Here is a 125787-nt window from a genome sequence, read left to right as displayed (position 1 = left end):
GAACAAAAGACTTTTGGGGGAGAGTGTTTACAGAAAAAGATGCCCCAAATAGAGTCACTTCACCCCCTATTTATAGTGTTAGGGAGATAGTCTAATTGAACTTAAATTCTAAAAAGATAAATACATTTAATTAAAGATAAACAAAGATAATTAAAATAAAATCCTAAATTTGAATAATCCTAATAATTATCTTAATATTAATTATCCTAATAGAATAAAATAAAATAGAGTCTTCCAAAATAAAATTTCTTCTATTTGCTTTTAAGTCCTTGTGCCTTCCATGTTCGCACTTTTGGCACCATATTTGTCCCACGTTGCATATTGGCCCATTTAATCTCCAAATTGACGTTTTTTCCCTTGAATTTACTTTTCGCCTCCAATTTAGTCCCTAAAAGATAAAAAAACATAAATAGCTCAAATTAGTAGGCTCAAGCTCAAAATAAACACATGATTAATATATAAAAACACGTCATTTTAGAGTATTATCACATATATAGGAGGATAATGTGCTTCAGTGCACTTGAACCCATGTTTTCCTGCACTGACACCAATACCGATGCCAATCAAACTAAGGGTGAGTTTAGATAGGCGGTGCATTTACTTGCAATTAGTATAAAAACAACGGTGGCGGTGAGATTAGATACTGTAACGTGCGACAAAAAGTAAGCTAAACGCATTGCATTGCACCGCACCACACAACCCATCTAAATCTACCCTGAGACTCAATCGGCAAATTACATTCAACATAAATTACAAAGAAAAATCTCCAGCCATGATCCTAGAATACAATGAATCATATTCATGTGGAGATAACAATAATATGAATACAAAACCAATGCATAAATACATGTCGTGTTGGTGTTCATATATCTTGACCCCCTATTACATGAAATAACAAGACTAAGTTTCATTGGCATCTGCATATCATCCCACTTAAAGAACATGAGTGCTTCCCCACAATGAGAGATTGGTTTACAAAAAGAAGAGCAAAGTGTTAAAAACCTTTGTAAATGCCTTCGCCCACCTCCCCCCACTTTAAAACAATCCTTCAATGCCGACACCTCAGCTTTCCAACATGTCCGACGTTTTTCCAATTTCTAGGGTCAACTTGTGTTACTCTTTTATGTCTGCCACCTATCATTGCCAATAACCTACTTTCCCATTACATCACTTTTTATGTTTTTTTTTCTGTATTTGTCGTTATCTCCGTTATATTCTTAATCACGATAAATCTGACACGATAATAAAACTCGTTTATGATTACTATTTAATTTACTGTTTTTGTTTTTCTCTTCTTTTTTAAGAGTTGAAATTCACTTCGTGTGCGTCTTGCATTCCATTCCTTTACGTGCCCCACTCTTTTTTTTTTAATTTTTTTTATATAAAAGAAGTCCAAGTTTAAGAATTGGGGTTGAATTTATATTTTGTGAAAGACCATTATTTTGAAATGACTGCATGAGCTGCATGTTTATGTTTAATGTTATATATATATATGTTTAAAACAAATATATTTAAAGATAAATGAGGGTTTGTTTGAAATCATAAAAATTATAGTGTATAATTAAGGTTGAAATTACATTATATGTGTATTTTTTAATTTTTATACAAAAGATGTATTATAAAATTGATAGTGTGTTTAAGGTACAATATCCCAGGTTGAAGCAAGGGCAATATTTGAAGGGCTTCAATTAACATGGAAGAAAGGATTTCGGAAATTGGAGTTAGAGTATGATAATGTTCTGTTGGTTAATATTATTATTGCTGGTGGTGCTGCGGATTGTAGGATGATGGAGCTCCGATTGATTACATGCTTATTTGATCTTGGAAGGTTCGTGTCAAATATATTCATCGGTCGCAGAATACAGTGGCAGATCTTTTGGCTAGAATTGAAGCTCTAGAGTTACTACAATTTCATCTATTGGAGGAACCTCCATCTTTTGTTAGGGAGTTGCTTATGATGGCTTATAAGCCTTCCGTTTCGAATTAGGGTGTCCTTTTGTCTCGCTTATGTTGTTTATTTTTACTAAAAAAAGTAATAAATTTTATTTTATAAAATAATAACATATTAGTCATTATCTAATTGAATGCTAGAATTAGCATTCGATTAACTCATGATATTAATACTATTTAAGAATTAATATATAGTATATATATCCTAGCTTGAGAAAGATTACCAAGCTTAATTTCGATGATAAAAGATTGATTTTATTATAAATATATGATGAGATACGATCACATTAGTCTTGAGTTTAAAAATGAAGTTAAGCTATTTTTGAATATTATTTATTATATAAATAGTGAGAAGTAGATGAGTATGTTATGTATAAGTTAATTTAAATTTAATATGGTTATATATTATAAAAAATATGATTTTTTTTGAAGTTTAAATTTTTATATAAAACTAAGATATCTCCACTTACATTAAACTTGAGATTAATCGTTATTTAATTTAAGAGTATTTAAAATTTTTATAAAAATTCTAATAAATTATTAAAGCGTGTTAATTTTATAATATATAATCGAAATTATTAATATGACCTTGGTTAAGTTGGTGTCATCTTTAACCGGATCACTAACTTAGTTAGAAAGTCACAAAAATGTATTTTCATAATTAAAATAAGTAATATTATTTTAGGGTATTTTAATCTTTTCACTTAAAAAATAATAAAAATATACATATGTTGGAATTTGAACCCTGGCCAATTACATTAGTAAAACTTTTAATGTACCACTAATCTATAACTTTATTTTAATATTTTATACATTTTAATTTTATTATGCATACTACCTCCATCAGTTATATATCTATACTACTAATAAAATCCCTTACTGAGTTGGTGTCATAATCAATTGGGTCACTAACTTGGCTAGAAAATTACAAGAATACCCTTTCGTAATTAAAATAAGTAATATTTTCTGAGGATCTTTTAATTTTTTTCACTTAACCAAATAAAAATATTCATATGGTGGGATTTAAATCCACACCAACTGCAATACTAAAACCTTTAATTTACCACTAATCTAAAGTTTTATTTTAACATTTTTATACATTTTAATTTTATTATGCACACTTAATGTATTAGATTGAGTTGGTGTCACAAGTTAACCTGGCACCGACTCAAGATATATGGCAACACCGTGATAAACAATTTAATCTAATTTATTTATTTTAATAACGTACATTTTCAAGTGTTATTATTAATTAATTTCAAACCATACGTTTCATTATTTGTTGTATGTAATTTTTAAACAGACATTTGTATTCTAAATTTGTGGCTTCATACGCATACACATTTCTAGTCTATACTAATAATAAAACCCCCAACTGGGTTGGTGTCGCCCTCAACTGGGTCACCAATTCAGTTAGAAAGTTACGAGAATGTCTTTCCATAATTAAAACAAATAATATTATTCGAGAGTACTTCAGTTTTTTCACTTCAAAACCAATAAAAATATATATATGATAGAATTTGAATCCAAATTCATTTAAATTAATTTAAAAACATTTAATTAAAAACATTCTTTTGAATTCTTTAACATTCATGTTTAAATTTTATTATTTACAATTGTAATGTCATTATGTACATGTCATATGTGAATTTTAATTTTACTTATATATTTATTAATATATTTATAATGATGAAACTTAAAAAAGGGAAACCATTCATATGTTTTTAAAGGGAGAAAGAAGGTTGATAATGGAACTCAATGGAAAATTAAGTCATATATAAATTGGGAAGAAGTATAGCAATTGAGATCACATAGTGATAGGTTTGATTGATTGGACTGCAAATGACAGACAAAGATGGTTTCACAGCATAATTAACAGCAAAGAATGGACAATGGATTAATGGTTGTCATAAAATTGGATTTCATTTGTCTTACGTACGTCATTAGGATTCCATTACATTAAGACCAGCTAATTATGATGTTCTTTTCATTACATATACAATATGATTCTCATATTTATAAGAGTTCATCAACTCACATACTGCTACTATGATTTTAACTCATAAAAGTGAATTTTGAAGTCAACATTCGATATTACTAAACTAAAATTTTGGGATTCAATTAATTGTTTTTAATTTTTAGAGATAATGTTTAACATAGATTTATATTTTATGGATGGTTGAAATTGGTGTTGTATAAATCAAATCAACGATCGAATTAATCAAATGTGCACGAGATAAGTGTTGAATAAAGGATTAGGGTTTGACTAAGTTGGTATTGGTAGAGTGTTTCAGTTGAACTCCTTACTAGTTTCCTTTTGGTTAGAATGATTAATTTAATGAAATTTTTTTGACGAAGTATGAAATATATGGTGAAATTGCTTATTTATTAATTTATAACACTATAAAGGTATAGATTCTATTAATATAATCTATTCCAAAACGTTCTTAAATTGTTTACATTAAACATGTGTTCAGAGAGAAGAATGAGGTTGCAGATGACTTAGTAAAAATAGCATTCTTAAGACCTTTGAAAAGATATATTTATATGCAATTACTGGATGAAGTGTTGCCGTTATTTCACAATAATTAAGATGGAGGGGAATCGTCTTACTTAATTTATCTTTGACTTGATACTTCTTTTGTAAAAAATGAGTATGAAATAGAAGTTTTGTTTAATAAATCATGGAATTGATCTTTTTAGAGTAGATTATCTCTTTCCTGCTTTAGACATTTCCACACATATGACAATAATGTATGGTAGGAGTTGAACCTAAGTACTCAAAAGCCAATGGCTTTAGCCTCTGCCAACAATGCTAAAACTTCATTGATAGGTATCCAAATAATAATAATTTTTAGCAAGTAGTTATATTTGGAGTAAATTATACAAATGATGATATTATTCTAAATCTATACGCTCCGAATTAGTATTTAATGCTTAAATTATGACTATATTGGTGAAAGAACCTAACTGATATAACATTGATACTTAAAGAATTCAATTAGAATTCTTGAAATTTTGGAGGTAATTTATAATCTAAATGATAGTTAGGGGACTTTAGTGCAATTAACCCAGAAAATAAAACTTAATGAAAGAGGGCTAATACTTTTAAGTTGATGATATAATAATGGCTTTGAGTAAGAAAGTCACAAATTTGGAATTTTCTTTTCCAATTTTGGAGGTCTTCGCCAATTATCACATATATAAAAAAAATTTAGTGTTTGGTTATTTTTTAGTTCATAGTTTGATCGCTTTGATTTACCGATAATGATTTATAAAAAAATTCTAGAATCTTTCATAAAATTATATAATTTAAAATATTGACATATAAGTCGATTGAGTGTTAGTTCGATTGGCATGAATATTGTTGCTAATGTAGGAGAACGGGAATTCGAGTGCGCTGATGTGTATTATTTTTTTATTTATGAGTTGGGGAGGGATTATAAATAATTCCAACATATTAATTTCTTAAAATGGTAAATTTATCGTTTAATCCTTTAAACTTTTATAAAATTATACTTTAAACCTTGATAATTTATGATTCAACTTTGATCAATTTTCTAATTTCATCCTTGTTGATTTTTACTTTTATAAAAACATAAAATATCTTAAGAACTTATAACATAGCCGAGAAGTTGATTGGATATTAGTGAACATTAAGACATGATGTAGAAACAGTGAAGTGATCGAAGTTCAAAGAATGGAGTTGATGTCTATAGTGGGATTATTATCATAATGTCTAATCTTGTACGGCTGTTTTATTGCAGTATACGATATGTCAAACTGCTATGTTTTTCTTTTCACGTTTGAGTCTTTAGTATGAGACAAGCCAGTTTATCTTTGCATTAATAATTTAGTGATTTTGATAAGGACTGATTTAATCCTTCTTTTTCTAAACTTATTTATTCAATTTTGATAAAATGATAAATAAAATTGTAAATTATTAACTGCATTACAACCTTCAATTATATTACAACTAGATTATGACATTTTTACGATGCAAGTAAAAATATTAATGTAATAAATTTATAAAATTTTGATATAAAAATTAAATATAGTTTTTTTTTTGAAATGATTAAATTAAAATAGTAAAAATAATAAGGTTTTAGGCTCAAATCTCATAATTCTCATTATATGTATATTTTTCTAAATTTATCAAAATATAAAAAATATAAATGTTCTCAAAATAATATTAGGGTCTATTTGTTTGATTGAAAATAACTTATTTTCTTGGAAAAGTTAATATTTTCTGATATTTAGATAAATCTGTGTAAAATATTTTCTGTTGTTTGACATATTTCTTAAAAATATTTCATAAAAGCTGTTTTCAATTAAACAAACATACATTTGAAATGTTCTTTTCTTTTCTTTTCATTGTTTAATTGAGTTTATTTTATATCTATAAATTTATATTTTACATTGTTATTGCATATATTAAAAACATTTTGTTAAATCCAGGTTCATTATAATGTCATTTTTTAGTTACATGACTAGCAATAAGTATTTTTATTTAAAATTGTGACATCAACAAAATTGACAAAAAAATTAACAATATCAATAATTGGACTTGATTTTTAAATCTGAAAAATGGAGGGACTAAATTCTAAAAAATTACAAAGACTAAATTACAAATAGTCAAGAGTACATACACTTATGATATATTTTAACCTTTATACTACAAAATATTTATTATTATATTTAAAATTGCAAAATATATTTATTATTAAGATATTAATATTGAATATTTTCAGTAATATGCGAAGAATATTATTTAAAATTATTATTTTTAAAATTTATTAAATTAAAATATTAAATAATTTATTAAAACAATAAATCATATTAATAATTTATTATATGACTAAATATAAATAATTAAATATGTATGATTAACAATATTGATAATATATATTTTATATTAATATTTTAATAATTTTAAATATTCTTAAAAATAAAAATAAAATTTATTATCAATATAATAATATTAAGCTTGATTTAAGTTAATTTTTATATAAAAATAAAATTACTTATAGAAGAGCCCTTTTTCGGAAAATGACTTATGCTTCTCAAAAGAGTAAGTTATTTTACAGGAAAGATGACTTATTTTATGTTGATCTGTAAGTCATTTTCTGTTAATTAAGCTTTTTTCTATGAAAAAAACATAAGAAAATGTAGAAAACATTTTCCGTAAAACATTTTACATGTAAACAAATGAACCCTTAGTTTATTTGGAAAAGAAATTACTAGGTAATTTCACAACAGTTTGAACCCAATTAATGGGTGATTCAAATGGCAATATCAAATGATATAAAATTGAACTTATTGTCAAATGTTATACTTAAAAGGATGATATTGAATATAAAGAGACTTTGTAACACCCCAAAATTCTTATTTCTGCTTTTGTGAAAATGTGACACAAGTGTGTATTTGCTTCAGTGGTTAAGTGTTTTGGGTGTGTGTGAGAGGTTCCAAGTTCAAGCCCTACCTTTGGTAAAGTTTGATATTTTTTCTGATCTAAGCCTTGTGTTTGGGGAGTGGACTTATATTTAATTATTTGTAAAACCATATCAAAATGAGCTTGTTGATTAAAGTGGTAAGGGAGTTGATAATAGAATCTTTGTGAGAGCATGAGTATTAATTTTTGCTCAGGTTGCTAATAGAATTTTAGTGGGGTTTAAAGTTTGAGGGGGTTATGAGTAGTGGGATTAAGAAGAGGAAAATTAGGGATTGTGATCGAGTGGGGATTCAGTTTTAATTCATATTTTATTTTTTCTCTCTGGAATTGGACGTTCCTCTTCCTTTAAAAAAATCTCCATTTTTGCTATTTTCGTTTTCTCAACTCTCTATCGGAATTAAACTCTTCCCTTCGTTTTTGTTTTTGTCTCTTATTTTCGCTTTGGGTGTTTCAAACTTTTAGTTGCCGTGTAACCGGTAAGTGGGGCTTCCATTTGTATTTCTCTTATCATTATATTCTGAAGGTTGAGACGCTGCTGTATTTTTGTGGTGTAGGAGAAGTCGACGGACTGTGATTCTCGATTCATTTGTTGATCAGTGCTTTTCGTCGTTGGTAAATTAAGTTTTTAGTCGGACTGTTGTTGACAAATTAGTAAGAGTAGTCGCTAAATCGGTGTTTGGCGTGCTGTATTCAGGTCTTGGAAGGCTCAAAAGTCGTTTTGTAGCAAATCGATACCAGATGTGTACCCAAAATGCAAAAAAACGAGATTCAGTGAAAGCCAAAAAGTTCCATTGTCGACGTCACACGGCTGTGTGGTAGGCCGTGTTCGATGACATGGCTGTATGATCGACAAAGGCTAGGCCATGCGCAAGACACGGCCGTGTGATGGCCAGAGTGTGGCCGTGTGAGCCACACGGGCTAGGCTAAATTGGGTATGTGGCCCCACGCACGGGCGTGTGATGACCGGGATAGGCCATGTGATCCACACGAGAAGGGCTAATTTGGGCGTGTGGGCCACACGGGAGTGTAGGTCCACTCAAGTAACCCATACGGGCGTGTGGGCCCATTATACTGAAATTCTTTGTAGAGTCGCACGGGTTGTCCTAATTGACTGTGGGCCTACTGTAGAGTCGGTAAATGCTATCTAATCCTAAAAACCAAATGATCAGTTAGTCTGAAATATGGTTATGAGCATGCCTATGTTTGTATATCTATTATCTGTTAATGAAAGCATGTTAAGCATGATATTATGTTAATTATATATGCATATTCTGTTACTGTAATTGGGGTGGGATGATGTATATCGGAGGAAGTGGTCTGAAAGACAGATTATGCCTAATATCTGGCAGCACGGCTGCATTATATCTGATATGTGTCGCATCAGTATAGCATGGTATGTAGGGCTGGGTGGGTGTTTTACACCCCACATGGCGTGTAGGGATGGTCAGAGATGGTGTGTAGAGGATGGCGGTAGGATTTTGTTATCTGATTTGCATATCTGTAACTGTATCTGTATATGAGATGGGCTCATGCCCAAATCTATATTTGTATCTAACATGGGCCTCGGCCTGATTGTCAATTTGTCTGATTTGTGATATTTTGTATGTGTGCACGCTTAACTTTGCTAGGTTACACACTGAGTTTACTTAAACTCATCGCTTTTTATGTTTGTCTATACAGGTAACCCACAGTCTTAGGCGGATCGGTGTAACGGAGGACTCAACGGTAACCACTCGCCAAAACTGTTTTATTTGTTTTTAGTTTTTATTTAAGTTTGGTGTTAATATTTGAGAGTTTGTATTTTTTGAGACTCTCTAGACTGTTTTAACTATTTGGCTTTGGTTTTGGGTTTTCGTTTTTACTTCGTTGGTTTTACTTAAAGACATGTTTTTTTAAAAATATCGAATGGTTTTTCCTAAACTTAACGACTTTACAAGCTTCCACTACAAACGTGTTTTATCTCTAGAAGATCAAATGAATAAGGCCTTGAAATTAATAATAACTCTAAAGGCTAAAAACTGGAAAGGTTTTAATTCAACGATGATGGTTTCTCAACCTATTTCTTGTGACACTTCCGGATTCGGCCATAACGTCTAGGCCGGGTTTGGGGTGTTACAGACTTTCTCACCAGTCTTTAAAAAAGACTCAAGAATTAATTTGACATTGGTAACTCATTATGATTAAGAGTTACACTAAATAAATGTAATAACAACCTTTCTAAATAGAGATATTGAGGAAAAAATGTCTATATGGACCAATACAAAGGTTTTTTACTTGAAGGAAAATACCATATAGTGTGTAAACTTTAAAAGTTAATATATAGACTTAAACAAGTTTTACAAAAATAGTACATTAAGGGTGTGCTTGGTTGGATGGAAAAATGGAGGAATGAGAGGAGGGAGTGAAAAAATGGAAGGAAAATAAATTTTAAGTGTGCTTGGTTAGGAAGAAAAGTGAGAGGAAAGAAAAGAGAAGGGATGTCCATTTTCCATTCTAATGCATAAAAATCAATCCTCCCGAATTGGATAGATGAAATGAAAGAAAATAAGAGAGATGTGTATGCTAGTTCAAAATTATACATTTTCAAATGTTTTGTATTATTTCCTTCAATTTTTCAACTCTACTAAGCAATGAATAGAAAGAAAAAACAATTTTCTTTCCATTTTTCTATCTCTCCTACTAAGCACACCTATGGAAAGAATAAAAAATAATGTTTTCCATCCTTATAGTTTTCTACCCCTTCAATTTTTCATCTTTTCAATTTTCTTTCCACTCTACCAAGCAAAGCCTAAGTTCAATAATATCATAAATTCTTTTGGTTTTGAACACTGTGAGTTGGCCTGATGGCCAGGGTATTCATCGCCCTAGGTGGTGCCTGGGTTTGAATCGCGCTAGTTGCATTGTTATTAAGACTTTGTCCTCCTCTTTTTTTGTATTTCACACACACAAAAAATTCTTTTGGTTTAGAAGAAAATATAATTGATTAGTGTATATACCAAAAGATCACTAGGAGCAAGTCCATTTTCTTAGTTCTATATGTTGACAAAATATAAGTATATTTCGTGGGAAAAAAAGTTTTTCTATCAAACAACATTGAAATAAGGCATAGGAGAGGTATGTTATTGATAGAAATTAAAATATTTCGTGATGAATCATAAGGATTGTTTGAGTTATTTTAGAAAAAAAACTATATTGAATGAATTCTAGAGAGATTTAATATGCATGATTGTTCAATATGAATTATTTCTATACAAAAAGGGGATAAATTTAATCTCATGCAATGCCTAAATAATGATATGAAATGGAAAGGAATGAAATCAATTCCTTATGCTTCTATTATGAGTAGTTTAAACAAAATAATTACATACTTATGTATTGAAGATCCAATTAGTTGGAAGTAAATGTACATTCAAATTCAGATTTTTCTCTTAATAGTATAAATTTCACTATTGACTTTTTTGTTTTTAGTTGTTGAATGAGACATATTATGGAAATAGAGTTTTGTGGGAGTAAAGTTTGTGGAAGTAAGTGGTAAACAAAGTGTGATGGCATCATCTATGATGAAGTAAAGTTTATGGAATATTTTGAGGCTACAATTCATGCATTATATTTGTGGAACGTAATTTCAAGATTTGAGGTAGTCGACATCATTGTCAACTCGCTGAAAATTTATTGTGATAATTTTTCAATAATATTTTTCTCTAAGAACGTCAAATATTTGAAAGACGCAAAACATATGCAATTAAAATATTTTGTTGTTAAGACGAAAGTTCATAAAAATTTAAAAAAAAAAAGAACAAAGAGTGTATATAGAGCTAGCAAACTAGACTTGATCTTATGATTATAGGTTTATTAACTAAAGGCTTACAACTAAAGACATTTAGGGTGTGTTTGGTTAAGTGGAAAAGTGAAGGGATGTGAGGTGAGAGTGGAAAAGTGGAGAGAAAATAAATTGAAAATTTATGTATTTGGTTGGTGGATTTCACAATATCTTTAGGCTTTGGTGGAAAGCAAATTGGAAGTAGGGGTGTAAATGAACAGAATGTTTAATGAACTATTCGTGAATCATTCGTATAACGTTCGTTTATGTTCGTTTATTAAGCTAAATAAACGAGTATGAACAAAATTTTTATATTCGTTTAATAAACGAACGAACATGAACACAGGTGTGTTCGGTTCGTTTATGTTTACAAACAAGCTTGTTTATTGGCTCGATTATTTATTAATGATATTTTCTTATAAAAATTTCATTAGTATATATTAATGAAATTATCTTAAAATTCATTTATTGTTCCATTAGTAGATATTAATAAAATTATCTTGGTTTGTATTTTTTTCATTTACAGTATAATTATTAATATTAATATTTGACTATTTTATATCTAAACAATATATGTGTGTGTATATATGTATTTATTATTTGTTTGTTTGTTTATTATTTATTAACATTGTTCGTGAACATGTTCGTTTAATGTTTGTGAACATGTTCGATTAAGTTAAATGAACATGTTCGTGAACATTAAACAAACGAATATGAACACACATAATTTTAAATAAACGAACATGACCAAAAATTTAAAATTCTTAATGAACACAAACAAGCTTAAAAATAAACAAATAAACATGAATAGAGGTTTGTTCATTCAAGCTCAGTTCGTTTACAGCCCTAATTGGAAGGATGAAAAATTGAAGGGTAAAAAACTAGAAGGACAGACGACATAATTTTTTCCCTATAGGTGTGTTTGGTAGGAAAGATGAAAAAAGAAAAAGAAAAAAAAATTTCTTTTCATTTATTGCTTGATAGAGTTGAAAAATGAAAAAAAAAATAAAACATTTGAAAAATGCATAATTTTGAATTAACATACACCTCTCTCATTTTCTCTCATCTCACCTTTTCAATTTGGAAGAATTGATTTTTATGTATTAGGATGAAAAATGATTATCTCTGCCATTTTCTTTCCTCCTACTTTTCTTCCCTATCAAGTATACTCAAAGTTTATTTTCTTTCCATTTTTCTACCCTCTCCTCCCATCCCTCCACTTTCCCACCCAACCAAGCACGCTCTAAAAAGAACATGTACATTGAACATGTTTTGGTTGTCTTGATGGATGGATGGTATTTTATGATAACGTGGCCTTTTCAACTTGGCTACTATGTTTTTCCCGTTTGTTATGATTATATGCACATAAATTATTTAAAAATTTTACAATAGAAAAGTCTTTATAATATATTGTAGTGATTATGGCGTGACATGCTACTTAAGGGCCTATTATATTGAATTGTAATGTTATAGTATATTGAAAGAAGCATTTGACTTAAACTACATTGAACCGTCATAACTTACATTCGCGATTGATTATAATATGATAATAATGATAAATGTTATATTTTTTTATTCGCGCAAAATGTTTTCACTATTAAAATTTGTTTTATTGCATCGGATTAAGTGGAAAAATATAAGATTTTAGTCCAAATTTATGAACCCAAATTAGAATATAATTGAGTTATTTACTTTAATAAAATATATAAATTAATCATCCCTTTATCTATTACGGTTAGTGACATAAAATTAATAGAAATTCTTTACCTCCTCCAAATTCAATTTATTGTGATGTATTTCTTCATTATTTTTAATGGTTGACTTCAATTCTACATCAAATAAATTTATATATGAAATTTATATTATTTTAAATATCATATAAATTATTTTTTATGGAATATCTAATTTTGGTTTGCATAATTTCCAACATTTTGAACTTTTACAGAAAGCCTTTAAAGGAAGGTTGGTAACACATGTTGAGTTCCATTCTTGTCGCGCCATTGACAAACTTATATTTACTTAAATTGTGTCTGTCTTGGAACCTTGTTTTGATAGTAGAGATTAGGAGTGTTAAAATGGTCGGTTCGATTATTAACCGAATCGAACTGGCATTAATTGAATTAATCGAATTGTATAATTTTTTAATTGTTAATTGAACCGATTTTTTTAACCGAATCAAAATATTTAGGTTAATTTGATCGGTTAACCAAAATTTATATGATTTTGTGTTGAAAATTAACCGAATTAATCAAAATTTTATGTCTTGAAACACTACATAAGTCTAGAAATTAACACATGATATTAATTAATTATTAAATTTAGTTAATTACTTGATTTTGAATCGAATTAACCTATAACCGAAATTTTAAAAAAATTATTAATCGAACTCTGACCAAACTAAATTCAACCACCGATCAATTAATCAAATTAAACTAATTCTGTCGGTTATAACTGAAGTTGAACACCCCTAATAAAAAGAATAAACTTCTTATTATATCAATTTTCAAATATATTTCTTTAACTATTTTTCTTGTCACATGTATATGTATCATACATTGTCTACATTTTAGAAAGATTTTATCACGTCTATGATGTCTGTAATAAAAGATATTTATGTTATTTTATTATAAATTTATTTAATATTGAATATTTGTAGAATGATAATAAATTTATATTTTATTATTAATAAATATATGTTGGATGTTTATATTTTTAAATTTTTAAATTTTTTATTTAAAGATAATATAAAAGTATACATGAAAAGATAAAAATATCATTATAATAGTATTAATTATAATTTAAAATAAGAGATATTTTTATAATTTTATAATTGAACTGATGACCATATTAAATGTGATATTAACTCAATAAAATACTAGTATTAGGTGATTATTTTAAAATTTAACAACCTTTTTATTTTGTGTGTATATAGAGAGTGAGTTGTTTGGTGATATAAATATGAATAATTTAAGCGAATTATGCTTGCATTAACAAGGCAGACATCTTGAAATTTAATAATTCAAATGTAATATTCTCACATATTTAAAAATAAATCTATCAATCTTATCTTTAAAGAGATATACTAATTTGGAGATTTGAGCACGTCAGAAAGGATTGTACGAAACTATTCCACGTTATTCTTATCCCTTTTCAATAGAAAAATGACGAATCTCTTTATCACTTTTACCATTTTTAGTTGAATTTGAATTTTTTTAAGGAGAAAAAAATTAAAAATCAATAGAAAAAATCTGATTTGTCATTCTCCTATTGAAAAGATTCACACAGTTTTACATAATTCCTCTCGTACTTACATTATACTTATATTCTTCAATATATTCAATATTTCATAGTTATATTAAGTACCGATTATATTCGAAATTATCTTGCATCAAACATTTAAATGGGAAAAACTTTCCCAACATTACTTTTTTTGTTTACAAGACTTAAACCCAAGGGTTGAAGCTAGTTTCTCCGTAACCCAATGGGAATTTAAAGAGAAGTATCCAGTACACATATAATACCACACATATAAGCTGAATAATTGAAGAAAAAAAGAGTTGAAAATGATTTCCCTGGGCCGACAAAAGATTAGAAAATGCTGCCGTTAATGGAGGCGACAATACTTTGATTCCTCCATGGCTATCTGCACATAACTCACTCAATGGGGGCCATCCCCCCCTTTATAATTTTTGTTTTTTTACTCTTCTCACTATTTGTAGTTGCTTCAACAGTAACACCTTTACATTCCTCTTATAACCAACACTTCACAATCCTTTCTCAAACTCCCTTCTCATCTTTCAAAACTTTGCCCTATTCTTCTTCTTCTTCTTCTTCATTTGTCATTAATCACCATTGAACTCGTTTGATAAACTCCCTTTCTTTTTATAATGAATTATCAACCTAATACTTCTCTTCGTCTAAGTCTCCCCAACGATCAACTCAACCTCGACCTTGCCCTTGAGCCATCGTCTTCATCATCGTCGTCCAATAGTCCGACGACTACCGAACCACGAGTCTTTTCTTGTAACTATTGCCAAAGAAAGTTCTTTAGTTCACAAGCACTTGGTGGTCACCAAAATGCACACAAACTAGAACGAACCTTGGCCAAGAAAAGTAGAGAGCTAAGCTCCTCGGTTCAAATCCATGGGTCTAGTCTTAGTGGTTTCAGCCATCCACAACGTATGCAGTCACACGTCGCGACTTTCGAACAACACCATCGAGCCGGTAGGTTCGCCGGAGAAATAGGGTATGGAAGGAGAGACATAAATTATGGTCCTAGAGACGGGATGATGGGTTCATGGTCGTCCAAGGGTTACCGGCCTGACGATGTTCAAGACGAGTTTAGCCACCTTGACTTATCTCTAAGACTTTGAAAATTGCACTTTGGTTTAACATAATTTTGATCAAATGTCACCTTTATTTTTCAATGCAAAATAATTATTTTTAGTGTTATTTTGTGCAATCATCATTTAAATCCCGTTTGTGTCTAACTTTTATTTCATTTAAATCATATCATAAAGCTTTTTTATTTTTTATTTCTCAAATAACATTTTATTTTACTAGTTAAAGTTTGAAGATTTAGATAAAGATAATGAGTTATAAAATATTACCTGTAACCCCTTTTCAACTCATATAAAATAGGATAATACGTTTTGGCATACTTGAACTCACTTCCTCTTACATTAAGAACAATATTCATGCTAATCGAACTAACACTCAATAGGTAATATTATATAAATTTTAATTATTATTTTTTAAAATTTGTTATCTTTTATCCTCTTTAATATGTTGAAAAGTAAAGTTTAAAGGACTTTTAAAAGGTGCATGCAAGTATATCCATGTATGTTGTTTAAGAGTAGGTGCATGTATCAAATTCCTTTAATTTGTTTAGAATATGCATTTTAAAATTTGAATTTGGATTTAGATTTAATTTATTATATAATTATAAAATAAAATGTATATTTTATGAATAAATGTATATCATGAATATATATGAATTTTAAATTTTAGAATATGTGTTAGCACTTAATTTGCACCATTTTAGAAAATCTAAATCAAAATTTTAAAAATTTTTTAATTAAAATATTGAAATCTAAATTCCAGTTAAAAATAAAAAACTTCAACATTGCTTTCTCCTACTCATCATTTTCTAACCTTAGCATTAAATGCAGAAAATTTGAATTGAATTTTGTTTATGAGTTTTGAGATAATATAATTTAAATCTAACATTCAATTTTTTATTAAATGCTTTATAAATAAGGGGAAAATGATAAATTTTTTTGAAAGAAGCAAAGTAAATACATGATTATACAAAATTGTTAGTAAAAAAATTCTCTAAATCGAAATATAAAACACGTTTAAATGCTTTTGAATTTATACATGTATCAATTAAGATAAGGAGCATTGAAAAAAGAGAGAGAAAATTATGGTTTTAGAATAGAAAAAGAGATTATGGATATAAATATTTGAATTTCATATAGATTAAATGATATTTTTAAAAATTATATAAATTAATTCAATCAAATTTTAACTTGGAAGTGTTTCTTTCTTTGTGAAAAGCATTGGGGGTAGAATTTTCTTTCTTTGAATGATTTAAGTCTATGATATGATGAGCGAATTAATTTATCGAAGTAATTATCAGTAATCTGAAAGTTTTACTCAAGCAATAAATGGTTAGGTATAATGGTAAGATACATTACACTCCTAAAAGAATAATTCAGGTTTAAATCTTAGAAATAACATTATTAAAAAAATCTTAAATTATAAATATAAATAGTAAAATAAATATGCATAATATTAAAAATATTTTTAAAAAATATATTAAGGGTTTAGGGAGGAAAGAAAATTGGTAATGAGAAATGATGAAGGGGGAATAAAGGCTAAGTGTACCGAATGAAGTGTAAGGTCAATAATTAAGATGTCTATATAGGGCAAGTGATAAGAGCAATTAGTTTGAGATAACGTAAGACCAAATTTATGTAATCACTTGCTTTTCTCTTGATTTGATGGGGCTTCAATCAAAGTTTAAAAGAGGATTCAAAATTAAAAAAGCATTTGAATGACGTCAACATATTAGCTGGCCAGTTTTAGACGTAATGTATGCCTTAGGGGTCCAATCACTGTCTTAATTTAATTAATCACTTTCCAAAGTCATTAATATTAAATTTTCCCTTCTTTTTCAATTTAAAATTTGAGTTTAACTTCTTGATTATATTTAGTATTCAGACTAAACAAAATTACGTGATTACGTATCAAAATGAATATTAAAATTAAATTTAAGTATCAAATTGAATATTAGAGTTAAATTTAGATACTAAATAGTATATTAACTTTATTTTTTTTTGCTTATTTATTGTTTTATTCTTGTTTTTGTTTCAATTTTTTCTCGAAAATACTTACGAATAAAATTGCTAAATGTACACCATTTGGGAGTTGGCTCCTCTAAACTTTCCTACTAAAAAAGAATGGCTTTTTTAATGGATTTTCTAATCAACAACAAAAAAATTACTTACGTTTTGAGTTTGATTTTAGAAAAGTGTTTTATTATTATTATTTATTTGATAGTGATATCGAAATCTTGTGTTTTTTTCTTGAATAATCTCATTATGGATCTAGTTTTTTCTTTTTGATATAATGTCTAAAATTACTCATAGCCCCACCCCAATTTATAAATAAGAGGATAATACGCTCCAACGCACTCGAATTTATATTTTCCTGCATTGACAATAATGTCTATACCAATTGAATTAATACTTATTCACAAATATGTGAGTTTTTAATTTTCAAAATTTTATGTCTTTTTGATGTATGATAAAATATACATATGGAACCTCTCATAGATGTTAATGTCTTTTCAATACGACTCTAGATGTTCTACTACTCAAATTAATGTCTTTGAGCTTATCTCTACGTGAAATCAAATTAATTGATTCCATATTTATCTTATAACCCAATAATGGACCCTAATCAAATTATTAAATAATTAGAAAATCAGATGCTAAGGTGATCCAATAAATACCCCATTCTTTTTTTTTCTCACACAATAATAAAACCCTAAATTAATTATTGAATTCCTAAAGTTCCCTAATTGTAACTTGAAACTTAGGATTATAAAATGATTTTGAGATTTTAATATAGACTCAATCTTCATTGTCACAATCATGATAAAATTTTGTTATTAATAAATTTCATTAAACTTTAATTTTGCAAGTATTAATAGTTTGAGGATAAGCTTTTTGAGTGTGTAATAATCTATATTTTGGTGTTTTAAAACGAGTAAATTGAATTTAAACAAGACTTTTTTATATGCATTATCTCAAATGAATTATTTTTAGCGTGTGCTAAAGTTTCTTGTCACGTTAGTTGAAAGATGAAGGGTTTGAGGCCCATACTTTCCATTTTTCATGTGGCATAGTGACAACAACACTAGAAAGTATAGTTTTATTAACAAGCCTTTCAGTTAATGGAAGAGTGGTTGCAGGAGAAACTTCTTTCGATCTACACTTCGTATTCTTCATATTGTTAGGCATATTCCAAAAGAGATTGATTTTGATGGGTGTCAGATGAAATTTACACTGTTGAAAAACCTAACCATTGAGCTTCAACCTAATGCACATGAAGTTGAGATTGAGCAATATGTCAAAGTGTACACACTTTGCATGATCGAAGGAATGTTGATGCTAGAAAAGTTTGGTAGTGCGATTCACTTCATGTATCTCACACTACTTACTAATTTTATTGGGAAAAACATACAACTAAGGGTTAACGGCTTTGCTGTTCCTCTATAGGGCTTTTTCAGGGCAAAGCGAATTAAGATTAATGAAATAAATGATTGACTACTTTTGCAGGCAAAGGGGTGGGTGGTTGTAGTTGTTGTGGTTAGCACTTATCCCTTCTTGGCCATACACTTTTCCTTTTTACGAGAAGGTAAAAATATTATCATACTTGATATATCACGTTATGGAATGTATTACGTTATATGTTTTATATTAATACTTACATTTGATATTTGTATAAATTTGGTAGTAATTTGGGTCATATCTATTATGAAAATAACCTTAGATTCAATCTCAAATTAATCAACAGGCATTTTAATAGGTAAGTTGCTTTTATATTTGTATTTAATTCGTGAAACCCCACACTTGATCCAATCATCGAATCCGAGTATGTAACATCACATTACGTTGCCGAAGTAACTCAGACTATTTCAACATAATTTCACTAGATTCAATTCACAATTACCAATAGCATAACAAATAAATCATTTAATAAAATCTTTCATATGCATTTATAAGGTTTAAGATCTTATTTCATTAATTATAGGGTCATGCTAAGTCGAAACCAAGTTAGGGCATGAATCCAAACTAATTTATCAAAAATCAAGGTTATGTATCGAGACAAGGGACTTCATATATCGAGACAGGCCATAGATTATTTTGAAAATTTTAGCTTCGATGTTTACTTGTCTTGAGACCCTAAAGAGTGTGTCTCGAGGCAAGGTCTCTTTTGTCTTGAAACTAGGTTTGGAGACCAACCTTTCATGGTTTCTTATTTTTGCTTCGATGTTTAGATGTATCAAGACAAACAGTTCCTATCTTGAGACCTGGAGCAAGGAAATATCTATTTAGCTTCAATGCACCTCTATCTCGAGACAAAGACCACTTGTCTCGAGACTTAAGATCAATTGTCTCAAGACTATACATATATGTCTCATGAAATTTGTTCTAATGGTCTCGAGACTCAGTGACCAAATGGTCAAATTCTTGCACTTTTGATTGTTCAAAGCCTTAACCAAATGAACCTAAACATACTTAAAACTTACCACAATACATATTGATCCAATTAATCTATCTAGACATATTCAAACATTACCAAATCATAACCTTCAACTCATCATTACTAAACCAACCAATTTGGACATCCAAACTTACAGAATCAAGCATAATTAACTAGTAATCAAGAGATAAAATTCAACCAAAATAACATTATAGGTCACTTACCAACCAAAAGTGCCATAACTAGCTTAGGCAACAAGTCACCAACCTAGGTACATGCCATATGAATTCAAAACATATATATACGTACAAAATAGGTTCTTAATGGGTTCTGAGCTAAGTTTGAGAATTAAATGCTTGAACACGAAACCTTTATAGCTTTTATCCGAAACCTGCGTAAGGAAACAAACAAATCCGTAGTTGAGTAAAGTATGTTTAGTTTTGATAACATAATTTCAATTTAATTATAAACATAACAAAATCAAACAGAGGTAAGTAACAAGATAACTCGAGTTAACTAACCAACCATTTTAACATTAACATCAAGGATACGTATATACCAATAATTCATTTATCATTTCAATTGGTTCACATCTATGCTTTGCTTAACTACTCAATATATTTTTCGATGCACCCTCAAGGTATTTGCATCTAATTTAACATATCAAATTATATAACATATCAACATTTTTATCTCATTTTAGTTTCACATGTATATAATAAGCAGTGTTACCTTTTTAATCATTATTATAAAATTCAAGTATCTTATTATAAATCGCATTCAATTAACCCTTATTAACTATATCGAATTAAAGAACGAGTACACAGATCAGTCCATCAACACACTGATATACGCACCAAAGTTCTAGTCGGGTATAAAGCACCAATCCCGCCAATCACACTAATATAGCATACATTAAGCACTTAATATAACACGTACGAGGTGTTGAATATAAACCGCACATAGCACTGAATGTAAAACACATAAGGCGCTGAATATAACACGTCTAAAGCGTTGAAACTCCCACCTAACAAACGAACCCTATAGCATGTCAACTATACCCATAACTCTATTCCACAATATTAATAGGAAAAATTTCATTATTAATGTCCATATATCATCAAACAAAGCATCTATGCATACGAATCACACATACCAACAATCACAAATCACTTAGTCAAGTTGATAGTTTGCCATTTCTGATCACTTAACAAGTCAAGCAAATACATTGAGATATTTAACGAACTTGAATTATGAGAGCACAAACCATATTAGCTATTCGTCGACGAATTTGTCTTTTCTTTTGTTTTTCAACATCTCGACGTCATCTTTAGCTACGTACAATCAATTCAAATATAGGAAATTCATTAATCACACAATTCAAATGCAAATAAATACATTATATACATGAATGGATTTTATTCGGTTTAGTCCCTATGTACCCTAATATCCAAAACACTTTTTCACAATTTACTAGATCAAATTTAAATCCGGCTTAATAAATATAGTAAAGAGACTTCCTACAATCATTATTTATTCTAAACCCTATAATTTTTATCATTTACTATTTAGTCCTTAACAATACATTATTTATGAATTGATTCAAACTAAATTCTTTAATTCCTATTACATTTCTAACATATTTCCATCACTTAACTAAATTCATGCATGAATTCAAGCTTATTTATATCAAAATTTAAAACTTTCTAACAATGAAAACCTAACTAAAAACTTATTAATTTCATAGATTTATGACATGCGCTTCTAGAATCTAACATTATTAACCAACAATTTTACACAAAATTAAAGTAAAGAACTCACCCATCCTCCCAGTTGATGGCACGACAATGGAGAAAATGAAAGGAAAAATTTGCTTCTTTTCTTTCTCTAACTGACAGTGAAAGGGGGAGAAAACGAGCTCTCTCCCACTATCAAAGCATATATGTAGCCAATTAACAAGTTAATTAATTCACTAATCTAATGGTTTAATTAACTTAATATTCACTTAGTGGAAAATGATGACACTCCAGTTAGTTAAGCACTAACATGAAATTAAAATGGTTTAATTGCTAATATAACCTTTGTTGAATTTCAGTTTAAGGAACTTATCAATTTAAAAATCTTTTTTCTTTCACTTTATTCACTAATCATTTCGGTTCCTGTGCTATTTTTATTAACTGGTTCAATTCAATTACATTCACTCATTGAACCTTTCCAATCCGTATTTAACACGTAATTAATTTAATTTAATTTTCTATTAATTTTACTTAATAAATTTGGTCCTAAATCAAACTTTTTATATAGTTGAAAAGCGAGTCATTACATAATTAATATAATTATTATCATAAATATAATATAACTATGTTCATTATAATTGTTTGCAATTTGTATGGGTGCCATACTGGGATAATGCAATTACTATTGTTGTATGGCCAAAAGTAGTTTTGTAGGGATTTTTTATGCTTATATGCTCCCACATCGAGTGGTATCACACTAGCCGAGTTGTACAACAATTTGGACTAGTTTAAGAAATTCTAAAAGAGCCAAGTAACCTCGATAATCTTTATAAGGTTGACTTATCTGGGAGGAACGAGTGCTATTGTCGCATTGTTCACCGAGAGTGGATTACCCTTTAGGATGCTCATGTTCAGATGTTGTTGGGTATGCGGATTCGATATATTTTTTTAATAATTTATTTATAGATTTTGATCATATTTATTCTTATGAATTTGATATTTCTAGCTCATCTCATAAGTGACATAATATAAGTAGTATAAGTTGAACAGTTAACTATGCCTATACAAGGAAAGACAACTTCTTGAGTAGAGTGGACAACACATACAAATGAGTCGTTGAAGAACACATCAACAAGCACATCCCTAACTTGTTAAAGTGACACTTATTTAGCCTGTATACTAATTGGACTTGTCATCTTTTTAACTTATTAAGAAAATCGCGACCCTTCAAACTCAATCATGAATGTAACAAATTTTAGTAATATATATATTTATACTTGTATACATTTATGATTATGTATTCATATTTTAGTGTATATTTTTTTACCTAAACATTGGTTTTCAAAAAGACATGAACACAAGACCTTTCAAACTTACTAAAATATTAATTTAACCAACCAAGCAATATAAAATTATATAATTATATAATTATAAATAAAGAAATCATTAATTAAAAACATGAAAACGAAACATGTTTCTAAAGGGATTTAAATATGAGTTAAACAAATTAAATACAAGTACATTTAACCACTAGCATGTGATGATGGGAAAGTCTGGAATTGAATTTTATGAGCCTAAACAATCAACTCGAAGTTTGTGACTCTTTCTTATAACCTAATTGACTTCTTGCAAGAGCAGTTTCTAGACCAAATTTTTTGGATTCAAATACGAAATTTCCAACAAGATTTAGTTGATTAATCAATGAAAAATAAAAATAAAAATTAAAGAACTAAAAAATATAAACAAAAGATTATAGATGAGTTGATGAAAAGAAGAGAGAAGATGAATGGTGTTGATGACAAATAGTTGAGTAGATAGCCTAGCCTCCTTTAGTGAACTTGCACCAACGAAGAACTATATCAGCCCTTAGTCAACTCTTCCAATTGACTTGAATTAGGCAAGAAGAAGTTATTATGAATCCCTTCCGTGATCTTGAAAAATTGAAGCAAAAGCTCTATCAAGAAACTAGTCTTGTAAAAAAAACCTCCCTTAAAGTATTTTATTAATAAAAAATTAAGCATAATATATATTATAGTGGCCGGTCATACCTAACTATTTATAAGCATGTATAAGTCCTACTTGAACCCTAAGTAATTACTAAATCTCTTAATACTTAATCAACTATATTGTAAAGTAAGTAATATAAACCTCCTTAGACTTAGTCAAACTCTTATTAATTCAAAGTATTAAAAATTTGAAATAAATAAATTCAAAAGATATAACACATAATACATAATCAATATATAAAACTTGAAATGCACAATTTATTCATGTATAGAAAATTCATGTGTTGTCTTCATTAAAATAATCATATCTTGAGCTCTCAAAAATAAAATAAGGTGATTTAAAATGTGCTTCGAAACTAAAAAACATTTTTTTCGTTGGTTAAGAGAGATATTAATCCAAAAATGCATGTATCCTATTTAAAAATATATTACAAATTGACTGACTTTCCAAACTTGAAAAGTGATAGCTTTGAGAAACTTAATTAAGTGTCAACCCATCTGTATAAATATCAAATGGCATTTGATGTAAAAGTTGTACCGTCTGGACACTTATTCAATAAAAGTGTGCTATTTAACTAAATAAACATCAAACTATGCCAATTAGATCCGTCTATGGGTCAGGTCACCCAGCCCGGCCTGAAGGTCAGCCCAGAAAGTGGGAGGGTTTGGGTAAAAATATAGGCCCGAAAAATGGGCTTGGACAAAAAAATAAGGTTCATTTAGAAAATGGGTCAGGGCTTGGGTCCGGGTTTTTTGGCCCAAGCCCGACTGGACCTGAATATGCGAAAAAAAAACTATTTTTTCTTTTACTGTTTTGTTGCTATTTTCTTATTTTTTGCTACTATTTTCTTGTTCTTGTATAACTCTTGTTTTATTGTTAATTGTGTTACTATTTTAGAGACATTTGCTTGTTAAGTTGCACCTACTTTAGTGTTATTTAAGTATACATATTATTTTTTAATTTATTTTTAATTTGTTGAGAAATATTTATTTTAATATTTTTAGCATTTTTGATGTATTATATATTTTTTAAAAATAATATAAAAAATTAATACGAATAAACTGGACCAAACCCGAATTTTAATATTTTTATCTAGACCAAACCTAACAAATAAGTTTAAAAATTTTATTAAATCTAACCCGTCCCGACTCATGAAAACCTATAATGCGAATCCCCTATTTTCTCAACGTGATATTAAGAGACATCCCCATCTGCACCTCAGCTACACCCTAGCAAGTAGTCATTTAAAACGAGTAGATAACTTAAAAAAAATGATATTTTGAAATTAAAATACCTAATTATCCCTATTATATTTTTTAAAATTCGAAACTTTTGTTGGTATTGTTTAAATTTCAATTGCTTAGTTGAGGCCACTCAATCCATAACATCAAATTTAATCAATCAAATCATAATAGTATAGATGTAAATCTCTAATCATTGTTGAATTTTAAGCTCCTTTGCTTCAGTTTTAAGGAATTTACAAATATAATTATCGATTAATATTAAAATTAATTTATTATAATATACAATAAATTTAAAAAAAAAATTCAGATATAAATTAAAATAAATTTGGACAGGGCTGAATATTTACGAAATCCACATGAATAGGATAAAACTTTATTCCATGGTATTTATATAAAATTCCTCTTTCTTATTCTTAAGCAAGTCCCCGAGAGGGCTTAGTTGATCCATAATTTATGTTTCAATTTTTGTTTGTTTCGAGAAATATACCGATCAATTCTAATTCTTTCTTTTTCTATTGATTCTTTTCCGATCGTGATGTATGGATTCATGAATCTATGTGTCTATATCAATTCTGTTCATGGATTAATGAAAATGTACAAAAGCTTTATTTATCTCTGTCATTCTATGAGCCTCTTCCTTTTTACATATGGCATCGCCCCTCCCTTTGACAATGTCCACTAATTCAGAATTTAAACTTAAATTTAAAATAATCTGAAAAAAATTTATATGATATTTGTGCATGATAAAACTCAAATTAACCGTCAAAATCTCATAACTTCGACTTACTTATATAACCAAATTCATTTGAATTTGATTGAGTTGAAATTATCAATTTTATTGATTAAATAAAATTCGTACTACTTGTTGAAAAGTCAATTAATGGGGTGTTGAAAAGTAAAAAATGGGATGTGCAATTGGCACCGAAAGAAAAAGTGATAGGCAAGTTGTTTAAAGTTGAATGGGATAATTGCAATTTTGGTCCCTAATTTTTTAGGCCATTTGCAAGTTGGTCCCTGAACCTCAACTATAAATAGGCCTAATCATTTTCATTTCAACCATCCCAACCAATCTTTCTCTCTTAGTTTTCTCTCTTCTCCCATTTGAGAATTCTTAAGAAATTCTATTTGTTTGTAATATTTTGGAGATAGTAAAGTTATCATCTGGTGTTAGTGCCCGAGGACGTAGGTATAATTTACCGAACCTCGTTAAAACTCTTGTGTTCTTTCTTATCCTATTTTTCTTTCAATATTTGAGGGTATAATAGTAGTATTTAATTGTGCTATTAAATTACAATAGAAGGGATATTCTGACTAAGGAAAGACTTGGTATTTAAGAGATCCTTGTGATCCACCTCTCTTCCCTGGGAATTGAACTTTGTGTGATTTTTTAGCACAATAATTTACACGCTTCCGACCCTATTGGAACTACAAGTGGTATCAAGAGTCGAAGGTTAATCGTAGTATGCTCTGTGGTTGCAGTTTAAACTAATGTTCCACATCAGAAAAGATTTCGTTAGGTATATTGAAAGATTATGGAGAAAACGGTCGGTGTAGGAGCTTCAACATCGTCCATGTGGACAAGACCGACAATTGCAAATACAAGATTGGCCGTGGAGATCTTTGATGGCACGGGCCATTTTGGTATGTGGCAAAGTGAGGTTCTAGATGCCCTTTTTCAGCAGGGTCTAGACATTGCCATTGATGAAGAGAAACCAGATGATGTACAAGAGAAAGATTGGAAGGCGATCAATCGGTTGGCATGTGGCACAATTCGATCATGCCTTTCTCGAGAGCAGAGGTATGCTTTTTCAAAGGAGACTTCTGCAAATAAGTTGTGGGTGGCACTTGAAGAAAATTTTTTGAAGAAAAACAGTCAAAATAAGCTCCACTTGAAGAAAAGACTGTTTCGCTTCACTTACGTCCCAGGTACCACAATGAATGATCACATCACCAAATTTAATTAGTTAGTCATTGATTTGCTAAATACGGATGAGACATTCAAAGATGAAGATTTGGCTTTGATGCTGTTGGGGTCACTTCCTGAGGAGTTTAAGTTCCTAGAAACTACTCTACTTCATGGCAGGAGTGATATATCTCTGAGCGAAATCTGTGCGGCCTTATACAGTTATGAACAAAGAAAGAAGGACAAACAGAAAAACTCAATCAGAGATACAGAAGCTTTAGTAGTCCGAGGTCGTTCATACACTCGGAAGAAAACTCAGAAAGGGAGATCAAAGTCAAAGTCCATACTCGGGAAACATGAATGTGCCTTTTGTCATGAGAAGGGCCACTAGAAGAAAAATTGTCCAAAGTTGAAGAATAAGGGAAAAGCTGTTATAGATGCTTGTGTTGCAAAGCATGATACCAGTGACTCTGAACTATCACCAGTTGCATCATCATTGTCGTTCCATTCAGATGAGTGGATATTGGATTCGAGTTGTACCTATCATATGTCCCCTAACCGGGAGTGGTTCTCTGATTTAGTAGAACTAAATGGAGGAGTTGTTTATATGGGCAATGACAATGCCTGTAAAACTGTTGGGATAGGTTCAATCCAATTAAAGAATCAAGATGGATCAACCAGAGTTCTGACTGATGTTCGGTACGTGCCCAGTTTGAAGAAAAATCTCATCTCATTGGGAGCCTTGGAATCTAATGGTTCAGTTGTTACTATGAGAGATGGGGTTTTAAAAGTGACATCTGGCGTACTTGTGATATTGAAGGGCATCAGGAAAAATAACTTGTATTACTACCAAGGTAGTACAGTTATTGGAGCAGTCGCTGCAGCTTCCGGTAACAAAGAATTGGACTCAATGCAGTTGTGGCATATGAAGTTGGGACATGCCAGCGAAAAATCCTTACAAATTCTGGCAAAGCAAGGATTGTTGAAAGGTGCAAAGGCTTGCAAATTAAAATTTTGCGAGCATTGTATTCTGGGAAAGCAAAAAAGAGTAAAATTCGGCACTTCTATCCATAATACAAAAGGTATTTTGGAATATATTCACTCAGATGTGTGGGGGCCTTCCAAAACGCCTTCGTTGGGAGGAAAACACTACTTTGTTACTTTTGTTGATGACTCTTCCAGAAGAGTTTGGGTGTATACCATGAGAACTAAGGACGAAGTGCTTGGAGTTTTTCTTAAATAGAAAAATATGATCGAAAACCAGACTGGCAAGAAAATCAAGCGGCTTAGGATGGACAATGGAGGGGAATATAAAAGTGATCCGTTCTTCGATGTGTGCCAAGAGTATGGTATTGTTCGACACTTCACAGTTAGGGATACACCACAGCAGAATGGAGTGGCAGAGCGTATGAATCGAACATTGCTAGAGAAAGTTCGATGTATGTTGTCCAATGCTGGGTTGGGCAAGCAATTTTGGGCTAAGGCTGTGACATACGCTGGCCATCTTGTTAATCGTTTGCCATTATCTGCATTAGAAAGAAAAACTCCTATGGAGGTATGGTCTGGAAAACTGACTACAGATTATGATTCCTTACATGTGTTTGGATCCACTGCATATTACCATGTGAAGGAGTCAAAGTTAGATCCGAGGGCAAAGAAAGCTCTCTTTATGGGAATCACTTTAGGAGTGAAGGGATTTCGTCTTTGGTGCTTAGACACAAAGAAAATGATTTGTAGCAGAGATGTTACCTTTGATGAATCTGCCACATTGAAAAAGGTAGCAGATAAAGATATTCAGACGAACGATACTCCACAGCAGGTGGAGTGTATCCAAAACAGGTGGAATTTGAGCAGATGGGGATTTGCCTAGTTAATAAGTCTAATTCTCCAGACACAATGAAGGAATTAGAGGTTGAAGAGATTCTGACCCAAGAACCGTTAAGTACACTAGAACCAGTTGCAGTTGCAAGGCCACGGAGTGAAATTCGTAGACCTGCTCGATTTACTGATATGGTGGCCTACGCCCTTCCCGTTGTTGATGATGATATTCCTATCACTGATGAAGAAGCAATGCAAAGCTTAGAAAGTGATAAATGGAAAAGCGCCATGGATGAAGAAATGCAGTCTCTCCGGAAGAACAATACTTGGGTGTTGGCGCAATTACCGAAAGGTAAAAGGGCAATCGGATGCAAGTGGGTATTCGCAAAGAAAGATGGATCTCCTAGCAAGAAATATATTTGCTACAAGGCAAGATTGGTAGCTAAAGGCTACGCTCAGAAGGAGGGAATTGACTACAATGATGTATTTTCCCCTGTTGTGAAGCATTCCTCCATCAGAATTTTATTGGCCTTGGTAGCACAGTTGAATTTAGAGCTAGCTCAACTTGATGTTAAGACGGCTTTCTTGCATGGTGAGTTAGAAGAAGAGATCTATATGACTCAGCCCGAAGGATACACAGATACTGGTGGTAGAAATTGGGTTTGTAAGCTGAACAAATCGCTATATGGATTGAAGCAATCCCCGAGGCAGTAGTACAAGCGATTTGATAGCTTTATGAGAAGGCAGAAGTACACAAGAAGCAAATATAAAAATTGTGTGTATTTGCAGAAGCTGCATGACGGATCTTTCTTTTATCTACTATTGTATGTTGATGATATGTTAATCGCTTCGAAGAGCCAAAAAGAGATAGATAAGCTGAAGGCTCAGTTGAATCAAGAGTTCGAGATGAAAGATCTAGGTGAGGCCAAGAAGATTCTCGGCATGGAGATAAGTAGAGATAGACAGAGAGGCAAGCTTTGTTTGAATCAGAAGCAATATCTAGAAAAGGTATTACAATGTTTTGGTGTAAATGAAAACACAAAACATGTAACCCCACTTGCTTCTCATTTGAAACTTAGTGCTCAATTATCTCCGAAAACTGAAGAAGAAAGAGAATATATGACAAAAGTCTCATATGCTAATGCAGTTGGAAGTTTGATGTATGCGATGGTGTGTATGCGGCCTGACATTTCACAAGTTGTTGGAGTTGTGAGCAGGTATATGCATGATCCTGGAAAAGGACATTGGCAAGCTGTGAAATGGATTCTACGGTATCTTCAAAAAAACCGTAGATGTTGGTTTAATTTTTGAACAGGATGAAGCACTTGGTCAGTTTGTAGTTGGATATGTTGATTTCGACTTTGCTGATGATTTAGATAAACGTCGTTCAACTACGGGGTATCTGTTTACTCTTGCGAAAGCCCAGTGAGTTGGAAGTCTACCTTACAGTCTACAGTAGCAGTGTCTACTACAGAGGCAGAATATATGGCAGTTACAGAAGCTGTTAAGGAGGCTATTTGGCTTAATGGATTGTTGAAAGACTTGGGAGTTGTTCAAAGTCACATTAGTCTATATTGTGACAGTCAGAGCGCTATTCATTTAGCGAAAAATCAAGTCTATCATTCAAGAACCAAGTATATCGACGTAAGATATCACTTTGTGCGGGAAGTCTTTGAAAAAGGAAAAATTCTACTTCAGAAGATTCCGACAGCAGATAATCCCGCAGATATGATGGCCAAGGTGGTAACAACAATCAAGTTTAATCATTGTTTGAACTTGATTAACATCCTGAGAATTTGAGCACCTTCAGGTGTATGGCGCTTGAGAGCACATTTGGAGGCACTACAAAAGATAGCTTTATCGAATATAGGGAGTTGAAGGAAGTGTGTGAAGATGTGATTATCCTAATTAAATCTTTAAGGTGGAGATTGTTGAAAAGTCAATTAAGGGGGTGTTGAAAAGTCAAAAATGGGAGGTGCAATTGGCACCGAAAGAAAAAGTGATAGGCAAGTTGTTTAAAGTTGAATGGGATAATTACAATTTTGGTCTCTAATTTTTTAGGCCATTTGCAAGTTGGTCCCTGATCCTCAACTATAAATAGGCCTAATCATTTTCATTTCAACCATCCTAACCAATCTTTCTCTCTTAGTTTTCTCTCTTCTCCTATTTGAGAATTCTTAAGGAATTCTATTTGTTTGTAATATTTTAGAGATAGTAAAGTTATCATCTGGTGTTAGTGCCCGAAGACGTAGGTATAATTTACTGAACCTCGTTAAAACTCTTGTGTTCTTTCTTGTCCTATTTTCTTTCAATATTTGAGGGTATAATAGTAGTATTTAGTTGTGCTATTAAATTACTATAGAAGGGATATTCTGACTAAGGAAAGACTTGGTATTTAAGAGATCCTTGTGATCCACCTCTCTTCCCTGGGAATTGAACTTTCTGTGATTTTTTAGTACAATAATTTACACGCTTCCGACCCTATTGGAACTACACTACTCATTTAATTGGGTTTCAACTTATTAGAATCAACATTTCGCCAACAAACTAAAAACGTAATTAAGCTTGTCAACTTTTCTAAATGCATGGCTGATAAAACTTTCCTAAGTGCCAAAAACAGTAATAATGTTTAGCTTTCAATGGGAAAATTTTTTCTTTACGCATCTTTGTGATTAAAGCAATTTTGATGTAAATATAGAGAATTAAATAGGGGAAGCAAGGAAATTTTTTTAGAAGGTAAAAATTAAATTATAATTTTTATTATAGTAAAAATATAATTTACAAAGAATTAAATTAAAATTTTATTATTTTTAAAGGATATTTTAAAGGGTTAAAATAATTTTTTATTTTATTTTACGGGAATCAACCCCTGCGAACCCCCTCTGAAATTAAATTAATTAATTATCTATGTACAATAAAATGTTATTGAATTAGCCATTCGCGATTTGACTCTTTAAAATATGAGGCATTTTCCATGCCTTGAAATCTATATTTTCTTCTTGATAGTGTGAACAGGACCCCATTTGGGATCTGTCTCCCCCATAATTATTTTTTTAAGAAATATAATAAATTAAAATTTTAAGTGTTGATTTCTATTAAAGTTTTGTTAGGTAAATTAGTAAATATAAATACAGAACATAATTATATTATTTGATAAAAATAAATATTATTTTTTAATAGATTATTTATTTTTAAATTTAATATTATTAATATAATATTTTTATATTATTTTAAATAATTTTGGATGAAAGTTAAATATGTTAATTTAAATATCCCATTTTTTAAATAATAATTTATTTAATTTTTAATAAAATAAAATCAACATATTTTTTTATCAAATAAAACTTAGTGTGAAAAGAATAAAAGCTCTCACTTCGACAACGACTCCTGTGATTAAATTTGTTGTACACTGTTTAGTTCGATTTTTTAATAGATTTAAATCCAAGTAATCAAATTGAAGTCAAATTAAAAATTGAATTGAAAATTTCGTTTTTCATAATCTATTTTTAAGTGTTTAAACTATGGTTTAAATTTTAAATTATCTCAAAAGTTTTAATAATTATTAATTGAGTTCTCAAAGTATTAGTATTGTTTCAATCAAATCCTTTTATTGTCACAACCATTAACTTAAGCATTAAATGTAAACTAGAATCTGATTTGGAGTATTTTTAAAACATTATATGGATTAAATTGTAAATATTTGTGTGCTTACAATATAAATAACTTGAATTTAACATGTAAAAAAAATAGAACTAAACTTCTTAAATTTTAATGATATTAGTCATATCCAAACTTTCCGTGTGATAATAAGTGTTTATAATTCGATTTACATGTTTTAAATGCTCGCCATCAACATTTAATATAAAATTGATGGCTAGATTGACTTAATTTCTTAATTAATGTAAAAGTAATATTTTGAGGACTTAATTAAAGTGTTTTCAAGTTTGAAGCCCATATTTTCAATTGGAACAATAGTTTTGAAATATTTGATGGCATTAACCCAATTTTTATTTTAAAGGCTTCTTTTTGAAATATTAAATACTCTCTTCTTCTTCTTCTTCTTTTTTTAGTTTTACTTAGATAATAATAACTCTGACTAAAAAAAGAGTATTTAATATTTCAAAAAGAAGTTGGAAAAAATCTAGACAACACTTATACAAAGATGTTATATCGGAATCACTACAAGAATTAAACATTATAGAGCACAAATTAGGCATAACCTACCTAAACCATAATAATTCTGGACAAGACTTACACATGATTTACGCAAGGTGAAACTCAAATCTAGGCATTAAACATCCATAGCTTCATCCTTTACTAACTATGCTAAAACCTCAATAACACTAAGCACATGTTTGAAATAAAAATTAGTGAAATTGTATTTTTATTCATTTTGATGAATTGTGGGATGGAAGTGAATGGATAGGCAAAAGAAAATAATATGGAAAAATTTCTCTTCTTCCCCCAATAACATAAAAGTATACAAATAGGAAGTAATTTTCTTAAAAGAAATTATGTCCCTTTCAATTTCTCTTTCTCCTCCTCCTTTCATTCATCATACTTTCTTCTTCCCTTTCACTTTCTATAATTATTAACATTCATCATACTTTATTCTTCCTTTTCAATTTCTTTTCTTAAAAAATATTTTGAAGACATGATATGTGGAAACTAGGTTGTTAGGCTACAAGCTTTCCACTACTAGGTTGTTAGGCAATTAGCTTTCCAAAAATGTACACTAAGCTCGTTAGAGCTAGACCAAGAAGCTCAATAGAGCTAGAATAGGAAACAACATGAAAGCTAGACTGTTAGACTACTAGCATTTCGGTAACCATTGAGTGAGAGTACAAGATGCTAATATCCAACATAGTATCATGTGAAGTTGTATGAACCGTGTTGGGAGAAATAGCCATTGATAGCATTGAGTTTCACTACAGCAAAATAGGGTTATTGCAGTGTATTTTACAGCTTATGGTAGCATTTATAAATGCCATTAAAAAAATAGTGGTGCAAAGGAAAGTGCTACAAAAAAGTTGATAAAATTCAAGCCACAAAATTTAGCAGTGTTTGTACAATATAATCACATATTCAACAATGCTTTTACATACAAGTGTCACAATAGTACCACATATTTATCGATAGTTGTACTTAAAAGTGTCGTTAAGTGATTTACTTGTAACGACTTTTTTGTACTTATGTGTGTTTATTGCACTAAACAAATTGTTTAAGACTTTAAAGATGGTGGTAAGTTCTTTCACAGGAAAATAAAGTTGGTGCATAAATTTTTCGACATTTTTACCATGAAACGTTGATCTACCACAATTTAATGTGGCAAATTAGGCTTTCCCAGAATGCTTAAAGAGCTTATTCTCAAGCAAAATAGTGTTTTTTGCATGGTTTTTCGTTATTTTTAGATTTAAGTTAATAAGTGAAAATGTCTTATTTTTGCTCATTTTGTTACCTAGTTTGGCCAATATTGTCGTTGGGGGGCCTAATGTGTGATTAAGTGGTATAGGGATGTGTTGGAGGTTGGAAACAAGCAAGAACGGCACCCGAGGAAACGATATTATGATATCCACACCTTAGAAACATGGTATCTCCAATAATATAAAAGATTGGAGACACCCTTCAATGGTATCACGATATCCACTTTGGGTATCATAATATCCACCTTTCCAAGAAGACCCTAAGGCTCGACACTGCCCGAGGTATCACAATATCCTCTTTTAGGTATCGTGACATTGACATCGTCAGGGGACAAAATTGGACAAAAAAGGTAGCCTTTGTTCACCCAATCCATCAATCACCCAGGGCCTGTATAGAGGCATTTTTGGCAATGAAAACTCATCAGAAGACAGCCTAAAACAACCAAAATTGGCTAAGGAGAGACACATATTAGCTTAGTTTTCTCTTAGTTTTTCTACACTTTTTCTAAGGTTTTCATTTTCTCTTCTTCTTTATTAGTTTAGAGCTTATTTTTCTACGTTTACTTCTTGTTCTTGATGTTCTTAGTGTTAGTTAAGTTAGTTATCACTGTAGGTTAGGTTTATTTACACTTTCAATCTCTATACCTTGGGTGTAAGACATTTTTAGCTTTAGTTTAATGTATTTCAATTTTTTTTTTACTTTAAACCTGTTAAAATTAGTTCCTCTTATGTTTATTGCTTTAGATTTTCTTGTTAAATACTTTTAGTTTCATGTTCTTTAAGTTTTCTTGCATAAAAATCTCAACTTTTATATTTTTCTTAAGTTTTACTTTAATGGATGTTTTGTCTTTCATTTCTATGTCCATCATCTTTATTTTTCAACATGAGCAGCTAAACTTAAAAGGAGGTTGGTTGATGGAGATGTGGGTAAGCTGATTTTTGGACAAGGACTAAATCGTAATAAATTGGGCTAAATCGAATAGACATAAAAACTTAAGAAGTGACATCCCTAAGGGAATATCTAGGCAAGTGAGACTGAAAGGTAATCTTCTTGTGCACCCGTTCATTAGTCCCGGATTAACCGGTGAGATCAAGAGATAAATCGGAACTAATTTGTTTAAGTAGGTAAAATTGAGATCGAAATCAATCAGTGAACCACTTAGTAATTTAAGCGATTTAAGTCCCTTATTCGAGAACTGGTGAACCACATCGAAATCAACCAACCATCTTTAGTCATTTAATTTGTTTGGTTAAATTCTTAGTTTTATACTATTTGCAATTTAGTCCATAGATTAGAATATTTAATTTTCTTGCAAAAATTTCCTTTTTATTATTTGTCATTGATTGCCTCCAGACATACTAACGACTAGAGTGTAAATATTGCAACTAAAGATATATATTGAGGTAGTGTCCGCAAGTATATGTACAATTTAGTCATTGTACCTTATTTAGTCACTAATTCGGCAAAACTACCTATCCAAAATTCAATTCACCTATATAATGACTCTATAAATATTTAATAAAAATATTTACAGGTTCAGTTCATGGAAACGAGATCCCAATACCTCATTTTTCAACACCACTAACTTTAGGGTTGAGGCACTTGTACCTTAACTAACTATTCAATCAACAAATTAGTCTGACCAAAATTTGATATAACACTATAATTGAATCGTAAATATTAATTAATAATATTTACGGACTCGATCATTGGAGAACAAGGTTTCGAAACCACCATTTCTAGCACCACTGAAAAACTAGCTATTACAAAAATGACTCAATATATTAGGTACATGCCAAAACAAAAACAAAACAAAATATAAAAACATTGCTAAGTTGGGAATCGATTTTTGGATGCTGATATAGCCACTCAATCTATCGAGAATCTACTTCACTTGCGTATGGAGAAAACAAAATCATATGTCGAGCAAAATGATCAGTGGTAAATTTGTGATTCAAAACATTATAAACAAGATTATGCAATTGCACACTTTTAATCCCTAACTTAATTTCATGTCAACTACTTTAGTTTCCTATAGTCTTGCTTATACTAATCTTACATGCCAAATCATTTACCTATTCATGTCAAAACTACCTGTTGTACATATATATACATATCATATATATAATCATCTTTACAACTCAGTCCATTATAAAAGTGTATAAACATATCATTCATTCTTAAATATAAATTTCATCATTTGAATCCATTTAAACACAATTCCATGTTACCATTTTAATCGATTCCATGTCAACTACTTTAGTTTCCTATAGTCTTGTTTCAACTTATTTTGCATAATGCCATTCAATGTTATTTATCAAATTACATATAATTTATTATTTCTCATGTTTATAATCTTATTAACTAGACACATACTAAAAACATATATGTGGATCCGTTACCCCAAGTTGCCCGGCAACGATGACTCTATAATGATACATACTACCACCCTAAATTGTCCAACAACGATGGTTTTCTCAATCTGATTAAATTGTCACCTCAAATTGCTTGGAAATAGTGGTTATCAATCAATATCTTGACCTTATGACATGCCAACTATCTCCAAATCGATTCGAATAGCTAATAGGGTAACTAATTTCTGATTCATTACAATTAGATCAATTTACATTCTTTTATTCTCAATTTATCATCAATTCATAAATTTATCATATAACATAATATGCTTGAAATGAATTTCAAGCCAATCATCAAATATCAATCGAATCAAGAAATTTCTATTCTCTTCAAATCAGTCCCTATTTCGATAATCAATCTCAAATATATCAATTCAACTCAAATAACTAGCAATGAATTACATCAACTCCATATAATGCAAAATGACATGAACATATAGAAAAATAAATGGTTCTCGAATCATAGAAATACAAACCGAAATTTCAAGCTACTCATCGACGACTTTAGATTTTCCTTTCCCTTTCGACGATTCCACGTTAACATTAGCTAAATAATCATAAAACATTAACACTATAAATTTCCAATTAATTCACAATAAATTCTTAATTCATACAAATTTTTTAATTTATTCAATTTAGTCCCTAAAATCGGGACAAGCATAACTTCCAATTTAAAGCCTCGAATTAAAATCTGATTTTATCAAAACTCATTAGGGACCTCCTATTTCTTATTCCTATTGTCAGTTTTACATTTTATTTAATTTGGTTCCTAATGTACAGAACTATCAATTAAGCATTAGAATAGTCCCTTTTCACATCTAAGCTTAAAATATATCAATTTAACACCAATTTCCTTATGAAATCAACAATGGAAACTTTCAAAAGCTTTAATATTTTTGGAAATCGGTACATGAGCTAGCTAAACCAAGCTCTCATGACCTCTAAAACATAAAAATTATAAGAAAAAGACTTAATTGAACTCACCAAAAAAGGACTGAAACTGTGAAGCCCTTGCGACGGTTTTCTTTGTTTCCTCACTTGAAAATTTGGGAATGGGAAAGATAGTGAAGATGAATCTTCTCTTTCTTTCCACCAAATTTTTGTATTTTATACTATGATTAAATGTTTAATTAACAGTAATTTAACTTAATAAAACTTATTATAATTAAATTATTAGCCTCATAATCTTACAGTCCACTAACTTATAATCTAAGGTGGTATAATTGTTGTTTTGAACTTTTGGTTAATTACAATTTAAGTCCCCAAGCCATTTACTAATTAAAAATCTATAGCGATTAGAATTTACAATTTAGTCCTTAGACCCTAATTAATTACAATTTGGCTAAATTGACTATCCAAATTTCATATCACCTATATAATAACTTCAAAAATATCTTTATGTAATATTTACAGACTCATTTTATGAAAACGTGGTCCTGAAACCATGATTTCTGGTATCACTAGAAACCGGGTCGTTACAGAACAAATTTATCTCAAAGAGATTAAGAATATCCTGTGAGGGTAACACATTTTTGACAAGGTCATTGGATGTGCACTTATTAAGTAGCTTTCGTAATTGTATAATAAAGGAGAGCTCAATCACGTTACTTTAGTAGAATGACTTCGTGACTAAATAAGTTTATAATTAATAGGCGAAAAGCTGGAACATAATTATAAATCATTTGAGTCCTAATTATATATGTTCACTCGGTTCCTCCACTAACTTATTGAAATCAGAAATGAATTGCACGTAAAACTAAATGAATCGAAATGAATAGAAATGATGAAGTAAGAGAAATAGATTGCTTTATCAGTCAAGGCATTTTCTTGCTAAGTACAAAAATGAATTGAGAATTAATTTAAGGTTTTAAAATTATTATTTAATTATAATTAATTAAATAACTGAATTTCAAAAATGAAATTAAATTAGTTAGTCATTATGAATATGTTGAATACGAAAATTAAATATATTTCCTTAAAGATTCTATTATAGTAAAGTTGTTATAACTTTAACAGAATTAGAATTGAGTTGAGAAATTATTTAATTGAGAAATTAATTTAGTTAATTAAATTAATTAATTAACTAATATTTAGTTTGGAAATAGAAAATAAATATCAAGTTGATTTAAATTATAAAGTGTGAGTCAAAAATCAATAAAGCACATATAATTAAACCCAATATATGAGAGGCCCAAACCTATCCCTCATGCAACATGAAGGGCGACAACCCTAGTAAATATACTAGGATGTGCACGCCCATTTCACTTAGAGTGGAATTGTGTCTTCTATTTAAATGATATTATTTTTTAAGGACTTATTCAACTAGGATACTTGTACTTCTCCCTATAAATAGAGAGCATCGGTTAACCTAAAAATACATTTCATACAATATTGAGATATCATTATTCTGTCATAAAGTAGTGGTAATTTGTTTACCTGGAATAAATTCTATTTTCAAGGAATTACAATCTCTATCGATTTTTATAGAAAGAACTTATTATCCTACTGAAAGTAAGCAAATCATTTCTTTTTTGTGTTTTGATTCATGTTGCTCGAGCCTACACTTGACGCAATTTTTCGTACGAGGATAGTGGAGAAGGTCGTTCGGGTGGAAGCCAAGATCAATTAAATCTGTCTTGCAGAAATCACAGGTACTATTCCAATTTAGGGTTTATTACTATAAATATCACAAAATAGCTTGATTTAAAAAAAAATTAAACTTCCACTGTAACTGTAAAGATTGTTTTCTTAACCATTTTTTTTAGCAAAGCTATTGGTCAAAAGAGAGCAAGACCAACATAAATCAAAACAACAACAACAACAAAATGGCAAAGGATCAAATTGTCTCAACTCTACTTCACTTTCTTAATACTGAGCGAGAATTCATTGAAGAATTGAATTTCACACAATGATATTGATGCAAAGTCGTTAAGCATAAGCTCTGATACTATGTTGAATTTTCAATGAGAATCAAGAGAAAATCATGAAATATTTAGAAAGAAAATGCAATCATTTGAGAAATTTATTCCATAAGCCTACATTCTTAATACAACATTATTGTGTATTTATAGCTAAACCATACTATAAATAGTTAATAAAAATTGATGTTAGCAACTTTCTAACTAACTGACTCTTGATTGACTGTTGTTATACTCTTACTCTGATTGGGTCATGTAGCAACACGAGAACCGATCAAAGAGACCTTTCAAGTGACCCTTCGTCTTGTACCGTCTAGATGGTCACACAATGACCGACTAACCGCATGCCTTGTACACCCCATGGAAGGGACTATTCGTCCTTAACCACCCGGTTGGATCCTCTGTTAAGCCATTCGCTATTAACAGGTGCACTCTCTTCAAGAGGGGACCATCCGAAAACCGTCACCTCTCTTATAAATACCCCAAGTTACCACATAGAAAATGGGGCTCTTTCCTTCCCTCCCAACAAACTCTAAGATGCTAAGCCTTCATCTTTCTTTTCTCCATTATCTTTCTTTTTCAGCTCTTGGTCCAGCATGGGGAATCAACCTTCCTCGAGACCACCTTCTCTACCCTCATCGATATCGTGTATCGACAATTATAACTATTGTAGTTAATTGAGTTGGGTTGTGCTTGTTATTGATATGCACTTTTAATATTGTAAACATTTTACTTGCTATCCCTCTCTTCCTTTTTTCACACTTTGTTGACATTTATCAACTTGCTAACATTACCTACCCTTAGTATCGCCCTAATTATTGTATTTAATTACTATAATTTCTTTAGATTTAAACACACTAATAATTTATTTTGTATTCATATCATTTTTCATATAATATTTTTAAAATATTATAAATTTTAAAAAAAAATGGCAATTTATTTCATATAAATCTTGAGACATTTTAATGTTTATTTTGTATTCATGCTATTTTTCATATATATATATATATTTTTTAAAAATTATATTTTAATGCATTTACTACTAATTAATACACAAATGGTAAAAACAAATCACTACTAATTCACACAGATAGCTCTTGTGATTTGAACCTATGGCGTGAGTTTTTAAAGTGAGTCAGTAGGGGTTGAAATTGCTTGAAATTGCACCTACATTTTTGTGCCTATAACTTAATACTTTTACCATTAAGTTAAAAGATTGTTGGCATTCTTTTACCCCAATAGTTGGATTTAAAAAAATGAAATATAAATCAATACCACTGTTTTTTGAGAAGGGATTGTATGAAATTGTGATTTCATATCTATCTTATCTCTTTTCAATATGAATATGACAAATCTTATTTTTTTTTCTAATTTTTAGCATTATTTAGTTGGATTTTAAATTTTTTAGGAGGAAAAGGTTAAAAATCACGAGGAAAAATTTAATTTGTAATTTTTTTATTAGAAATGTATAAAGATCACAGTTTTATACAATTTTTTTCTTGTTTTCCTGTTAGTCAAAGGTAGTTTAATTAATGCTTTTCATTTATTTCCCTCGAAAAAGAAACTCTTCATTTCTTAACTTCTTTGGCATTGAAATATTTCACTGATAATTAGAATATAAAAAAAAATTAAAGTTGAGAGGCCTTTTTTTGAATTTTTATTTTAGAGTTTCTAATTTTAAATTTTCTTTAAAGGACATGTGTTTCAATAATACATATATTTGCCATAAGATGCATGTCTGCATGGTTATGCTCGTAGAACTAATGTTCACTTCAATTCGACTTTGGCATATTGAATAAGAAATAAAATATTTTCTAATTTAATATATATATTCTATTTTAGATACGAAGGCATGAAGCATGATGCTCGAGATTGACCAATTGATATTTTAGCAATTCCATCATTGTCATTATAATATAAAAATCAAGATATATAGTCACATTAAAAGATGACCAAATCTCTATAAGTACGAATTGCAATGCATGTCCCCTGTATCCACGTATCAATTATTACATTGAACATCACATTTTGCTCTAAAGCTTCAATCTCCCATTTCATCCATGGCTTCCGCTCTTGTAACTCGTATTCATGAAATCTATGATAGAATTGCCAAGCTCGAGTCTTTGAAGCCTTCAGAAGATGTCAATACCCTCTTAACTCACCTCGTCAAACTATGCATCCCACCTTCGAATATTATTATCGAAGATTTATCACAAGAAATTCAGGACATGCGTATGAACCTCATAGTTCTTAGTGGCCATGCAGAAGGTTTACTAGAGCTTGAATTTGCGACATTCCTATCGAAAATCCCTCACCCGTTCAAGAACCTCGATCTCTTCCCTTATTATGGGAACTACGTCAAGCTAGCTGGGTTGGAGTACAAAATTCTTAGCGAACATGGGATGGTGCAGCCAAAGAAAGTAGCCTTTGTAGGCTCGGGTCCGTTGCCTCTAACCTCCATTGTAATGGCAACCCATCACATGAAATCCACTCATTTCGACAACTTCGATATCGATGAAGCGGCCAACTACGTGGCTCACCAAATAATCGCGTCAGATGACGAGCTCGAGAAGCGAATGAAGTTCGTGACACGCGACATAATGGATGTAACGGAGGAGCTAGGGGAATATGATTGTATATTTTTGGCAGCTTTGGTTGGGATAAGCAAAGAAGAGAAGTTTAAAATTGTTGGGCACATAAGGAAGTACATGAAGGGAGGTGGGTTATTGCTTGTGAGGAGTGCCAATGGAGCTAGGGCGTTTTTGTACCCTGTTGTGAAAGAGCTTGATTTGCCTGGTTTTGAGCTACTTTCAATCTTTCATCCCACTGATGAAGTCATCAACTCTGTTGTTCTCGTGAGGAAGCCCATTTTTCAAGATTAGAAGAACTCTAAAAATGTCATAATAGTTAGGGTTTTCGTACCCGAATTTTCACTTCAGTTCAATTCGAAAGTTTGAAGCTCAAAAAATAAACTGGGTTTTACTTTAACTGACTGTATCAAGCTTGGTATGTTATTTCTTTTCATAATTTTCTTGTTTCAAAGATGCTATATATATGTTTGTATTTCCCTACTTTTCATGTTACTACATTATCAGTTTCACTTTCGTAAGCACATTGTAATCCAAATCATTTTTCGAATATTCTAATCCGTAAAAATCCGAATTCAAATATGCTAAAATTCTTTATATATAGAAAATAAAAATTATAACCATTTTGTAATCTAAATCTATATCCATTATCCAAATAAACAAGTTGAATTCAAAATATTTTAAGTTCAAATTTGCAATATTTAAATATGCAAAAAGACAGATTAAATATTTGAATCTGCAATCCAAATTATCATCTCGAATTGAGTTATTTAAATTTTAAATTTTTTAACTAATTTAAATTTCACTTATTTCAACTTTAAATCATTCTAAGCTTGTAATATTTCGGGTTTATAATATTTTAAATTCAAATAATTTTAAGTTTGCATGTTATTACTTTTTATAATCAAATCAATTTACATCGGTTTAGATTTAAATTAGTCGGATTGAATTTCACATTCTAATGGACACGTTGTCAACATACATCTGAGACGCAACAGAGATCAAAGGAGTGACAGAGGAAACATTTGAACAACATCGGGGAAACATTGACATTGTAAGGCCCTAAAAATTATGGGCCGAAAGAGAGTTGTGTAAGGCCCAAAAATTAAATTCTCTTACTCAACCCTATTCGTGCCGGATAACCCAATCTATAAATTTTATATTTTACCATTATAATTAAAAAACTAATTTTATCACTAAAATTTTAATTCAAGTTTGTTTAGTTCTAGAAACGGTCTTATTTTAAAGACGATTAAGACAAGTTGAATATGGAAAACCTAACAATTACTCTAACATTTAATCAGATTTTATTAGAATTATGTGACTCGAATTCCGTTTAATCAGGTCCGAAAAATTTAAAATGCAACTCACTTGTTAAAAAAATAAAATAGAGAAATAAAATAGGGTTACGAGTCTTTAAGACCCCAAAATTTTGACAATTTTTTTTCTTAGGAACACATACAAGATTCGTCACTACAAAGAGGATAATAGTAACCTCACGATTAATTACATCATTTATGAATTTCATAGTAATAAAAATACATGTCCTATCGAAATAGAATTTGTAACTTGTTATCCTCTTGCCTAGCGAGCAAGGATTTACCTCCATAGAAAAGATGATTCGTTCGAATCCGCATAAAAGTCCAACTCCGTTGCATTGCCAGAATCCATGTTATACATTTGAAAGAGGTTGACCTCTTTGCTTCTCTCATGGTACAATCCTCTTCCCGCTGAGCCCCCTTTCTCCTCGATCCACAGAGACAAAACCGTATAGGACTATATTTCTTCTATTAGACATTGATTATAATAAGGTTGTTTAACTTTTAAAATATGTGTAGTCGAAAACCTTTTGTATCATGGTTGTTTTTCAACATTCATAAATCTCTTCTTTTGTCTGTGTTTTTTTTCGATAAGAATTTTTTACGTAAAATCTGCGTATTCTTAGTTTTTCTTTCTTACCACTTTACAATCACTCCTACTATCATTATTAACGTATAATATATTTAATTTTTTTTAGTAAATCCAATTCAATTTAATGATTGAGTTTTCTCAGTTGTAATAAGCTTACGTAAAAATTTCATATATTATCAATCAACTAGACAAATGTGAACCCTAGTGAAGGGAAAGCATATAATAGAAGTTGAAAGTGTTACCGCGTCGAGGGATGCCTGAGGTCCCTTCTCAATACGTAAGATATTGGTATCCAGTGTGTCCACAGCTTTGCATGCATCAATGAGTTTGATTTTTTCAACAACTTTGGTTCAAATAGTTCATAGTCAATTTATTCTTCAACCTCTATCTAGAAAACAAAAAGGTATATGTGTAGATTAATATAATGATTCCTCAACAATTTTAATCTACTTTATTTACATTCCTTTATCAATTAAATAAACAATGATTAAAGGAAATTTGTTCATTAATGGGATCAAATAAAATACATCCATTTCATTTTGTATTTATCTAACAAACATTTTAATTAATAATTTTGTTATACGTACACGAGGTGAAGCTAGAAATTTTCTTTGGAAGGTCAGAATTAAATTATGTATTTTTATGAGAAATAAAATAAAATATTATCGTTATATTAATTTATATATTTATATATTTGAAAGAATTAAATTTAAATTTTATCATTTTGGGAAGGTCAAAGTACAATTTGATAATTTACTAATTTATAATTTTATAAAATCTAAGAAAAAAAATTCTATTTTCTCATTTTAAGGGGGGCTTTGGCCACTGCCATCCCCCTTAGTGTTGCCTTTGCCCATATCTCGTGACTTTCCAACATTGAAATATACTCTGTGAGTTAAGGTCACTTACAAAAACAAGATCTTAGAGACCCTCTACCTTGAGGGCCCATAGTAAGGCGAGTAGATATATATTGTGTGGACACCCACCATTGGTGCATCATATTTACTCGTTGTCTTGACATAACAACCCATACCTAGGAGGAAGAGACATTAGTAGATCGATTAGGCTCCAAAAAATATGAAACTAATAAGAGAACAACACGTGGAGCTTTGAAAAAGACTAGCAACACTTTTTATAAGATTCTCTAAGCCCAAGAATGAGCCCCTCTCTCTCTCTCCAAAAACTTTAGGCCTCAAATGCTTCTCCTTCTTTCAATTACCATCGCTTACAACTACTTACAACTCTTCATTTACCGTGTAAACTATCATTAATCAACATAATTCCATCTTACTATCAACAAGCTCAAAAATAGTTTTATGTTCAATAATAACTTAAATTTCACTTGTTGTTTATACTTTTATATGTATATGTTTAAATTTGTATCTTACTTCTTTAGAAACATATTTTTTTATACTTGTTCATGAACATATATTTTTAATTTTATATGTTGACGTTTGAACATATATTTGATTTTAAATATACTTAAAAATAAGGGAGAATAAGTGTATAATAAATTCCATGCAACATCCATAAATAATTACACGATACCTTATTTATTGATAACATTTCATAATACTATTCACTGATAATATCTTATAACAAACGTGTATCAAATATTATTCTTTCATAACAAGATTTTTCATTTATTTATTGCCTTAAGCAACAAGTATTTTCTTTATTTGAACCGAAAAGAGTATCATCTAAAAATAAAGCATGTTGTAAATCTCAAATTTGAATATTAAACTTATTTAAAAAGATTACTAAATAATAAAAAATTTAAGTCTTTTATTAGTTATTAGTAGTTCAACATCTAGAAAGAAAAAGGGTTAATCATTACTATTTCTTGGTTTGCTACATATTAGCATTAAAAATAACTTGATTTTGTTTTCGATACACAAATATGGGTTTTATTAGTTTTGACTTTTTTATTTTTTAATATTTATTTACCTCTTTAAAATATTTTATTGTAATTAAATTAGTTGAGAATTTTCACACTTTTCTACATACTAAGTCCCAATATCTTACGTAAAGAACAAAGATATTCAAAGTTGGATTTGTACCGGAACTTGTTATCACTCTACACGTTTTCATTTAATTTTCTAACTGTTTTTCACACCAACTTTTCAGAAAATTATATATTTTTTACTATAGATGAACAGTATATTTACTTATTTACTTATTATTAATATAAAATAATAAGAATAATAAAATTAAATACTATAATAATACTATAAAATAAAATAAGAACACAGTTCATCGAAACACGCACTTAAATTTTTACTAAAATTTGCTCATAACTCATGATTCCAATAATTTGTTGGAATGAGCCGAATGAGGAACCTACGTAAGTCTTCCACCAACCAGACTTAATTGTTTATGTATATAATAATAGTTATTGAAGGCTATATTATAACACGTATATAGGCTCGTATTCCGAACAACGTCAGATGTTTTGACTTCTATCAAAAACGTAGAATCATGCCGAAAGCACTATAATATTCGAATGATAACATTTATTATTGAACTTATATTACACGTTACAGAACATAGAACAAATTACACACGATATCTGTCTTTAAGTATATGACTTACTAGTGAACAAAGATTTAAAGAACATTCATAAATTTAACCAATAAAATCTCTGCTATAACAAATTTAGAATCCCTGTTAATGAACACTGCATTCTTTGGGAAGTCCCTGAGGGAATCGCTTGGTGTCAGTGCAGTAATTGTAAATCATGTAATTTTTCTGAACCCATTTTAGCCTTTGTTGGCTCGTTATATCCAGTTCTTGCGATAGCCATGAATTTTGAGAGGGTGAGGTGGAGGAACATGATGATTTCCCGGAGGACCAGACACATGCATCAGCCTTGTAATTCCTGTAAGCAGCAGTGAAAGGAGCTTTGCTCCAATCTGTCTTAACAACGCCACCTCGAGTGGCCCAATTATCGGCGTTCCAAAGACTCGAATACACTCTCATCGGCTGGCTCTTTGGGAACGCAACGCCCATCGATTCCAAGTTCTTGAACTCCCTGATCGGAGTCCCATCAACAGAGAAGCTGTGAACATTCAAAAGAATCACAATTAAACATAATGAAAATAATCGAAACTGTAAAATTAAAAAAGGAGGGGGGTTGTAAAAGAAGACATACATAATACGTTGAGGGTTCCAAAGAAGGGAGTAGGTGTGGAAGTCTTTGGTGGGATCGAACCAAAGGTAGAACTGTTGCTCTTTGTCACCTTTGCCTTGTGTATATACATTGGTGTGGACTATGTATGGGTCTCCGCTTAGGTTCCCCAAGAACTCGAAGTCGATTTCATCCCATGTCGACCCTTCCGAACGAAGCTGCAATTGTCACCCCACATATCAGCACAGAGTTGTAATATAAATAAGAGTCAAGTAGGAGGATAAAACTTACATAATAAGTGGTAACAGTGCCAGCAGAGTTGCCTGGGACCAGTTTAATGTTCATATCGATCTTCCCAAACAGATACTGGTTCTTGGATTGAAAACCAGAGCCGGAGAATTTGTCGAGGGTGAGAGTGAGAAGGTTTCCGTTTTCGAGAATCTTGCCCCTGCCATCACCCCAAGTAACTTCGATGTCTTGGTTAAAGTTGGCAGCTGAAGCAAGTATTACAAAGCTGAATAAAAGAGATAGAAGCAACGAAGTGGTCATTGTTTTGGTGGGTTTGTATTGTAATTCAGATTATGATGTTTGAAATGGGGGAGTGGTGGAGGGTGGTTATATAGGGAGGAAGGATTTGGTGAAACAGAGTAGAGAGGGGGTTGTTTGGAAGCTTCGTGCAATGTGTTTCCGTCGGGACATTAAAGTGAATCAAAGTTGTAAACAGCTGGAACAATAAAAGAGAAAGGAAGAAAAGAAAATGGTCCTAATAATAATAACAATAATAATACATTACTAATGGCTGTTCCTTGGTTTCATGCATGTAAATTTATGAGTTTGGTGCCGCCTTTCTATGTTTGATTACAGTGCATGCAGATATGTATGTGATGAATTTAAATTAAGCTTTAACTTAAATTTTCAAAGATTTTATTTGAATTGGAAAACGGAGGAAAACACTCACAATTACGCGGTTGAGATTGAGATTGGGGTTGGGGTTAGGGTCGGCGACCGAACCGAATAGGTTCATAACCATAGACAGAGAGGACCACAAGATTCCATTAGGCTAGAGCCTATGGTGTTAATTAGTGAGTGCTTGTCATATTAGTTGACAGGGTCAGCTCTAAATTAACCTTTGGGAACAAGACAAAAAATTCAACCACTGAGATCATCACGTCAAACAAGATAGTTATCTCATTATTATTAAACAATCTGACACTATTTTCTTCTCTTGTTTATACTATTATAATAATAAAATGATCAAATATGCCAACACTGCGGTTTCAAAATGTTGGTTCCTTTTAATCCAGACAAGGAAGATCCATGGTTTTGATTATTACAAGGAGTTCTGTAATGAAGAAAAAACTGTGTTAGGCATCCAGTTTCTTCTGTAGTTCATATTCCAACTAGCTAGCTCACTCATATGAAAATGTTTAATCATAAAATTTATTAGTAATAAATATGATCATTACACTTAACGTAATTATTAATTAAAATTATTAAAATTTATATAATCCGAATCCTATCATTTATTAAAAAATAAATATTTTAATTTATTTTGATATCCCTATTTGTTTTGGTAATCCATCAAATCCAAATGTTAAATAATGGTTCTCTCTTTTCATATGATATGAAGAGGGTTGAGTGGCTTAGGAATTGAAGTCCAAGTCGGTGGATAATTATGAAAAAGAGATAAGATTACAAAAATTTAACAGCTGGCTGCCAAATGGTTGTTGTGAATTACTTAATCCTGAAAAAGGGTTTACTATTAGTTAAGCAAATTGCATCCCCATTTATTCGTTTCCCAATTTCATCCTACTTTTGTCATTAAATATTCTATATTTAAAACTATTGTTTTTTTATTTTTTTTACGACGATTCATCTATTATTTTTAATATTTTATTTATATGAATTATGTATATCAAATTTAATATGAAGTTAAAGTCAGATGTAATTTCTGTTAGATTGTGAGAAATTCGACAAGGCTTAATACAAAATAAAAAGGGCATATAAAACCTGATCGTCAAAGTCAATGTGCTTGGTGGTGTATCTCTTTAATCACCCTGAAGATTTCAGCATCCTTTGGGTCTTTGGTGGGTAACTGCCTTGCTTTAATTAGAGGAAGGTTGGGTACAAGTTGATTCTTTTTGTATTAAAAAATTATTATTTATTTTATATATAAAAAATTTAATTATTAAATATATTGATATAAATAATATTTTAGATCAGTATGATAGAGATATTAAATTGATTCGAAATTTTATATACATGACAAATATAATTATATTGATAAATTCAATGGTTGAATTATTAAAATATCAATCATAAAACAATTATGAAATTATGTAAAACCATGTTAGTTTTTCACGTGTAAGTGGATTCTTCACATCTAAGTTTATGTTTTACTTGTATAAATTGTACATGGTTAAGTTAATTTCATTGAGTTAATTTATTTAATTATTCATTTAATACTTGTTAATTCTGATAATAATTGTTGTTATAGATTTTTTTTAAGAGTTTATAAATATAAATATAGTACAATTATAAATACATATTCGAACATCGAAATATAACTGAATAAAACTTATCAATTACATTTGCGTAAAGTAGGACTTGAATTTGAATACTTAAAAAACTAAGATTTTATATTGCCAATGATATCAACGCTTAATTAGTGATAATTGTTGATATAATTATAATTTTAAATTTTAAATATAATTATTTTAATTGTGTGACTCGAATCTCGACACTTATTAAAGAAATAAATAAAATGGTAAAAATTTTGTTAATATTTCAAACAATAAATTAATATATGGAGATGATGTAAACAGGATTTGGAGTCCAGTTGGGTACCGAATGCCTAAGGAAAAGGGTGATAGCAAAGGCCAATTGAGATGGGATGTATATCCACTTCAAGTCGGCTCACACAAAACAAAACACCAACATATCATTAGCACAGACTGCATATATATACTAACATAAATCACCCCACTTTCTTGGTTTCCATCATTATATCGACTCTAATTTGGATAAAAATGTTTTATTGTTTGAGAATAAATGTTTTAATATGAGTTGGATAATAATTTTTTAAAACCAATTTGCTTGAATAAATGCATTAAAGATAAGGTGGTATAGTATTGTGATTGTTGAGGGAAAGTTGGGACTTTCTGTATTGTTTTTTATGTTGAAATTTTGTTTTTCGTATTTTTAGGAAAACTCAATGGTTTGGGAAATGTGTTAATATTGTGTGTGATATTAATAATGGATTTTATAGGGGTTTAAATCATATATGTAATTTTAGTTTAGTAATTGTGGTACCTGGCATGGTTTAAACTCCATCAAAGTCGAATGTTTAATAATTTTTTTTGGTGATGAAATATTCTTTAATCTTCATGAACTCGTAGGACATTAGTCGAAGCTGGAAGACAAAATTTGAGATTAAAAATAAGTATAAACACCTTAAACATAATACTTTTATTGTTCGAGGGTCTGAAATTGATCTATTTAATTATGATAAAAATAATTAGAAATATGATATGATAATATAAAATTAAATATTTGGAGAAAAACAGTCAAGGAGTAAAAAAGATTGTATATGCCTGATGCACCATGTCTATTTTAAGAAAAATTAAGATCAAAGCGAAATATTAGTTTAAAATTATATTTAAAAATAAACTCATTTTTCTCTAAAAAAAACAATAAATATAACTATAATAATGGTAGAATATTAGGTTATTAAACTTTGATTTATTGGTAAAAGTAAAAATTTAGAATCATGAATATTTAGATTCAAATCCCTTTACTTGTAATTATGATGTATAGAATATCATATTTGACTGTTACCTTGTTTAATTTTTTCCGATTTGATCCAAAATTGTTTAATTCTTTAAGCGTTATAATAATTAAAAATCCACATCTTAATTGGGTCGACATATAATTATACTTATATAAGTATACCCATTTTTATACTAATGAAACTTTCAAAAATTAACGGGATATTAGGGAAAGTTTAAGTAGACCTAATAATTTCAAATAAATACAATTTAAACTTTTTAACTAAATCACGAATTTCCTTAACATGTTTTCAATAGTGCTAACTTTTTTTAATATATATATAATTTTGCATCTACCAAATGGCATATGAGGAGGGTCTGACCCTAGCCCTCAGGTGGGTTTCTCGTGAGTAACGAAGCGGTGGAAACGGCGCAGCAACGCCGATGAGACCCATCCTGACAACTCGGTGCTGTTCTCTGGGAGCTCTAGTCTAGTTTACCGAATATTCTACATAAATACCATACGGAACAGCCATAAAGATGATAAAAAGTAGGAGAATCTATACATAAAAAAGCCAAATAAGTAAATTCCAATACAAAAACAAATGTGCTTCCAGTATTCAGTCAAATTGTTGATCGTTGTTCGGTGAAGATGAAACTCAGCCAACAATTTGCTTACAAAATATCCCAGAAATCTTGATTGATGAAATAACAATTAACTGTAACAAACTCACACCTAAATGCCATTAGAAAAATCAATCAACAAGGAAAGAAAGGAGGGCCATGAATTTAAAACCAAATTTAGCCTCTCATATACAGTAAAATATATTTAATAATGGGAAGTCAAAAGAAGCGGCTTACTATACAGGAAATTGTACAAAGAGATTTCCCATTGCCTAATTTAGGGTTCTTCAAGAGTTTTGAAACCCCTTAATTTCATACATTGTTGTTGTTAGCAACTTCCAAAACCATAGTACCAATACGACTTGTTGATAGCCTATTCTTCTTCTTCGTCTTCTAACTCGACTACCTGTGCCCGTCTCTCAGCAGCTTTCTTCCGGATGAAGAAACCCCATCTCATCGCGGCCTTGATCTTTAGCCACCCGACAACAGCTTTGCCAGGACGTGAACGATCTTCGTCTATGAAGTTTACCATTGGGGATGGCATGTAATTTGGGAATCCAAACCCACCATCCTCTGTCACAGTAGCATGGTGACCTCCCATGCTGAAGAGGCGGAGGAGATGTTGCATATCTTCATTCTCGAGCATTTCATGACTTCTGAGGCGAATCTCCTCCTCAGAAAACAAGTCCTCGACTCCCTTGTCTCTGTTGTTCGACCAATCGTCAAAGGGATTAAGATTTGACGGCTGCATTGAAGAACTAGCATTGTGGAATCCTAAGGTAGATGACTGTGGAGGACCAAGAGCCAGCCCAACAGCATTATTATTAGTTCTTGAGCTTTGTGGTTGCTCTGAATTGTCAACCAGCTGATCATATTGCAAAAATTGTGTGCCGTCAAATTCACTACGAGAATTCGAATTCACAAGCTCTGATTGTCCCGAGTATCTCGTAGACTGATTATCATTAAATCCTGCATTAACCGAAAGAAAGAAATGCAGTTAACAAAATGCCAGCAGTTATTTGTTGAAACAGAAAAACGTCGGTAGACTCTTTCACCAGTAACATGGTATCATAACAACATTCTTTTAGACCCAAACTTTTTTCACTTCCCAATAAAACAAAAGGTCATCAATGAACACGCCTTTCCTGTTGATCCGAACCCAAACTGATTCGAGCCATGAAAGATTAGTGGGAAATTGAACTACTTGACAATTACTAGATCAGATGTTTCTTTTATGTGTTGGTCAAATTTTAGAGTTTTGCTGTATTATTAGGCAGGTTCCATTTTTTATGCATTGAGCCTAATACATAGCAAGCATTCATCTTGTAGAAATGTCAATGTTCTATCTCGTAAGTAAGCACAGAAAAAACAAAATGATGTTTATAAAAATAACTCCGGAAAGATCAAGTTAAGCTACACGAATGAAATGAAAAATCCTTTAAAGCTAAGGATAATGTAATCATAATCCTTACCTCCAGCTTGTGGGCCTGAGTGCACTTCCTCAGTAGGAACAGCAACTGGTAACCGTGGTAACTGCAACTGATGATTAGGGTAGCATATCGCATCCGTCTGAGGTTCATTTCGGGCACTTGACCTCCTATTTTGCTTGAAGTTCAACAGTGACTTGCCATCATACTCTATGACTTGAAGCCAATTGTCATAGGCTTTCTTCACCAGCGTATCTACATAAACCTGCAAGAATTTTTGGTCCCTTTTTCAAATTAGTGAAACTATTTTTATTAAGTTCAAAATATAAATTGAAAATAACACCAACCCAGAGCTTAAGCAGCTGAAAGTAATAACCAGACAAACCCAACCAAAGTTATATCAGAAGGCAAAAAAACAAAAACTTCATTGTGAAGAAAATTAAAGCAACTCCAAGTTATCTGATAAAAATTACTGTAGGCCTAGGTAACATTGCTGCTAACACATCTCATAGATGTTGTATTTAATTGACAGGTGAAAAACAGCATACATATTACCCACCTTTTGACTATCAGAGAGAGAATCAGCAGGTAAATACTGTTCCCCAGAAATAAGGCCATTCAACTCATAGATGTTATTGAAGACAACACCAACATCTCTTGTATCATCAGTATAGTAAACATAAAACTTTCCGCTGAGCACACAAGTCTTTGCATGATCTAAGAGAGCCTCCCACATCTTATTTGACATACCACTTCCAAGAATCTACAGAACATAGACAAAAATATCAGAAGGGGAAAAGAAAGCAATAGTACTTTGATTTCAGAACCGAAATCCAACTCACAGTTCGTAACTTCTGTTGATCCCTGACCGCAACCCGCAAAAAGTCTTCGACAGTGAATATTCCTGCAGTGTTAAGCTTCTTGTGGAATGACCCATCTTTCCCAATCTTTTCCAATCTCCATACCTCATCATTTAATGCAGGTGGATAGTGCTTCTTATACACTGTCAAGCAACTCAATTAAAAAGATTCTACAAATCCACAAATGAAAAACTAGATATAGTATAAAGTATGAACTCACATTCGCCTCTGTGATCCTTGACAGTAAAGGCCTCTGTCTTTGCTTCCCGTACACGCATACCCTCACAATATCCAGAAGCAACCTTCAAGCCAAGCCTGAATTTCCTGCTTCTTATCCAACTTGAGTTGTCAGTAAAAGTGAGATCTCCTAGCGTTCCTACCCCCTCTTTGAGGATCACTTGCAAGTCACCAGTCAGCAGTGGCCTTTTCCCTTCCCGCTCTTTTACCACATGGCTCTCAAATTCTTCTTGCGTCCAATCTTCATCATCCTCATTGTTGAAATCACCTTCAAGCACAACGACATCTAGCTTAACAGAGGCCTCAGGTACAGTTGTTACAACGTGTCCAGTCTTACTGTCAACTAGAACAATATGGATAGCAGCACCCTGCTCTCCTTCGACCTTTCCTCCTGTGAAAAGGGGAAGAGATAATCTAGACCTGAAGTGGAGCTGTAAGCTCCGTCCATCTGGACCTTCAATTTTTTTTGGAGAAGACCTAAAAACCAAAAGTATTAGAAGATCATCAATACAAGAAAAGTAAAAGGCATCGCAGGACAAGAGGAAAGAAGAAAGGTAGGGAGCCACTGAGACAATAAGAATCTTAAAACCAAAGAACAGGCGGTTCTTGTAAACAAGCATGGCATCAAAAAGGATTAAAAAAATATTTCATTCATAGAAAGTAGAGTACCAATCAACCAACCAAAAACATAATAGAAAATATCATTAACACAAGTTTATTCTCTGGGTTTCATCTTTTGCTATCGAATGCATTAATGATGCTCAAGTATATCAAAAGGCAAGCAACTAACTAGCCAATATCCTACAAAGAAAGAACAAGAAAAGAATCAAACCTAAGAGCATTTCAAAACTCTTTAGAATCTCACTGCAGCACTTCAATTCTCATGTGCAATATTCATAGAAGCCAGCTACTTAATGAGACAATACCAAACACAAAAACTAATAGAATTAACAGAAACTGTTGTCATCATTCATAGTTCAAACATTCAGCAAAATACCTACAATTCTTCAAGCAATTGCTAAAATGAGTAGTAGTAACAAAAGACACAATGTGCTTAATATGAGGTTCTCACATTATCATGCACAATGCTAAAACATCCTGGAATTTCTCACAATAATCATTATTTCCTAAAACCCGGAAATTCAGAAACAATATTTAAAGCCTCCAGCTACTGCAACTGACATCAATTGATAAGAAAACAGTTGTTTTATCACATAAGGTTTGACCTTCCAAAATCTCAAATTTCCAAAATCATTGGGCATGTAACACAACTTAACATATCATTGTCCATGTCTTCAATTCAAAAAGATAATTTTTTTTTAAATTAAGACATCGTAATAAAGATAATTAACTCTACAGATGTAAATGATCAGACAAATATTAACCTTCCACTAAGTCTAGGAGGTCCTAATTTTGCCAAAGCTCTTTCCACCTCTTCACTTACCTGCAAAGCATCAAACAGACATGATAAGAAGGAAACACAAGTGGAAAAGAACACATTCCAAAGGGAAAAATGATAGAATACACAACAGATCTAAGAAACACACTAGAAACTGTTGGTCGAAATTGGGCACATAAATGCAACAGAAAAGGGTCATTTTAGTATTATCTAACAAAATCAGGACACAAACAGTGAACATCTATGTTAAATGGATGCAGGCAGGCTAGTCTTCATACCTCAGATGCCCTGTCCATGAGTGATATGCAAACCCTAAAAAAGCCATCATCACACTCAAAAGATAGGCAGGCACATGTGCATGGAAAGTGATCAATTATAATAAAACCAAGGAAGTCAAACTTCCATATTTTCCATATCATTAACTTGCTTAAAAGGGTCAGGGAGAGAGAGTAAGAATGGTTAATACCCCAGAAGGGATAGTCATTCTTTAAGATAGTGATAAATGCAACAAAGAATTGTCTAAAAGTCTATTCAGGACTCTATCTCCCATAAGCATGAGTTAAGTCTAGGATTTATTGAAAATGTATACAAGAAGCATGCAATTTGTGACAACAGTAATAAACATTAGAAAACAGGTGAACAATCACACCAAAATCTGATTGAATGCCAGCCTTCATATCTAACAACATAAAAGTAAGGGAAAAACTAGAGCAGTTCAAAAATATGACAGGGAAAATCAAACTTATATGCTGTGAAGGTTTTATGAGAAAATATACGAACAAGTTAAAAACAAATGGCATTCTCTTTCAATTCACTCACATGTAAATCTTAAATTGTGAAAAGGGTATGTTGTGTGTGCATCTCAGTAACAAAAAGAACAGGCACTTGCGCACAAAAAGCGGAATAGATGCAGGTTCATGTGCAGGCAAATATAAGCATTTCTATACAGCACCAATTTAGAATAAACCTCCAATCAGAAGAACAATGCTCGTCAAAAACATCGCCTTACAATTTAAGGCAGATTCTTTGAGCTAGAATTAAGACAACTATAACCTACCCTATAGATGCATTGATCACACATTGACTAATAGTTTCTTGAAGTCCTACAAACACACCCCACAATAAAGAGGAATTGATTGCAAAGAATGAAAAAACAATAGGACATGGATCTTACAACTCTACGAAGAATGGGTTCCAAAGATGAGCAGAGTTTCTGCAGGCTATCCACCTTAAGAGCTTCTACAATTACACTGCATATCATACAAATATAATTTCTGAGAAAAATTGCCAACTGCTAAGCCCATAGAAAGAGAAAAGTTTTTAAACTCCCCAAGTGCATCACACAATCAAACGACTAAAAGCCCAAAAACCTTATCCAGTTATTAATTCATTGGCCTAGTAGAATAAGATTTTTATCTCAACTCCCCCAATTAATGTGATTGGTCTGATATGGTACTCGGTTTTTGCTTCCTAGAAACTTGCAGCAAGATCATCATGGACTAAAAATGAAAAAAATTAATGATAAATAACAGAATAGTTCTACATAAAACCAAAGTTACATAGTTTGTTGTGAAAATATTTCAATCTCTAATTACCCAAAAATTATTTTCTTTTAAACAAAAATTAAAATTAAAACAAACAATTAGGATCCACAAATAACTTCTCAAAGTATGCCAGAAAACGAAGTAAAGAAACAAACAAGGTAGGAAAAGGGGAAAAGAAAAAAAAGCAAAAACCTAGCTAAAGCGGGACGTTTTGGCTCGGGCTGCTGGTTATCATCTCCATCCAAGCTCCTCTTCCCTCTAGCCATACTATTAGTCCTCTCCATATACCTAGTATGCATTTTGTGAGTACCAAATTCAAAACCCTAATTTTTCCCAGATCTGAACAGCCAAAACAAAACAACACTCAGAAAAATCACTGATTTAAGTAAAAAAGTTCAAATTCACACTACTCGAAACCATAATCTTCCATTTAAACACCAGAAATAAATTCAATTAGAAAATAAAAAAATAAAAAAAAAATCAGCAAAAATTACGTTCTTACTATTACTAATCAGTTACTCTCAATTTTAACAGCAGAAAACAATAAACATAAACAAAAACGGGAAATTTATTTTCTGTTTTTGATAAATTGAAGAAAAAAGAAGAAAACCTAAGGGGAAAAATAGGGAAATTTTGAAGAGTATAGGGGAGTCTACTATGGCGACTCTTAGCAGAGACGTGATTTTCAAGGAAGGATCCTGTACGCCTGATTTACGGTAAATACAGTGGAGTCAACGGATGAAGATAACGGTGATAGCTTTTTGATGGAGTTTTTGTGGAGGGTTTTGAGAGATTGAATTTGATGAAAGAGACTACGGTGGAGATCGATGCAGTGAATAATTTTTAGCAGATTGAATATTCGTTGATCATTAGCTTACGAAGGGTAGAAGACCTGTGATTAAATCGCCACCGTACGTCGGCATTTACCACGTCATTTTAGACATGTTTATGCTTTTTCTTTTGAAATGACGTCATGTTTTTTGGCGTGACGCACGTCACCTGCCGAGTCACCAGAATTGTAAATTAATAATTGGGTAACTAAATTGTTGGTAAGTAAACCCTCCAGTTTTCTGTATTTAGTTAAATTATGTTTATGGTTTTATTTTTAGGAATTTAATTTTTATACTCTTTAAATTTTAAAATTTGAGTTCGTTGAGCAGGATCGACTCTTTTAGGAGAAGTTTTTTGAAATGTCGTCTGTTAAGCAATCAACATTATCCTTAACAATTGAAGGTATTGTCACCGTGTCAAGGTTTTGCTTCTCAACTCCACAAAAAGCCCTATAAGTTCGCGTAATGGGAGTGCATTAGTTGGATGAGAAGGGAAGTACCTGGAGGAAAGGCGGAATATTAATCATGGAAAATACGCGTACAAGTATTCAAACTACCAACTAAGGCATAAGTAGCCTTTTTCTTGGGGTATGGTACCACTTGGACTACCCTTGGGGCTGTTGAATATCAACACCAACTTATTGAAAAATATATTTTGTCAATGTTTATATTCTAAAAAGTTTAATTTTGGTGAGTAATTTTTAGGTAAAGTTTAGTCTTAAGTTTTTGAAGATGTCATGTCATATGATGTTGGGACGTCACAAACTGTCGACCGACGTTGTGATGAGAGAAGATCGACGTCAAGATGAGGAACCTGTTTTTGGTAGAAAATGGAACTTTTTTATACCTATTTCAAACCAACCATTACAAAACTCATTTGGTACATAGATGCACATTAAATTCTGCACAAAATCATTCAAATATGCATCCACAACATCATTTACTCTTGACCAATCAACCAAATCAACATATCATAGTTTAACACCAAAACACATCTAACAACTTGTTTAAAACACAAACTAGTTTTTTTTTTACTTTCAAGCCATTTAAATCACGTCTCAACCATGCCATTTTTAAGTTCAATTCATACCAACACCTTAGTCATGCTCTATGACTATCAAATTTTCCATACAATTAATACATGTAACATTTAGTAATCTACCATCTTGTTCATAAATCATATAGGCATTACCAATTCATAAATAAACATTCATCAAGATTCGACCAAGATTACCATCCAAAATAACACTTATATTAGCCATATATACATGTCACATAACCAAGATTAAAACAAACAAAAAATCTACCAAATCGATAGTAAAATAGTGTGAGCTTCAAAGTGGTTCAATTGGCACATTCTGCAAACCAACAATCTACAAGGAAAAAAGGAGACAATAGGTAAACATTTTAAATGTTTAGTAAGTTGATATGAAAATTTACTTAACTTATCTTGATATTACAACAATGTATTAATTGAAATCCATTCACATTAAACATGACATCTTTTGGCATCCTCAACATTCATATACATGTCAAAAAAACGACCAATAGGTTAGTTGATCACACATCAAGTATTTACTGTAACAGTCCAATTTTTTTAGTGGTTTCGGAAACAGTGGTTTCAAAGCCACCAAATTCAGCGAGTAAGTTCGTAAATATTATTATTTAATATTTACGAGTCAAATATGATTTTAAAAAAGGTTTTTGAATTGATAATTTATGTTTTATAATGATTTATTAGGTTCGAGTGGTAAGATCCTAAGCCAAGTGGTTTTAAAAAGTGAGATATCGGGACATTGTTTCTATAAAATGAGTCATAAATATTTTTATAAATGTTTACGAAGTGCCATTAAGGTTAGGGGTGAGCGTTCGATCGAATCGAATCGAATCAAATGAAAAAATTTCGAGTTAATCGAGTTAACGAATCATATTTTATCATCCTAATTTGATTTGAAATTTTCTCGAATCAATTCGAGTGAGATGGAATTTGAATCGAATCGAATCGAATATATTTGTTCGAGTTAAATTTTAAAAAATAATTTTTGGTCCTTATAACCACTGTCACCTATCATAATAAAATTTGTCCACCTTAATCAAATTATTTATTAACTTTCATCACCTCATAATTTATTTATTAATCTTTTATATAGGGGTTAGCTTCTTTGCTTGTTTAGTTGTTTCAATTATCTTCAGATTCTTGTCACTATATATTTTGGAATTAAAAAATATATTAAATATAAAAATGTGATTTCTTAATAAAAGTTATTTTAAATATAAAATGTAAAATTGATACCAATATAAAATTTTAGCACGAATATTTTATGGCATAATTAATAATTCAATTTTAATATAAATATTTAATATGACTAAACAATTTAATAATATAAAATGTGAAATTTAATTTAATAATATAAATAGTATATATAAATAAAATTATTACTATTTATATTTAGTGATATTTTTTGGATAATTTTGATTTTTTATTTGAGACTAAAGGATGAGAAGTAAAAGTTTAGGAGAAAAATAAAAAGTTTTGAGGAATAAAAGTTTGAGGGAAGGTAAATGGGGAGTAAAATTTTGGAGGGAAAATATTAAATAAAATTTGGGGGGAGGGGTGGGTTTGGGGTAGATGGGAGGTGGGAGGTGGGAGGTGGGAGGTGGGATGGGAAGGGAGTAAAAGTTTTAGGGGGAAAGTGGGATGGAGTAAAAATTTTGGAGAAAAATAAAAAGTTTTGAGGGTTTTTGGGAGAAATTTTGAGAAAAAGTAAATGGGAGAATAAAATTTTGGTGGAAAATAGATTTTGGGTAGATTGGGAGGTTGGGATGGGAGTGGAATAAAAGTTTTGGGGGAAAAGTGAGAAGGAGTAAAAGTTTTGAAAGAAAAGTAAAAAGGTTCGAGAGTTTGAGATAAAAATGTAAAATATTATAGTTTGATATTCGAATTATTCGAATTATTCGAGTTATTCCAATTCGAAAACTCAACTCGATTCAAACTCGAAATTCGAAAAAAATTCGAGTTGACTCGAATAACTCGATTCGTTTAACTCGAAATTCGAGTTTTTTTTTTCGACTTTTTCGAGTCGAATCGAATTTTGCTCACCCCTAATTAAGGTGGTATTAAAGTTTCGTTGAAAAATTTTACCGTTTCGATAGTCAATTAATTAAAAAATACTAAATTGAAAAGGTACAAAGTTTACTAATTATAATAATTAAGTGATTAAATGGCTTGATTAATAAATAAGGAAGGACTTAAGTAATAAATATACCTAAATCAATGAGGTGGGACGGCATGTTAAGGTAAAATAATAAAATAAAGTGATTGAAGGGCAAAATCGTAATTTACCTGAAATTAAAATAAAACAAATCAAAATTTTAAAGGTTTCTATGCATTCTTCTTCTATCTTTCGGCCAAAACCGCCATAGGAGGGGGCTTTAAGTTGGTTCTTCATTTTTTGTTTCATATGAGTTCAATTCTTACATGTTTCTTATAATTTTTATGTTTTTGAGATCGTTGCAACTAGATCTAGCTAACTTATACCTTCGGTTTTTATTCTGTTAAAAATTTTGGAAGTTACCATTGATAAATATTAGATGTTTTTGATGAATAACATGGATATGGGGCTTTGATTGTGTTGTATGACGATTTTGTAAAGTTATTTTATTAAATACTGATTTTAAGATTAAATTGTGAAAATGTCAAAATATTAGAGTTTGATAGTGAATTTTGGGTTTATTAGGGGTTGTATGAGGTCCTAGAATAATTGGATAGACTATTGATTGAGAAAATTAGTTAATTTGATAGATTAACTAATTAAGGGATTAAATTGCAATAATTGTAAAAGTTTGGCGTAATTGCATAAATTCAAAAAATAAAAGGGTATTAATTGTAAAATGAATTGGAAATGAAATATATGCTAATAAATGAGTTATTTTTGTATTATAGATCAAGATCCCGTATATACTCGTGAAAAAGGAAAAATAGCAAAATAGTCTCTTAAACTTCTGCAATTACTACAATTCAGTCCACGTAAGTTCGTATGGTTAAAATATAACATTTGTATAAATTGATGATTGTTATTATGCATATATTCTTTTGTTGGAAATGAATTATTGTTTGAATTATAATATTAAATTAGATATTCTATTTGAATTGAACGCGAAATTTGAGTATATTTGTAATTTGGTGTATGATGGTATTGCAGAGAGATACCAGCATTATTCCCAAGTAAACCGGGGTCCATCATTTGTTAAGAACTCTCGTGTTTTACTTTCTGTTTGGCGTAATTGGGTGGATCAACTCTTACGAGCTTATGTTCAGCTTCCGAGCTTCTGTTGATGATGTGTTCTTATTCGAAAGTCATTCTTCGAATGAAAAAATCTTGGTAAGGTGATTTATTTAATGAATTTTGAAAGATATTTATTTAATGAATTTTGAAAGATATGTTATTTATTTTTATATTGATTTGAATATAAATGTATTTATCAATTGAAGTTGTGAATGGCAAGGAGTTTTCATGAATGATTTTTATTATTTGACTTATTATAGTTAGTTTAGTAAGATTTTTGTTTAACTCGTCGAACTTACTAAGCTTCATTAAGCTTATTTGTATTGTTTAATGTCATTGTAGATTTTCAGAAGGTTGGACAATCGAATCGGCACTCAAGTCACACTATCCAGCTTATCTCAGTAGTTTTTGAAAAGTTCAATACGGTTTATATGGCATGTTTAGGTGTAACGACCCAAAATCCGTGGGCATCGAAAAAGTGTGTTATCGGGCATCCGTCTTAGTAAATCGAGTTATTAAATAATTATTCAGAGTAATTATGAGTCTGATAGTGTGTTTAATTAGATTTTTATTTAGTCAATTTAGCTTAATTTAAAGTAATTAAGAAAAATGATCAAATTGAATAAAGAGTGAAAGTCTAATTATAGATTAGAAGAAAGTAAAAAGGGCTAAAATGGATTAAGCCATTTAACATAGTTGAGGCGGCATAAAGAGAATAAAATCTAAGATTTTATTTGTTTTAATTATATAATTAATGATATTTAAATATAATTTAAATTATATGAATTTATGATAATTAAATTACAATGACATTATATTATTAAATAAATCAAAATATGTCAATTGTATGGATGAATTCATGATAATTAAATTATAATGACATTATATTATTAAATAAATCAAAATATGCCAATTGTATGGATATGATAAAATACATGTGTAATATATGTATTTATACATTTGTAATATAATTGTATATATTTTCTTACATTTTAAAAGATATTTATTAATTAAGTTATTATATTATAAATTTTTTTATTTGATAAATTAGTTAGATTAAGACAAATGTAAGGTTATGATATGGTACATGTTGAAACCATTTTTAAGTTTGAAAAAACGGAGATCAACTTTAAAATGAGGTGTGGAGTCGTCACCGATCTTTTCTGAGGTGTGATCGGATCACCTTGATCATTTTAATAAAACATTCTAATTTATTAAAACAATGATTTTGGGTCTACGAAAATCGAGAAAAATGGTTCGGGAGTCGGATACTCACGAGGAAGGGTTAACACCCTTGTAACGCCCAAAATTGGTACCAATTGACTAATTAATGTCCTAATGTTGAAAATTTGAAAAAAAAAATTAAAATACGTTCCCTTTAAAAATGTGTGAACAATTCAAGTTGGATTTTAAGATTCACTCGTTCCAAAGGAATAAAATACCACATCCAGCACGTTAGGACACGACATTTTAAGCCTCCAAAAATTGAGATCACTTCACGATTTCTAAAACACGCAACGAAAATTTAAAAGGGTATTCGGTTATTTGATCCAACGATAAACCGAAACCCAACACGTTAGGGCACGATTTTTCGAATTTCCAAACATAGAACATTACCTTGTTTTGACGTCTAGAAAACACAAACGAAATTTTAAAGGGATATTTGATTATTTGCACAAACGAAAAATTGAAACCCAGCACGTTAGGGCACGATTTCTCGAAGTTCCAAACATCAAACATCTCCCTTATTTTATAAAGCCGGCTCAAAACGCATTGTTTGATTTGAAATAAATTGGAAATTTTGGATCAATAAATTGTAAATTTCAATTGTAATGTGACACTCGTGAATGATAGGCGAAATTATAAGCATGGGACAATATACGTGAATGTAGTATACAAATGAGGGACAATATATAAAAAAACAAATTAAAATATACACAATAGTAATAAGCTCACATCATACATTATGCAAATGCTAACATTGACACTCAAGAACTTATGTGCCGAAGAAACGATTTTCAAAGAAATATAGAACCAATCAACACAAATAAAATGCAACGGATTTTAAAATGATGATAAACGAGTTTAAAATTAACAATGCGAAAACAAATAAGAAATTTGAAATTATATTACATACAACAATTTAAAATTAATTTACATAAAATTTTATGATAAGTAATTAATGTGGAAAATTTGAAATAGGAAAAAAGATAAATAATATATAAAATAATAACATATAAACAAATCTTAAAATAAGTATTATATGAAAGGAAATTTAAATTTAGTAATATACAAAACAATCTAACATAAATATTATAAGGTAAAATAATATACAAAATAACATATATCAATTTAAAAAAAAAACAACTTATAAGTAATCGGTACATAAGAATATAAATTTATAAAAGTATTTGAAATAATAAAAATGATAAATAAGGTTTTTATAGGAAATAAATTATACATAAATAGATTTTTTAAAGAAAAATATTTATATAAAATAATAACAACAATAATATATACCTATAAAAAACTAAATTATGTGTAAATACATAAAATGTATAAGAATATTTAAATATCACATAAGTTTTTAAAACATAGAAATATATAAAAGAGAATTTAAAATAAGTGGATTAAAAAACAACAAAATAAAAACAAAGGAAAAAAAAACACATTGAAATGGAAGTAAACTCAATTGAAATAAAATCAAACTTAAAGGGATAATTAATAAATAAAATATAACATTGAAATTAAAGCCAAGGACCAAAACGCAATGCGTGCGAATTTGTAGGGACGAAAAAAAATAAACCATGCCTCAAAACGAATCATTTCAGCGCGGACTGATTTATAACGGTGCGCAAATTCCAGTGACAATTTAAAAGAATTTAAAAAATTTAAATATGGCTCAATTGAACGCTAGTGCGAAGGAGGGGGACTGATTGCAGAAATTACCCATTTAAGGGGAGAATGCGTGTGGGCCAGGTCAAGCATGCGTACTGACTCCCCCCCATGTTATTTTAATTTATTGCTTTAATTTAAAACTTGTTTTAAAATCTTTTTTTTTTTGCTTAAAAAACATTTCAATTCTTGTTTGTTTTAAAAAAACCTAAAACTTTTGAGATACTCTCTCAACTTACGCCTCATCTTCTGCCTTTTCGTTGGACGCCGCCTCCGTCAAAGATCCCACACGCCACGGCCACCGTAGACACGAGCACGACTCCGGTAAGACTTTTCCTCTCTCTCTCTTATACTTCGTGTTTGTATTAGATCCGAATGAAAAGGAAAAAAAGAGAGGAAAAAAAAAGAAATAAATTACAGTAAATGATCACCTTCAAAATATTCTTCTCGTTGTTCTCTATTGATTTTGTGTATCTTTTGTATTAAAAAAACGTAACCATTACAATTAAAATTTGAAGGCTTTATAGTCAAAATACAAACGGTTTCCTGCTGTTTCTCTTGCTCAAACCGCAGGTTGTGAGGACGTGGAGGAAAGCCGGACGTGGGCGTGCAACATGCGGGCTAGGGGTCGTGCTTGGTGTACCGACGTGCGTGGTGGAGGGGCGTTGAACGCGGGCTGTGGCCCAAGGGAAAATGGAAACCCTAGGGTTTCCGAAATTCCAAAAAACCTGAGCTTATCGGGCATGTTTAATCTGGGTTTGTATTTGGGTCTATTTTTTGGGGGGTTAGTTTCATTTTTTGGGTTTGTTATTTTGTTTTTTATGTGTATGGGCTGTAATTGGGTATTTGGGCTAGGACTAGGTAGCCCGGGTAAAATTTGTGTCTCACAGTACAAATGTATTAATTATATTTGTTATTAAAATAAATATTTTATAATTATTAATTAACTTAAATATAAAATAAAGTAAATGAAATAAAAAGAAAAGAAAACATAAAACAAAAGAAATAAAGCAAAAAGTGATAGAGGACATTTCGAAACAGAGCAGGAAAGAAAAAAGAAAGAAGAAGAAATGGAAAATTGAGGTTTTAAAGCTTGAAGTTTAATTGGTAAGTTTAAGCAAGTCATTTTCTTATAAATTTGATGTTTTTGGAATTCTAGAGTGAAATATTCTTGGATTTAAGTTGAAATTTTGAAAGTTAAAAGATTTTTTAGTAGGGTTTATGTTGAACAAATGATGGAATTGGGGGTTTATTTGATAGAAATTTTGATTGGAATTGAATAAAGGATTGAATTGTAAACTAAGCAATAAGTTTTGAGTTTTAGGGATTAAATTGAAATAAATTCGAAATTATGAAAATATGATAAAAATTAAATAGTTAAATGTGAGTTTGCCAAGAAATTAAGTAGCAAAAAGGTATGAATTGAGAAAGAAAAATATATAGGTTTAGTTAGTATTAAATTGGAATTAAAGTAAAAGTTAGATAAAAATTTCAGCAATTAAATTGTGTTGTGTTAATGATTGTGAAACTATTTTAATTGTCCGTAGCTAATATCGAGCCTGAAGCATCGGCCAAAAAAGGAAAAGAAAAGATCGTCAAGGATTAAATTCGAAGAGAATTGTAATACCCTGAAAATTTTTACAGTAAGATATTATCCTTGATATAGTAAAATAAGGAAATAAAGTGACATAAAGGGAAATTTTGAGTTATGTCAATATTAAGAAGTATATTATGATATATTAATTCAAGAAAGGACTAAATTGTAAAAGTGAGAAAAGTTTTGTTGCACAAGAGTAAATACTCAAAATTTAAGGGGTTAAAGTGTAAATATGAAAAAGTTAAAGGACCAATAGTGTAAATATTTTAAGAGTGGAATGATCTAGAAACTAAGGAAAATGGATGAATTAGGACCAAATTGAATAGGTGAAGAACTATGAGGGACTAAATTACAATTTTACCAAAATTAAATGATGACTCAAGGATGGAATTTTAAAAGATAATAAAGGGCAAAATGGTCAATTGGAAGAGCGAGAAATCTAGAAAGTAATGATGATGTTGATGATATTTTATGATTATTTAATTAGATATATATTATTTTAATGAGATATTTATTATTATTTTATTATTAATTATTTAGTATAAAAGGAAGGAAAAATGAAGAATTATCATCATCTTTCCATGCATGCAGCCAACGTTAGAAGAGAAGGAAAAGAAAGAAATTTTCTTTTCTTTACAATTTGGTCATTCCACCAAAAATTCACCATTTCCACCTAGAAATCAAAAGAATTTTCATTGCTACTAAGAGAGAGAAATGTTAAGGAGGCCATGGGGAGTTAGAATATCAAGTTGGATTCAAGAAATAGAAGCTGGAGGAGAGAGAAAATCAAGTTAAAGATTAGTATCAATAGAACAAGGTAAGTATATCAAGATTTCAATATGTTTTTAAGTTTGTTATTATTGATAAAACATGGAAATGATGTTATAGTAGAGTTTTCTTACATAAGGTCTTATGTTCTTGATATGTTAGTGAAGAGAAAATAAGAGAAAGTGATGAGAAATGGTGTAGAAAAGAAAATAAGGTTGTTATAACATGGTAATTAATATCTTGTACTAAAACAGTATTGGACAGCAGCAGTAGACTAACTTTGAAAAATCACCATAAATTGTATAAATCGAATTAGAAGATAAAAAAAATATTAAATTAAAGATCATTGAGTATAGTTTCTCATAGAAGAAAAAGTGTAAGCAATAGATTTGTAAATCATGAGATATAATAAATTTTGTGAGACAACATCAGAATGATTTTAGGTTCCCCTGTTCTGACTTTGAAAAATCATAAAAAATTGGATAATCATAATTATGGGCTTAAATTTATATTTTTAGAATCTTGAATGAGCCTAGTTTCAATATAAATAAACGGGAACATCATTCGAATTCTTTACGAGAAGATAATTAACTTTTAGTGAAGAAGGGTCACAACTGTCAAACAGCAGAATAGGGGTAACTTTAAAGAATAAACTGTACTTATTGAATGAACCAAAAATTCTGAAAATTTTATGGTAAGAATATATATGAGTCTAGTTTCAGGTAAAATTATCGGATCTTAATTTAGAGTTCTAGAGCTCTAGATATAAATAATTTAGTGACTATGACATAGATGGACAGCTTGAATATTCATAAAAGTAAATAATAAAAATTATGGATAATGTTACTTACAAGTGTGTTATCTACATTAAGGATGTGGAATGGAGAGGAGGAGGAGGAAAAATATGTATGAATATTCATCTAGCATGGCTAATTTGCATATTTTAGGCTCAGGGACTAAATTGAATAAAAATAAAACTTTATGGGCAATTTTGTAAAAATGTCAGAAATGACCAAATTGCATGAAATGGATTATTTTATTATTTAAATTACAAAATTGAATGAAATTATTAATTTAGTTCAAGATCGGGGGAAAACATGTTTTAGGGATTAAATTGCAAAGTGTTGAAATTATGGAAAATTCTGATATTTTATAGAATTCATGGATTGTTATCAATATATATATGAGAATAATAGCTGGAAATAAGGATTAAATTGCAAGAATTTTATTTTCCTGACCCTAAGGGCGAAATCGTCATTAATTAAAAGTTAAGGGCAAAATAATAATTTTACCTAGAGCATTAATTAAATGCATTAGAATATGAAATGAATGAAAATGATGATCAAATTTATTTATAAAGATCCAGACGACTCAAATATGAGACTTGATCGTGGAAAAGAAAAGATATCGGATTACTGAAATTATAAACACAAACAAGCAATGATGTAAGTTCATGTAACTTGAATTGTATTCTTAAATGCTTGAAATGCATGTTTTTGATATGAATATGATTTGAATGTTCATTATATGAAATTTTATGAAACATTGACATATTTGATAAAAGAGGAAGAAATTCCGGTTGAATGAAAGGAAAATTCGATGGATCTCTGAAAAGGAATTGATGGTAAAAAGGATCTAGCCCGGACGGGTGATCCTATCCTGATATAGCCCTCCCGAAGAATACGTGTAAATGGATTTAGCCCGGACAGGTAATCCGAATTAGGGTCTGAATTTAGCCTGGACTGGTAATTCAGATCCAAGCTCATTAGAGTAATTATTGTTGCAGGGGATTTAGCCTGGACTGGTAATCCCGACAATACTCTATGAGTTTATATTACAGGGGATTTAGCCTGGACTGGTAATCCCACTGTAAGGATGAGGTTCGCGGGAGTGTGCTCTCTGATATGAAATGTGTAAGACCATGGTTGAAAGATACCATGGCAACCTGATATGAAATGTGTAAGACCATGGTTGAAAGATACCATGGCAGCCTGATATGAAACGTGTAAGACCATGGTTGAAAGATACCATGGCAACATGACGGGAAATAAGTAAGACCATGGTTGAAAGATACCATGGCAGCGTGACATGAAATGAATAAGACCATGGTTGAAAGATACCATGGCAACATGACAAAAAATGAGTAAGACCATAGTTGAAAGACACTATGGCATTATGTCAAAGATAAATAAGACCGTGGATGGGAGACGCTATGACATCTGTTGAACAATTGATATTTAGGTAATATGTATCAGATGACGAATGGTTATATGAAATAATTATAAAGATAGATAAACGGAATAAGTATAAGTACATGGAATATAATTTATGTTAAGTTTGATATAAACTATTACCGGAATAAATATACATAAAATATATGGAAATGATAGAGCATGAAATATTGATATAATGAAATGAATGATATATGCTTATGAAGAAACTGTAAGAGCATGATATGTTTCATGACATGTACATATATGATTATCTTTGATATGTTGATACAAGGAAATTATGTAAGTTGAGACTATTATTAAACTCAAGTGCGATATGTCGAGAAAATAAATATATCAATGTTGAATTTATATGAGATATGTGCAAGTATACTAACAATGCTGCTGTTTGATGCTTATACAAGTGTCAAAACTGTTGATTGAATGGTAATATATTTATTTATATGATGCATTGAATCGGTAAGTACTTAAGTTTTTTTTAGTGATCTGTAAATGGTAGTAATGCTCTGAAACCCTATTCTGGCAGCGGATACGGGTTAGGGGTGTTACAAGAATTCTGGTTTGTATCACTATAATTCAAACTTTATCATTATTATGTGTTTAATTTAGTAAAATGATAAATTTATGATTGAGTACTGAAATTGAGACTGATATTGAACTGAATTATAGAATACTGAATATTGTTTTAAGTACTGAATTGAATTGTGAAGTTACTGAATATTGTTATGTGTACTGCATTGAACTGTGAAATTATCGAAGTAATGAATTACTGCAATACTGTGAAACTGATTGAAATAGGGAATTATATTTGATACTGAACTGAGATGGAAATTGTACTGAAAAGTGAATTAAATACCCTATTAACTAGTCGGGCTAGTCGGATATAGTTGGCATGCCATAGGATATGGAAGAGTACGGGTTTTTGCCGGTTTACTGATCAGGCACTTATGTACTGACTATTGTTACTGTTACTGTTATTGATTCGACACTTTGTGGGTCGAATACTGTTACCTTTACTATTACAGATTTAGCACTTTGTGTGTTGAATACTGTTACTGCTACCGTTACTGATTACTGTTTAAGTACTGTGTACCGTTAAGGCACAATGTGCAGTACTAGTGTGTTGGTTGGAATCCGTGTATCCGCTGAGTCCAAGTCAAGTTAATAGGGACAAATGAAATAAATTTACTGATAAAACTAAATTTGAATGATATGGCATATGTGAAAGGTGAGAATTGAAATAAAGAAATAAGAATGGTATATATATAATCAAATGATAACATAAAAAGATTGAATTGTTCATTAAGTGATGATAATTGTAATGTAAAAGTATGTGTGTGATTTAATGTATTTAATTATAAATTGAATTATAGTGATATCACTGAGTATATGCATACTCAGCGTACGGTTGTTTCTGTGCGCAGGTTGTAGAAGTCAAGTACTGAACCAGCATCCAAAGCCAGACCCGACTTCAGCAAACTTTTGGTGATGCATATTTTCTTTTGGTAATGTGGCATGTACATAGGATGTGTATAAAGGTTATTATGTTTTAAATATAAATGGTTAAAAATGTTAGTATTACAAGTCTAAGAATTATAATGAAAGAAGTTTATCCATTTCAATTTAATTAGTACATTGTTAAATTTAAATTGATATTATACTGATTGAGTTTGATTAGAAGGTATTTAGAATAGAAAATGAGTATGTGAAATGAGTTGGTTGAATTGGTTATGTTTGAAATGGATACGGTTTTAATTGCAGGAGGTTTTATGCAAAAATAAGCAGAAATACTGTCGAAATTTATAAAAAAAAAAACAAAAAAAAAAACAATTTCCAAAGTACTTGAACGAGTCCCGTTTCACTTTTAATACATGTTTTAGACTTCGAGAGTTCATTATGGGGACTTAGTTATTAAATTATACCATGAATGTTATTTTATTTTTGAATTATTCGTAAGTTATCTGATATGTTCGGTAATGCCTCGTAACCCTGTTCCGGCGACGGTTCGGGGTTAGGGGGTGTTACAATAGGCTTTTGTGCAGTCTTGGTCAAAGTTTGGCCTATGTAAATATTATGAATAATATTTTGTTTATATAACCAACTTACATATTGGTATGAGAATAAAGTATAATTTTGATGTTAGTATGAGTGATATATGTATGTATGCATTTGAATTGTAATGAACTTTGGTAACTTTGTTAGGTAAATTAATTAGGTAAGTTTGGGTACTTGGTTGACATGTTTTTAAGTTGTCAATTGAGATGCCTAAGGGCATATTGGTTGTATGTGGTGATAATACATGTTTAAGACTTGATTTTAGCTTGTTTTGAATGCCTTATTATGGCTTGTTGATGTCTAATATGTTGAGTCTAGGTTGGTGTCAAATTAGGTGAGAAATATGGCTTGGACAATTGGCTATTTTTGTCCATACAGGCAGAGACACAGACGTGTGTCTTAGTCGTGTGTGACGCATGGCCATGCGTCCCTTATATCTTCTTAAGAATGCAAGTCAGTATGCTCATACGGCCTAGCACACGGGCGTGTGACTTGGCTAATTGACCCAAGTCAGAGAGTTAATGAGCACGGATACGGGCTGATATACGGCCGTATGTCCCTATTTTGAATGCCCACACGGCCTGAGACACGGGCATGTCTCCTGACTGTGTGAGTCACACGGCCGTGTGACCCCTGCAGCTTTGAAAATTTTCTATTTTTTTTATAAAAATTCTTTGAGTTTCCTATTTAGTCCTGACTTGTTTCTAATGTTTATTTCAAGCCTTGAGGGCTAGTATAAGGGACAGTATATATGATTTTGATTGGTTTTGTTATGAATATTGATATGTAATGAAACGTTTGAAATTTCTGTCTAATTGATCTGTAAACCCCGTAATGCTTTGTAATCTTATTCCGGCGACGAATACGGGTTAGGGATGTTATATTTATAATAAAAATCACCTATAGATATTCAACAATTCAATATAACATAATATATATCATCCCAATCATACTCATTTCATGAACATATAATTCAAATCTTATTCATGCCACGTGTCAATCATACTCATTTTGCAACATAATCAACTCGATTCAAGTTCTTATACATCAACACGGCTTTAATTACCATTTCCGTATCAATTCAATCTATCTAAAATAGTTATACATATCGTACAATCCATATAATCGTTTATTTACCATTCTATATCTCATATCAACTCATAGTTGCCATATGATTCATATTTTATAGTTTAGTCCTTTAGATGCCAAAATCACTAAAATTAGACTTGTATATAAATTAATAAGTAAAAACACACAATTTGAGCATAATAATAGAATACAATAAATCTCATATGAACTTACCTGATAAAACAACAACAACACAAAGTTGGGGACTAATCTACAATTTTCCTTTTTCTTCAATTATCTTCCGGTTGATTTAACTTCCGATCTACAATAATTTATTATGATTTATCAATTTTAAACATCTTATAACAATCTATTATAAACATATATCAATTCAATTTTATTTTTTGGATGTCCTCTAAAGTTCTGCATTTTATTTAATTTAATCCCTAAAATCCTAATTGCATTATTTTCAAATTTGAGCCTCGATTTCAAAACCGATCTCAAATTCATCCTTCTGCAACCCTCTAATATCTATAATTATAAAAATTTCATATCAATTTCAAAATATTCACATTAGTTCCTATAGTCAAAATTAACAATTTTTACTTTACAAACTAGTCCTTTTTTCATATCTAACCAAACAACATCGTCAAAATTAACAATTTTTACTTTACAAACTAGTCCTTTTTCATATCTAACCAAACAACATCAAAAACTTTAAGAAATCATCAATGTCAACTTTAGAAAAGTTTAAAAGTCACAAATTGATCCACAGATTAACTAAATCAAACTCCCAGAACTTCAAAAACATAAAAATTACACAAAAAAAAACTAAATTAAACTTACTAACTGAGTGACTTACGTTTGGCCGAACTTTCAACTTCAAAAATGATTTCCTTTGTTTCTTTCTTTTTTTCTTGCAAACGGTGGAGAGAAGGAAAATAAAGATGGTGGCTTCCATTACTTTTGTTTTAAACTTATTTTATTCTTTAATTTAAAATTTTAATTTTATTAATTCATTCCACCAAACCGTCCACTATTATTAAAAATGGCCTAATTAAACCTTGGTTAAATATTATTTAACCCTTTTAACTAATAAAAATCAATAACAATTAACTTTTACCACTTTTATCATTTAATCTTTGTACCTTAATTAATCAATAATTTGGTAAAATTTTCTATCTAAAATTTAATTTATTTGTATAATAACTCCATAAATATTTAATAAAAACATTTACAAGTCCAATTTACAAAAACAAGGTCTCGATACCTTATATTTCAACACCACTAACTTTAAGATCAAAACACTTGTACCTTAACTAACTATTCAATTAACAAATTTGTCAAACCAAAATTCAATGTAGTACTATAATTTTCTCATAAATATTAATTAATAATATTTACGAACTTAATCATCGGATAATGATGTTTCGAAACCATCATTTTTGGTACCACCGAAAATAGGTTGTTACACACCTCTTGCTCCTAGCCACCTACATTTAAGGAACACACTCACCTCCTAGAAGAGACCGCTAAAGGACCACAAGTATAACAACCTTGTAGTACCTCATACCAAGGAATGTCAAAGCAATACCATGCATAAGGACAACCAGCCTCCAACCTACCTGACCACACGAGTGGGCCACCACATGTATTGTCGATGACGTGGCATCACCAGCCTCAAGACCTTCTCCTATAAATACCCTCCGTTGCTATGGAGAAGGGAACTTTTGGCCCTTCAGCAACCCTAAGCATTATATAGCTTTCTAGCTTCCTCTACTACCTTACTCTTGTACCTCACTCCTTATTCCCTGGCTTTCTACTTGTTTAGGTGAACTAGCCCTCCTTGCACCTCCATCTACTCCTTTTTACAAGGTTTAATTATTAACATTGTTAAATTATGCTCATTATAAGGTCATTTTTTAGTTGCATGGCTACCAAGTGATTTTTTAGTTAGACCTAAATTTTAAAAAATAATGAGTTGATTAATAAATTTTTTAATGATGCTAATAATTTAAATTAAAATATAGCATAAATAATGGTAGGAAAATAAATTAATTCGAAGGTTTTTCTTTTTAACACGCTCATCCAGTAGATTTATAAGCATTTATAATTCGATCTATGTATTTTTAAAATGCTATATGTCATATTTAAGTTGATATTTAACGTCTAAACTGATGATTAAATTGATGAAATGATTGAATTAATACAATATTAATATTTTAAAGACAATTAAAATACTAAGAAATTTAATCACCAAAACCTAAAAAAGATATAAAAACATTCTTAAAAAACCATTTGAGCAAAGACACAAATTTGCATTAGTCCTTTAACTTTGCGTGTTTTGGTCGAACAAAAAGAAGTAAAATTTGCCTGTTTTCTAGGATAAAGTGAAACACTTTTTTAGTTCATACATACATACACATTTTCATAGGTTCGTATGTCAATGGCTCGGCTGAAGATGATTATGGCTTGTGTTGCCATAAATGATGAATCTCAATTGCAAATTTCCAGAACTAACCACTCTTTATCATAAAATGATGTTAACTGTTTGTCCTGATATGACATCTTCATCATTTTCTGATGCAGGTGGAGAAACTAGTATCAGGTAACTTCTTTCCGAGCATCGTTTAACTTAGATTTAGTCGAAAACTATTCTCTGAGATTACTGGTTTCGAAAAGCTCTGTTCTAGATTGTGTTATTCCGAGCCTACAGTAGAGCACTACATAAACAATTTAATTCGAGCTCCTTAAGTGGTGTTATCCTAAATCTCATAAGTAGTTGTGTCCATCCCCTTGTGAGGTCGTCCTCGTGCAAACCCTTGTTGAGTTACAAGTGAGAGAGAATGTTAAAGTATTGAGTTTTGTGTGGTCTTACATTCAAGTTTAAGCCCCTTTGCCTATTGCTAGCTGATTTTAGGCCGGGTGCTAATCTCATGTGCGGTTGACCACCCTTTTCCTTAGCATTCTCTAGTTTCTTATTTCCCTTTGCTCCACAGGCCATATTGGAGATGCTATTTTCCAAATACTCAAGCATTAGAATCTTTGCTGCTAAACGATCATGCCGTAGCTATGAATCAGTGAACGGTGTTTGACTCAGTATGAACCCTGAACGGTTGTTCGTGCCCATAGACCTTCCGAATTTTCTACCATCAGCCTCTGGTATACATACAGGTAAAAATTTATTTATTTTTGGTTAAACATGAACAACCTTTCTTTCCCTTGTTCTATGTTGAATTTGACTAGCTTTATGAGTAAATCATTTATATTTTTGGACTGCAAAATCCTTTCTTTTTTTTTCTTGGACTTGCTTCAAACATGGAACTGTTAATTAAGAATTGTTGGGTTTATTTTAATTGCTTTGTGACTGTAATTAGGGTTTAAACCATGCACTTATAATACAGGTTTCATACTTAGATTGGATTGGACTAGACTACTCTTTGGTCTTTGATACTTTCTGGTTTTGACTACTTTAAGATTATTTTCATTTTAATTATTAATCCTATGATATTACTTGTAAAAAAATATAATTTAAAATATGTTATAAGTATATCTACTTTTTGAAAATTTAGAATTTAATCTTTTTACTTTTCAGATTTCAAAATTTAGAGATGATTGAACGATTGGTATAGTGGATTAATACCCATCAATGAATAAAAGAACATACCTAAAATCCAAGTTGTTATAGCGATCCGTGTCGGAGATTGCAAAAGAAAGTTGCTTGGATTTTGGTTTGTATACATTCAAAGTTGTTTTATGAAAAAAATTTGAATTGTAGAAGAGAAAGGAAATGAGAGCTTTCGATTGGTGCAAATGATACAACAACGATTTTAACAATTCAGTAAGTTAAATGAAAACTTTCAAATAATTTAATGATTATTTTATTTTTTAAAATTTAATGACCAAAATGTAATTTAGCTCTTTTGGGTGTTGATTTCATTGCTATTGTTAGAGTTTCTGTGACCCAAATCCCGTCACTTGTTAAAAAAATAAATACAGCACAAGTTAAATACGTATAGAACTATTTTTCTTCTATTTCACTTTGATTAGAACTGGGTTTTTCAACCCTTAAAAATAAATATAGTCAAAACTCCTTCTGTATCATTTATTTTTCAACATTAGTGAAATTTTCCTTCTCCACTCGTAACTTTTTCCAAAAAAAAATTTCACGATAAAATCTATTATCGATATCTATTATAACACTTACTATAAACTTCCATCGAAACATGGATGTTATTTAATAAAATTATGGAGAGGCGTGTGGACCTTGTCCACTCAAAATAATTTAGATGCAAGCATGATACATGCTGTGAATACCAGAAATTTGTGTTTATTTTTTAGAACACAAAATAAAAACATATTAACAAAAATTTGTGGTGCTTAGAGACAAAATCGTGATTCATGAGCTTCTTATTTTTCAACTTACCCCTTGTAGGATGTTAGCCCCAAAACAAATAACATCCACTCAATTGGATTTTATGTTTTAAAATAAATAAATGAATAAAAATATCGATTAGGTTTTGAATTTAACGTGTTTAAAAAATAAATTATTATGAAATTTTATGAGAATTATTATTTTTAAAACGTTAGATTACGATAGATTTGTATGTGCTTTAAATTTGACTCATGCATTTCAAATATGTTACATGACACTTAAGTTAATGAACTGATCTAATTGATATAGTACTAATATTTTAAAGATTTTTTTTATAGCAATTTAAAGTTTGAAGAAGTATAAAGTGTGCCGTGGTGATTGTTCATCTTGTCCTTTAATCATATGGTTGAAGGTTTGATCCTCGTTCATGAGAATAGAATATATTTTGTGACCAACAATTTACCTTTTTGGAAAGCATACGTGGTGAGGGAGTTAGTCATTACTATCGATAGTGAATACCCTTTAATTTTAACTAAAAAAAATGTTTAAAGAAAAATTTTAAATATAAATTATAATTTGAAAAACAAGTATGAAATCAAAGAGTGTAAGCACATAAAATTTTAAAGCTCTCTAATTATAAAAGTATAAATTACGCTATTAATGTTTGTATTATAAGTATATTTTAATATTTTAATATCAGGTGTTTGAGACAAAACAGTGATTGGTGAGGCTTCCTACTTTTCAAGCTTCAACCTTCCCTCGTACGATGTAGACCCAAAACAAATAACATCCACTCAATTTGAATTTTTTGGCTTAATATATTATTTAGCATATGAGTTTGATATTTTTTTAATATGATATCTGTATTATTTTTATCTAATTTAATACGTGTATTTTATAAAAAGTTATATATTTTGGCACTCAAAGGTAATAGTATTAACTTTTTAGTATTTAATTCGTAGTTTAGAGTTGATTAAATGGCGTTAATTGCTAAAATTATTAGATTTGAACTTTTCATGATTTTGACTTTGTTTAATCTTGTATTTAATTTGTCGAATATAATTTAATGGATATGATTTAATTTTGATTTTAGAGTTGATTTGATGAAAGTTAATTATTAATATTAACAGCTAATTATGAATTTTCATATAATAAATTCTACAACCTGAAATAAACACTAAAAAGTTATTGCATTAGACAAAAAAACAAAAATACCGCATTAGGAAAAAGTGTCAAACTCAATCATTAAATTATGCATTAAGCCATTTTTTCGAAATAAATAAATAAAAGTGTCAATTAAGTTTGAATTTAACGAGTTGAAAATATAAATTGTTATTAAAATTTATGAGGGTTATTTTCTTAATTCAGGGGCATTTAAAATTTAATTTATATGTTTTAAATATGCTCAATGTTACATTCAAATTAATAATCGACACTTAAGTTAACGAAATCACCTAATTAATACTGATATTTTGAATATTCTTTTATAACCATTTGAAGCTCGATGATCAATTTAAAATATAAGTCATTATTTGAGGATCTCCAATATAATTACGTAACTATTATTTCTTTTTAGAACATAAATGTGTAATAAAGAATATGAAAAGAAAGAGAGAAAGTCTTCTAGCTCTCTAATAATGCAAGTTCAAATTATGATATTAGTCCCTATATTATATGTAAGTTTTAGATTTAGCCTTTATATTCAAATTTGGTTATTTTTAGTCTTTATACTTTTCAAATGTTGAAACTTTAGTCTTCACCCAAAAGGCAATCGTTAAATTCTACTATTTCCAAAATTTTATACGACAAATACATTATTACATATGCAATACCATGTTAACTTTGATAGTTGCATTTCCCAAAGCTGCAGCATGCAGCTTTGATAGCTGCTATTCTTTGATTAAGCGAAAAAAAAAATGTTAACTTCTTATTTTCAAATAATATTCACGAAAAAGGCTATGTTTATTTTAATTTATAGACTTAAGAACTACTCTTTGAGTTGAGGGTAAAATCTTAAACTCGTAAAGTATAGATATTAAAAATGATAAAATTAGAAAATATAGATTAAGTTTACAATTTACGCATAGTACGAGACTAATAATAAAATTTAATCTAATAAATTTCATGTCTATTATTTCCGTAAAAACTGAAATTTCAAAATTGAAAAACTATGATAATAAAAATGGATGAAATTGAAGTTTTCAAGCCCAAGTAATAATTTTTGTGAAACTATTAATTTGTGAATCCAGGGAAAATTACAAAAAAGATCTCCTTTGTGTCAAAGTCAAGGGAGCAATATGTCGTTGTACTATTTTGAAAATTCGTACATGCAATTATGTCCGTGTATGCTTTTATTATTAGATAACTTGTTCAAACCATTAAAATCCTTGCTCAATTTTTGTTGTTATAGTAGGTTTAGATTGTTCCTATATTAAGAGTAGGGGTATGTAAATTTCGGGTAAAATAGAATTATCCGGTTAATTGATTGAATTTGGATAATCGGTCGGTTAATCGAATTAATTTGGTTGGGGTCGGTTAATAATTTTTTGAAAGTTCAGTTAACGGTTAATTCGGTTCAAAATCGGTCGGTTAACCGAATTTAATAAATAATATTATAATATATAAGTATTTGGTCGGTTCAGTTTATTTTTTAGAAATATAAATTAATCGGTCAGTTAAGTCGGTTAATTTTTGATATGTTCTATACTTGTTTTAATCAAATATAAAAAATATATATAAACTTCGGTTAATTCAGTTAACCGACCGAATTAATAAAAAAAGTTCAGTTCAGTTAACAGTTAAGGGTTTAAAAAGGTCAGTTAATGATAGTTCGAGACCGATTAACCGATTGAACACCCTTAATTATGAGTGTTGCACCCCCTCTGATGGACAAAATTCAAAAGGTTAAAATATTCAGAGGTCCTTGTATTCTTTTTAAATTTAAAATTTAGTCCTTATACTTTTATTTTTAGAAATTTACTCCCTCTTCTTTTTAGGTTTTAAAATTCAATTCCAATTGTTAACACTGTTAATTTTTTTTGTTAAATTTGTTGGTTGTTATTTTAAAATATAAAAAAAAATACTCGTTTAGTAGCAATATAACTAAAAAATGACGTTCTAATGAACTTAATTTTAACGAACTAATCTAAAAAGTGATAATAGTTCAACTTGAATTTTAAAATCTAAAAAATAAACGAACTAAATTCTTAAAAATAAAAGTATAGATATTAAATTCCAAAAACATAATGCATCCACCATATTATATATATATATTAAATGTACCCAACTCTTTTAAAAACTTAAAAACCTATGCTGCGGGTTCAAATAACAGATTAATTCTTTTTATGGCATGGGCGAAGCTAGAAAATATTGTTAGGAGGGTCATTTTAATAATTAGTGGTGTGCATGGGCCGGACCGGGCTAGGTTCGAGCCATGCCCAACTAAAATTTTAGGCCCGTTTTTTAAGCCCAGGCCTGACCCGGCCCGCTCATATTAATTTTTATATTTTTTTATATAAGTTTAAAATATAGATAAACCATCAAAAATACTAAAAACATCAAATAAATATTTCTCAACAAATTGAAAATAAATTTTAAAAAATATGTATATTTAAATAACACTAAAATAGATACAACTTAACAAGTAAATATTTCTAAAATAATAATAAAATTAACAAATGTCTTTAAAATAAAAAAAATTAACAATAAAATAAGTTTTATACAATATCCAAACAATAACAACAAAATAGTAGCAACATAATAGTAAAATAATAGCAAAATAGGGTCAAAACAATAAGAAAATATTATTAAAATTTTTTTTGTCATGTAGTGAATTCGGGCCGAGCCGGGCCCAGGCAATAAATGCTTACCCAAGGCCTGACTCGTTTTTAAACGGGCCTTATTTTTTTTCCCAAGCCCATTTTTAGGGCCTATATTTTTTACCAAACCCTCCCACATTTCGGACGGGCCTACCCGGCCCGGCCCATGCACACCTCTATTAACAACCCATATCTTTATAATTTTTAGAGGATTAAATCAAAATATTATCATCTTTACTAATTTAAAATTTTAAAAATTTTAAAAAACCTAAATAATTTTTTTTCTATTTTAGGATGCCCTGTTAACCCCTAACTATACCCCTATCTTATGGTGTAGAGTAAATTTCTCGTACCATAAGTTATGCACCAAAAAAATTATTTATCATATATATGTACAATCTGCATTAAAATTTTCGAAAGCTACTTATCTTGGATTTATTTCATACTTACCTACCAAACAATCTCATTCGAAAAGTGAATACGAAATCAAATTGATTAAAACTTTAATTTCCAATTCAAAATCAAAATATAATTTATAAGAATTAAAATTCGGGTTTACATGTGTTATAACATTAAACATAAATATTATTATCTAAATTATAATTAATTAATTTATCTTTTAAATATTTGAATTCACTGAATATTTAAATTTAATAATCTATAAATAAAAAATAATATTTTAAAAATCACAATTTTATACTATTTTTCCTCCATAATTGATTAATATGGATCCTAAATATTCAAAATCCAAAAATTGTACTTTGATGAAATGTGTCAAAAGTTTATTGGCTAAATATCCATAATAATTAATTTAAGATTGGCATTGGGGCTTTAGACCATGGGCATTATCATCCATGGTTTTTCACGTGGAAGAGAGCTTCCTAGTTACGTAGATAGACTTTTCTAAGAAAGAGATGTGTTCTTTAGCCTTATAAATGCCCCCCTACATCGCAGCCATTTACTTCACATTTCATACTGCCTTAACAATAATGGCTTCTTCTATTTTAAGAACAAGTTTTCTTCCTTTACACCAATCCCAAGATGGATATAATTCCATTTCTAGCTTCCATCGCAAGGTCGGTTATCTGAAAAAATGCCCAAGTTTTTCTCTTCTTTTTTTTTTCCCTCCAAGTTTTTCATTGATGGACTTTGTTGATTGCAGTGTCGATTCAATAGAGTTACAGCAGCTCAGTTTGAAACGGGGAATGCAAACTATGAAAGGAACACCATGGATAAACGTGGACAACAAACAACAAGAACCGAAAGGTTGCTTAATTTCTCAGGAGAAAAACCGTCTACTCCACTTCTTAATACCATAAACCATCCCATTCATATGAAGAATCTTTCCATTGAGGTAAATAATTAATTATACCATTAACTATAATTATTAAGATTTTTAATCACTTATTATTAATTTCTTGATTGAAAAACGATAGGAGCTTGGGAAGTTAGCTGATGAGCTACGAGAAGAGGTGGTTTACACAGTGTCAAACACTGGTGGGCATCTCAGTTCAAACCTTGGGGTGGCTGAGCTAACAGTGGCACTTCACTATGTTTTCGACACTCCTGTGGATAAGATACTTTGGGATGTTGGGCATCAGGTAATAACATTATGTTGTCTACTGCTAAATACAGTTATTTCCATTGATGTATGATGGGTTATTAACATACTGTATTTTGTTATTTGCAGTCCTACCCGCATAAGATTTTAACCGGTAGAAGATCGAGGATGCATTTGATTCGACAAACATGTGGATTAGCAGGGTTTCCGAAAAGGGAAGAGAGCATTCATGATGCCTTTGGAGCTGGCCATAGTTCTACTAGCATTTCTGCTGGTTTAGGTAGTCAGTTCTAAGCTCTTCATCATAGATATTCATAGCCGATATTTATCTGATTGATCGTGATAGGCTGATACTGGTGAGCTGTTTTATGGCAGGAATGGCAGTTGGGAGAGACTTGTTAGGGAAGAACAATCATGTAATTTCAGTAATAGGTGATGGAGCAATGACTGCTGGAATGGCATATGAAGCAATGAACAACGCTGGTTATCTTGACTCAAATCTCATTATCATCTTGAATGATAATAAACAAGTTTCGTTGCCGACCGCCACAGTCGATGGTCCGGCTCCTCCAGTGGGAGCTCTTAGCAAAGCTTTAACAAAGCTGCAATCATGCAGGGAGTTTCGTCAACTACGCGAAGCCGCAAAGGTGTATAAATTTGGTTATTCGACCCTAAATACTTCACTATGATAACTAGACAAAATGGGCTTATTTAGTTTTTTTGACATATTGATAGGGTATCACAAAGCAAATAGGTGGACAGACACATGAAACCGCTGCCAAATTCGATTCCTACATGAGAGGAGTTGGTGGTGGTTCAGGGGCTAGCCTATTTGAAGAACTAGGACTATACTACATAGGACCAGTGGATGGTCACAGTGTAGAAGACCTTGTTTACGTGTTAAATGAAGTTAGATCAATGCCAGCCCCAGGGCCTGTTCTCATTCATGTCATTACCGAGAAGGGAAAAGGCTATGCCCCTGCTGAGGTTGCACCAGATAAAATGCATGGTAAGTATAAGTACAATTCAACACTATGTCACCTGGACTTGAAATAAGTTCCGTTTGAATTGTGTCCAACACGGGTGTTTTTCTTCTTGTTGTAGGGGTTGTGAAATTCGATCCAAAGTCCGGAAAACAAATGAAGAGCAAGTCGGAAACATGTTCGTATACTAAGTACTTTGCAGAGTCTTTAATAGCTGAAGCAGAAGAAGATGATAAAATAGTGGGAATCCATGCCGCCATGGGTGGAGGAACCGGGCTTTCTTTATTCCAAAAACGATTCCCGGATCGATGTTTCGATGTCGGGATAGCTGAACAACATGCTGTTACTTTTGCTGCTGGTCTAGCTTCTGAAGGGCTCAAACCATTTTGTGCCATTTACTCTTCATTCCTACAAAGAGGATTCGATCAAGTAATTCCAAGTTAATTATAAGCTAATTTGAAAGCAATGGTGTGATCAAAATTAATAATAACAAAGTGTTTAATTATTTCAGGTTGCTCATGATGTTGATCTCCAAAAGCTACCAGTGAGATTTGCAATGGACAGGGCTGGCCTAGTGGGTGCAGATGGACCGACCCATTGCGGTGCATTTGACACTACTTTCATGGCATGTTTACCTAATATGGTGGTAATGGCACCTTCGGACGAAACTGAGCTCATGCACATGGTGGCCACAGCAGCCGCCATCGATGATCGTCCTAGCTGCTTTAGGCACCCCAGAGGCAATGGCATCGGCACCATTCTCCCACCAAACAACAAAGGAACAACGTTAGAGGTACATCAATGTTATCCTACTAAGATCTCTTTAGTCACAAACAGTCACTCGTAAGTTCGTAACCCGAAATTTGAAAATGTTTAGATTGGGAAGGGAAGAATACTAAGAGAAGGAAGTGGCAAGGTGGCCATTTTGGGGTATGGAACAATAGTACAAAGTTGTATGAAAGCAGCCGAGCAGTTACAAATGCTTGGCATCTCTGTAACGGTGGCGGATGCTCGTTTCTGTAAGCCAATTGACGGAGATTTACTGAGACAACTAGCTCGAGAACATGAGATATTGATCACCGCAGAAGAAGGATCAATCGGAGGGTTCAGCACCCACTTTTCTCATTTCTTATGCTTGAATGGACTACTAGATGGCAAGCTTAAGGTAACACTAATATCCATTAAAATTTATACTTGGTGGAAATGTATGTTATTGCTCTAACATCAATGTTACATGGTGCAGTGGAGGCCAATGATACTACCAGATAAATACATTGACCATGGATCTCAAAAGGATCAAATTGAAGAGGCAGGGCTAAGCTCAAAGCATATTGCCGCCACAGTTTTGTCTACGTTGGGTCACACTAGGGGAGGTGTCCGCCAGCTCGACCTTATAGATTGATCTCTTTATGTATTCTTTTAGGACTTATTTTCTGTATATGCTGTACCTGTACCTCTTTATTAAATGAAAGTTTGATGTAAAGTAAAAGCAGGATGTAATTGAGTGTTTTCTTAATCAAGGTAAAAGAATAATCTAATTTGAAAGAATTCAGTTGATATTTGCCGTAGCTAAATGAGAGTTTCACTACTATAGAAAACAAAGTTCAACACAATAAAGTTGTTAACATAGTTTGGTTTTTCTATATCTACGAGCTTTACTTTAAGAGATAATTCACTATCTTAAACCTCGTATAAATAGTGATTTAAGTTTTATCAAATACTGGTATTACAGCTACAATTTCACACCTAAGATCAAGATTTCTCTTCACTAAGGTTTTCTCCTAAAAACTTAGCTCGTAAACCAAGTAACTCACTTGTTTACTTAATAATGAATTTTTAATGAACAAATTAAGTGCTCACACTCCACCCTTACTATATAAGAGTTTAAAACTTGCTAAGATAAAATCAATTACAATTAAGATCTCATTAAAATAGCCTCATAAGAAGGCTTTACAATATCCTTACAAAATATATAATAAATCAAAGATCTCCAAGATATGTTTTCAACTCGGTCAAGTTAATCTTCACAAAACAATGGATCCAATTTGCTTGATCTGAATTGATTCAATATTCAAAGATTTATCGCTCCACAAGTTGGTCTTTCAAATATGGGCCAACATAGGTCCATAAAATCATCTAAGTCACTATCTAATTGATTTTATCGAAAAGATTGTCAACTTCAAATTAGACAAGTTATCTGATATGCGGAGTGTTATGAGCAATGAACATTGCTCATTGCATTTTCACATAACTGCCTCAGTTATTACCTCTTTAAAGGTTGAATAAGACTTCTATATTTAGAACACGAATCTAATTTCATAAAGTAACCTTTAATCCATACTGATCTATTCAAATATCACAAATTAAATACCTTAATATAGTAATATAAAGGATTGATTTATAAAATCAGCCCAACTCATATTTTCTTGGATAACATAAATCTATACAAGTAAATATTGTAATAGGCCAATTTAGTCCGGGCCCAAATAGAAACCAAACAAAAAATAAAAATAAAAGATACTAGAATCTATTACAAGAGTCCATTTATAGAAAACATTAAGCCCAAATTTATAATTACAAACGGCCCAAAATAAAAACCCTAATGGCCCATTGGCCCAACAACCCAAACATTTTTCAGTAAAACCAAAAAAACCTAGCCCTTTCGCATTACGCACCACGTCAGCGTGCCCACCGCCCGAGGTCTACTTCCCTGGCACGTCCCTTGCACCAAAATGACAAGGCTCGAGTCTCATCATCACTGTTGACTATGCACCGTCGCTTGCAAAAGAAAAAAAAAGGACAACACGCAATAACAGTAGGAACGGTAGAAAAAATAGCAAAAAAAATGTATGTAATGGCTATAAAAGCCATAGAACAGATTGTATGAGGGAGAACTTTTTTTTTGGAAGAAAAGAAATTATATACAAACATAAAAAAAAGGTGATTTACTTTTTTTATTCTTTTAGATTCGAAAAATAAAAAATAAAAAATAAAAATAAAACCCTTACCTCCCGATTGGTCTTCGCACCACTGTCGGTATCTCTTCCGGTCTGAAAGGCTGTCAAATCCCTAGGGATTCGGCCAAGGTCGCGGCGGAGAACGTCGAAAACCGAAAGGTTTCCTTCTTTTTTGGGGGAGTTTAGGCATTAGTTTAGTGTTTTCGACTCAAAATCGGAGTTCTACGCAGAAAAAGGGGTAAAAAAGGGTTTTTTTTGAAATTTTCCAGCCACCAGAGACGGCGATCTCCATTACTGACGGCAGGTGGCCGCAGTGGCTCCTATGGCCGACCTTAAGGAAATTTCAAAGGAAAAAAAAAGGGGTTGAAAGCAGTGTTTTTTTTTTTAAAACACAAGAGAAATGAAATTTTTGAAAAAATTAACTTATTGTAAAACGACACTGTTTTAGGGTTGTCCGAAATGCCCCAAAACAATGCCGTTTTTGGGCCGACTCGAAGACCCGACCCGGATCCCCCTAGGGTCTGCATGTTTTTGGGAGAGGGTCTAATTACCGCTCTAGTCCTTCTACTTTTTAATTATTTTTCAATTCAGTCTTAATTTTTTTTTAGATTGTACCTCTTGATTTTAATTCATTTTCAATTTAGTCCTTATACCGTTGACCCCTTGGGGAATGACACATGTACTGTTTTGGATTAATTGTCTTCGGGGCCCTTGAAATTTTGCTCCGCATTTTACTTTAGCCTCTTTATCCTATTTTTTAATTTAGACAATAGATTTTCTTGGACTTTTTAATTTAGTCCTTTATTCCCCAATTCTTTAATTATTTTGCGATTTATGGCTTAATATTCTTTTAAATTTCAATTTAATCCATCACTTGATTAATTTTGTCTCTTTCGTTTATATTAACACTTAAAATTTATGTCATTTACGTTTCTTTTTATTTATATGTTTTATTTTTATTTTATCCCTATTATTATTATAGTTATTATTTATTGTACTTTGATTATCTATATTAGAATTAGAATAGTAATTATGGATTGATTGATTGATTGGTTTATTTATGTATTATTTCCTGGCCTTTTTTTATTTAAAATTTATATTACTCATTTTCTTTTATTTGCACATTTTTGTTGCCCCTATTATTATTATTATTATTTATTTTACTTTGATTATTTTTATTAGAATTAGAATAGTAATTATCACATGATTATTGCCATTGTTATTGTGAGTTGATGTTTTATTACCATTAGAGTTATATCATTGTCATTCACTAGCTTAACATTTTCATTTTTTATTTTTTATATATAATCGTTTTATTTTTTACATACTTCCATTTTATTTTATTTTGCTACAATCATGTCACGAATCGCGTTTAAATATATTTATGCACTTTTATATTATGTCTAAACAAGTTAAATGCACATTGCTTTAAATGTTACATTTGTTTTTGCTCGATGCATAAAAAAAGAAAATTTTAAAATTAAGACAATATTCTGTGTTTGGAGATTTGAGAAGTTATGCCCTAACTTACGGGGTTCGACTTTCTCTTTGAACCTAGATAATTGTACATTCCTTTTAAAACTAAGAGCAAGCTTATTTTCGAAGATTCGAGATGTCGTATCCTAACTTACGGGATTTAACATTTTGGTTACCTCGAGATAAGAAGGCCTTCTACATACGTTTTGATTTATTTAAGTGATTTTAATTAAAAATAACATTATACAAAGTGGGATCGTGTTTTTAAATTCTCTTCAAATTTTTTATTCTTGACACTAAGACATAAATTAATCAACTAAGTATCAATTTTGGGTGTTACCAGGGTGCTAATCCTTCCTCGTGCGTAACCGACTCTCAAACTCATTTCCTAGATTTTGTGAACCAAAAATCATCGTTTCAATAAATCTAAACTTTTATTAAAATAATCAAATTACGAGGTGATCCGATCATACCTAATAAAAAATATTGGTGGTGACTCTCATTGTCAACTTTTTTTTAAAGTCAATTTTAAAAAAGGTTTCGATAAATATCATTAATATCATTAAAAAGTAATCTCGATTGATCCAATCAATTCTTTAATAATAATCACGAGAGTGACTATAAAATAATTCTATGCAAATAAATAAGATACTTTGACAACAAATTCCAAAAGAATTTGGATTTGAAAGAGATGAAATATTTCATGGATAGTGAAATTACTACGAACACAAATTTGCGAGGGTTGGCCACAATATTAATTGCATGCTATTGGAAAATGACTTCACGTCTCTTTTAGCGACACCATATTAATTCAAAACACAAATTTGTCGTCTTTGAGTTTGCGACATGTGAGAGTTTTTATTTCTTCATCTTTGAAACTTTCCTTCCTACGATCTTATCCCCAAATCAACTCGATTATATTTTTAGTTTAATAACTCTTTTGGCCTTGTACTATAATTAAATCATCACTTTGATATTTTTTTTATCAGTTTGGTCTTTATATCTTTTTTTATCGGTTTGGTCTCTTACTTTCATTCAGAGATGAAGTCAGAATATTTTTTTAGAGAGGCTGAAATTAAATTGTATATTTTTACAATAGTAAAAATATAATTTTACCATTTGAATATTTAATCTTTATAAGTTTTAAAGGATTAAATCAAATTTTTATCATTTTTAGGGGCTAAAGTGTAATTTTACTTTTACTATTTTAAATTTTTATAAATTTTAAAGGAGCTTAAATGAAAATTTTTCATTTTAGTGGGGACCGGGGGCCTTGCCAACCCTTGACTACGCCACTGCTTTCATTCTATATAGCTTGTTACTCCTACTCGAATTTCCGTTAAAAAAAATAAACCAACCAAAGATCCAGTACTATGTGTCAATAAAATAAATAAATAAATAACTTAAAATTTTTTAAAAAATAATTAAAAATTTAAAAAACATCCAAAAATATTAAAAAATAGAAATTATAATTCTTAAAAAATTCATAATATATTTTTTAGAATTATAAAAAAAAGTATTTTTCAGATTTATAAGTATGCAAACCTTAATTTTTTTTAAAAAAAATCATAAAAAATAGATTGTTCGGAATTTTACGCTTTTAAAAAAATTTAGAATTTTAATGTTTTTTTTTTTGGAAATTTTAGGGTTTCTTTTTTCTTTTTCCTTTTTATGAAAATTTTGTTACTAAGGACTTTGGAGTTTTATAATAAAAATACCATAAAATTCTTAAAACTTTTCTTAAAATTCTAAAATTTTCTATAAAAAACCCTAAAATTCCAAACAAATAATTTTTTTTAAAAAAAATTGTATGAAAATTTTATTTTTTTTTGAACTTATTCATACTTCAAAAATAGATTAAGATTTTTTATATAATTTTTTGAGTTTCAAGATTTTTTTGGGAATTCTTATTTTATTTTAATTTTTTTTAAGTTTTGTTATATTTTCTTTAAATTTTTAATTTTTTCTTGACACATGGCAACATATCATTGGTTGGTTTGATTTTTTTAAACAAAAATTTGGGTTGGGGTAACTACTATTACAAAATATACAAAGCCCAAACTGATACAAAAACAATACAAGTACCAAAGTAATAATTTAGCTATAGAAGACGACCCAAAAGTGGTATTAAGCCTATAATTTTTTATTTATTCTTTTGTTGTTGTGGTAATAGTAGTAGCCGGCAGCAGTAGTTTTTTAATGACCCAAAAGTACAATACAATCTAAACTTTAAAATGTTTAAATTAAAATTTCAAAAGTATTAATCAGAACCATTACTTAAATACTTATTTGGATATAAAGTTTATTTAAAACATATAAAAAAATTTAAACATGTGTGAATCCTCGGCATGGAAAGCTCGGATATAAAGGAGTGCCATTAAAATTTATGAGGATTATTTCTTTGTTTTTAATGTTATATCAAAGTTATCAATGTGATAGATTTACACATATTTAGAATATTGGATCAATATGTTAGTATTTAATGCCCAAATTAACAGAAAGATTTAATTTTTATTGTACTAATTCTTCAAGCACTCAATTAAAATATTTTGAAGTTAAAAAGACTTATTTAGAAAATGAATCATAATTTAAATACATAAAATGGAATTAACTTTTATTTTCGAATTTACATTATCATCTACATTTCTCTTTCTTTATCAAAAGAGACTTATCAAGATGACAAAAATGGATGATTGAACTGTTAATAGAGTGGTAAATTATTCGTGTTCAAGTCCTCAGGTTATATCTCACCCGTGTGATTGATTTGCGACCCAAGGCTGATTTGGATTGGTGGTGGTAGAGCGCAAGTCTGGGCAGTCTGAGTTTTTACCTGACGTATATATGCATGTGCTGGGAGCTTAGCTTAGAGCCTAGCTTAGGGCTAATAGTTCACCCTTAGGCTTGGGACGGCATGGCGAAAACCCATTCTGTGAAAACGACTATAGGTGATAAAGGATCCCAAGAGTAGTGGTCGAAGAGCTCAACGGAGATTTTCTGTAAGAGACAATTGTTGTTTCCATGGTTGTGGTATGTGAGAAGTTTTGTGGGGATTTAATGTTTTCGGCTTCGTGCTGTGAAGGGAGTTTATCTGTGGTTTGTTTTTCTGAAATATTTTCTACTCTTATTTTTACTTGAACAGGATTCAAGTCACACAAACTCTAATAATTGAATATCTTGATTCTTGTAAGGATTTTACTCTCCATCTTTTCTTATTGAATATTTTGGAGGTTGGAGTCAAGATGTGTATAGAAAGGCTGTTTAGAGGCTTGTGGGTAACCAACAAGATAAGAGACAAGATGTGTATAGAAAGGCTGTTTAGAGGCTTGTGGGTAACCAACAAGATAAGAGATAAATGAGAAAAAGGGAATGATGGATTGAGCTACAAATACAAAAGCTTGAGATGGTGAAGTCATATGCAAGAGGTTTGTAAAATAACCAAATGGTTGAGGAGATACTCAATTGGTGAAGGAAACAGGAATTTCAGTGCTAAAGGGGTAGCACCTTGACTATGACTTTTGAACAGTTTCCAAGAGAGGTGGAGGATGTGGCCATCGAGCTTACCAAAGCAAGATCTGTTTGAGTTGGAATGTCATGATGTTTTAACCATGGTTAGAAATCTTGATCATAGTAGAAGTGATGGAAAAATTTAAGGTCGGTTTAGAAGTATTTTCCGTAGGGGTTGTTGAGGGGTTGAAAATAGGCTTGGAAGCTACGTCGTTGGTAATGTTCATGGCTTCTTGCTCAAGTTCCCACAGATGGAGCCAAATGTTTGTCGTTTTGGGATAGAGCAATATGTGGATTGGAGAAGCTGACACAACATTACACGTTAATTTACATTTTAGATACCTTAATTCAGTATTAGTTTTATATAGAACACAATTTTTTAGTTTGATCAAATTAAATAACTAAAAGTCTATTATTGACATTAATGATTCAGAATATAAATTTCCTGTGAAAAATACCATATTTTGAGTAAGTGAATTTTCCTATAAGTTTAAAATATGTAGTAAGAGAATTTCAGTTACTGTCTTAATTCACTTCAAACACCCACTCGCGGTTTCAAATTATAGAGAAGTTCTATTTACTTCTGTTTAAGGTATGAAAGTCAATTGTAAATGTATAAAAAAATATAATTAAAAAAATAAGACTTTTATCACTTGTGTTTTTAAATTTTTAATAATTTTAAATATAAGAAAAACATATAATTAAGAAAATAATAATGTACTAAATAGAATAATATGTTGGTATTTCTCATGTTTGTTTTACAGTCAATATTTTCGAGGTTCATATTTGTCAGCCCTCCAAACAATATCATCTTTAAGATTTAAATCTACATTATTTAATATTACAATATGACTTATCACTATACACAATATTTATTATAATAAAATCATAATTTTCGTCTAAGCAAACACAACAACTATTTCAACATGATATATAAGAATGTATAAATCACAAGGACAACAAGGTCGTGAGATAATTTCAATTTCATGTTTCCAAATTTCAATGGAATTTCGATTTTAGAGGTGGAATCATTAAAACATCAATTTTTTGAAAATCATCGGTGCAATGACAATAAAGTCGTGAAACAATTTAATTTCACTTTCAAATTCTAATAAAATTTCGATTTAAAGAGATCATTTCATTAAAACATCGATAATGAAATCGATACAAACACAATATAACATGATGATTCGCCAAAACTTCTTTGAAGAGCATCAATACAAACATTAAATCGTGAAACAATTTCAAATTCCAATTATTAGAATTAAGTGACTCGAATCCTTATTTAAATAAAATACAGTGGTAAAATAAATAAAAGAAGAATCCATATAGAATTACACTTCTTTTATTTTATTTTAGAATAAGGTTTTTTAAACTTTATTAAATTCCATCTATTTGATATTAATTAGAATAAGGTGTTTTAGTCTTACTCGAATACGGCTTTACAAGCCTATAAATAGACATAGTCTATTCCTCTTATAATGATTTCGAATTCGACATAGTGAATTTTCTTCTCCTCTGCCCGTGGTTTTTTTCCCGAAAGGGTTTCCACGTAAAAATCTTTGTGTGTTCTTTATTTTTATTTTTTATTTTTTTCACAAATTGGTATCCGAGCTTCCGGGTTGTTCATCTCGATCACGGTAATGGCGTCTTTAAAGTATGAAATTCCGCTGTTGGATCGCAACACCAGATTTGCGTTGTGACAAATTAAGATGCAAGCAGTTCTTGCGCAGATGGATCTAGAGGATGCCCTGCTAGAGATAGATAAGATGCCTTCGACATTAACAGATGAAGAGAAGAAGCATAAGGATCGAAAGTCGTTAAAGCAATTACATCTGCATTTGTCCAACGAAATTCTGTAGGATGTGATGAAAGAGAAGACTGTCGCTGCATTATGGAAGAGGCTAGAACAAATATGTATGTCGAAAACTCTAACAAGCAAGTTGCATATGAAGCAGTGTCTTTATGCTCATCGTTTGGAGGAAGGTGCGTCTGTACACGAACACTTAACAGTGTTTAAAGAAATTCTCTCAAACTTGGAGGCCATGAAGGTTCAGTATGATAAGGAAGATCTAGGGTTGATTCTACTTTGTTCGTTGCCCCCGTCTTATTCAACCTTTAGAGACACGATTTTATATAGTCGCGAGTCTCTCACAGTTGATGAGGTTTATAATTCTTTAACCTCGTATGATAAGATGAAGCATCTTGTGGTTAAACCCGACTCTTAGGGAGAGGGTCTCATTATTCGTGGGAGACAAGATCGGAATGCTGATGATGATCGTGGTAGGACATAAGAACGGAATCCTCGTGGTAAATCTAAAGGTAGACTAAAGTCTTCAAACAAAGGTAAAACTTGTAACTTCTGCAAGAAGAAAGGGCACATTAAATCTGACTGCTATAAGCTACAGAACAAGATTAAAAGGGAGGTTACAAATCAAAAGGGAAAACAACCAAAAAATTCTAGTGAAGCTGATGTTGTAGAAGACTACAGCAATGGTGAACTTCTAGTCGCTTCTGTCAATGATTCTAAAGTAAATGAGGAGCGGATACTTGATTCAGGCTGCACCTTCCACATGAGTCCTAATCGGGATTGGTTTACAACTTACGAAACAGTGTCTGAAGGTGTTGTTTTGATGGGAAATAATGTAACACCCCCTACTCGTATTCATTACCGGAATAGTGTACGAGGCATTGCCGGAGTTTACAAATTAATTTAATTTTTTTTAAAACTCAATATAACCCCTTTATAGATATCTAACCTTCCCTGCAATTTTAAACCGAGACTCATCCAAATCAACCAATCCAATTCAACATATTTTTAAGATAGATTCATGCATATTTATAAGATAACCTCATCACACATCAAAACCAAGATTTGTTAGCCATACCATTGGCTGACCTTACATTCATTTCACAGAATCATTTACTTTATTAGCTTATACATGCCATTGATTTCCAAAATAAAGTTTCTTTATATACCAAAATCCTGAGGTTGATAGTGTGATGTGTCTCCTACCAAATCTGACCTCCGAGCTCTTAACACTACAAAATAGGGAAAAATAAAATAGGGTAAGCATTTTGTGCTTAGTAAGCTCATGTAACAAGAATTATACTTACCTAATATTTTCAATACAATACAATAGACATTCATATATCCATTCAATGCATTATTAGCCTAACATGCACAAACTCAACATTCAAGTTAGTATAATAATTTCCATGTATCAATAATATATATACCATGATTGATGTGCTCATCAATACCATGATTTCCATTTCCTTGTTATTTTTCCATATCTATCCCGTGTGAATTTATCAGAATTTCGATGGGTTTTTTAGAGGTACACTTTTTGTAACACCCCTAACTCGTATCCGCTGCCAGAACAGGGTTTCGGAGCATTACTACCATTTACAGATCACTAAAAAAAATTTAAATACTTACCGATTCAATGCATCATATAAATAAATATATTACCATTCAATCAACAGTTTGACACTTGTATAAGCATCAAACAGCAACATTGTTAGTATACTTGCACATATCTCATATAAATTCAACATTGATATATCTATTTTCTCGACATATCGCACTTGAGTTTAATAATAGTTTCAACTTACATAATTTCCTTGTATCAACATATCAAAGATAATCATATATGTACATGTCATGAAACATATCATGCTCTTACCGTTTCTTCATAAGCATATATCATTCATTTCATTATATCAATATTTCATTCTCCATCATTTATTATTTACTTTTATGAATATTCAAGCTGTCTATCTGTGTCATAGTCACTAAATTATTTATATCTGGAGCTATAGGACTCCAAATTAAGATCCGCTAATTTTTCCTTAAATCTAATCTCATATATCTTCTTACCATAAAATTTTCAAAATTTTTGGTTTAGTCAATAAGTACAGTTTATTCTTTAAATTTACCCCTATTCTGCTGTCTGACGGTTGTGACCCTTCTTCACTAAAAATTAATTATCTCCTTGTACAGAATTCGAATGATGTTCATATTTGTTTCTATTGAAAATAGACTCATTTAGGATTCTAAACATATAAATATAAGCCCCTAATTATTTTTATCCAATTTTTTTTATGATTTTACAAATTCAGAACAGGGGAACCCGAAATCATTCTGACCTTGTCTCACAAAATTCATCATATCTCATGATTTAGAATTCCATTTCTTACATAATTTCTTCTATAAGAAACTAGACTTAAAAATATTTAATTTCATATTTTATTCATCCTATAATTAGATTTATACAATTTTTTATGATTTTTCAAAGTTAGACTACTGCTGCTGTCCAAAACTGTTTTAGTACAAGATATTAATTACCATGTTATAACATCCTTATTTTCTTTTTCTACACCATTTCTCATCACTTTCTCTTATTTTTTCTTCACTAACATATCAAGAACATAGGACCTTATGCAAGAAAACTCTACTATAACATTATTTCCATGCTTTATCAATAATAACAAACTTAAAAACATATTGAAATCTTGATGTACTTACCTTTTCTTATTGACTTCAATCTTTAACTTGATTTTTCTCTCTCCTCCAGCTTCGATTTCTTGAATCCAACTTGATATTCTTGCTCCCATCATCTCCTTGCTATCTTTCTCTCTTGATGGCTATGGAAATTCTTTCAATTTTTAGGTGAAAATAATGAATTTTTGGTGGAAGGACTAAATTGTAAAGAAAGCAAACTTCTTTTCTTCTTCTTATCTTACGTTAGTTTGCATGGGAAAGGAAATGTGTTGATAATTCTTCATCTTTCCTTCCTTTTATACTAAATAAATAATAATATAATAATAATAAACATCTCATAAAATATTAATAAAATAATATTTATCTAATTAATTAATTTAAAATATCATCAACATAATCATTACATTATAGAATTCTCTCTCTTACTAATTGACCATTTTGCCCTTCATGATATTTTAGAATTCCATCCTTGAGTCATCACTTAATTTGGTAAAATTGTGATTTAGTCCCTCATAATTTTTTTACATTTTCAATTTGGTCCTAATTCATCAATTTTTCTTGGTTTCTAAATCATTCCACCCTTAAAATATTTTCACCATTAGTCCTTCAACTTTTTTATATTTACACTTCAACCTCTTAAATTTTGAGTATTTACTCTTGTGCAACAAGACTTTTCTCATCTTTGCAATTTAGTCCTTTCTTGAATTAATATATCATAATATACTTCTCAATATTGACATCACTCAAAAATTCCCTTTTTGTCACTTTATTACTTTATTTCCTTATTTTATTATATCACGGATAATATTTTACTGTAAAAATTTTCGGGGTATTACAGTTTTAGTGTACAATTTTGCTCCGTCAAATCATATTCATGTGCGCACATTTCTATTTCAGAGAGCACACTCCCGTGAACCTCAACCTTGCAGTGGGATTACCAGTCCAGGCTAAATCCCCTGCAATATAAACTCATAGAGTATTGTCGAGATTACCAGTCCAGGCTAAATCCCCTGCAACGACAATTACTCTAACAAGCTTGGATCTGAATTACCAGTCCAGGCTAAATTCAGACCCTAATTCGGATTACCCGTCCGGGCTAAATCCATTTTCCACATATTCTTCGGGAGGGCTATATCAGGATAGGATCACCCGTCCGGGCTAGATTTTTTTTACCGTCAATTCCTTTTCAGAGATCCATCAAATTTTCCTTTCATTCAACCGGGATTTCTTCCCCTTTTATCAAATATGTCAATATTTCATAAATTTTCATATAATGAACTTTCAAATCATTTTCATATCAAAAACATACATTTCAAGCATTTAAGAATATAATTCAAGTTACATGAACTTACCTTAATACTTGTTCGTGTGCAAAAATCTATTAATCCTGAACTTTTTCCTTTCCTCGATCTAGCTTCGTATTTAAATCTTCTGGATATAAATAAATAAATTTAATTATCAATTTAATACATTTCATGTTCATATGCAACATTCTCTATAATTTCATTATTATTTATAGTTCATTCAAAGTTGTCTACTTGAGTCATAGTCACTAAATTATTTTTATCTTAAGTTAAAAAACTCCAAATTAGAATCTGCTAATTTTCCCTGAAACTAGACTCACATATCTTCTTACCATAAAATTTTTAGAATTTTTTGTTTATCCAATAAGTATAGTTTATTCTTTAAAGTCACCCATGTTCTGCTATCTGACAGTTCTGACCCTTTTTCACTAAAAATTAATTATCTCTTCATACAAGATTCAGATGATATTCCTGTTTGTTTCTCTTGAAAATAGACTCATTCAGAATTCTAAACATATAAATTTAAGCCCCTAATTATTTTTATTCAATTTTTTATGAGCCAGAACAGGGGAATCCAAATTCATTCTGACCTGATTCCACAAAATTCATTATATCTCATGATTTACAGATCCATTGCTTGCACCGTTTCTTCTATGAGAAACTAGACTCAATAAGATTTAATTTAATATTTTTTTCATCTTCTAATTCGATTCCTACAATTTATGGTGATTTTTTAAAGTTAGTCTACTGCTGCTGTCTAAAATTGTTTAGTGCAAGCTATTTATTATCATTTTCCCCTAAGCTTTTAATAAATAATAATTTCGTCCCTACTCAATTAACCTCTCAATTGAGCTGATTTTTCTCAATTAACACATTATTCCATCACTTTAAACTACTTTATAACCTTTAGGAATCATAATTTCAGCAATAGATTTTAATTCCAAACATTTTCATAATTAGGTCCTAAAAATCAATTTCTATTGAAATTACCTAATAAAATCATCTCATAAACAAATTAAAGCTTCAATTTCATTCTATTTCATCATAAAATTATAGTACTCAACCATGGTGACTTTCAATTTCATCCATGAAATAAAAAACTAATGAATTTAATAGTAGGACCTAGTTGTAAAAGTCTTAGAAACACAAAAATTACAAGAAAAAGGTAAGGATTAACTCACTTGGTGCAAAAATTTTGGAATACCAGCTTAAAGAACCCCTCCTATGGCGTTTTGGCTGATGATAATGAAGAAAAATGAAGAGAAATCTAGATATTTCCTATTTAGTCCTATCTTTTTTTAGTTAATTATGCAATATTCCAATTTTGCCCTTAAATCATCAATTTTTCTGCTGATTTCATGTCCTTGCCGTCTAGCCCAAATAAATTTTGGGTCTAATTTCCTTTTAAATCATTTCTCATTAGACACTTAAACTATTTAATCATTCTAGCAACTTTTACACATTTTCTAATTTAGTTCTTTTCATTTAATTGCCTACCCAAACGTTAAAATTTTCTAACGAAATTTTAATACCACATTACTAACATTTTATAAATATTTATAAAAATATTTCCTACTCAATTTTACGAGATCAAGGTCTTGATACCTTGTTTTTACCTAATTCCTTCAATAATTCCTTTTTCTAACTAACCACTAAATCGGTAAAATTTTTCTATCGATATTTTCATATTATTTTCCCATTATATTAATATTCATGCAATAATTTTTTAAATAATTTCTCTTTAAATCAGATTTGTGGTTACGAAACCACTGTTCTGATAACCTTAAATTTAGGCTATTACAAATAATGCTTCGTGTAAAATCACAGGTGTTAAAACAATTAAAGTTAAGATGTTTGATGGAGTTGTCAGAACACTTAGTGACGTACGACATGTTTCAGAATTGAAAATAAATTTAATTTCGTTGAGTACTCTTGATTCAAAAGGGTACAAATACACAGTTGAAAGTGGGGTTTTAAAGATTTCCAAAGGTTCCCTTGTTGCGATGAAAGGGCAGAGAAAGATTGCCAAGTTATATGTTTTGCAGGGTTCTACTGTTACTGGTGATGCAACTGTCGCTTCCTCTTCCTTGTCAAATGATTATATTACTAAATTTTGGCATATGAGTGAGAATGGCATGGTAGAATTGAGGAAAAGAGGACTTCTTGATAGACAAGGAATTTGCAAACTGAATTTTTGTGAGAACTGTGTTTTTGGGAAGCAAAAGAGAGTTCGATTCAACAGAGGAATCCATAACACGAAGGGAACATTGGAGTATATTCATTCTGATCTGTGGGGGCCATCCAGAGTGCCTTCAAGAGGTGGAGCTAATTTTATGCTAACTTTTATTGATGATTTTTCCAGAAAAGTTTGGGCGTTCTTCCTGAAGGAGAAAAGTGATGTGTTTTCCGCATTTAAGTCTTGAAAAATTATGATTGAAAAACAGACGGGAAAAAAATAAAATACCTCTGCACAGACAATGACTTAGAGTTTTGTTCTGATGAGTTTAATAGATTGTGCAAGTCAGAAGGGATCGTGAGACACTTGATAGTTCGCCATACTCCACAGCAAAATGGCATTGTAGAACGAATGAACAGAACGATCATGGAGAAGGTTCGATGTATGTTGTCAAATGCCAACTTACCAAAGTCGTTTTGGGCAGAAGCAGCCTCTACTGCATGCTTTTTTATCAACCAATCTCCATCCGTTGCCATTGAGAAAAAGACTCTACAAGAGGTATGGTTTGGTAACCCTGCTATTATTCTGATTTAAAGATTTTTGATTATCCTGCTTATGCTCATGTTGATAATGGAAAATTGGAACTAAGATCCATCAAATGCGTTTTTCTTGGTTATAAAGCTGGTGTAAAAGGGTATAAGTTATGGTGTCCTGAAAATAGAAAAGTTGTGATTAGCAGAGATGTTGTTTTTGATGAAACTGCTATGCTACCTAACTTATTTCTTAAAGACTTTTCCAATAAAGAAAATTAAAAGCAGGTGGAGCATCAGATTAATACAGAGTCAACTTCTCAAGCCAGTACAAAAATTGATAATAGAGTTGCTTCTTCACCACAATACTCTATCGCGAAAAACAGAACTAGAAGATAAATTAAACCTCCGTAGAAGTATGCCGAAGCTGATTTAGTTGTTTATGTTTTAAATGTGGCTGAAGATATAGATGCAAACTAAGAGCCATCTAATTATTCTGAGGCGGTTAGCTTTGAAGACTCAGAAAAATGGATGTTTGTTATGCAAGAGGAGATGGAATCACTTCACAAAAACAAAACATGGGATCTTGTGAAACTTCCTAAAGGTAAGAAGACTGTTCGTTGTAAATGGGTGTTTACAAAGAAAGAAGGGACTCTTGGAGTTGAAGAACCTAGATATAAAGCAAGGCTTGTTGCAAAGGGTTACAGTCAAATTCCAGGAGTGGACTTCACAGATGTGTTCTCCCCAGTTGTGAAGCATAGTTCGATTCGAGCTTTGCTTGGTATTGTGGCCATGCGTGATTTAGAGCTTGAGTAGTTAGATGTAAAAACTGCATTTTTGCATGAAGAACTTGAAGAGGATATTTACATGCAACAACCAGAGGGTTTTACAGTCTTAGAAAAAGAGGACTATGTTTGCTTGCTGAAAAAGTCCCTTTACGGTTTGAAAAAGTCACCAAGGCAGTGGTACAAGAGGTTTGATTCCTTTATGACTTCTCATGATTTCAAAAGAAGTAGTTTTGACAGTTGTGTTTACTTTAAGAAAAACAGTGATGGTTCTTTTGTGTATCTACTTCTTTATGTTGATGACATGTTGATAGTAACAAAAGATAAAGGAGAGATAAGAATGGTCAAAGCCCAACTAAGTGAAGAATTTGAGATGAAAGATTTGGGACCAACAAAGAAGATACTTGGTATGGAGATTCTCAGAGATAGAAAAGTAAGTAAATTGTACCTAAATTAGAAGAGGTACATTGAGAAAGTTCTTTGCAGGTTAAATATGCAAAGTGTTAAGCCTGTTAGTACTCCTTTAGCAGCCCATTTCATATTTTCATCGGCTTTGTCTCCACAATCATATAATGAAATTGAGTACATGTCACATGTTCCATACTCTAGTGCAGTGGGATCTCTCATGTTTGCTATGGTTTGTTCATGTCCAGATTTATCATATGCAGTTAGTGTAATTAGCAGATATATGGTGAATCTCGGTAAAGAACATTGGAAAGCAGTTCAGTGGATTTTAAGATACTTACGAGGTACTATTGATGTTTGCTTACAGTTTGGAAGAATTAGAGATGGAGTCATTGGGTATGTTGATGTTGATTTTGCTGGAGACCTTGATAGAAGAAGATCTCTCACAGGTTATGTCTTTACAATTGGAGGTTGTGCAATCAGTTGGAAAGCCACTTTGCAATCTACAATCACTTTGTCTACCACTAAAGCTGAGTACATAGCATTATTGAGGCTTGTAAAGAAGCTATTTGGTTGAAGGGACTCTTTAGTGAACTCAATGAAGACCTTCAAATCAACACAGTATTTTGTGACAGTTAGAGTGCCATCTTTCTTACAAAAGATCAAATGTTTCATGAGAGAACAAAACACATTGATGTTCGGTATCATTTTATTCGTGATATTATTACTTGTGGTGATATTGTTGTGAGCAAAATTAGTACTCATGAAAATCCTGCAGATATGATGACTAAGTCACTTTTGAGCTTTGCTTAAAATTGGTTGGTGTTCATTGTTGAAGTTAAACCCTTAAGGGGTTTTATGGAAGGGGTGGAGAACTTGTTCGTTGAGAGTTCGCGATGAAGAACTTGTTCATTGAGAATTCGTGTTAAGGTGGAGATTATTAGAATTAAGTGACCAGAATCCTTATTTAAATAACATATAGTGGTAAAATAAATAAAAGAAGAATCCATATAGAATTACACTTCTTTTATTTTATTTTATAATAAGGTTTTTTAAACCTTATTAAATTCCATCTATTTGATATTGATTAGAATAATATGTTTTAGTCTTACTAGAATATGGCTTTACAAGCCTATAAATAGACATAGTTTATTCCTCTTGTAATGATTTCGAATTCGACATAGTAAATTTTTTTCTCCTCTGCCCGTGGTTTTTTTCCCGAAAGGGTTTCCACGTAAAAATCTTTGTGTGTTCCTTATTTTTATTTTTTATTTTTTTTCACACCAATGAAATTCCAATTTCAAAGGGTTGTTTCATTCAAACAATAGTGCACTACAGGAAAATAGACTTTTAGCGGCGCTTTCTAAAACGCCGCCAAAAATGACGCTATAGGTAACGCCACAAAACTGTGTGGCGTTTATTGAAAAAAACCGCTAAAAGCCTTGACTTTTAGCGGCGTTTGTGGGAAAACTGCCACTAAAAGTCACGGCTATTAGCGGTGCTTTTACTACAAACGCCGCTAATTTTGGCAGATTTGCAATATTTTTTTTTACCAATATCCAGCCCTTCCTGCATTAAATTCCAACCAAATACAACAAATATAGTATAAAATGCAGCCAAAAACAGCAAATTTAGCATTAAAATACAACCAAAAAATTAATTCTAAATGATACTTCAAATTTAACTAAAGATATATGATATAATTAATAAATAAAGTATAATTTAAAATATTTTTACAATACTGTTAAACGTGACAAAACTTAAAAACATTCTTACAATAAGAAAACTAATGTCTAAGATGGCGGCTTTTGCGATTGCTGAAACATATGCATCATCTGTTGAAGCTGTAGCTGGAGGTCATCGTACTTTTTGCTTTGCTCTGCTACCATCGCTCGTGCCTCTGCCTCTCTCGCTGCAGCCGTTGCCTCCCTCTCTGCTGCCTCCGCTCTAAGTTGTTGCTGGAGTTCTTCATATTTTCGTTGAACCTCGGCAATTTGCTCAGCCGTGTTCGCTTGCATCTGAGCTATCTGGTCTCTTAACCTCCGAACTTCAGCTTGAGCTTGACTTCCGGAAGGCATGTATTGCTGGGAGCCGGATCCAAAATATTGAGTCGGGGTAACACCAGATCCTTGAAATCGAACCTGACCGTACTTTTCAGGACCCAAAACTTCAGTGATAATTCTGTTATCAATGTTCTCAAGATTAACAGAATTATCACTCGAAACAATCGCTTCATATTCTGCCTTCTTCTCCTTTAGTTTCTCCTAAAAAATCAATTAAAGAGTTAGAAACGAAATATATAATAAAAAGGAATGCAACATAACTTAACATTATTTAAAACTACTAATGATGAATTGAATTAAACAATTATAATTAAAGATTATAAATATTTAGAATAAATCAAATTAAAAAATTATCATTAAAGATTATAAATATTTAGAATAAATCAAATATTATTAAGTAAATATACCATAATTTCTCCAGCTTCGGATGTTATAGGAGATCCATCTTTCTTCCTATGCGTAATCTCAAAAAGCTGAAGGCGTCCAACTTTTTGTCCGGATTTAACTTCCTACAATATAGTAGTAAGAATATTATTTAATAATAGAAAGTTATTAATATTTGAAAGAATTAATAAATTCATAATACCTCGGCCTCAGCTACAGAAGCAAAACTTCTCGACCCTGCTGTGTGCGTGAATTTTTGTTTTTGCTTGCTGCTTGTTCCAACTCGCTCACGGTTCTACATAATAAAATTATTATTACGTATAAAGTAAACACTATATATAAGAGTTTGGAAATACGCAATACCTCTCCTTTCTTTGAATTCCAAAATCTAACCGCATCTTCCCATTGATACCTCAGCATTCCCGGCGGAACATTTCTCAATTTTTCCTCGAGGCTTATGTCTTTCTTAAAGTATTGTTTCTTTAAAGTGCTTTTATTGTCTCTCCATCTTTTACCTAATGCCTTCTTGATATAATCATCGGAGACTTCTAAAGCAAATCTCTCCTAAAAAAACATAAGTTTAGAATGTAAATATAAATGTAACTACTGCTCTGTCTTTTAGCGGCGTTTTACCAAAAGCGCCGCTAAAGCTCTGTCTTTTACCGGTGTTTTACCAAAAGCGCCACTAAAGCTCTTTCTTTTAGCGGCGTTTTACCAAAAGCGCCGCTAAAGCTCTGTCTTTTACCGGTGTTTTACCAAAAGCGCCACTAAAGCTCTTTCTTTTAGCGGCGTTTTACCAAAAGCGCCGCTAAAGCTCTGTCTTTTAGCGGCGTTTTACCAAAAACGCCGCTATTGCTCAGTTTTTAACGGCGTTTTTGGTAAATCGCCGCTATTGCTCTGTGTTTTACAATTTTTGCGGCGTTTTTTTGATAAAACGCCGCTAAAAACGCCGCTAAAGCCCTATTTTCCTGTAGTGGTGTCAATATTAATCACATACATTACATGCTATTGAAAAAGACTTCACGTCTCATTTTAGACCTACAATATTAATAGAAAACACAAATTTTTCGTCCTTGGCATGTGATTCGTCCTTGATTTTTATTTGTTCATATTAGAATGTTCCTTCGTACGATGTTAGGCATTTGATCTTGTCAATTGGCTTATTTCTTTAATTTATTATTTTGTTGTTGAGGGGTAATAGTAGTTTTTTAATTATAAAATTCAACCCAACAAAATTTTTAATCCCATATTTTAAAAACCTTTTTTTTTCAGAGGCAGGGGTGATAGTGAACACATTCGTTATAATTTTGATTAATATTTTTAATATAATTAATATTAATTTTGGTGATTTTTATTTATTTTGTGTAATTTGTGTCTTAAAAATATTAAAGTGCAAGTCAAATTTTATGAAATTCAAGTTTTGATTGGACTTCTTTGGTCGTGCAAGGATGATAGCTTTGGGTATGGGAGAATTTTGAGGTGCAGGCCCCCCAAAATGAAACATTATCTTTTAGTCCCTTAATAAATAATTGAATCAAAAGTTAGTATAAAGTAAAATTGTACTTTAATTCTCTAAAATAAATAGATTTTTATTTATTTTTTTAAACTGATGAAATCATAAGTTAATATAAGATAAAATCACATTTTAACTTCACAAAAAAAATTATAATTCAATTTCAAACCCTTTTAAGAAATTTATAAATTTACCTTTAGCTATGCACTCTTCAATGCTTAACTCAATAAGGTCTCTCAAGGAAAAGTGAGGGGAAAGAGCTTAAGGAAGGAGAAAAGTAGAGTAACAATAAAGATGGATAATGGAGAAGATGATGAACCCTAGGAAAACTCCTCATGCTATATCTCATTTGTGTGATCAACTTGGAGTCCAAGGCTCAGTGGGATTGGCTCACTCTCATTGTTCTTTATTTTTCCTTATTGACAATGTTGATACATTGTGGCAAGGTGCAAGTTCGGGTTGTAATGACTCAAAATGCACGTGCATCGAAAAAGTACACTATCGGGCCTCCGTCTCAGTAAACCGAACTTGTAAATAATTATTAGAAATACCTATGAGTCTAGTAGTGTGTCTAATTAAGTTTTAATTAAGTAAATTTAGCTTAATTGAGAGAAATTAGAAAAAAAAGACTAAAATAAATAAAGGGTAAAAGTTAAATTGTAGATTAAAAAGAAAATAAAAGGTCCAAAATGGAAAACAGGCCATTTAGCATAGTTGAGGCGGCAAAACAATGAAAAATCTAAAGATTTTTCTAGATTATTATTATATATATATTAATTAATATTAAGATATAAATTATAAATTATTATTTAATTGGTATTATATTATTAAATTAATGAATAGTTTAATGAATTGACAAATATAGGGTGACTAAATGATACATATGTAATAATAATATTTATACAATTGTAATATTTCTATTTAATTACTTATTATTTAAGCAAATAGATTTTTATATTAAATTACATAAAATAAATAAAATCATGACAAATGAAAGGTAATGATTTAATACAAGTGTATTAATAAAAATACATGCAATTGTAATATTTATATTTAATTGGTAAGTAGATATTTATTATTTATTATTATTAAGTTAAAAGATATTTATTAATTAAATTATTATATTATAAGATTTTTATATGATAAATAAATTATGATTTTGACAAATGTATGGTATAGATGATGTGCAAATGTAATAAATTGTGTGTGTACAAATGCGTATATATGATTAATTATACAATAGATATTTATTATTATTTAATAAAATATTTTTACTAGATAATTAATTAAATTATAAGATTTTTATGAGATAAACAAATTAAATGGAGACGAGTGTAAAACATATAATTGACCAATTGTAATATAAGCATTTGTTATTAAATAGATTTTATAATAATTATTATTATAAACTAATAAATATATATATAAGTCATAAAGAAACAAAAGAAAAAGAGAAATAGTTACAGAGAAATAAGAAGAAAGAAAGAAGAAAGAAAAGAAAAAGGTGAAACTAAGGATTAAAAGCTTGGAGTTTAATTGGTAAGTTACTTAAGTCCTTTTTATTTAATTTTAATGTTTTAGAAGCTTTAGAATAAGGTTTTGATGAAACTAGGTTGATATATTGAAAGTTCATAAGTTTTTTAGTATAGTTCATGTTAAACAAATTGTGAAATTATGGATTTAATTAAATGAATTTCAAGTTAGAATTGATAAAGAGAATAAATTGTAAAATAAGCTATAAGTTTTGTGTTATAAGGATTAAATTGTAAGAAGTTTTAAATTAGGGTTTTATTATGAATATTGAATAGTTGAGTTTAATAAGGCTAGAAATTAAGTAGAAAAGAAGTATGAATTAAGTTAGAAAAGTAAGTAACCTTAGTTAGGATTAAATTGAGAATAAGTAGGAATTGAATAAAATTCAATTATTTATTATAATTTAATGTTGTAATTAATAGTGAAAATTATTATTATTTTCGTAGCTAGCAAAGAACCTGAGGTATCGATACTGAAAGGAAATGAAAAAGTCGTCGAGGAGTAATCAAACAAATCCGGGTTAGTATTACTATAATTCAAATTATTTATTACTAAATGTTAATTTTAATTTATAAGTTGGTAAGTAAATTATGAGGTAAGTGTTGTTATGGAATTGAATAATAATTGAAATGGTTGTTAAATAAATTTTAGTGTTGGATTATGATTGAATTGTTGAATTGAAAGAGAATTTAGGATTTAAAGTGAAGTTGAATTAAATGAGAAATATATGTGTTAGTATTGAATTGTATTTTGATTGATGAATGGAAAGTGTATTTGATTTTGAAAGTGGATTTTTGAAATGAAAGTGAAATTGGATTGTGGAATTGAATTGCATATTGATTTGTAAGTGAAAAGTGTATTTGAATTGGTAAATATATGAGAAATTGTGATTTAAGTGGAGTTGATGTGAATATTGATTGAAATAGAGAAAGTAAATTAAATACCCTACTAACTAGTCGGGCTAAGTCGGATATAGTTGACATGTCATATGATTGGAAGTGTTCAGGGATACTTCGACCTCGAGTCGATGAGGCACTGTGTGTCACTATTTTACTTCGGATAGATTCGATGAGGTACTGGGTACCACTTTACTTCGGCTAGGCCGATGAGACACTAGGTGCCAACTTTGCTTCGAACTATCCGATAAGGCACTGGGTACCATTCTGGTGTGTTTGGTTGGATTCGTGTATCCGTCAAAGTCTGGGTTTGTTAATAGGGTGAAAAACTGAAATGAGAAATTTAAATAAATTAGATTGAACGTACTATTGAAAATAATGAAAAACTGAAATGAGAAATTTAAATTGTGGATTGAAATTGAGATTGGAAATGGAAGGCATGAACTAAACGTTGATGTAGTGAAGAAAATTGAAGTCTATGATATTTGATTGAAACTGATAAATAGTTGAAATTGTGTTACTATTATTAATGAATGAAGTTTAAGAACGAGTTAATATTTGAGAAAATTCAATTGTTATATGTTTAATATTTATATTTCATTATTGTTATTGTAGTTTGAATTATAGTAATACCACTAAGTATATCTATACTTAACGTATGGTTATTTTCCGTGCGCAAGTCAGTAGGAGTCAAAATCTGGTCTAGCATCCGAACCAATCCCGATCTCAGCAACCTTGGTGATGTATATTTTATTTTGATATATGTGGCATGTACCTAGGTTGTATTTTGAGTTAATGTGGTTTTGGATTGTAAGGATAATATGTGATGATTTAAATTGGTAAATGAAAGATTAAATATTTGAAATGGTATATATAACATTATGTTTGAATTGATAATTGAATAGAACTTTTAATTTAATTTGAATAATTGTATGAATGATCATATAGTAAATTCTAGTATTAATCTTGGTATGTTTTAGATGCTTACATGTATGAATTGAATTGGTTATATCATTGGTATTGGATTGGTTTCAACTTGAAATTGCAGGGAAGATTAGATGTATATATAAAGGAGGTTATATTGAGTTAAAAAAATTTAAAATTTACAAAAATTCTCCGAACACCTGGATAAGTCCCGATCCACTTCTAATAAGTGTTTTGGGCCTCGAGGGTCCATTATAGGGACTTAAGGATTAAATTTATACTTTGTATGTTGATTATTTGTGAGTTATTCGTAATTTTTTTGATATGTCTGGTAATGCTCCGTAACCCTATTCCAGTGACGGTATAGGATTAGGGGTGTTACATGAGTTGTGTTAATCGTTGTTTGTGATAAGATTTGTATGCTAAGAGTTATAATTTAGGGTTTCAATTATTGACAATTACTATTTTATTAATAGGTGCGGAGAGAAAGGCTTATATATATCCTGTCAAAGGATAATATGTGGTTATAATTGTAGTAATTAGAACATCTAAATATGTGCTTATAATTTTAGTAATTAGTACATCTAAATATGTGGTTATAATTTTAGTAATTAGGCGCATAGATTAAGAAATTTAGTGACATGATAGAAAATCATTATTTCTCTTGTATTTATTAGTTTATAGTCAATTTATACAGTGAGATTAAGGGTGGGATTAGATGGACGGTGTATTTATTTGCAGTTAGTGTAAAAATAATGGTGATGGTGAGATTAGATAGTATAGCATTATTATAGCGTGACACAAAAAGTAATCTAAACGCATCCTACTATCCATTCAAACCCACCTTAAAAAGTGATTTTGTTCAAATATTTTTTCTTAAAAAAATTGTTTATATTTATTTTAAGGATGTAATTTAATTTTTAAAAAATAATTTAATAATGATGTGATATTTTATTTATTTATTTTAACAAAGGGAGAGCATGAGGATAAAGTACAGACTCAATGCCTAATGTGAATTAAAATTTCATTTTAAACTACAAGTTTAATAATTGCAATTATTATACAACATTAAAAATATCTACAAAGTTGATTTCAAAAAAAATAATCTACAAAGAGTCCTTTTCCCTACTTATATGCTAAACCAATAACATCCCATGAAAGAGAAAACAATATGAATCGGTTGAAATAAAAAAAAATTTAGGGTCGAAATTAAATTATAATTTTTATAATAGAAAAAAATACAATTTCATCATTTTGATATATTATGTTTTTATAGTTTTTAAAAAATTAAATTAAATTTTTCTATTTTTAAGAAAGACTAAAGTATAATTTTGCGGTCATATGAAAATATTTTCATTTTAGTGAACTGATCACTGTATGGTTACATTTAAAACATATAAAACTATTTTTTCCCCTTGGAAAAACGCTCAATTATCATCATGATATAGACCTTGTAAGATATGAAGTGCAAAGGAAAGTCAAGTTGAATTTAATTACAAAAGAATTGATATTTGCAGTTGAATTGGTTAAATTATTGATTTTTAGTTTGATTGATTTGATTGTTCTTATCAGTTTATTCGATTCAATCGAATAAATTATTTAAAAAATAGTTAATTACATCAAACATTATAAACTATCAAAGTTATATCGGTAAAGTCTTTTCATTATTAAAATTGTTAATTTAAACCGTTAAATTAAACCTAATATCTCATGTAGCGTAATTTAAAATGAAAATTTTAAAGGAAAATGAATATTGTGAGTTGTAAAACTCCTAGGTTTTAGTTTTTTGAAGCTTTTACATAAACTTTATCATTTTCTCTATTATATTTGTTTTTACTTTATTTTTTGTTTTCACTTTTAAATATTATGTGATAATGTTTTACTTTTCTTTAAATTTTTCATTTTAAATTATGTCACATAAAATTCGGTATGCCATTTAACTGTTAAATTAATAATTTTAATAATGGAAGAACTTGATTAATATAACATCAATATAACATCAATAGTTTTAAGGTGTAATTAGAATGTTTTGAAGTTTAGGGATCAATTTAGAATGAAGGTCATAGTTTAGAGATGTCTACACAATCAAATCTTTAAAAATCATAAAAATTTTAAAAAATAGAGAAAATCGATTCAACAGATTCAATTGTCAGTTCAACAAAATTTTAAGTCTAATTCAACCGTCAATTTAATCCATTCATACCTCGATTGATTCTCGATCTAACCTATTTGATTCTAAAAAGAGTGAAGTGTAGAACAAATAAGATTAACAATGAAAAGGAGTAGGATGAATCATGTGAACAATAATGGGCAGCCTTGATAGTGCTTGATTGGCCCCCCTTGAATATGATTTATGACGAAAATTAATCACAAGTCGGACTTAAATGAATCAAACAAAACATACTAATTGAAACAAATGAAAATGAAAGAAGAAAAAATTAGGGCTTTGAGAGGATGATTCGGCTATGAGATGAATGGTTGCTGCCGACTTGAATCAACAATTGAGGCCTTACTAGGAGTTTAAAACATGGCTATATTATTTGGGAAATTTGTCGTGACGTTCTATGCATGCTTGTCACGATATTGTTCTCATGTTCATTTAGGATTTCATCGTGACGTCGCTTGTCTTTGTGTCATAATGTTATCTCCATTTTATCTCTTATTTAATAAATCATTGAACGCTGTTGAAGATTTTTTAAATTTTGTATTAATTTATGTCATATTTTGTATAATATTATTGCGACTAAAGATTTTTTTTTTTTTTGCATTTCTCTCATGTCTCAATTTATAAGATATTTTACATCATTTATCATATCGATTTGATTTTTTGAAAAAGGGTGGAGATTGCACCTTGGTTGGCAATTGTGTTGCTGATATTGTGCAGGTGACCATAATACTCGGCACCCAACTAATTTCTTAACGTAGCAAAAGACAACCGACGGTGTCTTTGTCAACCCTAGAAGCTGAGTATCGTGCAATGACAATCACAACTCAACTGAGCAATTGACATTTACAACTATTGGAGGGCTCCCATCAAATAGTGGAATTTTCAAACATGGTGCATTACCATTTTATTAGAAAGTCCAAGAAGATATTAAGTTAAAACATGTTAAGACATGCAGATCATCATTTGATGTATTACACAAAGTATTTAAATAATTTGCTACTGGGATTACCTTCCTTCCTTGACTAACTTAACTTTTATCAAAGAATCCCACATTGCTCAGGGAGTAATGGAATGCTTATACTTTCTATTTAATTTTAGGAGTGCAAATAAGAAAATAATACTTGTAAGTTACTCATATTTAATTCGAAAAATATATTATCGAATCGAGTATATTAATTATCGAATTCAACTAGTAATTAGATTGGCTTGAATATATTAAATATATTATTAATCATAAATTTAATTATTAAGTTAAAGCTTAAACTCAATTATATTTTAAACTAACCTCGAACTTAAAAATAGATATTCAATCGAACTAAATATCAAATTTTAAATTTTAAGTTGAACTCAAACTTACCATTATTCCAACTTTACTCTGTTTTACTACACCCTACTAACTCTTTTTCTCTTATTTTGAGTGTCATGGGTGTTCAACAAGGCTGCTAGCTTGAATCTTAACCAGGTCTGGTCAAATGGTAATTGTAGATTATTGTCACAGTATGAACATTGGACCAACCAGAAAAGGCATATTTTCAATACCCTACTAAGGTTTAGTTTGGATGGGCGGTATGTTTACCTCCGGTGAGATTAAAAACAGCGGTGGCGGTGAGATTGGTTACTGTAGCGGTGAGATTGTGGATACTATAAGAGTGAGATTAGAAACAGCGGTGAAGTGTGTGTTTGAATTCAAACGTAGCTATAGCGGTGAGGTGAAAATAGAAAATGACTATTAAGGACATTATATTAGAAATAATATCTAATAGAAGTTTTTAAAATTATTTTACTTTTATGAAATTATTAAAAATATGTGAATTTATAAATTCATTTAATAAAATATAAAATATAAAATATATCTTCCATATTTTATTATATAAAATAGAAATTTTTAACAATTTTAAATTAAAATAATTAAAAATTAAAATAAATAATCTAAAAGTAGTTAATTCAAGAAATGGTAGATTAAAATTTCTTTTGATAAAATGTTTATTATTATAAAATAATGGGAAAAATGTTTATTATTTTTAACATTTGTATGCTGCTGTAACATACATATTGCTCTTTTCAATTGGTGTTTGAATTTTCAACTGAGCATAAATAGAGTAGTGAAAATTTTAGGGTATAGTGCGTTTTACTCCCATTAACTGCACTGAAATTTAATCATCTAAAGGGAGGTTTGTGCTGCAGTTGCACAAAAATCAATAAAAAAACGTCCTGGACTGATGCCAAACGGAGAACCAAAGGCACCCTAACTGTTTTCCTCTTTTTTTGAGTGTCATGGGCGTTCAACAAGGCTGCTAGCTTAAATCTTAATCAGATCTGGTCAAATAGTAATTATAGATAATTGTCACAGTATGAACATTGGACCTACCAGAAATGGAAAAACGTGATGCACGAATTTTTATAAATGTAAACTTATATTAAAAATCGAAGTATAGCCTTATCGATTAATTTACCCAAGTGCTAGTAGGTAAATCCGCGTGACTAAGATTTGCGGCACTGTTCGTATCAGCCATGATGAAAGCATATCTATTGTCAAATATAATACTAATATATATATATAAAATGTTAATGGCATGATTTAACAATATTATCATTTAATCCAACTACTTATCTTAGATTTGTTTCACATTAAAAAAAATTAAAAAATCTTTCCCTCAACACTTGTTTACAAATTTGGTGTAACTAAAAATAAAAATAAAATTTGATGGTTATACTTTGAAAGAATTTAATTCTTTCATTTTTATTAAGATAGTTAATTTTATTCTGATATCGTTCATATCGTTTAAAGTAATAAATTTTAAATATCGTTTTGATATAAATTTCAGTCTGTACTGATTGTAATGATGCATATTTATTAATTTTACTCGTATCAGCTAGTAAAAAATGAATTTTAAAATACCCATTTTAAAATGAAAAATGTAATTTAAGCTTATTAAAAAATACCCATTTTTGATATTTAAGATATTTTGTATTTTCTTTAAGGATTGCCTGGATATTAAAGATGTTTAGAAATATTTTGTGTTAAGGAATTGCCGTGAGCAGTTTTTCTCCAGCAATCTCTTAGAGTGAGTCAAGGTAAACTTGGGAAATTTTGAATGGACATTGAGAAATGGGATTCCTTAGCTTACATTATTTAGTTTGTTAGTCCAATGCACGTGGAAGAACAAAAATCTCTTTATGCTTTAAGATTTATCTTGAAATTTTATGAAAAGTTAAAAGCGAAAATAGTATAGCATGGCGCACAATTTGGAACCATATAGGGTAGCTGATTGCTAGAATTTTAGTATAGTTGGGTTTTTTTCATCCAAAAAAGAATTTCTATATAAATATTTATAAAAGTAGAGCTAATTCGCTATTAAAAGTTAAACAAATTCAGGGTAAACATTATCTGTTAGAAATAATAATTAAAACATGGTACTATTATTTTGTAAACGTCAAATCAATCAATTAGTTGCTAGCAGGCAAGCTGCTTACGCGGATGACTGTGATTGCTCATGGTGATTGGAGGCCTTCATCCCAAGTTTTTCACGTGGAAATAATTTCTAGTCCTGGAGAAAGTTTTTTTCACGTGGAAGATAATATCAAGCTACACAACACTTTTTCAGGAAAGCGGCCACCAATTTAAGCCTATAAATCACCCTCTTACATTGCAACCATGTCCATCACAATTCAACAAAGCTATTACATTTGATACTGCTTTTCCACCCAAACAAACACTTTGCAGCTATTTAAGTTGTTTTGATTGCAACATATGGCAATGTCTTCTTCCATTTTTACAACAAATTTTCTTCCTTTGCAGCAATCCCAAGATGAACGTCCCAAGGTCTGTCTCAAAAATTTCGTTGATGAACTAATGAATTTAAACGATCACGGTGTTTACTGATAGAATATATGTTTATATATTGCAGTGTCGATTCAGTGGAGTTGCAGTGGCCCAGTTAGAACCGGAAAATGCAAGAAAGACCATGGTCAAACAAAGTCAACAGACAAGACAAGTGAAAAGATTCCTTAATTTCTCAGGAGAAAAACCGTCTACTCCAATTCTTGATGCCATAAACCATTCCATTCATATGAAGAATCTTTCCATCGAGGTAAATAATTAATTATACCATTAACTATAATTATTAATACTTTTAATCACGTATTATTAATTTGTTGATTGAAAAACGATAGGAGCTTGGGAAGTTAGCTGATGAGCTACGAGAAGAGGTGGTTTACACAGTGTCAAACACTGGTGGGCATCTCAGTTCAAACCTTGGGGTGGCTGAGCTAACAGTGGCACTTCACTATGTTTTCGACACTCCTGTGGATAAAATACTTTGGGATGTTGGGCATCAGGTAATAACATTATGTTGTCTATTGCTAAATACAGTTAGTTCCATTGACGTATGATGGGTTATTAACATACTGTATTTTGTTATTTGCAGTCCTACCCGCATAAGATTTTAACCGGTAGAAGATCGAGGATGCATTCGATTCGACAAACATGTGGATTAGCAGGGTTTCCGAACAGGGAAGAGAGCATTCATGATGCCTTTGGAGCTGGCCATAGTTCTACTAGCATTTCAGCTGGTTTAGGTACTTGTTCGTAGCTCTTCGGCAATGACGATAAATGCAAATTAAAAGTATGCTAATTAATGGTGGGCTGTTTTATTTCAGGGATGGCAGTTGGAAGAGATCTGTTAGGGAAGAACAATCATGTAATTGCAGTAATAGGTGATGGAGCAATGACTGCTGGAATGGCATATGAAGCACTCAACAATGCTGGTTATCTTGACACTAATCTCATCATCATCTTGAATGATAATAAGCAAGTTTCGTTGCCGACCGCCACGGTCGACGGTCCGGCTCCTCCAGTTGGAGCTCTTAGCAAAGCACTAACAAAGCTTCATTCTAACAGGGAATTTCATCAACTACGCGAGGCTGCAAAGGTGTCAAAATTCAGCTCTTGGAATCACATTACTTTCCTATGATGACTCTGCAAAATGGGCTTATTTAAGTTGTTTTGACACGTGCACAGGGTATCACAAAGCAAATCGGTGGGCAAACACCTGAAATCGCCGCGAAACTCGATTCCTGCATGAGAGGAGTAGTCGGTGGTTCGGGGGCTAGCCTGTTTGAAGAATTAGGAGTATACTACGTAGGACCAGTGGATGGTCATAATGTAGAAGACCTTGTTTATGTCATGAACGAAATTAAGTCAATGCCAGCTCCTGGACCTGTTCTCATTCATGTCATTACCGAGAAGGGAAAAGGTTATGCCCCTGCCGAGGTTGCACCAGATAAAATGTATGGTAAGTACAATTTAACACTACATAACCAGACTCGAAGTAATGTCGTCCTAATTGTGTCTAACATGGGTATTTTAAGAAAAATGAAAATGTTCGGGTCATCATGGATATTTCTTCTTATTTTAGGGGTTGTGAAATTCGATCCCAAGTCCGGCGAACAAATGAAGAGCAAGTCAGCAACACGATCGTATACTCAGTACTTTGCAGAGTCTTTAATAGCTGAAGCAGAGGAAGATGACAAAATAGTGGGAATCCATGCCGCCATGGGAGGAGGAACCGGGCTTAATTTGTTCCAAAAACAATTCCCGGATCGATGTTTCGATGTCGGTATAGCTGAACAACATGCTGTTACTTTTGCTGCTGGTTTAGCTTCTGAAGGGCTGAAACCGTTTTGTGCCATTTACTCTTCCTTCCTACAAAGAGGATTCGATCAGGTAATTCCTGGTTAATAATAAGCAAATTTCAAAGAAATGGTATGATCAATATGATAATAACAAAGAGTTTACTGATTGCAGGTAGTTCATGATGTTGATCTTCAAAAGCTCCCTGTGAGATTTGCAATAGACAGGGCTGGCCTAGTGGGTGCAGATGGACCGACCCATTGCGGTGCGTTCGATACTACTTTTATGGCATGTTTGCCTAATATGGTGGTAATGGCACCTTCAAACGAGACTGAGCTGATGCAAATGGTGGCAACAGCAGCAGCCATTGATGATCGGCCTAGCTGCTTTAGGTACCCCAGAGGCAATGGCATTGGTTCTATTCTCCCACCAAACAACAAAGGAACACCATTAGAGGTACAATTTTATTCTACAAGCTTTACAATGGGCCAAAACAAACAATATCAGTTGAAATTTCTTAACCCAAATTTTGAACATGTCCAGATTGGGAAGGGAAGAGTACTAAGAGAAGGAAGTGGCAGGGTGGCCATTTTGGGGTATGGAACAATCGTACAAAGTTGTGTGAAAGCAGCTGAACAACTACAAATGCATGGCATCTCCGCAACGGTGGCGGATGCTCGTTTTTGTAAGCCAATCGACGGAGATTTATTGAAACAACTAGCTCAAGAACACGAGATATTAATCACCGTGGAAGAAGGATCAATCGGAGGGTTCAGCACCCACGTCTCACATTTCTTGTGCTTGAATGGACTACTAGATGGCAAGCTTAAGGTAACACTAACATCCATTAACATTTATACTTGGTGGAAATGTATGTTATTGTTCTAACATCAATGTTACATGGTGCAGTGGAGGCCAATGGTGCTACCAGATAGATACATTGACCATGGATCTCAAAGTGATCAAATTGAAGAGGCAGGGCTGAGCTCAAAGCATATTGCTGCCACAGTTCTTTCACTACTGGGGATAACTAGGGGAAGCAAATGTATTATATAAGACAATAATAGAATAAAGGTTTTACGTCAATATTTAAAAGCATGGTGTAATCAAGAGTTTTTAATCAATGTAAAAGAAAATATATAGAGAGAGTAATATTTTTTTAAAGATGATAATAGGCGAAAATTAGTCGAAGAACTATATGCTTGTGAGAATCATTGGCAAGGAACAACTAACAATTAGTCGGTTTCAAGTGCATAGCTTCAACCTCCAACATTTGTGACAGATTAAGATCAACACATATAAAACTTGCACGTATATAATATATATAGAACACACCCATGAAAACACATCAAGAACCAAATATAATATACCTACTCATATTTAAATGAGCTAATTATAATTTTGTAATTTGTACTAAAAAATTATTTCCCAACTCATATTTAAATCAACAAATTATAATTTTTTAAAAAAAATTCGACTTTATGATAATGGAAACCTTTTAAGCGAGACAATTATATTATGTTATATTGTATTTATATGTGATATTTCCCAATAATTTATTTGTGTTTTGTATGTCAGCCGACTTAAAGTGGGTGGATATACATGCACCCAAAGAAAAAGACCTCCATGGCCCATGGCACGACATTATTAGATTGATATTTAAGAGCTGACTGGACCTGATTTAAAATAATTTTAATAATGAGTATAATATAAATCTGGATATATTAATATTTTTATGTTAACATTTATATTTTTTATACATGAACATCTCGTATCATCATAAACACGACGATTATGATCAGTGACTTGAACAAGTCCTCCCTCCAATAATAGTCCTAATAACCTGTCCTTGAACTTAAAAGTGTAGCAGGAGATACCTTTTACGACGATTATGATCAGGACAGTCCTTAGCACTAACAATTTCCTAACTATATCGTTGTCATGTTGAATTATTCATTCATGTGACTCAAGAGATCTTCTATTCGAGTCCCTAATATGAAGAACCCATGCAAGTACTTCATTATTCCTACAACACCCTACTGTGATGTGAAAATAGTGAGTATTCATTGCCCCACTCCTCATGCCTTCATTGCTTTTCCTTTATAAATTGGATCAAATCCATTCCTTTTGACATTTCCTCGTTATTTTGATATACTCTTCCACTTCCTTGATGACCGTTATTGGATTTGAGTTTATACCTTCAAAGATAAATTTTTTTCTATAACCCAAATTTTCAATAATGTGATAGCAACTCCGTAATCTCCTCTTTCAAAGCTTGATCCCCCCTTCTAGCTGCTTCCAGCATTTGTATAGTCCAATCTCTCACATAAAATGAATTAGTGCCTCTCGTACAAATACAAAATCTCAACTCAAACCACTCTGCCCTGGCCAAGTCACACTCCCTGAATAGATTATTAATGTCCTCTTCTCCTTGACATAAAGCAAACTTTGAATTAATAATGTTAATTTTTTTTTTAACTCAGTTTTGAAAGGAAGTGCATTATCAAAGAGTATCTAAAGAAAGATAATCACTTTGAAATGAACTTTCAATGTCCACATAAAGTTCTATGCTTTCTTCGAAACACTTGAATGATGTATTCTCAAGTCTTCAAAATGCATATTATTTAAAATGTGTGAATAAGCTAATCTTACCGTGAAATTTCAATCCCACGTATGTAGCCATATAGGCACAGGAGATCAACTATATATAACTAGCATTTTGCTCAAACATTCTTCAAACTCGAACAAATCTCCAACCTCAATAACTCTTTGCATTATATACCGTGTGAACCATGACATTATATAACTAAAACCTAAAATAACTTAATTATTATAACATTAAACATTTTTATATGAGAAAATAATAAATGAGATGTAATTTGCTTAACTAATTAAATTCTCCTTTTCAAAAGCAGGTGATTCACATTAATCATTTTGGCAGCCAGCTGTTAATTTTGTAATCTTTATCTATCCTTTATTTTCCTTTTCATAATTATCCACCCACTCCAATTCCCAACCCATTGATGAACCTTCCTTTCTCTTTTGGTAATCCATCAACTCCAGTTGGATGCAAACCCTCATAATTTAATTTCTTAGATTATATCTATGTATTAAAAGAAATTGCTTTTCTAATAAAATTTCCAAATTAAAAAAAAATAGCTAATTAGTGCAAAATTTATTATATCATAGGTAACATGACACACAACTCATTTTTTTTTAAAAGCCAATTGACGAAGATTTTCCTTTGAGGAAAAAACACAAAAGACATAGGTGACAAGTTGTTTAACCTAGTTCATAACAATATAGCTTGCTTTAGTATAAGATCCTTTGTTTTAGTTTTAATCAAAAAAGAAATCATATGATGATTAAAATTAAAAATTTGAAAAAGAAATCGAGTGAGCTAGCTGGTTTGGACAAGAATCAGAATATTTTGTAATAAATTTAATTATTATAATAATTGTTTTTTGTTTGACGTGATGATGCAAGTGGTTTAGTTTTTGTGAATACGTGTTGGTCCCAAAAAAAAGTTAGTTTTGACCTGACGTAGTCAACCAATGTGACAATGACTTTTAAGCAACACCATTGGTTTAGGGTAATGGAATCTTGTAGTTCACTCAAATAAGCCTCGGCCTTTGGAGAGGCGCATAACCGCGTTTGGGTTTGGTGAGTGTATTACAGTGTGTTTTGATTGTGATATGCCTATTATCATTATTGAGGTTTGTCTGTGTCCAACTACGATCCAATTCTAGACATGCATCTGCTTGAACTGTAACAAGACATTGAAAGGCGGCACCAAATCCATAAATTAAACATACATATTGGTACCAAGAAACACCCCTCAGTATTATTAGATTTGGACCCTTCTTTCTTATTGTCCACTCAATGTCCGATGAAACATACCACGAGCTTCCCCCTTTACCTTGTTTTCGTCCCCTATATAACCACCTTCTATCACTCCCCCATTTCATAATATCATAATCCAATTAGAATAGAAACACCATACAGACAAATAAAATATGAAGAGTTCATTGCTAGTATCTGTTGTAATCAGCTTGGTAATAGTTGCTTCAGCCGCCAACTTTAACCAAGACATCGACGTTACTTGGGGAGATGGGAGGGGCAAGATTCTCGAAAACGGAAACCTTCTCACTCTCACCCTCGACAAATTCTCCGGGTCTGGTTTTCAATCCAAGAACCAATATCTGTTTGGGAAGATCGATATGAACATTAAGCTGGTTCCAGGCAACTCTGCTGGCACTGTTACCACTTACTATGTAAGTTTTATCATCATACTTGTCTCTTATTAACATTAGAACTCTGTGTTGATATGTGGGGTGACAATTGCAGCTTCGTTCGGAAGGGTCGACATGGGATGAAATTGACTTCGAATTCTTGGGGAACCTAAGCGGAGACCCATACATAGTCCACACCAATGTATATACACAAGGCAAAGGTGACAAAGAACAGCAGTTCTACCTTTGGTTCGATCCTACCAAAGACTTCCATACCTACTCCCTTCTTTGGAACCCTCAACGTATTATGTACGTCTTCTTTTACAATCCCATTTTTCTAAAAACGTTTCAGTTTCGATTATGTTCATTTGTTTAATTGTGATTCTTTTGAATGTTTACAGCTTCTCTGTTGATGGGACACCAATTAGAGAGTTCAAGAACTTGGAATCAAAGGGCGTTGCGTTCCCAAAGAGCCAGCCGATGAGAGTGTATTCGAGTCTTTGGAACGCCGATGATTGGGCCACTCGAGGTGGCCTTGTTAAGACGGATTGGAGCCAAGCTCCATTCACTGCTTCTTACAGGACTTTCAAAGCTGATGCATGTGTCTGGTCTTCCGGTAAATCATCATGTTCCTCCACCTCACCCTCCCAAAATTCATGGCTGTCGCAAGAACTGGATATAACGAGCCAACAAAGGCTCAAATGGGTTCAGAAAAATTATATGATTTACAATTACTGCACCGACACCAAGCGATTTGCTATGGGACTTCCTAAAGAGTGCACTGCTTCTTAATTTGTTGATTAAAACTTCCTTCGCTAGTCATGCCTAAGGACAGATACTTTGTTCAAAAGCAGCCTCTCACAGTATTCTTTTGTTTCATTCTATGTTTTGTAACATGTAAAACTAAGCTCAATAAATAATACTATTCAATTTCGGAAATTATACTACTTCAATGTTCCTCTGATTGAAGTCAAAACATCTGGCCAGCCAAATATATAAGTGTGATTAATAATATAAGCTCAATAACCAATTACGAAATCGATCTAAAATTAAAATCATCTTATATTTTTTTATAATTATGTATACAAAATAATGTTTTAACAATACAATTATTAATATAATCATAATTATTATACATGTAAATTTTTGAATTGATCTAATATTTTTTTGATATTAGTTTAAATTAATATTTTTTATTGGAAATGTATCGAATTTCCACCCTACACCAATGACAGATTATTTGGTCAACTTACGGAAAGTGGTTTTACAGAAATATCGCATGTGACACCTCGGGGTATATAAATATTTTGATATTTTGCCAATGATTTGTTCGTGTTTGGTGTGCCAGCCGACTTTGAAGTTGGTGAGAGACATATATTAACATACATCCATTCGAAACAAGACCTCGATGGGCCATGCCACAACATTATATATACGCATTTAGTAGCTGACTAGAAGCTCAAAATGATTTAAAATAATATAATATTTATATAAATTTTGATATATTAATAATAAATATAATATAAATTTAAATAAACCGATAAATGTGAATTAATTATGCTTGCATTCTTGTTTTAGTTATTTAATTTTAAAAATTTATAATTTAAGTATTAATGTTTGTATTCATTTCTATTTTAGTTATTTGTCACTATTAAATTGATAACGAAAAGGTTTTTTTAATTAGTGTAATAATACATTTAATCTTCAATACTTATATATTTTATCAATTTGATCTCAATTCTTTAATTTTTTATTAAAAATAATATTTTTACCTAATTTTGTCAATACTCAAATTCTTAGAAAAAACGCAATTTTGTAACAAAATACTCAATTCTTACAAAAATGTAAAATAATCGTTTATTAAAATTTATAAAAATCATTAAAAATTGCATTATAAAATTTTCAATTTTCAATTTTTTTACAATATTTCTAATAATTTTACAAAATATTTGGTTATAAAGTTGATTTTTGGGGCGTGAAAAACAAAGTTGATAAATATAATGCCTTGATTTGTGGTGGCTCAGTTTTTCTTTCGTAGAGTAAAAGTATTACTAGCCTAGCCTTTCGAGAGTATCTTTTGTACGAAATTGAGATCCTAGTTTGCTTTTTTTGCTTCGTATCTTCAAGTGTTTGGCTCGCTTTCTTTGCTTCGTATATTCAAGTTTTTGGTTCATCTAATACATGAGACGTTAATTCTATAATATTTATTTTCTTTTATGAAATGAAAATTATTTATAAGAGTAGAATTATGCCTCGTATTTTTTAGATTTTTTTCTTAATTAAATATTATTTTTAGATTTTCATTTAAACTCTGATTAATATAAGTTATTTTAATATTATTTGACCTACAAATTTAGCATATAAATAGACTATTTTTTCACTCTAGAAAAATAACTCACTACATATTTAGGTATTAGCTCGTTTTGAGGGTTCTTATTTTGGGTTTCGGGGTTTAGTTTTATCTTCATATTTTATACTTTTTGTTTTTTTTGTTAGTGAAATTATATTTACCCGTGGTTTTTTATTCTCTCTAGAGATGTTTTTCCATGTAAAATATTTGTGTTTGGTTTTTTTCAATTTCTTCGTTATTTTACTTGTTCGTTGCTTAACTGGGTTTATCCCCAACAATAAGTGTAGAGAGTTCTTTTGACGAAAAGAGGAAGAATTACAAACAAGTGAAAGAAAAGTACTGAAAGAAGGTGGAGAGGGATATTGAAGCAAATTTAGTAATATTGAGTGCAGTGGTAGATGACGGCTGGTAAGGTGGAGAAAGAGAAATATAGTTTACAATAAAGCTAAGTAAAGAAAAAAAAAGTTGAGAAAATTTTCGAGAGAGTTTTGAAAGTTAAAGTTCTAAAGTGTCGAAGTCATTTTACTAATTGTGAAGGGCTTATATTTACTTTTAGAAAATGAGAGTTACAAAGCTAAGTATTTAATATGAGTAATGAAATTAATTTTCAGTTACAATGTAATTAATGGTTAAGAAAGGATGATGAAAGGTTTTGTTTATGATGGTGATGATGAAAAGCGGAGAAGAGTTCACCATATTTCTAAAATGAGAGTTACAAAGCTAGGTACTTAATATGAGTAATCAAATTAAATTTCAGTTACAATGTCATTGACAGTAATTACAACATTGAAATAATTCAGAATAAACCAAAGATGCATCAATTTGATCAAATCGCTAAAACTTTGTATCCTAACCTCGCCATCATCAAATCAACTTAATGATAAACACCAATCAAAAAAAAAAAAACTACCCAAAGCCCCAAGAGACCACCTGCATCAATGATGTACAAAAAACCAAGTTTCAGATAGTTTATTCTTCTCTTTATCATCTCAAATTTATCACCATCACTATGATCTATCATGACAAAACTTTTCGAGAACAGTTCCTAATAGATGTAGCGGCACTTATATTGGTATATCTCACATACACGCTAGAACATGACTAAAAATTAAATGTAAAAATAAAACCACAACTATTTTCAAAGAAAATAAATTGGACAAAATAAAAACCATGAAATATGTGGACAAAATAAAATCACAAAACTATAGACAAAACTATAATAATGTGGATTGAAATTAAAAACAAAATAAAATTACAAAAAATGTTAAAGAAATTGCGATTAGCAACCAGCTCGAAGGCCAGCGTCACTGCCGACAGAGCAAAGATTTAACTTCAAAAAGTTGAGTAGCTAGGCTTTTTCTATGAAAAGAAGAGGGCACAATACAATGTTAAATTTTAATTAAACCATGACTAAGACCTTGTTTGATAAACAGTTAAAAATATGAATATGCATTTTTGATAATCCAAAATTAAAGCAATATGATAGAATTTTTTGTACAAAAAGGTGTTGGAAAATAATAAGTAGATAAAAACTACTTATCACTTAATGGAAAATATTTTCAATTATTTCAATTATAGTTTATTTCTTTTAATGTCATATTATCTTATAAAAATTTTACGTTTAAAATTTTAATTTTTTTGTAGAATAAGGTTTAAAATGTAAAATATATATATTTTTTATAATTTAAAATCTATATTTATCAAACAATCTAATTATATTTCGTAACTAATTTTAAGTAATATATCAAACAAATTTTATAACTTAAACTTAATACTTAATTTATTTTTTTGGTGAAAAATAAAGAAAATTACAACTTAAAACTTCCTAAGAGATTCTATAAGTTTTGTCTTGCTGGATAGCCGTAACCCCCAAATCAAGAGGTACTTCGAATAACTAGAGAGGCTGCTTCCAAGAAAGACTGATCTTGCCAAGTAGCCTGCGATTAAATTACACTCCCTAGTAACGTACTTAATTTCCTATTGGCCTTCAGAACGTAAAAGTCGTTTAACTCTTCTGAGTAACGTAATGCTTGACTCCACTGTTTCTTCCATGGGCAATGCCTTTACCACTTCAATATTATCAGTCTGAATCCGAACTTTCTTATAACCCTGCTTAATAAAATGAGAATTCCATCAAGGATACCCCCAAGTTCTGCCTCCAAAGGTGAACATCTGCCCAGATAATGAGTGAACCCCAAAATTCAATTGCCAAACTGATCTCGAACCACACCTCTCATTGAAGCATTTCTTGTATCTCTAGCGACTGCTCCATTAGAAAATAAATGAACCCAATTATCTGCTAAGCAGTGACGAATTTCAGAATTGGATGCAATAGATTTGGCTCCAATTAGAAACGATTCAAAATCTTGTGCCCAACTGAGAGAGGTTTTAATAATCTCATATGTCGTCCAAATGATGTTTTGGAAGATGAAGAGATTCCTATTCTTCCGAAGTCTCCAAGCGATTATCCAAAATAAGCACGACCAAGTAATTCCCTTATCTTGCAACTTATCATGACAACAAAGATTAGTGGAAAACCAAATTTGAAAGGAGTAAGAAAAAAAACCTAGAATGCTTATTTGTGGGAACAACGAGCATCCAAGCTTCATTAGCTATCTAACAATCACAGATAACATACAAAATATCCTTGGTATCATGCCCACAAAGAAAACATGCACTACTTTGTCCAAACCCTCTCTTAGCTTGTTCTGAATTAGCAAGAAGCCTTTGTTTAGCTACAAGCCAAAGAAAAAGACAAACTCTCTGTTGACCTTGGTATTTCCAAACGGGCTTTCAAGCATCATCATTAGGACTCTAGAAATTTTCTTTTAAAGCCCAATAAGCACTTCAAATGGAAAAAGACCCTGAACCAGATCGAGCCCAAATGAACCTATCCAGTCTCCCAGCAGGATGATGAGGGAGAATACTTACTGTACGCTTAATCATGACATCAAACAACCATATACGGAGTAGATCCAAATTTCAAAAACCATCAGGAAGCACCCAATCCCTCAGAGTACTCTCTAAATCAAGTCTA

General features: G+C 30.8%; 8 protein-coding genes and 1 long non-coding RNA gene across 12 annotated transcripts; 6 read left to right on the top strand and 3 right to left on the bottom strand.

Moving 5' to 3' along the window:
- The first annotated feature begins 14851 nt into the window (after positions 1-14851).
- On the top strand, positions 14852-15674 carry LOC107926203 (zinc finger protein 2). The gene has a single exon (XM_016856992.2). The coding sequence runs from the start codon at positions 15110-15112 to the stop codon at positions 15593-15595; it is 486 nt and encodes a 161-aa protein (XP_016712481.1). The 5' UTR covers positions 14852-15109; the 3' UTR covers positions 15596-15674.
- A 25780-nt stretch (positions 15675-41454) lies between these two features.
- LOC107926213 (nicotianamine synthase) lies at positions 41455-42569 on the top strand. Its single transcript, XM_016857000.2, has one exon. The coding sequence runs from the start codon at positions 41522-41524 to the stop codon at positions 42341-42343; it is 822 nt and encodes a 273-aa protein (XP_016712489.1). The 5' UTR covers positions 41455-41521; the 3' UTR covers positions 42344-42569.
- Positions 42570-46456: 3887 nt separating this feature from the next.
- LOC107926340 (xyloglucan endotransglucosylase/hydrolase protein 22) lies at positions 46457-47929 on the bottom strand. Its single transcript, XM_016857174.2, has 3 exons — positions 47379-47929; positions 47112-47305; positions 46457-47018 (listed from the first exon to the last, which is right to left on the bottom strand). The coding sequence occupies exons 1-3, from the start codon at positions 47634-47636 to the stop codon at positions 46628-46630; spliced, it is 843 nt and encodes a 280-aa protein (XP_016712663.2). The 5' UTR covers positions 47637-47929; the 3' UTR covers positions 46457-46627.
- Positions 47930-51421: 3492 nt separating this feature from the next.
- On the bottom strand, positions 51422-57811 carry LOC107926271 (calmodulin-binding protein 60 B). Of its 4 annotated transcripts, none has more exons than XM_016857077.2 (9): positions 57448-57811; positions 57138-57284; positions 56576-56651; positions 55388-55446; positions 53986-54479; positions 53748-53908; positions 53465-53668; positions 52951-53170; positions 51422-52447 (listed from the first exon to the last, which is right to left on the bottom strand). In XM_016857077.2, the coding sequence occupies exons 2-9, from the start codon at positions 57242-57244 to the stop codon at positions 51852-51854; spliced, it is 1917 nt and encodes a 638-aa protein (XP_016712566.2). In that variant the 5' UTR covers positions 57245-57284; positions 57448-57811; the 3' UTR covers positions 51422-51851. The 4 variants fall into 4 exon arrangements, with proteins under 4 accessions (XP_016712566.2, XP_016712568.2, XP_016712567.2 ...); XM_016857079.2 differs by having other exon boundaries at positions 57602-57790; XM_016857078.2 differs by having other exon boundaries at positions 57556-57784.
- A 6902-nt stretch (positions 57812-64713) lies between these two features.
- On the top strand, positions 64714-65895 carry LOC107926122 (uncharacterized). The gene is made up of 2 exons (XR_001692151.2): positions 64714-65280; positions 65530-65895. It is a non-coding gene; the product is annotated as an uncharacterized lncRNA (long non-coding RNA).
- Positions 65896-81821: 15926 nt separating this feature from the next.
- On the top strand, positions 81822-84956 carry LOC107926137 (probable 1-deoxy-D-xylulose-5-phosphate synthase 2, chloroplastic). The gene is made up of 10 exons (XM_016856938.2): positions 81822-81944; positions 82031-82222; positions 82305-82469; positions 82559-82709; positions 82805-83076; positions 83165-83438; positions 83534-83841; positions 83924-84205; positions 84290-84577; positions 84656-84956. The coding sequence occupies exons 1-10, from the start codon at positions 81858-81860 to the stop codon at positions 84812-84814; spliced, it is 2178 nt and encodes a 725-aa protein (XP_016712427.2). The 5' UTR covers positions 81822-81857; the 3' UTR covers positions 84815-84956.
- Positions 84957-102811: 17855 nt separating this feature from the next.
- Positions 102812-103590, bottom strand: LOC121204881 (uncharacterized). Its single transcript, XM_041075610.1, has 2 exons — positions 103527-103590; positions 102812-103320 (listed from the first exon to the last, which is right to left on the bottom strand). The coding sequence occupies exons 1-2, from the start codon at positions 103527-103529 to the stop codon at positions 102850-102852; spliced, it is 474 nt and encodes a 157-aa protein (XP_040931544.1). The 5' UTR covers positions 103530-103590; the 3' UTR covers positions 102812-102849.
- A 10548-nt stretch (positions 103591-114138) lies between these two features.
- On the top strand, positions 114139-117320 carry LOC107926260 (probable 1-deoxy-D-xylulose-5-phosphate synthase 2, chloroplastic). The gene is made up of 10 exons (XM_016857058.2): positions 114139-114359; positions 114445-114627; positions 114710-114874; positions 114964-115114; positions 115196-115467; positions 115557-115830; positions 115954-116261; positions 116343-116624; positions 116712-116999; positions 117078-117320. Exons 1-10 carry the CDS (start codon positions 114288-114290, stop codon positions 117222-117224), a joined length of 2142 nt encoding a protein of 713 aa, XP_016712547.1. The 5' UTR covers positions 114139-114287; the 3' UTR covers positions 117225-117320.
- Positions 117321-120133: 2813 nt separating this feature from the next.
- On the top strand, positions 120134-121339 carry LOC107926262 (xyloglucan endotransglucosylase/hydrolase protein 22). Its single transcript, XM_016857060.2, has 3 exons — positions 120134-120442; positions 120516-120709; positions 120802-121339. The coding sequence occupies exons 1-3, from the start codon at positions 120185-120187 to the stop codon at positions 121190-121192; spliced, it is 843 nt and encodes a 280-aa protein (XP_016712549.2). The 5' UTR covers positions 120134-120184; the 3' UTR covers positions 121193-121339.
- Positions 121340-125787: the final 4448 nt, after the last annotated feature.

The sequence above is a fragment of the Gossypium hirsutum genome, chromosome A08 (genome assembly GCF_007990345.1).
Source record: "Gossypium hirsutum isolate 1008001.06 chromosome A08, Gossypium_hirsutum_v2.1, whole genome shotgun sequence".
NCBI lineage: Eukaryota > Viridiplantae > Streptophyta > Magnoliopsida > Malvales > Malvaceae > Gossypium > Gossypium hirsutum.
Note: the sequence above shows the minus strand (reverse complement) of the source record. Positions and strands in the feature narration are given on the sequence as shown.

Coding starts and splice junctions, on each gene's coding strand:
- LOC107926203 (XM_016856992.2), top strand. CDS start 15,110: ATGAATTATCAACCTAATACTTCTCTTCGTCTAAGTCTCCCCAACGAT.
- LOC107926213 (XM_016857000.2), top strand. CDS start 41,522: ATGGCTTCCGCTCTTGTAACTCGTATTCATGAAATCTATGATAGAATT.
- LOC107926340 (XM_016857174.2), bottom strand. CDS start 47,636: ATGACCACTTCGTTGCTTCTATCTCTTTTATTCAGCTTTGTAATACTT. Junction 47,306..47,378: donor GCACTGTTACCACTTATTAT/GTAAGTTTTATC, acceptor TGACAATTGCAG/CTTCGTTCGGAAGGGTCGAC. Junction 47,019..47,111: donor TGGAACCCTCAACGTATTAT/GTATGTCTTCTT, acceptor GAATGTTCACAG/CTTCTCTGTTGATGGGACTC.
- LOC107926271 (XM_016857076.2), bottom strand. CDS start 57,244: ATGCATACTAGGTATATGGAGAGGACTAATAGTATGGCTAGAGGGAAG. Junction 56,652..57,137: donor AAACGTCCCGCTTTAGCTAG/GTTTTTGCTTTT, acceptor TATGATATGCAG/TGTAATTGTAGAAGCTCTTA. Junction 52,448..52,950: donor CTCAGGCCCACAAGCTGGAG/GTAAGGATTATG, acceptor CGGTTAATGCAG/GATTTAATGATAATCAGTCT.
- LOC107926137 (XM_016856938.2), top strand. CDS start 81,858: ATGGCTTCTTCTATTTTAAGAACAAGTTTTCTTCCTTTACACCAATCC. Junction 81,945..82,030: donor TTTCTAGCTTCCATCGCAAG/GTCGGTTATCTG, acceptor TGTTGATTGCAG/TGTCGATTCAATAGAGTTAC. Junction 83,077..83,164: donor AACTACGCGAAGCCGCAAAG/GTGTATAAATTT, acceptor ACATATTGATAG/GGTATCACAAAGCAAATAGG.
- LOC107926260 (XM_016857058.2), top strand. CDS start 114,288: ATGGCAATGTCTTCTTCCATTTTTACAACAAATTTTCTTCCTTTGCAG. Junction 114,875..114,963: donor TTTGGGATGTTGGGCATCAG/GTAATAACATTA, acceptor TGTTATTTGCAG/TCCTACCCGCATAAGATTTT. Junction 116,625..116,711: donor ACAAAGGAACACCATTAGAG/GTACAATTTTAT, acceptor GAACATGTCCAG/ATTGGGAAGGGAAGAGTACT.
- LOC107926262 (XM_016857060.2), top strand. CDS start 120,185: ATGAAGAGTTCATTGCTAGTATCTGTTGTAATCAGCTTGGTAATAGTT. Junction 120,443..120,515: donor GCACTGTTACCACTTACTAT/GTAAGTTTTATC, acceptor TGACAATTGCAG/CTTCGTTCGGAAGGGTCGAC. Junction 120,710..120,801: donor TGGAACCCTCAACGTATTAT/GTACGTCTTCTT, acceptor GAATGTTTACAG/CTTCTCTGTTGATGGGACAC.